Raw genomic sequence first — 144,179 nt, 5'->3', positions numbered from 1 at the left:
TGCCTTCAATTAAATTGAATTCTCCACACCTTTAGGGGCTAGGCCCGCCCAGCAATGGTTGGAGCCTTTGGCACCATGCCAGCCGGGGCCAAAGGGACTCTGCTAGCCGGCGCGAGTCCGCGCATGCGCGTGAGTGTCAGCGGCTGCTGACGTCATCCCCGCGCATGCACAGGGTGTGGCTCACCTACGCGTCGGCCATGGCGGAGGCTGATGGTCAGCGCGTAGGAAACGAGTGCCCCCACGGCACAGGCCCGCCCGCGGATCGGTGGGCCCCGATCGCGGGCCAAGCCACCGTGGGGGCACCCCCCGGGGTCAGATCGCCCCGCGCACCCCCCCCCCCAAGACCCCGGAGCCCGCCCGCGCCGCCAGGTCCCGCCGGTAAGGGACCTGGCTCAATTTACGCTGGCGGGACTGGCATAGAAGCAGCGGGACTTCGGCCCATCGCGGGCCAGAGAATCACCGGGGGTGGGGCCCGCCGACCAGCGTAGCGAGATTCCCCCACCCGCCGAACCTCCGGTGTCGGAGAATTTGGCGGCCGGCGGGGGCGAGATTCACGCCGCCCCCCCCCCCCCCCGGCGATTCTCCGACCCGGCGGGGGGTCGGAAAATCCCGCCCCACGAGTCAGTAGCATTGAAAATGTGTTTGTACCAATGTCTTTTGAAACTTTATTCAAATAAATGTTGCATTTGTTTGAGATTGATGAGCCACAAGTATTTTGTGGCCTGTATAACAAACCAGAACAGACAAGGTTATTGTATTTTTGTTTGTAAGATTTTGGATAGAAAGAAAGGGGGCGAAATTGGATAACTCCTGAACCTGATTGCAGGATCGTGTAATTCTGCACTCGATTAAAGTGACACAGAAAGCCCACAAACTCTGCTCATTTCCATGATTTTGGCCTGCTCAGTCCATCGCGGAAGGTGTTGCTGAGTGCCCTGCATGCCTCAGCAGGGAGGCCCCAGTTTTGTAAAGCTAGCCAGTGGGATTCTCCGTTCCTGAGACGAAGTGTTGGCGCGGCCCATGATTCATCGAGTTCCATGACAGCTGAACTGGTGCCTGTACCGATTCAGCGACTGTCAAGGGGCTAGCACCGGCGCCACGTGGAACACAATCAATTCCATTGAGAAATGGTGCTGGATTTGCCAGGTTCCTGATTGACGCTCAGGAGGCTGACTAGCTGCGGCCGCATGTACACGCTTCACTCCTCACTCACGGCAGCCCAGCCAACATGTTAGCCTTGAGGAGGGCGACCCCAAGATTCACCGAGACCGAGCTGGAGACCCTCCTGGATGCAGTGGAGCAGAGGCAATATCCTGTACCCTTGCCCAGGAAAGAGGCTGCCAGTCGTCGCCATCCTTGTGCGCAGGTGGCAGAGGCGGTGAGCATCACCAGCAACACTGTCCGGACCAGCCAACAATGCCGGAAAATACTGCACTACCTCCTCAGCGTGGCCAGGGTGAGTACAAAGAACAGTAAAGGAGATTTAATAATGGGGGATGAGGAAATGGCTGAGGAACTGAACAGGTTTTTTGGGTCGGTCTTCACAGTGGAAGACACAAATAACATGTCAGTGACTGATGGAAATGAGGCTATGACAGAACATAAGAACATAAGAACTAGGAGCAGGAGTAGGCCATCTGGCCCCCCGAGCCTGCTCCACCATTCAATGAGATCATGGCTGATCTTTTGTGGACTCAGCTCCACTTTCCGGCCCGAACACCATAACCCTTAATCCCTTTATTCGTCAAAAAACTATCTATCTTTATCTTAAAAACATTTAATGAATGAGCCTCTACTGCTTCACTGGGCAAGGAATTCCATAGATTCACAACCCTTTGGGTGAAGAAGTTCCTCCTAAAAGGAGGGCCAGGTGAGGACCTTGAGAGGATTGTTATCACTAAGGAGGTAGTGATGGGCAAGCTAATGGGGCTAAAGGTAGACAAGTCTCCTGGTCCTGCTGAAATGCATCCCAGAGTGCTAAAAGAGATGGCTAGGGAAATTGCAAATGCACTAGTGATAATTTACCAAAATTCACTAGACTCTGGGGTGGTCACGGTGGATTGGAAATTAGCAAACGTGACACCACTGTTTAAAAAAGGAGGTAGGCAGAAAGCGGGTAATTATAGGCCAGTGAGCTTAACTTCAGTAGTCGGGAAGATGCTGGAATCTATCATCAAGGAAGAAATAGCGAGGCATCTGGATGGAAATTGTCCCATTGGACAGACGCAGCATGGGTTCATAAAGGGCAGGTCGTGCCTAACTAAATGAGTGGAATTTTTTGAGGACATTACCAGTGCGGTAGACAATGGGGAGCCAATGGATGTGGTATATCTGGATTTCCAGAAAGCCTTTGACAAGGTGCCACACGAAAGGTTGCTGCATCAGATAAAGATGCATGGCATTAAGGGGAAAGTAGTAGCATGGATAGAGGATTTGTTAATTAATAGAAAGCAAAGAGTGGGGTTTAATGGGTGTTTCTCTGGTTGGCAATCAGTAGCTACTGGTGTCCCTCAGGAATCAGTGTTGGGCCCACAATTGTTCACAATTTACATAGATGATTTGGAGTTGGGGACCAAGGGCAATGTTCAAGTTTGCAGACGACACTAAGATGAGTGGTAAAGCAAAAAGTGCAGAGGATACTGGAAGTCTGCAGAGGGATTTGGATAGGCTAAGTGAATGGGCTAGGGTCTGGCAGATGGAATACAATGTTGACAAATGTGAGGTTATCCATTTTGGTAGGAATAACAGCAAAAGGGATTATTATTTAAATGATAAAATATTAAAACATGCTGCTGTGCAGAGAGACCTGGGTGTGCTAGTGCATGAGTCGCAAAAAGGTGGTTTACATGTGCAACAGGTGATTAAGAAGGCAAATGGAATTTTGTCCTTCATTGCTAGAGGGATGGAGTTTAAGACTAGGGAGGTTCTGCTGCAATTGTATAAGGTGTTAGTGAGGCCACACCTGGAATATTGTGTTCAGTTTTGGTCTCCTTACTTGAGAAAGGACGTACTGGCACTGGAGAGTGTGCAGAGGAGATTCACTAGGTTAATCCCAGAGCTGAAGGGGTTGGATTACGAGGAGAGGTTGAGTAGACTGGGACTGTACTCGTTGGAATTTAGAAGGATGAGGGGGGACCCTATAGAAACATTTAAAACTATGACGGGAATAGATAGGATAGATGCGGGCAGGTTGTTTCCACTGGCGGGTGAAAGCAGAACTAGGGGGCATAGCCTCAAAATAAGGGGAAGTAGATTTAGGACTGAGTTTAGGAGGAACCTCTTCACCCAAAGGGTTGTGAATCTATGGAATTCCTTGCCCAGTGAAGCAGTAGAGGCTCCTTCATTAAATGTTTTTAAGATAAAGACAGATAATTTTTTGAAGAATAAAGGGATTAAGGGTTATGGTGTTCGGGCCGGAAAGTGGAGCTGAGTCCACAAAAGATCAGCCATGATCTCATTGAATGGTGGAGCAGGCTCGAGCGGCCAGATGACCTACTCCTGCTCCTAGTTCTTATGTTCTAAAGCACAGGAACAGGCCCTTCGGCCCTCCAAACCTGCACTGATCACGTGTCCTATCTCGACCAAAGCGCCTGTATCCTTTTATACCCCATCTGTTCATGCGTCTATCTAGATATATCTTAAATATTGCTAACATATCTGCCTCAACCAGCTCACTTGGCGTGCAGAGTAGGCAGCATGTTCCCCTGGCACCAACCGCTTTCCCGCACACCCGTAACCCAAACCCCCCCCAACCCGGACGGTGGCCAAACCCCCACCCGGCACCAATACCGGCCACCATGGCCGGGTGTCCTGGTCACTGAGGCCGCCATCTACCTACCCCCTGGGCTGCATGTTCTGGACTGACTAACACTGTAATTTTCTGTTTCCGTGCTCCCACCCCAGACTTGCAGCCCCTCATCATGGCAGAGCAGAGGGCCCTGGACATGATCGGTGGTCCGGAGGAAAGGGATGTAGCCGGGGTGGAGTTCAGGCGCAGGCGAGGAAGTGAGACCCAACTGAGTTGCGGTTCCCTGTGACACGTGTGTCAACCCATCCCCCCGACACCACCCCCACAGCACACTGACCCGCACACTCACTCCCACCCTCATCCCCACACCACCCTTGCCCTCACCACCCTCGCCCTCACCCCCACACCACCCTCACACCCACCCCCACACCACCCTCACCCTCACCCCTACACCACCCACACCCACACCACCCCCACTATATGGACATGGTGCCAAAAGAAGCCTAATGACTTCACATAAGTGGTCAAAGTAATTGAATTCGTCCATGTATGCTGTTTCCTAACATCTGACCACTAGCTTCATGCAAGGTCTTCAATCACTTTGCTCCCTTCAGTCACTGACCACCCATCTGTATCAACTGTGAATCAATCCTCACATTCATGTGCATCACCTCACCGTCACACACTCATTATTGCTGAGCTGTACTCTCACATCACACAGGTTCAAGCTACCTCCAGCTGTGCGACTGTGTCAGGCAAAACACAAAAACATATAGCGACATCTTCACTGACACCTGCCCCTATCTTTTGCAGGATAAAGGTTGCCATTACTCGATGCCAGCAACAGAAAACTGGCAGGGGGAAGGTATAAGGTATGGCTGCACGCACTAACCCCCATGGTGGAGACAGTGCTGGAAGTTGAATTTTGCAGCCTGCGGATTTTGTTTGATACAGTAATGAAAATGATATGAAGGAATGCGTCCAGTTAAGCTTTATGCAGTTAAATTCTTCACTGTCTGGTGGCACATCTATCTCAGCTCATAATCAACTGATATAATGTCACTAGCTGCAGCAGTTACATTTTCATATGGAGCATTAGGTCATGTTTATGGGAGTCAGTAATAGACCTTTTTGTTTACTTGTTGTGCAACACTAAAGCATTCTATAGCAGTTGTTTCTAGGCCCTTTAACATAATGACACCAATCAGTTATGACATTATAAAGAGAAAAACCTTTCTGAATCTGCCAGCTGAAAAAACAATAGCTTAAATGTAGCTTGAAGTAGCCCAGCTTTTCAGAAAAGAAAGTCTATGTTCTTAGTGTCTTTGAAAAATCTGTCTCTGAATGTCCTTTCACTTCAGACACTCCTAATGCTTTCCTCTTTCTCCTGTATCAACTTATTAAGTAATTTCCCCATTCTCTCGGGGCTCCCTGAATTAAATTTCTATGAACTCTGTTTTTTCACAAAAGAAGTGAACCATTCTTCTTACAAATTTATTTGTCTGGTCCCCATAACAAAATGGCTTAAGCAAGGGATTTTGCACAGTATACAGCTCTGAAATTCCTCATTGTTTCCAGCCTAGCTATGTTGTTAAATCAGGGAAGGGCTGACTGACTGCTGAAGATGCATCTGTCCATGACAGTATCGATAGAAATAATCACCACAGAGTCCTTGTAGAGACAAAGTCCTGACTTTGAGGAAACCCTCCATCGTGTTGTGTGGCACTACCACCTTGCTAAATGGGGTAGACTTTGATCAGATCTAGCAACTCAAGACTGTGTAGTGTTGTTGAAAACTCACCACTATTCTTAGAAGTCCCCCTATACCAAAAAGGGGCAACATTCTAAATGGTGATCAGGGATTCTCACTCCCTGACTCTGATGCAGGCTTCGGTGGGTGCTATTCAGGTCAAACTATATTTTCAAGTTATCCCCCAGTATAACCCATACCTTCACCGAAGATTTCATCTACTTACCACTTAGTAGCATCGATCCTGGGTCCCGCATTGCTAAGTAAGTAAAATAGACTTTGGAATAACCATTGTTTCAGGTTAAATTAAGTTATTTTATTATTATACTTTTTTCTTTTAAAAGCTGCAATTACTGTCTTTACAGAAAAGTAAAAAGATCTTGCTTCTGGATCCTTCTGGTTGGTTGAAGGGACCTTCAGGCCCAACTTGACAATCAATCTTCTTTAAAGTCTGGTCTTCTTTAGATGTATTTGCTGGTGAGCTCGGTTGCTATGTCTTGTCGATCCCATGTACTGGGCTATGAGAGCTGGCTCTGCTGGCTGTCTCTGAGCTGACTCTGCCTCCTCTTTAAATTCTGGTCTTCCTTAGATGTATTAGCTGTTTTAGCTCAGCTGCTTTACCCTGTCCCTTTCCCATGGCCGAGCTGACTGTAATTTGACTCCGAGCTTCTTGGTCCTTCTCTGCTTCGCCGCCTCTCTGCTTCTCTCTGAGTTCTGGTAGTTCCTGCTCTGGTCTCTGGGTTTATATTCTCTTTCTAACAATTATTAAGTTTTTATGACTTTATTGTAAAGTAACTTTTTTCACTTTGATTGTAAAAAGTATCTTTGATCTAAACATTCTAATACAACTAAGTATTCATTTTGACATGACCTCACCTCTCGGGTCTCTGATTACATTGTTTCCTTTGTGATGTTCAAAGTTCCTTTGTGATATTCCAAAATGCTTTGGTTTCAAGAGGTGTGAATTTTGGTTTGGTTCCTGTCATTTCTATAGTTTTATTTTCCAATTGTGTCCTCAGTTCATAATTTTGACTTTGATTTTGGCTTTAAATTATGTTTCTCGCAGACTGATAGTCTCCAGTTTTCCTTTAATTTACCTGGTGTTAGCAGAATTTCACACCTAGAATTGTCACCAAATTCAACTGAACCTCATCCTTTCCTTTCCAACTGCTTACTAAGACAGTTAATTTCAATGAAGGTGTGAAACATTGCTTTTAGCTGTATGCTAAAATTCCACTTGGTTATAACTTGAAAGGTTACATTTATCACCTAATTCAAGTGAAACCCTCATCCATGCTTTTCCAGATGCTTACTAAGATGGTTAATTTCAATGAAGGTGTGAGCCATTGTTTTTACCTTCATACAAAAATCCTGTTTGTTTTGTTTGCTAAGCCTGCTTGACCAAAGCTATCTGCATTTTACAATCCTCTCCTGGCAGCTGCTGTTAACCCTTTGTGGGATCCTGCCCTGTATTCTCTCATGTTTCTCTCAGACCAGATATTGCCAGACTTCCATATTTCAAATGACTCATCTTTCCATATTATCAATTACAGTAGCCATGAGACGCTGTGGGCCATCAGCAGCAGAATTGTATTCAACCACAATCTGCAACCTCATGGCCTGGCATATCCCCCATTTATCATTACCACCAAGCCAGGGGATCAACCATGGTTCAATGAAGAGTGCAGGAGAATATGCCAGGCGCACCACCAGGTATACCGAAAAATGAGGTGTCAACCTGGTGAAGCTACAACACAGGACTAATTGTGTGCCAAACAGCGTAAGCAGTAAGTAACAGACAGAGCAATGTAATTGCACAATGATCGCATCAGATCAAAGCTCTGTAGTCCTGCCACATCCAGCCGTGAATGGTGGTGGACAATTAAACAACTCACTGGAGGAGGAGACTCCACAAATATCCCCATCTCTAATGATGGAGGAACCCAGCACATATGTGCAAAAGTCAAGGTTGAGGCATTCGCAACAACCTTCAGCAGAGGTGCCAAGTGGATAATCTCTCTCGGTTTCCCCCAGAGGTCCCTAGCATCACAGATGTCAGTGTTCAGCCAATACAATTCACTCCACGTGATATCAATAAACGGCGGAAGACACTGGCCCTCCAGACCGTCCCATTCTCCCTCTCCACCTGCCCGTTTCCCCGGGGGTTATAGCTGGTCGTCCTGCTCGAGGCGATACCCTTGTTGAGCAGGAACTGACGCAGCTCATCGCTCATGAATGAGGATCCCCTGTCGCTGTGGACGTAGGCGGGGAAGCCGAACTAAGCGAAGATGATGTTGAGGGCTTTGATGCTGGTGGCAGACGTCATATCAGGGCATGGGATGGCGAAGGGGAATATGGAGTACTAATCGACCACACTGAGGAAGAATGTGTTACAGTCGGTGGAGGGGAGGGGCCCTTTGAAGTCCACGCTGAGGCGTTTAAAGGGGCGGGAGGCCTTCACCAGGCGCGCATGGTCTGGCTCGCAGAAGTGCGGTTTGCACTCCGCACAGACCTGGCAGTCTCTGGTGATTGCCCTGACTTCCTCGACGGAGTAGGGCAGATTACGGGCCTTGATGAAGTGGTACAAACTCCCAGGTGACAAAGGTTGTCGTGCAGAGTCCGGAGTTGGTCCACCTGTGCGCTGGCACATGTACCTCGGGATAGGGCATCGGGGGACATGTTGAGCTTACCGGGGCGATACAAAATCTCGTAGTTGTAGGTGGACAGCTCGATCCTCCACCTCAAGATTTTATCATTTTTGATCTTGCCCCGCTGTGTGTTGTTAAGCATGAAAGCTAACAACCGTTGGTCAATGAGGAGAGTGAATCTCCTGCCGGCCAGGTAATGTCTCCAATGCCGCACAGCTTTAACGATAGCTTGGGCCTCTTTTTCGACAGAGGAGTGCCGAATTTCGGAGGCATGAAGGGTTCGGGAAAAGAATGCCACGGGCCTGCCTGGTTGAGGGTGGCGCCTAAAGCGACGTCTAATGCACCGCTCTCGATTTGGAAGGGGAGCGTCTCGTCGACTGCGTGCATCGCGGCCTTGGTGATGTCGGCCTTAATATGTTTGAAGACCTGGTGAGCCTCGGCCGTTAGGGGAAAAAGAGTGGATTGGATGAGTGGGCGGGCCTTGTCCGCATAATTTGGGACCCACTAGGCATAGTAAGAAAAGAACCCCAGGCAACGTTTGAGGGCCTTGGGACAGTGGGGGAGGGGGAGATCCATGAGGGGGCGCATGCGGTCGGGATCGGGCCCCAGAACTCCGTTCTGGACCACATAGCTGAGGATGGCTAAGCAGTTTATGCTGAACACACACTTCTCCTTGTTGTAAATGAGGTTGAGGAGAGTGGTGGTGCGGAGAAATTTGGCACGGTTAGCGTCATGGTCCTGCTGATCGTGGCCGCAGATGGTGACATTGTCAAGGTACGGGAAAGTGGCCCGCAGCCCGTACCGGTCCATTTCCCATTGAAAAACCGAGACCCCGTTGGTGACGCCGAAAGGAACCCTGAGAAAGTGGTAAAGGCAGCCATCTGCCTCGACGGCAGTGTATGGGCGGTCCGCCTTACAGATGGGGAGCTGGTGGTAGGCGGATATAAGGTCCACAGTTGAGAAGACCCGGTACTGTGCAATCTGATTGACCATATCAGATATGCGTGGGAGGGGGTACGCATCGAGCTGCGTGTACCTATTGATGGTCTGGCTGTAGTCCACGACCATTCTCTGTTTCTCCCCAGTTTTCACCACTACCACTTGGGCTCTCCAGGGACTTTTGCTGCCCTCGATGATGTCTTTCCGAAGCAGTTGCTGGACTTCAGACCTGATGAAGATCCTGTCCTGGGCGCTGTACCGTCTGCTCCTGGTGGCGACGGGTTTGCAATCTGGGGTTAAGTTTGCAAATAGGGAAGGTGGGTCAACCTTTAGGGTCGCGAGGCCGCACACAGTAAGGGGTGGTAGGGGCACGCCAAATTTAAATGTTAGGCTCTGGAGGTTGCACTGAAAGTCCAGGCCGAGTAGCAAGGCAGCGCAGAGGTTGGGGAGGACGTAGAGGCGGAAGTCGGTAAACTCCACGCCCTGGACAGTGAGAGTGGCTATGCAGTAACCCCAGATCGCCACGGAGTGGGACCCGGAGGCCAGGGAGATTCTCTGATTGGCGGGGTGTACCGCGAGGGAGCGGCGCCTTACCGTATCGGGATGAATGAAGCTCTCGGTGCTCCCGGAGTCCAGCAGGCAGGAGATCTCGTGCCCATCGATTTTCACGTTTGTAGAGGTGGTTGCTAGGTTGTATGTGCGAGACTGGTCAATCGTGACCAAGGCGGGATGCGGCTGATCGTCGATGGTGGCAGACGATGGGGTGCCCGGGGGGGGCATGGGTCCTGGTAAGATGATGGCGCCCACGGGCCGCACGTGCCGTGGGGGAGACAAGGTGGCGGTGCTTGATGTTCCTGGGGAGGACAAGATGGCGGTGCCCGCGGGCTGCACGTGGTGGGGGTTGAACAAGATGGCGGCACCCACAGGCCGCACGTGGTCCAAGGAGGGGAAGATGGCGGCGCCCACTAGCCGTACGGGGGGGGGGGGGGTGCGGAACAATAGCAGCGACTGAATGGGCCTGGCACACCATCATGAAGTGCCCCTTCTTGCCGCAGGCCTTGCAATGGGCGCTCCGGGCCGTGCAGCATTGTCGGGGGTGTTTTGGCTGCCACAGAAGTAACATTTGGGGCCCCCGGGGTTGGTTGGCTGCCGCGCGGCACAGGCGTGGGGTTGGTTGAGTGGGGTCCCCGATGGGGTGGCCGTCTGCGGAGTCCATGATGCATGGGAGGGGTGGGCCATGCGGCCGGGGGTGTAGGCCTGGATGTTGTACGAGGCAACCGTCAGCGAGAGCGCAAGCTTTTTGGTTGCTGCGAGGTCGAGCGTGGCCCCTTCTAAGAGGCGCAGGCGGATGTAATCTGACCCTATCCCCGTAACAAAAGCGTCTCTTATAAGCAAGTTCGAGAGTTCCGTGGCCGTGACGGCCTGACAGTCACAGTCTCTGACTAGGGGAAATAGAGCACGCCAGATGTCTTCCACTGACTCACCAGGGAGTTGACTGCATGTGGAGAGGATGTGTCTGGCATAAAGCGTGTTAGTCCGCTGAGCGTAGATTTCTTTCAGTAGCGCCATGGGTTCATCATAGTTCGGCGCATCCTGGATAAGCGGAAAGATGTTGGAGCTCAGCCACGTATAGAGGATCTGAATCTTCTGAGCTTCCGGAATTGGGTCTGGTGCAGACCTGATGTAAGCTTCGAAACAGGCTCGCCAATGTTCAAAGTCCTTTTTGGCGTTGCCTGATTGCAGATCCAGCTGCAGGCGATCTGGCTTGATGCGGCGGTCCATCTTCTGAAAACTTTAGTGTAATAAATTGATGCACGATCAATTACACAACAACGAGCGTTGAATGCAACTGAGGCTTTATTACACTAAGATGTGTGGCCTCCTACAGCAGCTGGCGAAATGGCTGCTGTATGGGGAGCACACATATTTATACTCCGCCTACTGGGCGGAGCCAGCAGGCAGGGAACTACCCCCGTACCTGTAGTACAGGGCCTTACCACAAATCACCTAATATATACATCAGTGGTGACTACCACAATTGTCTTCCTCCAAGAGACGCACCTGAGGGAGAAAGACCAACTGTGGGTAAGGAAGGACAGTGTGGGACAGACGTACCATTCATGTTACGGGATGAGGGCTAGGGGGATAGCCACACTGATTATTAAGAGGACGGTTATGGACCATGGGGGCAGTATGTCATGGTCAGCGGTGTGCTGGACGGTGCACCGGTAGTGCTGGTAAACTTGTACGCGCCCACTGGGACGACACAAATTTTATAAAGAAGACCATGGCGGAGATCCCCCACATCGACACAGACCGACTGATCATGGGAGAGGGTTTTAACTGTGTACAGGACCCATTGACAGACTGATAAATCCCCACAATGGGGAAAAAGACAGACATGGCTAGGGAATTGGAAGCATTCATGGAGCAGATGGGGGCAGTAGATCCATGGCGGTTCCTACACCCTGGTGAGAAGGAATTCTTGTTCCTTTCCCCAGTGCACACGGTGTACACCCATATCGACTTCTTTGCAATGGGGAAATCGATGCTTTCAGGCATAGTATGAGCGGAATACTCCATGATAGTCATCTCTGACTAAGCTCCACATTACATGGATGTGAGATTGGAGATGGGCTGTGACCAATGCCCCACATGGAAGTTGGACACAAACCTCTTGGCTGACACGGTCTTCTGTCAGAAAACATCACAGGTCATAGGCCTGCACATCATTAACAACCAGAATGGGGAAGTCTCACCTTCCACGTTCTGAGAGGCACTGAAGGCAGTGATTATGGGAGAGATTATAGATAGAGATTATAGGTAGAGATAGGGAAGAGAGGGCGGCGAGGCAACTACTGATCAACTCCATCCTGGAGGTCGACAGAAGGCACTCCAAGGCCCCGAGCATAGAGCTTCAGGTGGAGAGGAAAAAACTACAAATGGATATTAACCTGCCGTCCACCAGGAAGGCAGTGCACCCACTCCGCCAAACACGGGGGAACTTTTATGAATAGAGAGAAGGCTAGCCGCCTGTACTCACCAGCTGAGAAAGCAGGCAGCCACGAGGGAGATAGCCGAGGTAAAGGATCGTAGAGGCGGACTGGTAGCTGAACCAAAAATGATTAACCAAGCATCTGAGGTCTTCTACCGGGGCTGTATACCTCTGAGGTCCAGGCGGGAATTCCCCCCAGGGATGAAACGGTTCCTCGATGGACTGGACATGTGTCGTGGGGCACGATAGGCGGAGTGAGCTGGAAGCACCAATAGGACTGGGAGAGGCCATGGAGAGAATCAACTCCATGCAGACGGGGAATCTGATGGGTTCCCGGCAGACCGCTATACAAAATCGCACCAGCTCTGACCCCACACCTATGGGAGATGTTCGCTAGCAAGGGGCTCCCTGCCTCCTACGCTAACACAGGACACCATATCACCGGTACCCAAGAAAGCCAAAGACCCAACGGAATGCAGATCATATAGAACCATTTCGCTGCTTAACGTAGATGTGAATATATTCGTGAAAGTTCAGGCCAAGAGACTGGAAGACTGTGTACCAGAAGTGGTCGCAGAGGACCAGACAGGCTTTATCAAGGGTAGACAGCGACCTGCGAACATCAGATGGCTGCTGAATTCGATATTAACCCCATCCGGGGAGAGAACACCAGAGGTGATCGTTTCCCTGGATGCAGAAAAGGCCTTCGACAGAGTCGAATGGAAGTATCTCATAGATGTACTGGAGCAATTTGGGCGAGGGACGGGGTTCACCTCATGGGTGAAACTCCTGTTCAACGCTCCCAAGGAAAGCGTTCGGACCAACACCACCAGTTCTGAATATTTCCAGTTGCACAGAGGCACCAGGCAGGGATGCCCACAGTCTCCGCTCCTGTTTGCACTGGCAATCGAACCCTTGCCGATCACTCTGTGAGATGCATAAGGCTGAAATGGTATCCAAAGAAGAGGCAGAGAGCACAGACTCACTCTTTGTGTATGGCATGCTCTTCGACATCGCGGACCCGCAGAATGGCTTGAAGGGAAATCATGAGGCTCCTGGAAATGTTTGGGGCCTTCTTGGGCTACAAATGCAACCTGAGCATGAGTGAGGCATTCCCAGTGAACCCAAACGGGGGAGGGACAGAGCTGGACGGTCTACCATTCAAACTAGCCCAAAACAAATTCCGCTACCTGGGGATTCAGATAGCCCATGACTGGACACGGGTCCATAAGTGACCAGTCTAGCGGAGGAAGTTAAAAAGGACGTGCAGAGATGGGATGCACGCCCGCTCTCCACGGCAGGGAGGTGCAATCGATCAAGATTAATGTACTGCCAAGGTTCCTTTTCATGTTTAGATCCATATTGATCTTCATCCCCAAGGCCTTTTAACAAGGAATAGATAAAATGATTGTGTTGTTTGTGTGTGTGTGTGTTTGGGGGGGGGGGGGGGGGGGGGGGGGGGTGGAATCCAAGAATTCCCAAGACAACACAGCAGAGGAGAAGAAACATCAGCGGCCTGGACCTTCCGAACTTGCAATACTACCACTGGGCAGCCACAGCCGAGAGAGTGAGGGGATGAGTAAGGGAGCCGAACAGGGAATTGGTAAAAATGGAGCAGTCTCCTATAAGGAATGACCCCCCCGAGCCCTAGCCATGACAGCGCTTCCATCCCCCCCCCCCCCCCCCCCCCCCGGCAAAGTACATGTCCAGCCCAGTGGCGGTAGCTACGTTAAAAAAAACATGGAACCAGATGAGACAGCACTTCGGCTTAACCATGGCCCCCATCTGCGGTAACTGCAAATTATAACCAGCCATGCTAGATGCCACTTTTAAGAAGTGGAGACAGGATGTGGGGCCGGGGGGGGGGGGGGGGGGGGGGGGCTGCTAGCGATTAGGGACTTCAACATGGGGGACAGACCTGTAACCCTGCACAAGCTGACAGAGAGACTGGAGCATCCAAACGGACAGGAGCTCCAACATTTCCAAATCAAAAACTTTCTCCGCAAGGCAACGATGAGGTACCCTCGGGCCCCGAGAGCCACAATGCCGGAGGAACTGCTGGAGGTGGACGGTATGGAGAAGGGGAACTGTGGGGACATTTACAGATGACTGTTAGGAAGGGCGAGGACACCACTAGACGGAGCAAGACAGAAATGGGAGGATGGACTAGGGATGAAAGTCGGGTGGAGACTCTGGAGCGAAGCACTGAGCAAGGCCAATTCCACCTTCTCCTGCGCAAAGCTAAGCTTCATGCAGTTCAATGTGGTGCACAGAGCTCACCTAACCAGAACCCGAATGATCAGGTTCTGCCAGGAGGTGGAGACAAGTGTGAACGGTGCCAGGGAGGCCCGGCCAAACACGCCCACATGTTCTGGGCCTGCCCCAGACTTGTCGGGTTCTGGACAGCCTTCTTCGAGGCTGCAAACTGCCTGGCAGACCTGTCGGATAGCTCCATCTGGAGAAGATGAAATACACCATCCGAGGGTCGGACAAAGGCTTTCAAAAGTGTGGGAGCTATTCATCAGCCTGTTCCAAGACTTCTTAGAGGCCAATAGCGGATAGGAAGGGAGGGGAGGTGGGGTGGGCTAGTGAGGGCAGACAGGACCACACTGAGCGGTCAGGAACAAAGTGGTAGGGGCAGTAATCCAGGAAAACATCAGGAAAAGACCGAGGAGGCCCCTCAACAAAATGGTGGGGCAACAGTAACAAATCCAAAACAAAAGAGGACCTACAACATCTACGATGTAAGGAAGGGCCCAAGATGGAACCCGAACAACAAAAGGGGGCAGGGGGCAAGGGAGGGGGAGGGGGTGGCTGATGAAAGGAGAAAATGTAAATTGTACATACGAACCGTCTTGCTCACCTATTGTAAAAATGTAAATAAAATATTAAAATCTTTCAAAATAAGATTTTAAAAAGGTTGGGGGGTTTAAGGGGGTTAGGGTCTTGAGGTCATTTCCAATGTTTGGCTTTTATAAATTGTACCTGGTCTACACAAACTTGCTTATTTTGTACAGTATGAAATGAAAAACCTGAATAAAAACATTTTTTTTAAACGCTGCACATCAAATTCAACTCATATTGATCGCAATTGAAATAATTATCCTTTTTTCCCCATTATGTACCATAGCGAATGAATTTAATTTGCAACAGGTTTGTTTGGAATCACTAGTTTTCGGAGCGCAGCTCCTTCATCAGCTCCGAAAGCTAGTGGCTCCAAACAAATCTGTTGGACTTTAACCGGATGTTGTAAGACTTCTTACTGTGCCCACCCCAGTCCAACGCCGGTATCTCCACATCATGAATTTAATTTGGACTGCATTTTTTTCTACTGAATGTTAATGATTTTAAACAGTTATGGCTTTGTAAAGAATTTGGAACAAATTAAAAAGCAACATATGACATGACGCTAGAGTCAGTGCCTGGGATTTAAGAGCTGGACATTGGTTCATACAAAAATGAACTGACCAATCGTGTTATTATGACCTTCTGGATTACAACATGTCTGATAAGTACTCTATTTTAGAACTAAGTCACCTTAAGAATCCTTAAGAAATAAAATAATTTTTTATCAGGGCACTCTACGATTTAGCTGCTGCTATAAATTCCAATGTCGACATTTAACCATGGTTGTGTTCTTCTTCGAAAATAAAATCAAATTTGTTACAAGGTGATAACTGCATCAGGGCTAAACAGTTAAATGAATAATAATTTTGCCATGTGATCCTATTGATTTACCACTGCTCTTTTATCTGTTTGGCAAGAGGCTAATAATGGACTGCAAGCCTGATCATTTGCAATTATCGTACAATACAAAATGGTCAAACAATTATCAATGACAATGTCTTGGTTGTCCTGGCTTCTTTGTGTTATGAGAATGTCACTTTAAGAAATGTTTGGCTGCTCATGTTACTGCAGTGATGTCAGAGTGTGGGTGGAGCTTTTTAGTTTCACTTTGAGAAAAGCTTGGGGGGGTCTGTGTTTGTTTTTTTTTTGGTTTTGTTTCAGTTTTTGAGCTGAAGCCAGACAAGGCAGGTGTACTGTTGTTCTCTCTGCCATGAAAAGACTATCTCTTGATCATTTGGTGAATTCCGAATTATAACTGTTTTCAGTAGTGAATTTAAACCTGATGTGCTTCTGTTAAAAGGTGTTTCTTTTGTCTTCTGGGTGTTGTTTGGGAATTTATTAAGGATTACTTAGTGTTGTATTCTTTGGGGGTTGTATTTGAATTAATGGTTGCTAAGATGTTCACTGTATGTTTTAAAAAGGTTAATTTGAGTTCATAGAATAAACATTGTTTTTCTTTAAAAAATACTTTTTGATTTCTGCTGTACCCCACCTGTAGTGTGGGCCGTGAGCTCCCCATACCACAGTCTATTAAAAGTTGGGACATCGGTGGGACATTCACCACACATGGAATAGGGATCAAACCCCATGCTGTTGCCATCAATCTGATCCACATGCTAGTCGTGTAGCTGACTGACACCATAAACATGATGGGAAATGAATATTAGTTAAATTACTTGAAGAACAATAATGTCAACAATTACATTAGATGTATCTTATCCTGAGGCAGAATGATGGTGCAGTTTTTTAATATGTATAAGTCCTGTATAAAAATAAAATAAGGAACAAGGAAAGGGCTTTTGGTTGTCACTGCTGATCCCTCTAATCCATCAATTCTTCGATGAATAGAATCCCATCAGTGCAGAAGGAGGCCATTCGGCCCTCCAAAAGAGCACTTTCTACAGGTCCACTCCCCCACCCACACCAACCTATCCCTATAACCTTGTAACCTAACCTGCACATCCGTGGACACAAAGGGGCAATTTGCGTATGGCCAATCCACCTAACCCGCATATCTTTGGAAGAAAACCGGAGCAGCCAGAGGAAACCCACGCAGACACGGAGAATGTGAAAACCCCACTCAGACAGTCACCCGAGTTGGGAATTAAACATGGGACCCTGGTGCTGAGCTCAAGGCAGCAGTGCTAACTACTGTGTCACCAATTGAGGCATCCAATTGTGTTTCTAACACACCCAATAGTTTTGCCTTTAGAAATGCAAGATTATTGCACGCATTTATCATAGTTTAAGTAGTTTCTCCTAAAATATATTTTATTTTATATTTCACTATTTTCAGTTGTGTTTTGAATTCCTTTTCTTGTCCTATCAATATCTTTCCTGGTGAGAATATATACCAAAAACAACAGGTGTATCCTGAATCCTTTCTTCTTCATTTTTGGTGGAGGGGGAGGGGAGAGGGAGGAGGAGGGGAGGGGAGGAGGAGGGGGGCTGGGGAGGGAGAGAAATGGGGTGGGTTGGAGGGGAAGGGAGAGGGGAGGGAGGGGAAGGGAGAGGGGAGGGGAGGGAAGAGGGGAGGCAAGGGAAGGGGAAAGGGGAGGAAAGGGAAGGGGAGAGGGGAGTAAAGGGAAGGGGAGGGGGCTGGGGAGGAATGGGGGAGGGTGGGGAGGAATGGGGAGGGGTCTCCTTGAGGCGGGTGTGGGAGGTCAGGGGATTTCTGGAAAGGGGATCGCGGCAGGTGTGGGTGTTCTGAAGTTTGCTGTCTGTTGTTTAAAAGTTCTTAGACGGCCGTGTGAGTGTGCTGCAACAGTTGTTTAAAAGTTCTTAGACGGCCGTGTGAGTGTGCTGCAACAGTTGTTTAAAAGTTCTTAGACGGCCGTGTTAGTCTGCTGCCTGAGTTATTTGAAAGTTCTCAGTGGCTATGTTAGTCTGATGTCTGTGGCATGGATGGCTGCAGCTGCGGGACAAATGGAGTGGGGGTGGGGTGTGTTGAGAATCAAGGAAGCAGGCCTAATGGGCTGGGTGGATGAGACCCCGGAGGAGAAGACAACACGGTGCCCAGCCTGGGAATGGGGAGGTTCAGGTGGCAAAAGCTCTGGAGTAGCTGTACAGGAGTCTTGAGTGTAGAGGCATGATAGCAATGAGATCTTGGAATGATGCAGCCTGAATAAGAAAGATGCCTATTAGCTTTGCCTATCCCTGAAGCACAAAGCAATTGTGCCCTTTAACATTCCTGAGTTTCAGACTCGTCAAATTAATTGGCCATCATGTCAGCTGCCCATGGTCTCAAAGTCAAGGAACTTACGCGGCTTCATTTGATGTCAGGTGTCACTGGAGAGGGAGCATGCATCGGCACCCTCAAGATGCACTTCTGCTGCCTTGACAGGTCCAGAAGGGCCCTCCAGTACAACCCCAGAGGACCTCCCGCATCATGCTGTTTCCTATATAACCTGGCACTGCGGCGAAGGGACAATCTTCATGAGGAAAACCAGGATGAGCAACATGTTTCCTCAGATGAGGAGGACATTCAGGAGGGAATTGAGGAAGAGGCTACTGAAGATCCAGAGGATGGAGGCCAGGTGGGGGCAAGGGGGCGCAAGGGCAGGAGGGCTAGGGACGCCCTGATTGCCTTCCGCTTCATGGGGCAGGGCCAGCATATTGTCCGATAGTGTAATAACCACCTCCCACCCCTCTGCGACCCCTCTGCGACCAGGTGGTGGAGGTTGCAGAGATCTTACTCATCAGGGTGCTGGAGCTGGGAAGTCCTTGAGTATCTGTTGCCTGGTCAATGCAGGAGGGTAATTACAAATCGTAGTGATATTGCTTAGATCTGACTCCTGTCTGACTACTGCCAGCACACTGACTCCCCAGCTTATGTCTGAGTGAGGTTCGGCCATACATTCATTTGTCCCTTAGCTCTAGATGGGAATAAGGGGTGAGTGCCTAGGGTTCACCGAATCATGCCTGAGTCCTATCACTCTGAACGTAACATTCACAATGCGTGGGCCTAACTGTCTGCCTGAAATTGAAGGCTAATAAGAAGAACTGTGTCCAGATGGGGAAAAGCACCATGCCACTAGGAGGAGGGTTAAGGAATGTGAGGCGTTAAGGTGAAGAACGATAATATTTAATTCAGTGACATGTATAGATGTTACAAGTGATAATGACCTCTAACTACCTGTGCCTAACTTCACCCATGCCCATTCAGCCTTGTAGTCACAGAAGTGTCGCTGACAACCCCTCTCGATATTTTCGGCTGTGCCTTTGCATCTCCAGCAGTTGAAGAATGAACGTGTCCAGAGGACGGCACCTGATTGGGTCACAGCTGTGACCTGGGATCCTGCAGACGTCCAACTTTTCGATTCCTGGGACACTCCTGCATCCACCTGACCTGCGTCAGAAGCTGTGTGGTGCTCACAGATAGTGACCCAGAGGACTGCGTGTTAAGTTTGCCCATCGAGGCAAGTGTCTTTGCGATGGTGTGGGTGATAGCTGTGAAGCTTCATCAATGTCGCCCTCCGGGATCTCCTCCGAGGTGGTGTTGAGGGTGGGCAGTGGGGCACTGCTGATAGATGGGCCAGGCTCTTTGGTTGACATTGCTGCGAGGCAAGGGACATGATTTTAGTACTTGGCCTGGTCAAGGGTTTGGACTGCACAGAACTCAGTTGAGGTGGGTGATCTGGATGACTGTGCAGTGGTTCCTCACTTTTCTCTTGCAGGCGTACCTCGCTCTCAGCACAGGCCTGCTCCTGCTCCCCCCCCCCAGGAGGTCCATGACTCTCTCCTCATGCAGAGTCATCATCCTCAATTTGAGCATCCCAACACTTGTTTTCTCTCACTCATGGCGATTGTGGACTACCTTTTCCTGCAGGAACAAATATGGGGATAATGTGAGCTGGTCACCTGGCGGTCAGAGGTCGCTGACATCTGGCATGTGTGGGCACTGCAAATAAGCAGGGAGGAGGTCTAATGAGGCGTGCCTGGGGAGTTTGAGGATGTGGTTGGAGGTCGGGTGCTGGAGCTCTGCAAGGGGCCATTCCAGGGGGTGACGGAAGGGTGGAGTGTAGAGAGGAGACAGGGAGCACATACCCTGGCTGACCGGTGTAGATTGTTCATCTTTTTTCTGCATCGCACCTGTCCACTTGGTCAGGCTGCTGGCATTGACCAATCTGCCACCATCTCCCAGGTGGGATTCATCACCTTCCTTAAGGGCTTCAGACTGCCCGGGGGCATACTGTAGCCCGCCTCCTCCACAGCATCCAGCAAACAGCGGAGAGTCCCCTCCGTTAATCTAGGAACTGGTTTATCCATTGCCATCCTCCTGACTTGAATGAGTGCAAGTGTTGTAAAGCTGTTTCAATGCAAGTGCTCAAATGATCCTTAGGGCGGGCAAGTCCGATGCTTCAAGCCTCAGGCACAGTGTTTTTCATGTGGGTAAAAATAAATTTAAGATTTCTGGTGGCGGCTATGAAGGAGTAAGTCGCACATTTGGTGGCTCCCGTTCAGGTCGGACCTTTGGACCTTTTCCCCCAATTTTTGTCGGACTTGATTTGGTAAATTGATGGTGGAGGCAATTGTGAAGTGGATTCCTACATCAGTGCATGGAGAGGCAGACCAGAAGTGCTCGCACAGGAAGAAATAGGCAAACTGAGAAGGCTGCTGATGCAGTTCATACAGGAGGGCTTCGCCAAGCAGAAACAGGAATGCTTGGGCCCGATCAAGGAATCGATTGCACGGCTGGAACTGAGACTGGATGCTCAAGATCGGGCGATCCAGAAAGTGGAGAAGGCACTGGCTGAGCAGGAGGAACATCAAACAGCAGTGGAGTTGGAGGTGGGGATGCTGACAGACCAGCAGAAAAGCCTCTTGGAGAAGGTGGAGGACCAAGAGAACAGGTCCCGCCGGCAGAACTTGAGAATTGTTGTCTCCCGGAGGGGTCCGAAGGAACGGACGTGGGGGCATACATAGCGGGCATCTTCGAGAAGTTACTGGGGGATGGGAGGTTTCCCCAACCCTTGGAGGTGGACAGGGCTCACAGAGCGCTCATGAGGAAGCTGCGTGTGGGGGACCCCCCAAGTGCAATGGTGGTGATATTCCACAGGTACCTGGACAAGGGGCGTATTTTACGGTGGGCCAGGCAGACACGGAGCTATAAATGGGAGAATAGCATCCTGCGTATCTACCAGGATCTGAGTGCAGATGTGGCCAGGAGAAGAGCAGGGTTCAACCAGATAAAGTCGACCCTTTTCAAGAAAAAGGTTAAGTTTGGACTGCTGTATCTGGCCTGTCGTTGAGTCACGTATGAGGACCAACATTTTTATTTTGAGTCGCCCGAGGAAGCGATGGACTTTGCTAGAAGGAAAGGGCTGGTGGCGGATTGAGGTGTTTGAACTTTGCTGCAGCGCTCATGTTTAAAAAAGTTTTTTGTTTTTCAGACGTTATTTGTATTGCCTTCTGTATTGATTTGGGGCCTGTTGCAGAGCTGTATGAGTTAAAGTTTGCATTTGCACTGATGTGGGTTGGAGGTGTGAATGTTAGATGTGGGATCTTCTGTTTGAATTCTTCTTTCCTGTTTCTTTCAGGCAATTGTGTTGGGACTGTTTGTCTTTTGCCTATGTGTGTCTGAGCTGGGGGAGGGAACAATGGGTGGGAGAATGTCTGGCGCCATGGGTGGGGGTCACCTAGCTAGATGGGCGGGCTAGCTCACGGAAGCGCAGTGGGGGGTGAATAGATGTTATGCTTGTTGAAGGGGTTGGTTTACATAGTGCTGTTGCTAGGGGCGGGGGGAAATGTTCTGCTGTGGGACAAAAAGGAGGTCGGGGGTGGAGGCTGCCTGGGGGCAGGCCAGCGGATGTGTGGGGCGCGGGCTGGAGACTGGCCCAAGAAAGGTGATGGCTGATCGGCGAGGTGGGGGGGTGATAAGCCCCCTAACCAGGCTGATCACATGGAACGTAAGAGGGGTAAATGGGCCGGTTGAGAGGGCACGCGTGTTCGCGCATTTGAGGGGACTGAAGGCAGATGTGGAAATGTTACAGGAGACGCACCTTAGAATAACTGATCAGATTAGATTAAGGAAGGGATGGGTCGGACAGGTTTTCCACTCGGGGCTGGACTGTAAGACTGGAGGGGTTGCGATCCTGATTAACAAGCGAGTATCATTCGAGGCGGGAAGAATAGTTGCGGATGTGGGAGGCCGTTACATTATGGTTAGTGAGAAGCTGGAGGGGTTGCCGGTGGTGTTCGTGAATGTGTACGCACCAAATTGGGATGATGTGAAGTTTCTAAAGAGGATGTTGGGGTGGATTTGCACAAGTTGTTCATGGGGGGTACTTTAACGCAGTCATTGACCCAGGGCTAGACCGGTCGAGCTCAAGGACAGGCAGGGTGCCAGCAATGGCAAAGGAGCTAAAGGGGTTTATGGAGCAAATGGAGGGGTGGACCCATGGAGATTTGGGTGACCGAGAGTGAAGGAGTTCTCCTTCTACTCACATGTGCATAAAGTGTACTCCCGGATTGACTTTTTTATTCTGAACAGGGCTCTACTGACGGGGGTAGTGGACACTGGGTATTCGGCTATCACAATCTCAGATCATGCCCCGCACTGGATTGTACTACAAGTTAGCAAGGTAGATGGCCAATGCTCACACTGGAGACTGGACCTGGGACTTTTAGCAGATGAGGAGATGTGTGGGTGGCTGAGGAAATGTATTCAGAACTACCTGGATGCCAACGATACGGGTGAAGTTTCGGCGGCGGTGGTCTGGGAGGCATTGAAGGCGGTGGTTAGAGGGGAGCTGATCTCGAAAAGGGCCCACAGGGAGAAGGCAGACAGAGCAGAGACGGACCAACTGATAAAGGAGATACTGCAGGTTGACAGGAGGCATGCGGAGACCCCAGAGGCAGGGCTTCTAAGGGAGCGACGGAGGTGACAGGCGGAGATTGGCTTGTTAACTACAGGGAAGGCGAGGGGGCGATTTATGAATACGGAGAGAAGGCAAGCAGAATGCTCGTGCAGCAGCTTAGAATGAGGGAGGCAGCCAGGGAGGTTGGGAAAGTAAGGGACTGGGACGGGAACCTGGTCAGAGGTTCAGCAGGGGTTAATAAGGCATTTAAGGAGTTTTACAGCGATGTGTTATGTACTCTGGGATAACACAGGCTGCAACTCGATGCAGCTTTGACCAAAAGAAACTCCAGACTTTGAAGTAAGTTCAATGTGATTTATTGAACCATTAGCACAGTTCTCTATGAGTTCGACTCTCCTGCTAATCTTGCTATAGTAACTCAGTCTAACTAACCAGTCTGCTCTAAGCCATGCGGTGGATGTGATGCTTCTGATCTGCCCCTGTCCTTCTCTCTAAATGTCGCCTGTGGAAAGAGACAGAGCATGTGTGCCCTGTCCTTTTATATGGGTTGCCCCCTTGTGGTAGTGTCACCTCTGGGTGTCTTGACTGCCCATTGGTCGTGTCCTATCCTATGTGTTCATTAGCTGTATGTCTGCATGTCATGACATCTCCGGTGCTCCCTCTAGTGTTTACTTAGTTGTAGTGTATTTACATTAACCACTTGTGTATTTACAATGATGCATATCACCACAACGACATCTCCGGTACTCCCTCTAGTGTTTACTTAGTTGTAGTGTATTTACATTAACCCCTTGTATATATACAGTGATGCATATCCCCCCTTTTTTCGTGTTATATATTTTCTGTACTGTGTTAAAGAAAATTGAACAAATCAGGTGGATAAGTGATGACATGTACAAATCATGATGACAGTGATGATTATTAAATACCAAATAATATGTATGAGTCCAAAGTTCATGAATTTATACGGTCGAGTGGCTTTCTTGTTTTGTTATTGAAGTGTCGATGTTGATGTTGTCATTTCCTTGTGAACGCCGTCACTGTCCCTGCGCTTAAGGAACCAAGAAGTCATCAGGAGGTGTTCGAATGGTCAAATCACTGCGTTGTCTGACTTGGACTATTTTTTTCCCCCGATGCATGTGGTTGCGATGCAATACGTCATCTGCCTTGAAAGCTGGTCTGCTTGTTTGTAGTGGAGCAAACTTGAATCGGTGAGATTTGCCGTCATGCCATGGTATGTCTGTACTCTTGCCAGTGTTAGGAGCTGTGCTGTTACATTGTCCTGCAGTTGGGGAGTTGTACCATGTCGTACCAGTCGTTGTTCCAGTGTTGTTGTTTTCGTCATGCTCGTCGTTGACGTTGGTGCCTTTGGTACGCTTCTTGTCGTTGTCTTTGTTGTTGTTTTCGTAGGTTTTGTTGTTGTGTTTGTTGCGCTCAATGACCACCCCGAGTGGAGATTTCGAGTCCTTCACAAAGTTACTTGTGTCAGTGTCCTTTGTGGTATCTGCTGTTTCATGGTTTGTACCGTCTCTGATTCCTCGGCGCTCCCCGTCTGGAGTCATGTCCGGTTCACTGGAATCATCTTCGGTTTGTCGATGCTCCCCGTCTGGAGTCCTTTCTGGTTCACCTGAATCATCTTTGCTTTCTTGATGGTCCTCTTTTGAAGTTATTTCAGGTTCTAGTGGATAGGCTCGAGTAGATGAGGTTTGAATTAACGTGGTGTCACTGGAGTCACTAGTAGCCTCACTTTGATTGTCGAGTGCCTCTGTACTCGCTGAGATTTGTCAGTCGCGCTGAGATGTCGCACATCTTGTATGGGAATTGTGAAGCCTTTGTCACTTTGTGAAGCCTTTGTCACTTGTCGCACATACAGTGGGTAGACCTTCAGTGTCTTCTTGTTGGTTAGATGAGCTAGGTAGACTGTCAGGGTCTTCTTCTGGTGGCTCAAATAATCTGGGTAGACCGTCATAGTCTTTTTGTTGTTCACGTGAGCGTGGTGGACTGTCATAGTCGTCTTGCTGTGCACTTGAGGGTGGTAGACGTGCATCGTCTGCTGCTGGTTGGTCAGATAAGGTTGCTAGACCTTCATGGTCTTGTTCATGCAAGGACTGTGCTCTGGAGTCTTGCATTGCTTCCATCGTGGAGTCTGTCAATGAGCTCACTGTGGAGGCTTGTATCGCTCTCTCTGTGGAGTCTGGCATTTTTCGCTGCGTACAGTCATGCAGTGGTCTCGCTGTGGAGTCTTTCTGTGTTCTCTGTGTGGAGATGTGCAGTGGTCTCGCTGTGGAGTCTGTCATCGCTTTCTGTGCGGAGTCGGGGACTCTTCGTGGTGCGTGGACCACCTTTCGTATGGAGTCGGGGACTCTTCGTGGTGCGTGGACCACCCTCTGTGTGGAGTCGGGAACTCTTCATGGTGCGTGGACCACTCTTCGTGGTACGTGGGCCACTCTCTGTGTGGCGTCAGGCTGCTCTCTGTGGGCTTGTACCACTCTCTGTCTCTTGGCGTCGGGCCGCAGCAGAATCCTGTACTCATGGGTCGGGACGTCGTCTATGCTGGGCTGAGGATCCTCAAATCCGAAGAACTCATCCATGACTGTGTCGGATTTGGTTCTGAGGTCGCCACATCCAATGATGAAATCATCGTCTGAGTCGTAGTCTTCAAGGACTAAATCATCTCTTAGGGTGGTGCTAACTGCTTGTTGCAGAGTTCTGCGGCGGTTACTTTCAGCTACTGGTCGAAGTTCAGGCATTGTGCTGTCGTTCCTGGTGAAAGAATTGTGTTTTCTGGCTTTAAAATTTTTTTCACTATTTTCGGACATTTCCCCTTTAAGTGGGCATGGTCCAGGGTCTCTGACGTCATGGCGCTTGTGACGTAGAGCGTAGGAATGGATTACGCATGCGCAAATGACTTTTCCTTTACTGTGCGCTCTTTTCGCAACTGCGCATTCGCGGCTTCTCGCGCATGTGCAAAACACTGCTTTGCCGGTTCACGTCTTCTGGGCAACAGCGCATGTGCAGCTCCTTGCGCAAGATGGCTGTCAATCAAAACTGCCGTTTGCCTCTGCTGCAAGCCTACCTTTGCCTCGTGATGAATATAGGCGCCGGTTTTACCGATTTCTTTTGTGTTTATCTCACAGTAGTTTTCAAACTTGTCCAGGACTGTCTGGAAGTTTCTCTTGTCCTGCCCTTTGGAGTACTTGAAGGAGTTGAAGATTGTTGTTGCACTTTCACCCGCAATGGTGAGTAGAAGATCTATCTTCTCAGCATCGGCCACTCCATCTAGGTCGGATGCTACCATGTAAATCCCAAATCTCTGCTTGAATGCACGCCAGTTGGCACTGAGATTGCCGTGGTAGCTGAGCTGCTGAGGAACCGGAATCTCAATCATCTTGCCTGGGTGCTGTTGCTGGTAGTCACGGATCTTGCTGAGTTGAACTATATAGATTGAACAGGCACTACTGGTACCATGATGTGTTATGTACTCTGGGATAACACAGGCTGCAACTCGATGCAGCTTTGACCAAAAGATACTCCAGACTTTGAAGTAAGTTCAATGTGATTTATTGAACAATTAGCACAGTTCTCTATGGGTTTGACTCGCCTGCTAATCTTGCTCTCGTAACTCAGTCTAACTAACCAGTCTGCTCTAAGCCATGCGGTGAGTGTGATGCTTCTGATCTGCCCCTGTCCTTCTCCAAAGTGTCGCCTGTGGAAAGAGAAAGAGTATTTGTGCCCTGTCCTTTTATATGGGTTGCCCCCTTGTGGTAGTGTCACCTCTGGGTGTCTTGACTGCCCATTGGTCATGTCCTATTCTATGTGTTCATTAGCTGTATGTCTGCTGCCATGACATCTCCGGTGCTCCATCTAGTGTTTACTTAGTTGTAGTGTATTTACATTAACCCCTTGTATATATACAGTGATGCATATCACCACATACAGCAGTCTGTATGAGTCGGAACCCCCAGCTTGGCCGGAGGGGATGCGGCAATTCTTAGGTGGGCTAGAGTTCCTGAAGCTGGAGGAAGGGCTGGGGGCCCCGATTGGTTGGAGGAAATAGCAGATGGGCTGAAGGCCATGCAGTAGGGTAAAGCCCCAGGGCCGGACGGGTACCCAGTGGAGTTTTATTAAAAGTTCTCTGGGATATTGGGGTCGCTGTTGATGAGGACATTTAATGAGGCAAAGGAGAGAGGAGTCTTCCCCCAACGATGTCACAGGCTACTATCTCATTGACCCTGAAGCGGGACAAGGACCCGGAGTTATGCAGGTCATACAGGCTGGTCTCCCTACTAAATGTAGACGTCAAACTGTTGGCCAAAATCTTGTCCTCCAGGATTGAAGAGTGCCTTCCGGATGTGATTGGTGAGGAACAGACGGGTTTCGTTAAGGGTAGGCAGTTGGCGGCCAACGTAAGAAGGTTGCTGAATGTGATCATGTTGCCCCCAGAGTGTAGGGACATGGAGGTAGTGGTCGCAATGGACACAGAGAAGGCATTTGATCGGGTGGAATGGGAATATCTGTGGGAGGTACTGGGGCGGTTTGGATTTGGGCGGGGCTTCATTGACTGGGTCAGGCTGCTGTATCAGGCTCCCGTGGCGAGCGTACGGACAAACAGGTCAACATGGCTGCACCGAGGGACGAGACAGTGATGTCCCCTCTCCCCACTGCTGTTTACGCTGGCCATAGAGCCGCTGGCAATTGCGTTGAGAGCCTCAAGGGGCTGGTCCGGGGGGGGAATGGAACACAGAGTCTCGCTATACGCAGACAATCTGCTCCTATATGTTTCGGACCCACTAGAAGGGATGGAAGAAATTATGAGGATTTGGGGGGAATTTGGCCATTTTTCGGGTTATAAATTGAACATGAGGAAAAGTGAGATGTTCGCGATCCAGGCAAGGGGCAGGAGAGGCGAATGGGGGAGCTGTCGTTTAGAGTGGTAGGGGGAAGCTTTCGGTATCTAGGCATCCAGGTGGTGCAGGAATCGGAATGGCTACACAGGTTAAATCTGGCCCGACTAGAAGACCAAATGAAGGAGGATTTCCGAAGGTGGGACACGCTCCCGTTGTCACTAGCTGGGAGGGTACAGACAGTAGAAATGACGGTCCTCCCGAGATTCCTGTTTGTGTTTCAGTGTCTCCCCATCTTTATTCTGCGGTCCTTTTTAAATGGGTCAATAAGGTGATCACTGGCTTTGTATGGGCGGGTATGACCCCACGAGTTAAAAAGGGGTGCTGGAGCGGAGCCGGGGGGAGGACAGGCTGGCGGTGCTGAACTTTAGTAATTATTATTGGGCGGCGAATATAGCCACGATTAGGAAGTGGGTGGGGGGGGGGGGGGGGGTTTGGTGTGTGAGCGAGTGGAGGCGGCATCATGCAAGGGCACTAGTTTGGGGGCATTGGTAACGGCGCCTCTGCGTTCCGCCGACACGGTACTCCACCAGCCCGTGGTGGTAGCGGCCCTGTGAGTCTGGGGGCAATGGAGGAGACATGTGGGAGAGGAGAGAGCATCGGTCTGGTCTCCAATCTGCAATAATCACCGGTTTATCCCAGGGAGGCTGGATGGATGGTTCCGGAGATGGCAGAGAGCAGGGATTGAGAGGATGGGACATATGTTTATCGAGGGGTGGGTTCCCAGCCTGAGGGAGTTGGAGGAAAAATTTGAATTGAAGGGAGGGAATGAGTTTAGGTACCTGCAGATGCGGGACTTCGTACGCAGGCAGGTCTCAACCTTCCCACTCCTACCGCTAAGGGGGATACAGGACAGGGTAGTTTCCAGAATGTGGGTGGGAGAAGGGAAGGTTTCTGACATTTACAAGGAACTCATGGGGTCAGAGGAGATGCAGACCGAGGAGTTGAAACGCAAATGGGAAGAGGAGTTAGGAGGAGAGATACAGGATGGTCTCTGGGCAGATGCGTTGAGTAGAGTCAACGCGTCCACAACATGTGCCAGGCTCAGCCTGATACAATTTAAGGTCGTTCACCGGGCTCACAGACAGTGGCCCGGATGAGCAGGTTCTTTGGGGTGGAAGACAGGTGCGCAAGGTGTGCGGGAGGACCAGCGAACCATGTCCGTATGTTCCGGGCATGCCCGAAGCTTAGGGGATTCTGGCAGGGGTTTGCGGACGTCATGTCCAAAGTATCGAAAACAAGGGTGGCACTGAGTCCAGAGGTGGCAATTTTCAGAGTGTCGGATGACCCGGTAATCCAGGAGGAGAAAGAGGCAGACGTTCTGGCCTTTGCTTCCCTGGTCGCCCGGAGACAGATACTATCAGCTTGGAGAGACTCAAAGCCCCCGAAGTCGGAGACCTGGCTATCTGACATGGCTAGCTTTCTCTGTTTGGAGAAATTCAAGTTTGCCTTGAGAGGGTCAATGTTCGGGTTCGCCCAGAGGGGCAGCCGTTCGTTGGATTCTTGGGGGGAAATTAACCATCAGCAGCAGGGGGGGGGGTTGGGGTTTAGTTTAGTTTAGAGTAGGGTGTTAGTGAGGTGGGACCTGTGAGGGAGGAAGAGGGCTTTTGCACTATGTTTATATTTGCATGTACATAGTTTCCTCTGTTGTTGTTATAAAACCATAAATAGCTCAATAAAATGTTTATTAAAAATAAATAAATTTAAAAGTGCCTGAAAGTTGCAGTCCAGATTGTGCTGCTGGGGCCAGTAGGAATCACACTAATTTTCTCGCTGTAAATGACACTTTATCATTTTTTCAAAACGTTCTGCCCACGTATATATGGTCTCGATTTTCAAAAAATCCTTAACTTAACTAGTCGGAGTAATATTCAATAAAAGAGTTCCAGCCTTTTGGTTTCAATCATCTGAGTCATGCTGGTACCCCAAGTGATGATCCAGACATGCTGGTTAGTGATTTCACTCCAGTTTCTTCGCAAAGATGTGCAGTTATTGGATTGGCTATTCAAAACTGTCCCTTAGAGTCCAGGGATGTGCAGTTGGGGTTCAAGGGATAGAGAGCTGGGTGGGGGAACCTGGTTAGAGTGCTCTTTTGAAGGGTTGGTGCAGACTCAATGGGCCAAATGGCCTCCTTCTGCACTATGATCAGAGTTCTTCTGTATTCCATATGCTACACTCATCTCGTGTCATGAATTACCTGGGCCTGTGGCCTTCATTTGCCTTGTTCTTATGAGCATGCAGTAAGGGTCCTTCCTGTTTGTTCCTGTTTATTCACTTATTTCCCTTTCTTTTATTTTTGCTGTTACGCTTTTGATCATTGGATGATTTATGGACATGTGACTTTAAGGCAGTCTGCAAGTGGCCAGGAGGCGGGCTGTGGGGTCAGGGTGGATGGGCATGGAACACCATTGCCACAGCCAGCAAGGCAGCCATGCAGCTGCGCATGCCGTTAACTGCCCACTGTGAGCCTAGAACCATGGGTCATCTAGATATCCCCCCAGGCCACACCCCTAGGTGCCCTATGGCCCCAGCCAACCCATCAGCTGTATGGAGATGCTCCAGCACAACCAATGCCATCTTATTGGCTGGGATAAGAGTGTGTGGGGACTGTAATGTGTATGTGCAGCTGCAGCTTGTCACCATCCACATGTCAATCACGGACCTGGCGAATCCAACACTGTTTTTCATAGGAATCAATTCTGTTCCACGTGGTGCCAGTGCTAGCCCCTCCACAGTTGCTGAATCGATCCAGGTTCGGCACCAGTTTTGCTGTCGTGAAAGACCACAAAATCCTCGTTACCATCAACACTTAGTCGCAGAAATGGAGAATCCCACCCATTTTCTTTTGACTTCAATACTTATTATTTTTATCCCTTTCCACCCCTCTGTGTTTGTCTGTCTGGTGTGTGTAGGTAGAGGGTCGGGCAGTTAAAGGGGGGAGACAGGTATTAGCTTGTCATTAAATAGTTGTACTTACTGCGTATTTCATATTTCTTGTTCTAAACAGTAATTGTGTTTAAACTTAGAAACCTGATGACTGTAATTTTTGGACAGCCGAACAGCAAGGTGGCGCAGTGGTTAGCACTGCTGCCTCACTGCGCCGAGGTCCCAGGTTCGATCCCGGTTCTGGGTCACTGTCCGTGTGGAGTTTGCACATTCTCTCCGTGTTCGCGTGGGTTTCGCCCCCACAACCCAAAAGATGTGCAGGGTAGGTGGATTAGCCACGCTAAATTGTCCCTGAATTGGAAAAAATTAATTGGGTACTCTAAATTTATAATTTAAAAAATTATTGGCCGGCCAAGGGCCAAAGATTTAGGGTATTTTTATAAGAATTATTGATTAATTCACTTGCGTTTTGACCCCGGGACAAGGTTGGGGGGGGGGGGGGGGGCGGGGGGCTGTAATTGACCGTGCACTTGCCCAGGGTGCCGGAACAATACCTTTCCTCATGCACATATTCATGGTTTTAATTTACCTCAGCCTTCCTGGTGTCAGCTTTGTTCACTCTGAACACACCATTTTGAAGACAAAACATTTTGAGACATGGGATTCTCCGCAGCCCTGCGCTGAAATTGCGTTTGGCGCAGGGACGGAGAATCGATGTTCACGTGAGAATCGTAGCCGACGCCGCTCCCGCGATTCTCCGGTGCCCGGAAAATCACTCGCGTGTGGACTACGCGACGCGGCTGGGGGGCCATTGACAGAGGCCCCCCCAGATATTCTCCGGGCAAAACTGGCCGAGTTCCCGACGGCGTGGTTCTTGTCATGATATTCAAACATACATCATAACACATACATAATGATAGACAGAGCAACGGACCAATTAGCACACATAACACGACAGCCAATCACAGACAAGAGCAGACACAGTATAAAACAAGAAACACGACACCTCCTGGGCAGTCCATCTGGAGACGGCACAGGGCCAGGACCTCAAAGCAAGACACTCACACAGTCACAACGTGCTGAGTACCAAGTTTGATGTTTCTAACCACATCTGGGTGGTTGGGAACCTCGGGTGAGGGCTGTGGACTCAGTCCACGGCTGCCCTGGTGGGGGGACGGGGGTATCAAGTACCGGGAAGGGGGGGGCGGGGTGTTGGGGGGGGGGGCTTACGGGCGGCCGGAGCTGCGATTGGGCGTGTTATATGTAGCGGCGTGGGGCCGATCGTTGGGACCTTCTTCCCCTGTCCAGGTCCGCCGGCTGAGTTCGCCATTGCGTTCAGCGCCGCCGCTTGAGGCTGCCACCGTGCGCGGAGTCGGAACCAGACGTGTGGGGGCCCGTATCCGCAGCTCAAGCTGCGAGAAGCACTCCGGAGCCCTGCCAGCCCCCAGCAGTCCGTGAATAGCTGCTAATATTTATAAGAAATCTCCAGAGTAAAACTCCAATGGTTTTACGCTGGTGTATGGACATAGCCCCATTTTTGCAGAATCCAGCCGTGTGTGAAGAGAGTTTCCACCAGGGAATGTGGTGATGCAATTTTCTAAAGACAGCTCACCTTATAGACGATGGGTCTTCAATTTCTTTAGAAATCCCTCTTCACGGGTGACACGATGGCACTTCATTCGCACTATTGCCTCATGGCGTCAAGGACCCGGGTTCTCCAAGGTTAGCCAAGTGTGCAGCAGGCAATGACATATTTTTCTGCATTGTAGAAAAACCATGGAGCTTTCAGTGAAAAAAGCCCTCAGACTAGAGTGAGGATGTTGCTTGTTGTTGGTAACTACATAATTGCCAGCTGCCAGAGCTGTTTGTTAGGATGCGACTTTGGATTATCTTTGGATTATCACACCTTAGATCCTTTGCATGAACAGTGTTCCTTACATCCTCATCTTCCCTATCTACAGATGTGATAATTCCCAAAAATATTTCATTTAAAATCTAATTTCTTTTAAAAAGACAATAGTATGGCCAATGGACCAGATTGTAGCCGTTATACAAGGGATGATCTAATAGCTCCTAGGTTCAATACATCCATAACCGTTTCACAAAAAGACCGGTAACCCTTAATGCATTGGTTCCATATGACCCAAAGTGTGACCATTAATGCACCTTTAATTCATCAAAAAGACTGAAATCATCATTACAAATAATTCCAGTGAGATTAATGTGCTCTAGAAATTAATTCTTACAAAAAAACTAAAGAAAGGCCCATGTTTTAACCCTTGGCAATTTTATAGGTTTCCTCTTTCTATCCCGGTTACGATCACAGTTGATGTTATAACTGGGCGGGATGGCACTGAGGACCCGAGTTTGAATCCTGGCCCTGGGTCACTGTCCGTGTGGAGTATGCACATTCTCCCAGTGTCTGCATGGTTGTCAGGTGGATGTACCCTGAAGAAATGGGTGTTTATCAAATAGCTGCAGTGATGTCAGTGTGTGGGTGGAGCTCGCCTGTCTGTCTTTCACTTTCGTTTTTGAGCTGGCAGATGCAGTGTGTTTAGTTTCGTTTTCAGAGGTGGATAGCTGCATTCAAACCAAGCAGCTGTATAATAAGCTGTCTCTCTAAGCCAAGGAATGTCTCCAGATCATTGATGATTTCAAAGTAATACCTGGTTCTGTAGAGCATTTAAACCTGTTGTCTTATTTTAAAAAGGATTTAACTTATGGATGTTGTTTGGGAAGTTTTTAAGGGTTATCTACAGAATATTGCATTTGGGAAAGTATCAGTGTTTGTCGTTGATAAGATGTTTACTGCGTGTTTATAAAATGTTAACTGGATTCATAGAATAAACATGGTTTTGTTTTAAACATACTTTAGCTCTCTGTTGCACCACACCTGTAAAGTGGGCCCTTGTGCTCCCCATAACCGATAACCAAAATCTATTTAAAAGGTGTGGGTCAGATGAAATCCATGATGTACTTTGGGGTTCTCTAAATTCTGTCCCATAATAGTGGGTTTCACCCCCACAACCCAAAGATGTGCAGGTTAGGTGGATTGGCCATGCTAAATTGTCCCTTAATTGGGAAAAAAATAATTGGGTACTCTAAATTTATATTTAAAAAAATAACTGGGTGGGAAGATTCCAGAGTGCAGCCTGGCTCAAAAGACCGTAACTTTTACTTTTATAAAACGTGGAAGAACAGAGTCACAGAGCTAATCAGTTTTAACAACAAATAAATATTTATTAAACATGTAAAGTTGGATTATTATACAGTACTCCTTTACTCTCAGTTTAACAAATACAAACAGATTAACACAGATCACACAGTACATCTTAAACTACAATGGACTAATTAACACACAAGTCCCCTTTAAGCACACAGATTGGCTGAGGTCAAATACACACACTCTGCTGTGAACCCAAGTTAGTGTCTGTGGATTTCTCCTCAGAATCCACCCCCCCCCCCCAGATGATTGTCACATTAGGGTTTCCAAACTCCACTCCCAAAGACACGCTTCAAAATCTTCTCTCACAATAATGCTTTTCCTTCGTGGTTTCCGAAGTCCAGTCCAAGTTTTTCAAATGGCACTTTTAAACAAAGTTTCAGTTCCACTTTTAACAATGAATCCTAGGGGAGCACGGTGGTGCAGTGGTTAGCACTGCTGCCTCACGGCGCCAGGGTCCCAGGTTTGATCCCGGCTCTGGGTCACTGTCCTTGTGGAGTTTGCACATTTACCTCGTATGTGTGGGTTTCACTCCCACAACCCAAGGACGTGCAGAGTAGGTGGATTAACCACTCTAAATTATCCTTTAATTGGAAAAAATGAATTGGGTACTCTAAATTTATTTTAAAAAACAATGAATCCAGTATAGATTTTACACCAACCCCTTTAAAATTTTTGTCCTTGCCAGCTATAGAAACTATTCACAAATTGCTTTAACTCTCAATTCCCAGGCTCTAGTAAATTGGTATCAGATGATTCATTTACCTTTGAAGTCTGCTGTCCCACTTTAAATCTGGTTACCACAATTGTGTCTAACTTGGAATGCTTTTTGTTTACTCTTCCTTTAATTCTTCTGGACAATATCCAGTCTGGATAAGACAGGAGTTCTGGCAGAATTGAGAGATGTTTACTCCTTGATGTCCTGTGCCCAACTACAATATATCCTGCTAAAAGTAAAACTTAAAAGTTTCTTTTAAATCTTACAATGGTCTCCAGTTGCTACTTATATTTACTCTTCACACCTTAGCCCTCTCTAAGCACAATAGAATAGCAGTTGGAACTTAATCAACACCCACACATACAAACCCCTTTATCCAGCATGAATCTGTGGATTTAAAAATCATTAATATAGATTTAAAAATCATTAAACTAAACCCACTTGTCATGTGAGAGTACCTTTAAGAAATGGGTGTTTATAAATGGGTATGTATATAAATATCTGTAGTGAGAGTACCGTTAAGAAATTGGTGTTTATTACTGCAGTGATGTCAGAGAGTGGGTGGAGCCGGGCTGTGTCATCTTTTTACTTTCATTTTAGGCTGTTTGCTGCAGGGTGTGTTTTAGTTTCGTTTTCAGAGCTGGATAGCTGCAGTCACAGCCAGAAGGTGTATTAGAGTGTCTCTCTGTAATCCAAAGACTGTAAATCGATCCTGGTGATTTAAAGCTAGTAACAGTAGTGACTTTAACCTGATGTGCTTCTGGTAAAAGGTGTTTTAAGTCTTATGGATGTTAAAAGGAAAGCTTAAAGAATTACATAGTGTTGTACTCTTTGGGGGGTTATATTTGAATTAATGGTTGCTAAGATGTTCACTGTTTGTTTTAAAAAGGTTAACTTGAGTTCATAGAATAAACATTGTTTTGCTTTAAAAAATACTTTTCCATTTCTGCTGTGCCACACCTGTAGAGTGGGCCGTGTGCTCCCCATACCACAATCTATTAAAAGTTGTGGGTCAGGTGAACTCCATGATACACTTTAGGGTTCTCGAAACCCTGGCCCATAACACACTTAAAACTATATCTTATTTCTGATGTTTACCAAAACAAACATAAATCCCATAAAACTACCTTTGTTTTAATACACTGGCTTCAGCAGGGATGGCATCAGTCTGCTGTACACCTTATTCTCATAAGGTGTTCACTCCATCTGTTGGAGCCTGCGAGGCCTCGGCCACTGACTGCTCCTCCTGCAAGTCTATTAGTGCCGTTTGGTCCAGCTGGAGTTGAGACAGCACACCAGGTTCATACCCAGTTCTAGTGAGCCTGCAGACCACAATTTCTGGTTGCAGTGACTCATGAGTGCCCTGCTCTAATTTCAGTGGATTAATGGCGGATTGCAGAAATGAAAAATCCTGCAGCATCACCCATTTGGCAGAGTTGGATTTCTCCATCCTCTCTGCCACTGGAGACTGTTAATACATCACACAGTTGCTGCTGTGCTTCCATTGCTGGTTGCATCTGTCATTGTGAGCAAAGCCTGGAAAGCACAATTGGATAGCACAATTGCTTCACTGCTCCAGGGTCCCAGGTTCGATTCCGGCTTGGGTCACTGTCTGAGCGGAGTCTGCACATCCTCCCAGTGTGTGCGTGGGTTTCCTCCGGGTGCTCCGGTTTCCTCCCACAGTCCAAAGATGTGCAGGTTAGGTGGATTGGCCATGATAAATTGCCCTTAGTGTCCAAAATTGCCCTTAATGTTGGGTGGAGTTCTTGGGTTATGGGGATAGGGTGGAGGTGTTGACCTTGGGTAGGGTGCTCTTTCCAAGAGCTGGTGCAGACTCGATGGGCCGAATGGCCTCCTTCTGCACTGTAAATTCTATGATCTATGAAAGAATAGCAACATATAGCAGGTACTCTCCTAAGCTGTCCCAACTACCACTCTCTGCTTATTCTCAATTATACAGTTACCAAATGTTGTCCCATCTACATACAAAGCCCAACGGATGATGATATTTACACCGGCACCTGCATGTTTTCTATACACTGGTACAGCATAAAACCTGTGACAAGGAACAAATGGCAGGTAGAAAGAGCGCAGGAGATCCAACATGCATGATTTATCCAGAACTGTCAAGGCCATCTGTAGCCCAAGCACGCAAGGGCCCAGTCCACTGACAGCCAAGCTTGGAGGGGAGCTCGCAGGAAACAATATTTTGAAAAATCCTCAACCCTGTCTCAAACACCCTCAATTCTATTCCTCAATATCCTGCCCACCTGGGGCCGGGCACTTCACCGATCTGGGGCGAAGCTGAAAATGCAATTTGACAGCTGAAATATAACAAAGCTACAAGAGCAGATGGAATCCCTGCTGAAAAACTGAGATACACTGCTGGCACAACCTCATATCTCTCACTTGGGAAGAGCGCATGGTAAGGGGAATTTAAGGGATACTGTGATTGTGAAGGGAGAAAAGTTCAAATGTGGTAACTACAGAGAAGTGTCCCTATTGTCTGCTATAGGAAAGGTAATTGCAGGGATCTTCAACTGTCTCCACTCCATGGTCAAGGAACTGCTTCTAGAGTTGCAGTGTATTTCCACCCATCGAGAGGGATTTTCTCGGAGGCAAATTCAAGAAAAGGCAAAGAACAGCGTTGGCTGCTCTTCATGGCCTTTTTCAACCTCAAAAAAAGCCTTAACCTCTGCCAGTCATGAAAACCTATGGAGTATCCTCCTAAAATGTGTCCACCCTCTGAAATGTCTCTGCCTACTCAACTATACATCATACAAATGAGGAGGAGTAAGCCATTTGGCACCTCAAGCCTGCTCCACCATTTGTTAAGATGATGCTTGATCTAATTGAGACCTCAACTCTACTTTCCTCTACCCCCTATAACATAGAAACATATATATAAAATAGCAGCAAGAATAGGTCTTACGGCCCTTTTAGGCCGCTCTGCCATTCATTATGATCACGGCTGATCATTCAATACCCTGATCCTGCCTCCACCCACCCTCCACCCCCCCCCCCAATTCCCTTTAGCCAAGAATTATATTGAATTCCTTCTTGAAATCACAAACGTTTTGGCCTCAACTACTTTCTGTGGTAAAGAATTCCAGATTCACCACTCTCTGGCTGAATTCCAGATTCACCGCTTTCTCCTCACCTCAGTCATAAAAGGCATACCCCTTATTCTCAAATTACGATCCCTAGTTCGGGACGCCTCACATTCAGGAGGATTCTTTCGGAATCTACCTTGTCTAATCCAAGCTGCGATGCTCACCCATGGAACCACCACAAACCCTATCTCTCTGAAGATTGGAGTCAAACAGGGCTGCATCATTGCACCAACTCTCTCCCATTTTCCTTGCTGCAATTCCGTACTTCACCTCTAGCAAATTACGGGTGTGAAGATAATCTATAGAACAGATGGGAACATTTTCAACATAGGCCGACTTTGATCAAAAACCACGCCAACCTGAAAGAGCTTCAGTGTGCATATGACACTAGTGAACATACATGCTCACTCAGAAACGGAGCCCAGGTCATTGTTGATTCCTTCTCCAAAGCATATGAGAAAATGGGTCTTTCACTAAACACCCAAAATACTATGGACCTCTTGCAACCAGCTCCCACAGCACAACAACTTCCCCTTTGATTAAGAGCAAGATTCTAGAAAATGTGGGCCATTTTCCATATCTTGGAAGCCTCCTCTCGAATGCAGATATAGATAATGAATAAGCTCAGCCTTAAGCCGACTGAGGAAATGGGTATTTGAGGATTGGTAGGTCAAACCCAAAGCTAGGATGATCCCTACACTTTTAAATGCTTTGGAGACTTAACCTACCGCAAGCACTTCAAAGCACTGGAAACAGGGCAGCACGGTAGCATTGTGGATAGCATAATTGCTTCACAGCTCCAGGGTCCCAGGTTCGATTCTGGCTTGGGTCACTGTCTGTGCGGAGTCTGCACATCCTCCCAGTGTGTGCGTGGGTTTCCTCCGGGTGCTCCGGTTTCCTCCCACAGTCCAAAGATGTGCAGGTTAGGTGGATTGGCCATGATAAATTGTCCTTAGTGTCCAAAATTGCCCTTAATGTTGGGTGGGGTTCCTGGGTTATGGGGATAGGGTGGAGGTGTTGACCTTGGTTAGGGTGCTCTTTCCAAGAGCCGGTGCAGACTCGATGGGCCGAATGGCCTCCTTCTGCACTGTAAATTCTATGATTCTATGATTCTGCACTGTAAATGCTATGATAATCTATGAACAGAATATTTGCAAGATCCTACACATCTGGAGGCTAGAAAGACAGTCCAGCAGCAGTGTCCTCTCCCAAGCCAGCTTGCCCAGCATCGAATCAATAATCTCTCAAATACATATTTTGTATGCCAGACACCAGACTCCTGAAGCAACCGCTCTACGAAGAGCTCAGTCATGGCAGGAGATTCCCAGGAGGGCAGTGGAACACTTAAAGGATGTTTTTTATTTATTCATAGGATGTTGGCGTCGTTGGCTGGGCCAGCATTTCTTGCCCTTCACCAATTGCCCTCAATTTTTACAAATCAACCACATTGCTGTGGATCTGGAGTAACATATAGGCCAGACCAGGCAAGGATGGCAGATTTCCTTCCCTAAAGGACATTAATGAACCAGATGGGTTTTTATGACAAATCAACAATGGTTTCATGGTATCATGAGACTTTTAATTCCAGATTTTTAATTGAATTCAAATTCCACCACCTCTTATGGTGAGATTTGAACCCAGGTCCCCAGAGCATTACCCTGGGTCTCTGGATTACTAGTCCAAAGCCACCACCTCCCTTGCTTTGAAGACATCTTTAAAGAGATCAAACATACCTGCCGATTCTTAGGAGTCCCTGGCTTGTGACCAACCAAAATGGAGAAGGCTCATTCAGGAAGGCAGCAAACAATGACATGTCAGAAACATGCAGAGACGAAGGGCACAATCTCCAAAAAATCCACCTGCCCAACTTTCAAGCATCACCTCCCCAAGTGGCAACGTCTGCAGATCACCCATTTTACTTAACAGTCATTTCAGAACCCACTGAACTGGAGAGAAAGCAAGTGATCCTCAGTCCCAAAGGACTACCCAAGAGAAGCAACTTTCCTATGACTTCACACCCACAACAGATAGAAAGGTCCCCTGAAGATCTTCCATCTTCTCCAGGCAGGAGCTAATGGTCTTCTTGTGATATCCTGGAGGAAAGTATCAAAGGATATGATTTAGCTTAAGTATTTTGTCAATGATGATATACATGTACATGAATCACTGGGTGCAAGTTGCTGATGCTCTGCAGTCCACGGCGGGCTAAGTTGCTTTGTGGGAATTGCCGATCTGGATTATTGCTTTCACCCAGCTCAGTTGAACTGCCAGCCTCTTCATTTCCAATGTTCAGGGTGCTTGAGATGCTGCTAATTTCCAGTACCACCTCATGTGCTGGGGAAACTGTAGGATCCCCACTGGCCCTTCACCAGTCCTAGTCCTCTTACTAGCATTTTGCACTCTTCTGCAAAGTGGGGAGTTGGTTTGGGTACGACAGACCAGAGTGACTGAGAATCATGCACATCTAACAAATGCAGTGCAAATGGTGAAGGCAAAAATATGGCAGGCCCATATGCAAGTATTCACATTCTTATTAGTGGGAATGAAATGCCTTTGTGGGACATGGCCTAAATGTCACTTCAATAGTTGTAATGAGAATGGAGGGAAGTGAGTGAGTGAGTAATGCAGTTGCTGAGAGGAAGGAGTTGAGTGTTTGAAGGGAGAATGAGGATGAGAGGAGCTGCATTAAATGATCCAGATGAAGAATGGTTTGAGTGGAATAGCTTGGCAAGACAAGTGTAAGGGGAGAGTATTAAGATTTTAATGCCACTAGAGGCCTGCTAACCTTTCCTGACTAGTCAGGTCACGGAATCAATTTGCAGCCCTGAATCCACAAACTCATGCTCACAATGCTGCAGTTGACTTTTTTATGGCACCTCCACCCATCTCTCTCCTGCCCTTCACAACACAAAGGAAATCAAGGGAAACATCTGACAAACAAGGGCAATCTTCCCCTTTTTGCAGTCATCTGACAATTCCACACTTCTGGTCAAATCTTCCAAATCCTATCCTATCCTTCCATTTTGTTGTGCCCTAGGCCTTTAAATCGGCATAAGGAAATGACATCATACTGGTTTGTGTCATGCCCATTAATTTAGAGTGGAGGCCAATCTTGGAACAAAAATTTAAATGAGGATTGGCTGTTAAGATTTAGGTCCATGGTCCATGCTCAGAATTGATTAGAAACTGGATGACAGATACAAAAAGAATGAAAGACTATTGGAGTATTAGCTTTCATGATACAACACAATGGAAGTTATGCCACAATTGTATAGAGTTCTGGTTCTACCAAATCTGGAGTACCATTTTCAGTTTTGGGCATCGTATCGCTGGAAGGACTGACTGCAGCACAATCACCAGAATGACAGAGGCCAAGAGAGTTAAATTATAAGGATGGGATGCATAGATTGAGCTTGTGTCGCTTTGAATGTAGAACATGAAGAGGCAATGTAACCGAGGCATTTTAAGATGAAATGTGTAGGATAGGGTACATGGAGAGAAACTATTTGTCCAGAACAAAGGAGCCATAGCTGCAACTTCAAGGTTGGGTGATGTCAGGAACAGCTTCTTCACACAAGGTGTGGAAATACTCCCAAGAAGTTGCTGAGGAGAAGTCAACTGAAAATTTCAAGACCAAGTGATGGTTATTTGTCAAGCGTATTAAAGGATTTGGAACCAAGGCTGGTAAATGAAGTGATGATACGGATCAGCCATGATCTACGAATTGTGTTGCAGACACAGGCAGCAGAACAGCCTACTCCTGTTCCCAATAACTGCTTTCCAGGGTACCTGAAACCATGTAAGCAGTTCCAGATTACCTGAAACCATGTGAGCAGTCACCATATAGAAAGAAGAAAGAAAAGTACAGCACAGGAACAGGCCCTTAACTATAAACAAAACCTTCCAAAATTGTCGAGTGTGCCAGGATACTGTATAAAACGATATGCATTGGTGTACAGGTCACATCCCATATATGAAATAATAAATTCCTGCAGAAAGGTACTGCTGCTGTATTGAACGGAGCTGCATTCAACAGTCACAATAATAAGAAACTCCCAATCTCAAAAGTAAAATATTCACATTTGCTTTCTGCTTGTATAGAACCTATGAATTGGGAGTAGTAGGCCACTCAGGCCCTCGAGCCTGCACTGCATTCAAGTAGACATTGGTTGATCTGACTGTTACCTCAACCCACATTCCTGCCTAGCCCGATGTTGGTCGCCCCTTTACTACCATACCAAGCCGTACATAACAGAAGGCTCCAAGTGTTTGATCTCTAGTCTGTGAGGGGTTGGACGATCTCCGGTGAGCAACAACAGGAATGCTGTGTGTGGTATCAGCAACTTCAGTCGGTTGAAGGAAGGAAATTAAACTGAGAATAGACACCTTAACTATAATCCATTGATCCCAACTGGAAGTGCACAATGGAAGAAATGATCTAAACCAGCCAAATTGAAGAGTATTGAAACTCACAACTATGACCACTTGAGTGAAGGAACAGCACCTGTAAAACTACCATGATTCAGGACTTTTAAAAAGGGTGAAAGTGTAGGGAAAGTTTTAGAACTGCATCTTCTTTTTACCTTAATGCTAGGGAACAGATTTGCTCATAAATTGACATGAACTATCTGCAAGAGAGGTTGCACAGACAAAAGTTACAGTTTGGTGGCAGATAGTAATCAATTTTTACGGTATGCATCACAACTGACATTATAGCCTGTGAACAAGGGAGAGGGGCTCAAACCTCAGCTCAGGAGAGTCGAAAATTAAAGAACAAGTGTATTCTCTTTGGTAAACTCAGACTAACTCAGTATGAGGGTGTTAAACTAGGGTTCAGACACAATTTACCTTATTGCTTTAAAATAAAAACAAATCCGAATTTAGCATTGCCAGTTACACAGTTTTATTCATACAAGCAATCATAAAATTAACAGTCTTCAAAAAAAAAAATGCATGGATAAGCCAAGGGATACCAGAATAGGAATCAGAAAACACATACTTGCCCACCTATTATAAGTAAAAAGTAATTATGAAACGCTATCACATTAGAAAATGGTTAGAGAAAAATTGCACATCAATAACAAGGCTCAAGATATAAACATCTGACAGTTTTACATTAAATATTGCAGCTTGTCTCCCATTCATTTCTGGTAACAAGGTATTTGTCTGCTCCAGGTTCTAAACCATTATTTCACTTTCTGCAACATTAGTATGGATTTTTAAATTAAAGCAGCTTTAATGTACATACATCAGCCCTTGAAAAATATAGCAGCAACTTAAATATCTTAAGGTACATAGTACAAGAGATCACAGTGTGCATTTATATTTCAACAATATTCATTCTACAATCTACCCAGTTTCAAAATATTCTCAGCATAGATTTTTCCAGGGCTGATCATGCATTTTTATTCCAGATTGAATAATTCACCTGTACGGGGAATAAATCTTGCCAGATTTGTAATTAAGCTGGCCGTTTGGGTGAAAACTGTGCAGTTTATTCTTGTTGCATAAATCTTGATGATAAACAGCCCTGCAATCATCACAGGAGACCTTAGAACAGTTCATACAAGTGAACTTTGCGGCCGGTTTGTCACAAAATCCACAGCGCAATGTGGTGGTGCCCTTGAAACTGGGTGTGCGTTCTTGATAATGGGATGTGATCGAAAATGCACATTTCTCTTTCGGAGCAGAACTCACAGAAAGATCATTCTGAACAGATGATGAGCGTGATACGATACCCACTCCTCTTGGATATTCATGTCTATATGAGACAAATGAACACTCTCCTGTGTCTCGATGGCACTGGTTACAAAGAGCCTTGTCACATTTTTGGCAAGTTATAGTACCACTGGACATTCCACACATTTGGCACTTCAACGCAACTGTGTTAGATACACTTTCTTTGGTAAGATGCGAAGTTTCATGGTACACACCTCTTAGGTCATTATTTTTGATCAATCTTGTATTATGGCTAGCTGCATCTGTCCATCTCGGTGTTAAAGTGCTTCTAGGATCATCAGCTGTGTAAAGATCCAAATCATCAAGTGCCTGGAAAGACATGTTAAAATTATTTTCTGCTCTCCAGTTATCACTGGGCGACTGCAAGTATTCATCTGATCCTAAACGAGGGGAACTTGACATAGCAAGAAGAGATGGTGTAGGACGATAAATCTCATCAGTCATGTCCTCAAAAGAAGCACCATAAATAGCCTCTTTTTTGTGATGTATAGGTGTCAGATTAACTTTACTTAACTGCTTTCCCAAGTGATTTTCATCATTATCTACATGTGATGAAGGCTTGTACATGAAATGTTTCAGATAATGGTTTGTTAACCGTTCACTGTCCGGTCTTCGAATCTCCATTCGTGTGACTGACGCATGCAAGTCTTCTAGTCTTCGTTGTCTTTTCATTGCATCAATGCAACCTCTCACGTCTTCCATGCTGCTCTTTCGTTCTTCAAGTACATTGAGCTCGGAATAGCCCTTACCTTTTATTTGTGAACAGATTTCAAGTAAATTCTCACATTCAATTCCAGCCAAGAAGAGCTCAAAAGACATCAATTTCACACGGTTAGTGTTTACTTTGTTTTTCAGTTCAAAGGTTTCCTTTTCATGGTGGTACCCTATATGAAATAGGATATTCCAAATATCATCTTCACACAATGCAGATTTGATATAGTAGACAAAGTGGCCCGTAAAGGTCTAGAACAGAAAGAAAATTAAATGAGTCAGGTTCTTAGCATTTCTCACATTTTCCTATATGGCCATTCCTTTTCATGCAGCTTCTTTCAACAGGTGATAACAACATAAACACTCCAGCCATTAATTCAAACTCAAACTCGGTTGTGAACTTTTTAGGAAACGTGTCGCAATCTGCAATGTTGCAATTCAATTATTTTGTTCCAAATAGACAAAGAAAACAGAAAAGATTTTAAAATAAATTGGAGGGCATCACCAGGATCTGATCACCAAAGTGAAAATATCTACACCAAACAGAATTTCAGAACATTTTACAATGCAAAATCAGTAATGTTTCAACAGCGAATGGTCAATGAGAATAGTTAAAGAAATTAGAAATTCATGGAAATTTTTGGAGCAAAAGGGCTTTGAGCCATTCTACTCAAGATTTCTTTTTAAAATTTGTCTATTCTTGGCATATTTCATATTTCTCACTTTATTTCTTTGTTTTGAATCCTAACCAGTAAAATATTTTTTTAAAAAGCATCTGTGTTGGATTAAGTCACACTCAGTGAAAGAAAGATAGTTTTACACACAAGCCTGGAAATTGTCCCATTCAATTCTGGCTAAGCTGCTGTGAAGAAGTGGAGCTCCTTAGAGCTTAAGCAGCATCATTTTGAAGAGAAAAGTCAGTTGCTAAGAGAGTCTATGGATTACAAAAAAGAGCCGAGGAACAATAATGTGCATTTCTACACCATTTTCTTTTATTAAAAAAAAGAGAAACATCCCAAGGTGCTTCATTGACAAAGAAATGAACAGATGGAGAGCTTTGTGGGAAAGGGTGGGGGAGGTAATTCATTTTGTTGAAGAGATGCAAAAGATAAAAAGAGGTAAAGGCGCAAAAAGCAACAGGGGGGTGACAGAAAATTGGACCTTGACAATCAAACAGCTTGGTCACTCTTGGCGAGAGAGAGACACGGGGGGAAATAAAGCTGTAGAAAGTTGCAAAGGCACAGTGGTCTGTTGTGGAGAGGAGTTCAAGGAATCAAAACTGGATTTCTATTGGTGGGGCAGTGCAGGCAAACAAAAATGGAGCAGTCAAGGAAGGGGGAGAAATGATAGCAAAACTTTTTAAATGATCTGGAATTTACAGATTCTGGCAAGGAGGATACTAGAGAAAAGGCAAATTTAAATGTGGCAGGGATAGGAATTTAGGTAATAATGAGATTCAGCGATGGAACTTGGCAATGATGTTAGCTTGGAAATAAGCAGCCTTGGTGATGGATAGCATTTGGAAGATCAGTTTTGATTGTGTCATAGAGCAAGTAGCTATTTGGTCAATCATGTCTGTGTCGTCGCTCCATGGAGCAATCCAGCTAGTCCCATTCCCCTATATCCCTGTTTATTTTATTCCAATTTCCTTTTGCAATTGCCTGGTGGGCAGCAACTTCCAGCTCATCACCACTTCACAGTGAGTGGTAATGAAGTGGAACTCACTGCCCAGGAGGGTGGTGGAAGCAGAAATGATGAGGATTCCAAAGCTGTGCACTGTTTGAACTATACCAAGGAAGCTTACTTTTTAGAAGAAACTAATGTGATGAATGTAGGAATCAGATGTATTGTATTAAAGGTATTTGTGCAGTAAGGGTGTGTCTGTGTATGTTTCTACTCCATTAATTAAAAAAAAAGTTTTTGTCCTCTCCGGTTTTGTCCCTTGTCCGTCGGTTTCTTTACGTGCCTTTGCCGCCCCCCCCCCCCCTCTCCTCTTTGTCCAGTGGCTTACCAGTGTCTCTCTGTCCCCCCCCAACCCCTGAAATGCCTCCCCTAGCACTGCTCAATTTGTCTCCACCACCAGAAAGAAGGCACTGTGCACCACCGCACTGCTCAATTTGTCTCCACCACCAGAAAGAAGGCACTGTGCACCACCGTTAGCTGTGTTAGACTCAGTCCTGTGCATAGGGAAGTGAAGTTTCGTCGGGCATTCGTTGTTTGGTATTACAAGACACAGATGTTAGGCTGGCAACATACAAGGGGGAGCCTTTGGAGATTGCGGGCACCTCAGAGGCCCCCAACATAATATTTTTGAGCCCGCCCATTCAATGACATGTTGATCATCGGATCGTCCAATCAAGAGTATATAAAGAACCTGGAGGATGTGCCTCATTACTTTGAGGTAGCAGGGGTTTAGCTGTGCAGGGAGAAGTGTGTTTTCCATGCCAAAAAGGTGATCTACCTGGGCTACAGAGTGGACTGAAATGGTATACACCCAGCGCTGGAATGACAGAAGACAGAGTACTGGGCTAATGGTAAGATTCTTGGCAGTGTGGATGAGCAGAGAGATCTCGTGTCCATGTACATAGATCCCTGAAAGTTGCCACCCAGGTTGAGAGGGTTGTTAAGAAGGCGTACGGTGTGTTATCTTTTATTGGTAGAGGAATTGAGTTTCAGAGCCATGAGGTCATGTTGCAGCTGTACAAAACTCTGGTGCGGCCGCATTTGGAGTATTGCGTGCAATTCTGGTCGCCGCATTATAGGAAGGACGTGGAAGCATTGCAAAGGGTGCAGAGGAGATTTACCAGAATGTTGCCTGGTATGGAGGGAAGATCTTATGAGGAAAGGATGAGGGACTTGAGGCTGTTTTCGTTAGAGAGAAGGTTAAGAGGTGACTTAATTGAGGCATACAAGATGATCAGAGGATTGGATAGGGTGGACAGTGAGAGCCTTTTTCCTCGGATGGTGATGTCTAGCACGAGGGGACATACCTTTAAATTGAGGGGAGATAGATATAAGACAGATGTCAGAGGTAGGTTCTTTACTCAGAGAGTAGTAAGGGCGTGGAATGCCCTGCCTGCAACAGTAGTGGACTCGCCAACACTAAAGACATTCAAATGGTCATTGGATAGACATATGGACAATAAAGGAATAGTGTAGATGGGCTTTAGAGTGGTTTCACAGGTCGGCGCAACATCGAGGGCCAAAGGGACTGTATTGCGCTGTAATGTTCTATGTTCTATGGCTTCTCCCAGTTCTAATGGTGCTTCCAGGCCCTGTCTCTTTTCTTCCCCCCCCATCCTCCACAATCAGCATGTCCAGTCTGTTAAGGAACTGTTTCATCCCAGAGTCCCCCAAATGTGTACAGCCCCCAGTAGAAGGTTGCAGAGGTTTTGTTGACCTTTTCTGGCATGGTGACTGACCTACTGCTGCCAGCCCTACTAACCGGGATTATATTTGAAGTCCCTCCTTCAGATCATTATTGGGTATCTTTTGGTTAATTGCATTTGCTTCACCACTTGTGGCAAAGCAGTCTTATTTTGATAAATGTCCCCCTTTATATCTACTCCATATCTTAAGCCTCTCGTTTTCTACTTACTTATAATGGAATGCACATGTACATTCCTTTGCTGATTTTTGAATGCCTGTGTCAAATTCCCCTCAGCACAAGAGCATAAGCGCCCTTGTTGCAACAGTTTTTCCTTGTTGCTCATAAGTCAGGTCCTTAGTCCCTGGTACCATCCAGGTAAACCAGTGTTGCACCTTTCTGCTGGGCATACGAGTCCAAAATTAAAAGTATGCCACCCCAGACCTAAGTGGTACTTTGTAAGAATCATCATGACTATTTTAAATCTCTTAGTTGATTATCTGCAATAAACAGCATGATTGAAATACTCTGCAGTATTTGTGGAAAATGTAGAGTTGATATTTCAGTTTGATCTTTCAGCAAAGAAACATCAACGCGATTTCCCTTTCCACAGATGTTGTTTGATCTCTTTATACGAATCCTGTTTATCTTAAATGGATTTCCCCCTCAATCCTGATCATCTTTTAAAAAGGATTTATTATTTACAACCTTAAATCCTCTTAAATGTGTACATCCATTGTTTCATTTGTACCCAAATGCAGCATTCACATTTTGTCCATTCCCCGAGCATGGCTGCGTGTGCCCTCTTTTATTCTTCTTGGCTGTTTACTATTCCTTCCTGCTTTGCTTTTTCTCTATGTATTTTTTTTTCATTTTAAAATGATTAACAAGATCAACTCAATACCTTCTTCAAAAGGCAATGTGAATAGAATTGTTTTTTATCCCAGCATTGGCTGTTTAGAAAGTCAAAACCGTCTTGGATCTGGGCTGTTGAAAGTAGGTGATCAAAATCCGTACCGCATAGTAGTCATATAGCAAGGCACTGTAGAGTGGGATAGAGTTTTGTATGAGGAAAGAAAAGATCAAATAACCAATTTGCAGAATGATAGGAATCATATTTTGTATTTCGAAAGAATGTTTTTGAAATTTTTATAAATTTAAAGTACCCAATTCCTTTTTTTTCCAATTAAGGGACAACTTAGGCCATCTTTTTATCCTACACATCTTTGGGTTGTGGGGGCTGAGACCCACACAGACACAGGGAGAATGTGTAAACACCACACGGACAGTGACATGGAGCCAGGATCAAACCTGGGTCCTCAGCGTCGTGAGGCAGCAGTGCTAACCACTGCGCCACCATGCCGCCTTGTATTTTGAAAGGAAATGCAGATTTCATTATGTTGCAACTACACAATTATGGTCTCACAGCAACAGCGGCATAGGTTCTGGCGCTGTTCTCATTATCCAGTCCCCCGTTCCGATTATCCAGTCCCCCACTGGCAGCGGCAACTACCTTTATGTCCTGCGCCAATGGGAGGATGCAAGGTCAAAATAACCTATTTGCGAAGGTTGGCACCCGATTCTCCAGGTCTCCGTGATTATCCGGCCCTCTGGGCAAGGATTCAGCAGGTATGGATTGGTGCAAATATTTCCAAGCATAGCCCGGACGCAGTGGGCCAAGGGGTTAAGTATTTAAGGTAGGTGCCACCCAAGTCTGTCAAAGGGCCCCCCACCCCCCAACCACAATGCAAATCCTGCCCATCCCACTCTCCCTGCAGATCCCCGTATAGCATGGAACTCCACCCCCCCCCCCACATTAGTCACCCCCGCCTGTAAGCTAAAGAGCAGTCCAACCAGAACAGTGGAAACAAAAATCTCTGCTTTTTCACTCACCTGTGCCTTACACCTGCTGACTCAGTCAGATGTCTAGAATACAGTGGCTGTAACTTAATAGAAAGTCAAAACCACATCAGAAGGCTTTAGACCCCCTCAGATCCTTTGATCTAAAAGACCTTGATTCACTTAAGAGAAATGGTTTTTAGTAGCCTGAAATTGACAGCTTCCAAACAGCCAGATGTCTGGATTATTTTAATTTCCCATCACGCTTGAATGGAGCTCAGGTAACCTGCTGTGAAACTAACCACAGTGTTTATAAACATCTCAGAGATAAGTACTTTCATTTCCTCTTTTTCTCCGCAGAAAGCACTTAACTGCTTATGGTGTAGTCATGAGCTGTCAATCAGAGCAAGAAGGGGTCCCTGGTACTGGGGGCGGGGTTATCCAGCAACTCCCGTGGTGATGAGGAGGGGGGTGGTAGGCACCGGATCTTGCTATTGGGCCACCCGCTCAAAATGGTGGGATACGCGACAGAATCCCATGAGGTCCCCGTCATTCATCCTGGTGGCAGGAATTTTAGATGGTAAAATCCATACATCTTGGATAGGCAGAGGTGTGCATGACCAGTCCTATTGATCATGTTATTTTCACCATCTAGCTATGATGCTGGTAAAACCATTCATGACTGAATTTAAAAGTAGATATATTGCCTCAGCCGAATGCATGCAGATTCCCTGGAAGGAAAAGAATCAATTCCTACCCTTCAGTACCTCTACAAAACCAAAAGTTATTTTTAAACCTCGTTAATCGTCTTCACTGGTAGTAAATAAAAACAGAAAATACTCAATACTCAACAGGTCTGGGAGCATCTGTGGAGTGAGAGCAGGGGGTCAGAGATTAGAAATTCTGTGATGGCTATCTGACCTCCCCAAACCGCTCCACCATCTACAAAGCACAAGTCAGGAGTGTAATGCAAGGTGAGGAAGTGGACCTAGGTACGGTACTCTTTCAGAGGGTTAGTACAGACTTGATGGGCCCAACGGCCTTCTTCTGCACTATAGAAATTTTTGGAATACTCTCCACCTGCCTGGATGAGTGCCACTTCAACAACACAAGGAGCTCAACACCATCCAAGACAAAGCATTGGCACGCCATACAGCACCTTAAATATTAACCCCTCCATTACAGGTGTACAGTGTGCACCATTTACAAGATGCACTACAGCAACTTGCCATGCCTGTTCAACAGCACCTCCAAACATCTATCACCGAGAGGGCAGCAGGCGATGGGATGGAACATCGCCAGCTGCAAGCTTCCCTCCATTCATGGGATGTGCCATCCGGACCTGGAATTATAATAGATGCTCGTTTACGGTCACTAGGTCAAAATCCTAAATACCCTTCCTGCAGCACTGTGGATGTACCACAAGAAGGCATTACACCATCACCTTCTACAAAGAAAACTAGGAATGGGCAATAAACGCTGGCTTTTCTAGTGACATCCACATCCCATGAATGGAGTATGCATACGAATGTTAAATTTTGAATTAGCAGTCATTGCAAAAGTATCTACATTTACCAATGTTCACCGTGCAACTGATGCTGCGATTAAAGGTAAGCTACACTCCCAGGAGCATCCAGTGCTGAGTACAACCAGCATTTTGGTCATAAAATAGCTAGGACATCTAAGTCAATGTTTTTCAAACGTATTTCCTGGGACCCAATTTTGCCAGCTGGCCGACCTTTCCGACCCATGTTAACTTACTTTTAATGCAAAGGGTGAGCCTACTGCCTCCTCACAATCTCACTCCATTTAGGGTCACAGGAGGGGGGGGAAATGCACATATCAGGTGCAGAGTTTAGTCAGTTCCTTAGTGCTGTCTACATCTCTGAGTACGGAAAATCCAACCTTGCACATGTAGGTCATCGTGAAGGGCAATAGCAACAAAATGCTGGTTGTACTCAGCACTGGACACACCTGGGAGATGCTACTACAGAATGCGGATGGCCTCATGGGCTTTTAGCATGTTTTAAACATGCTATCACAGGTCAGGTACAGCAGCGTAGTCAGCTGCAAGTTAATAACTTACTCTGAAGTCTCGACCTCAATCCCACCACTTCTTTTTCAAAATCTGAAACTTCTCTCATTTGCCACTACTCCCCTGCATGTAACATACAAAGAAATCATCTTTATACTGCTCTACTCCAGAGTGAAGTTTCTTCTTTGTAGGCTGTTTACCAGGGGCCCTGGAGCTCTGCAGAGAGTTAACACTAGCACTGCTTTGGCCTGCCCTGGACTCTCCTGACAGCTCTTGCCAGCAGATCCAGTTGTGGAGATCCTGGCTAGTAGGTACCCTGTCGGTGTGCATCTCTCGCCGTCTCTTACTTGTAAGAAAATTATTCACCTTCCCAGCTTGCTAGCCGTTAGAAAGTGGGAAGAAGCTCTCCTCCATGATTTGGCACCAAAAGCATGTACATATGCATGACCTGCCCACTGCTGCCGCTTATGACCAGAAGACTGTACACAACCTCATTTCCTTCTTACTTAAAAGGTGGCAGCGGCCGCCATTCTCAATAAAACGTCAGTAGTGATTGTTGGGAGTTTCTCCTGCAATCGGGACCACCGCGAGAACACCGCGGCCGATCGCTCCATGACCTTCCCTACACCCGCCCACGACCCACCCATGTGTCACGACCTGCCATTGGAAAAACCCCAATCTAAATCATTTTATAGAAGAGAAAAATGTTTCAGTCTACTGAATGTGAAGTGCCAGAATATTAGATCAGGTCAATAAGAGAAAATGAGTTTGACACCCCTGCTTTAGAGAGAATGCAAATAAGAGCAGCAAGAATGAGGCATGATTGGAACAGATGTTCAAATTACACCTATTCATAATATAAAGCACAAAAATCAATCCAAGATGTGAATGCTGCAATGATATGTTGGGAATGTCAGCTTGAGGAAGAAGGCATATTCTCACTTGCTGAAGGTCAGGTATAGTACAAGTCAGGTGCAGAATATAGCTCTTTCTAATCATTGTTTAAGTCCAAAGTCAGAATCCTACACATCTTTATAGCCAAGGTGAGTGCCTTTGTGCAGCTTTATATGCGAGCCTGGAACTAATAATGGCACTCACCAAGGAGTGATGGACAAAAAGCTATTCACCTCAAAGCCCATCCCTTTTGAACTACCCAGGTGTACTTTTATCTGTCGGATTACATAATTTACCACCTTTTGAGAGAAGCTTTTTTTATTCAATCGGATTTTTAAAAATTTACTTTTCACTGACTTCAATTCATGCCCTCTTGTCCCAAATCATTCCAAATTATCAGTCTAAGGATACAAACAGAGAGACTTTCAAATCCAGTTTCAGTGGTTAGTTCTGCCCAAATTAAATATTTATTATATGCATACAAGATACAACATAGATGGCTTCTTCCAAAAGGACTACAATATTCAAATAAGGGCAAATCACATTTCACTCATTTAAGGTAACAGAAAAGGGTTGATGAGGGGTATGTGGTTGAAGTGGTCTATATAGCCTTCCATAAAGCATTTGATAAAAGTGCAACATAATAGATTTGTCAGAAAAGTTGAACCGCAGAATAAAAGCAGCATGGATACAAAGTTGGCGGGGTGACAAGAAACAAAGTGGTGGTGAATGCTTGTTGCTTAAGTTCCCAAAGGGTTTGATATTAGGATCACTGTTTTTCTTGGTCTTTATTAATGACCTAGACTTTGCAGCTGACACAAATTTTTTATCTCCACCCAAATGGACTCCATAACATCAGAGTCCAGATAGTCTCTCAACTGCCCTCAATTAGAATTATGGAATCCCTACAGTGCAGAATGAGGCCATTCAGCCCATCAAGTCTGCACCGATCCTCTGAAAGAGCACCCTAACCAGGTTCCCACCCTATCCCTGTAACCCCATCTAACCCGTACATCCCTGGACACTAAGGGGCAATTTAGCATGATCAATTCACCTAACCTGTGCAACAGGAGGAACCGAGTGCCCCGGAGGAGACCCACGGAGACATTGCAAACACCACACAGTCATCCAAGGCCGGAATTGAACCTGGGTCCCTGGCACTGTGAGGCAGCAGTGCTAGGCACAGCGCCGCCCCTTGTTCATCTCTTATTAACAGCACATCCCACCAGCTTTTCCTTCTCTCTGGTCTTTCTGAAGGGTCAAATATCCCTGAATATTAAGTTCCCAGTTTTGATGTTCTTGTTGCCATGTTTCCCTGATGGCTATGGGACAACATCCATTTACCTGTATTTGCACTATCAGTTCATCTACCTTATTCTGAATGTTTCGTGCACTAAGGTACAACTTCTTTAGGTTTGCCTTTTCGCTATTTTTAATCATCCTAACTTTTCTTTGTACTGTGGCCCTATTTGCCTCTCATCCTGGATTACCCTGTCTACCATTTTCGCATTTTACTGCTCTTTCTTTTATTACTCCTTGTTTCACTTTCTCATGCCACCCTGCTCAGGTTCCCATCCCCCTGACATTCTAGTTTAAACCTTCCTCAACCATACAGCAAATACTCACCCGAGGACATCAGTCTGATCCTGCCCAGGTGTAACCCCTACAGTTTGTACTGGTTCCACTTCCCCCAAAACCAGTCCCAGGAATCAGAAACCCACACCACCTTGCCAGCCATGTCATTCATCTAATATATACTGTTCTTTTTAATCCGATAGCACATGGCAATTGTAGTAATCCTGCGATCAGTAATAATCCTGAGATCAATACCTTTTGAGGTCCTACTTTTCAACTTAACTTCCTAACTCTGCCTCAGCCCTATGTCATTGGTACCGATGTGTACCCACAGCCACTGGCTATTCGGCTTCCCCCTCCAGAATGTCCTCTAGCCTAGCACCAGGGAGGCAACATACCATTCTGAAGTCTTGTTTACAGCCACAAAAACTCCCATCTACTCCCCTTACAATTGGATCGCCTACAACTATTGCATTCCCATACCTTTTACTCCACCCCTGTGTAGCAAACCAAACCATGGGGCAACAAAATTGGCTGCCACTGCTCCCCCCCACCCCCCCCCCCCCCCCACCCCAGAGAGACCAGTCCCCTGAACAGCATCCAAGAGCGGTTTAGTGGTTTTGCAGGGGGATAGCCACAGGAGATTCCTGCACTACCAGTCCAACCCTCTTGCTTTGATTGGTGGCCACCCAGTCCCTACCTGCCCGTGGACTCAGCTTATGATTATGACTACCTCCCTATACGTGCTATCCACGAAACACTGCCACGCGGATGCTCCGCACTGTCCCCAGCTGCTGTCATCTGATCAGATAGAAGATATTGGTGGACATCCATTCTTCAATGAATCCCAATTTTAAAAAGCATCAAATAAAACTTATAGGTTTTGTACTCTTAATTTTATTGGTACAATGCTTTATAACTGATGGAGCTGAAATTATATCTTTCCCAGAAAGCAGCTCTTCAGTTAATGATGGTTCCTGGCTTGATTAGCTCGTGATGCAACACCTGATCTATCAACTTAACTGCTAGCTCTTCCCTGCGCTTGACGAGAACATTAATAAAATTCCACTACCTATTGGGAGAATTTAGATTACTCAAACCTTATTAAATTTCTAAAAACGGAGCAATAGTGAAGGATGAAATTTAATTGGTTAAAAAAAAGCCATTGCAACTGAACATCCTTCTTTCTGAAAACCGTAATAAACCCAAAGTGTTCTATAGTAAAAACATTTACACAAGCCAATCAGCCAGGCCTTTATTCAATGCAAGAACAACTTGCATTTATCATAGAACTTCACAGGGAATGTCAGGAGACAAAAACAGACACCACATTAAACGGAAATATCAGAAAACACTTGGTTATAGAATTAAGTTTTAGGGCGAGAAATATGAAGGTGGGAGGGCCCAGACAGCTAAAACACAATCGTCATTATTGGGCCAAGTGCAGCAATGCAAAATGGAATGTGTGTTTGGGTGGAGTGCTGGACGAGGTTTGGTAAAAGAGGGAGCAAAGTGCAAAAGGATTTAAGCACAAATGTATGAGTTTTATACTGGAGGAGTCACTGAACTGAGGGAATTGTAGATTGGGAAGGATAGGAGTGATGTGTGAATGCGACTGGATACAGGATAGTAAATGGACAGAGCTTTATACGAGCTACGTTTACAGGATGTGAAGCAGACCAGGAAAGCATTGGAATAGTCAAATCTGAAGATGATGAAAAGGCAAGGACAACATAGGCTGATGCAGGTTAAAAGGTGGCCAATGTAAGGGTTTACTTCAAGGTAAAACAGGTTGTAAACAATCTGATTTAAAATAAGACAACGGCATGACAGGGGGGAATATAATTTGCAGCAAAAAAAGTGATGGGGGAGGAAGAGTTGAAGACAGTGGCTTCCGTTTGTAGGGGGAGGAAGGGTTGAAGACAGTGGCTTCAGTCTTCCCAGTGTTAAATTGGAGGAACAATTGCAGTTCATCCAAGTCCGGATGATTTTTTAAAAACCCTGTTCAATAACGGCAGGAAGGAGTGAGACATAAAAGAACAGCTCCTGTAGCCAGTTTGCAGGTTTAGCAAGAAAAATCAAGGATTCCGGTGGCGGCCATAAGCGGAGCAGTCACACAAAAGGTGGCTCTCATTTAGGAACATCGACGAAGGCCTTTTAATCCCAACAAATGGACACTCATAATCCGGAGAGAAACCTCAGACTCAGAGCAGCGAACCGCACATGGAGGCACTGAACCAATTAGAGTCGGCCCCATAGAGCTCCCAGCACAGACCCAGGCACTGATGGGCAAATTGACATGCTTCATCACCTCCGAACTCGAGACATAGAGAGGAGATAAAAAAAGACCTCCTGGCAGTCGTTGAGGCAGCAAGAGCCCCATGCGGGAGGCAATGGACTATATGAAGCAGAGGTTAGAGGCCCAGGCAATGACGACACGGGGCATTGAAAAAGCCACCACAGACCAAGGAGACCAGATCGTGGCACTTGAGGCAGAGGTGGCGAGCCTGGGCAAGACCCAGAAAGGGTTGATGGAAAGGTTGACGATCAAGAGAACCAATCACGTCGGCAAAACCCAAGAATCATGGGGTTGCTGGAGGAACGGAGGGGAGAAACCCCACAGAATGCATAGCAGCGATGCTCGGGAAACTGGTCAATGAGGAAGACTTCGCCAACCCCCAGAGGTAGACTGTGCCCACAGCTCATTCCAGCAGCAGCCCAGGGCTAGCAAACCACCGTGAGTGACAATCGTGAGGCTGCACAAGTACCAGGACAAAGAATGGATCCTGAGGTGGGCCAAGAGCATGAGGGTGCAAGTGGAGGGTGCAATGTACCAAGACATTGCGGCAGACCTGGCCAAGTGGTGGACAGAATTCAACGGTGCCAAATCCACGCTATACAAAGTGGGGTGTGGTTTGATATGCTCTACCCTGCCAAGCCATGGGTCATGTACCGGGGTAAAGAACACTACTAGGAGGCCAACAGGTCGGTCTAGAAAAATGGACTGGTCAATCAACGATTGGGGGCAATCGCAGGCTGCAAGAATTCGAGAGGTGCAGGGGGGACCACAGGCACAGGCGCGGGGGAGCATCCATCTCATGAGTCTGAGGGTAGACGTAGTCTTCCTACAAGAGACACACTTGAGAGAGGAACCAACAGTGGGTAAGGAACGGCTGGATAAGACAAGTGTCAACACTAAGGCAAGGCAGGGAGGGGGGCGGGGGGTGGCCACATGAATCAACCGGACAGTTTGATTCACGGTGAGGAGCATAGCGACGGACCCAGGAGAGCGATACGTTATGGTCAGCAGTACCCTGGAAGGGTCCCAGTAGTCTTGATAAATATATACAGCCGAACTGAGACGTCGCAGAATTCGTACCCGACAATGGACAGGTATGCCATGAGAATTGAATACCCTTAGAGCAGGTGGAGGTGGTAGACCGTGGAGGTTCAATCACATGAGAAAAATAATTCTCTTTCTTCTCCCATGTGCGCAAGGCTACTCATTATCAACTTTGTCTAGGGAAAAATGGTGCTTCCAGAGGTAACAAAGGCGGAATATTACACGATTGTAATCTCCGACCACGCGCCACATTACATGGAAGTGAGGCATGGGGAATTGTCGGGCCCAACAACTCCTCCCCAAAGAGGCTGGACGCAGCTCTCCTCGCCTATAAGAAATTCTGTACAAAGTCTCACCCTCCACGGTTTGGGAGGCACCGAAGGCAGTGATTGGGTTTGTCAAGTGCAGACAGCTAACATCCTGCTGAATGTAATAATGACCCCATCTGGGGAGAGGACACCAAGAGCGGATAGTCTCCCTGAACACAGAGAAAGCCTTCGATAGAGTAGAATGGAGGTACTGGGTTTGGAGCAGGGTTCACCGTGTGGGTGAAGCTCCTGTACACCGCACCTACGGTGAGTATACGGATGAACGCCACCAGCTTGGCTGCATAGGGGAAAGTGGCAGGAGTGTCCATTATCCCTGTTCACAATGGCAATCGAACCAGTGGCCATCGCCCTTAGATCAGCAGAGTGATGGACGGGCATTCGAAGAGGGAGCAGAGAGCATAGAATCTCGCTCTATGTGGATGACCTGCTCCTCTGTGCGTCAGACCCCCCAGCCAGCATAGGAAAGATAATAAGCCTCCTTAGGGAGTTTGGTGCCTTCTCAGGTTACAAACTCTTTTTTTAAATTTAAAGTACCCAGATCCTTTTTTTCCCAAATTAAAGGGCAATTTAGCATGTACAATCCATCTTCCCTGCGCATCTTTGGGTTATGGGGGTGAGCCTCACGCAGACACAGGGAGAATGTGAAAACTCCACACGGACAGCGACCCAGGGCCAGGATTGAACACGGGTCCTCGGCACCGTGAGGCAGCAGTGCTAACCACTGCACCACCATGCCACCCCTTTCAGGTTACAAACTCAACCTGGGAAAGAGCCTAATCTTCCCTGTGAACGCCCGAGAGGGAGGAACGGAACTGGAAGAACTACCATTTAAAGAGACCCAAACCAAGTTTAGGTATCCGAAGACCCAAGTGGCCCACACACCTGGATGAGGCTCAACAAAGATGAGACTCACTCCCTCTTCTTGCTAGCAGGAAGGGTACAGATGGTCAAAATGAATGTCCTGCCCCAGGGGGGTCGGCTGAGGGGGCTGCCATTTAGGTTAGTTTGGGACAGTTTTAGATACTTAGGGATACAGGTGGCGCGGGACTGGGGCCGGTTGCACAAGTTGAACTTATCTCGGTTGGTGGAGCAAATGAGGGTCGAATTCCGGAGGTGGAATGCGCTCCCACTGACACTAGCGGGAGAGTGCAGACGGTTAAAATGACGATCCTCCAGAGATTCCTGTTCGTATTCCAGTGTCTCCCCATTTTCATTCCGCGGTCTTTTTTCAAGAAGGTCAATAAAATGATTATGGGATTCGTGTCGGCGGGAAAGTCCCCACGGGTGAGGAGATTGATGCTCGAGAAGAACCGAGGGGAAGGGGGACTGGCGCTGCCAAACTTTAGTAATTACTACTGGGCGGCCAACATAGCTATGGTGAGGAAGTGGATGGTGGGTGCGGGGTTGGCTTGGGGGTGGATGGAGGCCGCTTCGTGCAGGGGCACCAGTTTAGCAGCCCTGGTTACGGCGCCGCTGCCACCGGCACAGTACTCCACCAGCCTTATAGTGGTGGCGACTTTGCAGATCTGGGGCCAATAGAGAAGGCATGTGGGGGAAGTGAGAGCATCAGTTTGGTCCCCAATTTGCGACAATCACCCGTTTGCCCCGGGAAATATGGATGGTGGGTTCCAAGCATGGCGGAGGGCTGGGATTGAGAGGATGGGGGATCTATTCTTGGAAGGGAGCTTCCAGAGCATGAGCGCTAGAGGAGAAATTTGGGCTGGCGAGAGGGAATGATTTCAGGTACTTGCAGGTGTGGGACTTTCTACGCAGACAGATTCTATCCTTCCCACGCCTGCTACTTAGGGGGAATCCAGGACAGGGTAGTGTCCAGTGGATGGGTGGGGGAGGGGAGGGTCTCAGATATATACAAAGAACTTATGGGGGCAGAGGAGTCGCAGACCGAGGAGCTGAAGCTTAAGTGGGAAGAGGAGCTTGGAGGTGAGATAGAAGAGGGCTTATGGGCGAAGGCATTGAGCAGGGTAAACGCGACCGCAACATGCGCTAGGCTCAGCCTGATTTGATTTAAGGTCATCCACCGGGCGCACATGACAGTGGCCTGGATGAGTAAATTCTTTGGATTAGAGGACAGGTGCACCAGATGTTCGGGAGGACCAGCGAACCATGTCCACATGTTCTGGGCATGTTCAAAACTTAGGGGGTACTGGTAGGGATTCGCGGACGTTATGTCCCGGGTACTGAAAACGAGGGTGGCAATTTTGGGGGTTTCGGAAGACCCGGGAGTCCAGGAGGGAGAGGCTGACGTTTTGGCCTTTGCTTCCCTGGTAGCCCGGCGACGAATTCTGCTGGCATGGAGGGACTCAAGGACCCCGAAGTCGGAGGCCTGGCTATCGGATATGGCGAGCTTTGTTGGACTGGAGAAAATTAAGTTCGCTCTGAGAGGGTCACTGTCAGGGTTCACTGTCAGGTGGCAACCATTTATCGACTTCTTCGCGGAAAATTAATCGTCAGCAGCAGGAGGGGGCGGTTAGGGCAACATAGATTAGGAGGGTAGTTAGGCGGGTCCTTGTAGGAGGGGAGCTGGGTTTTGCACTATGTTGATTGTTCTTTGCACACTGTTTTGTATTGTTGTTGTTTACTATGCCAAAATGCCTCAATAAAATTGTTTATCAAAAAAAAAAATGAATGTCCTGCCTTGGTTCCTCTTCGTATTCAGATCACTCCCAATCTCCATCCCAAAATCCTGGGTCGACTACTTAATCATGACCTTCGTCGGGTGGGTGGGCCAGGGGTAGGAGGTGCATTGGTTGTAACTTTTCAAAATTCCGAACTTCCGGTGGCGGCTATGAAGGAGTAAGTCGCACATTTGGTGGCTCCCGCTCTTATCGGACTTTTGGACCTTTCCCCCGTTTTTCTACCGGACTTGAATTGTAAAACGGATGTTAGTGGCAATTGTTTACTGAATTCCCACTTCGGTGCATGGAGAGAAGGACTAGAAGTGTTCGTAAGGGCAGAAACAAAAAGACAGAGAAGGCTTGGACTGTAGCTGCAACAGAAGACAGCATGGCGGAGGTTCGGACCTCTGGCTTGTCGACCCAGCAGTCTATGGAGCAGCTGATGCAAGTCATTCAGGAAGACTTTGCTACACAGAAACGGGACTGCTTGGACCCGATGAGTTGATTGAGTGGTTGGAGCATAGATTGGACGCCCAGGATCGGGCGATCCAGAAGGTGGAGAAGGCGCTGGTTGAGCAGGAGGAACATCAGACTGCGATGGAGCTGGAGGTGGGGATGCCGAGGGATCAGCAGAAGAAGCTCCTGGAGAAGGTGGAGGACCTAGAAAATAGGTCCCGCCGGCAGAACCTAAGAATCGTTGGGCTCCCGGGGGGGTCCAAAGGAACGGACGCTGGGGCATACATCGCAGACATGTTTGTGAAGCTGCTGGGGGATGGGGCATTCCCCCGGCCCTTGGAGGTGGCTAGGGCTCACAGAGCACTCGCGAGGTAGCCGCGAATGGGAGACCCCCCCGAGGGCAATGGTGGTGAGATTCCAAAGGTTCTCGGATAAGAAGCGCATTCTACAGTGGGCCAAGCAGACACGGACCTGTAAATGGGACAACAGCATCCTGTGGGTTTACCAGGTCCTGAGTGTAGAGGTGGCCAGGAGCAGGGCCTAGCTGGCTGGGGTGGTGGACACGGGGTACTCGGCAATTACAATCTCAGACCATGCTCCACACTGGGTTGATCTGCAGGTTAGTAAAGACAGTAACCAGCGCCCGCACTGGAGGTTGGATGTAGAACTTTTGGCGGATGAAGGGGTGTCCGAGCGGCTGAGGGAGTATATTCAGAGCTACCTGCAGGTGAATGACACGGAGGAAATGTCAGCAGTGATGATGTGGGAAGCACTGAAGGCGGTGGTGAGGGGGAGCTGATCTTGATCCGGGCCCATAGGGAGAAGGTGGACAAGGCGGAGATGGACCGACTGGTAAAGGAGTTACTACAGATGGATAGGAGGTATGCGCCAAAATGGCTTCAACCAGATCAGGTCGATCCTTTTTAAGAAAAAGGTGAAGTTTGGACTGTTATACCCAGCCTGTCTCTGGATCACGCATGAGGATCAGCACTTCTACTTCGAATCGCCTGAGGACGTGTTGGACTTTGCGAAAAAGAAAGGGCTGGTGATGGATTGAGAACTTTTGAACTTGGCTGCAGCGTTCATGTTTTTGCTTTTTCTTCCTGTTTTTGTAAAAAGTTTCCCGATTTGCGTTTCATGGAAGTGGTTTGTGATGCAGTTTGCATTGATTTGGAACCAGCGGTAGGGCTGAGTGAGTTAAGGTTTTCATTTGCACTGTTGGAGGGGTGCTTGATTTGATCTTGGTGTTTTTCTGTTGGGCAATTGTGTGGGGATTGTTTGATATCGGAGTTTGTTTGTACGAGCGGGTGGGGGGGGGTAACAATAGGTGGGAGACTATCTGGCGCCGGGGATGAGGGCCACCAAGCTAGCTGGGTGAGCTAGCTCTCAGAAGCGCAGTGGGGGGGGGGTGCATATGTTTGGTTTAGTAAAGGGGTTCGGCTACAGGGTGTTGTTACTAGGGGGGGGCGGGGGGAATGTTCTGCTGACAAGGGAGGGACTTGGGCTGAGGGACAGAGAGGAGGCTGGGGGCGGCCTAAGGATGGACCGGTGGAGGTGCGGAGCACGGGCTGGAGGTGGGCCTAAAAAAGGGGATGGCTGATCGGCGGGGGAGGGGGGGCAATGAGCCCCCCAACTAGGCTGATCACCTGGAATGTTCGAGGGTTTAAATGGGCCGGTCAAAAGGGCACGTGTACTTGCGCATCTTATGGGATTGAAGGCGGACGTGGTAATGTTGCAGGGGATGCACCTTAAGAGTTACGGATTAGGTTAGACGGAGGAAAGACTGGGTCAATCAGGTCTTTCACTCAGGACTAGATTCAAAGACTAGAGGGGTCGTGATCCTGATCAATAAGTGGGTGGTGTTTGAGGTGGGTTGAATAGTCTCGGATGTGGGAGGTCGGTACATTATGGTCAGTGGGAAGCTAGAGATGGTGCAGGTGGAATTAGTAAATGTGTATGCGCCAAATTGGGATGATATGGAGTTTATAAAGAGGATGCTGGGGAAGATAGCGGACCTGGACTCGCATAGGTTGGTCATGGGAGGGTCTTCAACACAGTTATGGACCCTGACTTGGACCGGTCAAGCTTGAAAACGGGCAGGGTGCCAGCAATGGCAAAAGAACGAAGAGGGTTCATGGAGCTGATGGCCGGGGGGGGGGGGGTTTCTCCTTCTACTCACACATGCATAAAGTGTATTCCCGGATTGATTTCTTCATTTTGAGCAGGGCCTAGCTGGCTGGGGTGGTGGACACGGGGTACTCGGCAATTACAATCTCAGACCATGCTCCACACTGGGTTGATCTGCAGGTTAGTAAAGACAGTAACCAGCGCCCGCACTGGAGGTTGGATGTAGAACTTTTGGCGGATGAAGGGGTGTCCGAGCGGCTGAGGGAGTATATTCAGAGCTACCTGCAGGTGAATGACACGGAGGAAATGTCAGCAGTGGTGATGTGGGAAGCACTGAAGGCGGTGGTGAGGGGGAGCTGATCTTGATCCGGGCCCATAGGGAGAAGGTGGACAAGGCGGAGATGGACCGACTGGTAAAGGAGTTACTACAGATGGATAGGAGGTATGCGGAGACCCCAGATGCAGGGCTTTTAAGGGAATGGCGGAGGTTATAGGCGGAGTTTAGTTTTCTGATCACAGGGAGGGCAGTGGATCAGCTGAGAAAGGAGAGGGGGGGGCGATCTATGACCAAGGAGAGAAGGCCAGCAGAATGCTTGCACAGCAGCTTAGGAAGAGGGAGGCAGCTAGGGAGATAGGGAAAGTAAAGGACGGAGATGGGAACCTGGTTGGTGATTCAGTTGGGGTGAACAAGGCATTTAGGGATTTCTACAGCAGGCTGTACAGGTCGGAACCCCCTACGGGGTCGGAGGGGGATGAGCCACTTCTTGGAGGGACTGAGTTTCCCAAAGGTGGATGGGAAGCAGGTAGAAGGGCTGAGAGCCCCGATCGGGCTGGAGGAGTTAGTGGAGGGCTTGAAGGCCATGCAGGCGGGTAAGGCCCCGGGTCTGGACGGGTACACAGTGGAGTTTTATAAAAAGCTCTCGGGGATATTGGGGCCGGTGTTGTTGAGGATGCTCAATGAGGCAAGGGAAAGAGGGGTGTTGCCCCCGACGATGTCACAGGCAATGATTTCGCTGATTCTTAAGTGGGACAAGAACCTGGAGCTGTGTGGGTCCTACAGGCCGATCTCCCTGTTGAATGTAGATGACAAGTTGCTGGCCAAAATATTGTTCTCCAGGATCGAGGATTGTGTTCCGGATGTTATTGGGGAGGACCAGACGGGGTTTGTTAAGGGCAGGAGGTTGGTGGCCATTGTAAGAAGGCTGTTAAATGTGATCATGATGCCCCCGGAAGGCAGGGAGGTGGAGGTAGTGATCGCAATGGATGCAGAAAAGGCTTTTGATCGGGTAGAATGGGATTATCTGTGGGAGATACTGGGACGGTTCGGATTCGGGCGGGGCTTTATTGACTGCGTCAGGTTACTGTATCAGGCTCCTGTGGCAAGTGTACGGACGAATAGGACAACATTGGACTATTTTAGACTGCATCGGGGGACGAGACAGGGATGCCCCCTCTCCCCACTGTTGTTTGTGCTGGCTATAGAGCTGTTGGCAATTGCTCCGAGAGCCTCGAGGGGCTGGAGTGGACTGGTCTCCGGTGGGGAAGGGCGGGGGTGGAGCACAGGGTTTCGCTCTATGCGGATGACTTGCTTCTGTACGTTTCGGACTAATAGAGGGGATGGAAGAAGTCATGAGGACTCTAGGAGTATTTAGCCGGTTTTCGGGGTAGAAGCTTAATATGGGAAAGAGTGAGATGCATGTGCTCCAGGCGAGGGGGCAGGAGAGGTGACTGGGAGAGCTGCCGTTTACGTTAGTAAAGGGAAGCTTTAGGTACCTAGGCATCCAAGTGGCGCGGGAACGGGACAGGCTGCATAAATTGAATCTGGCCCGGCTGGTGGACCAAATAAAGGACAATTTTCGGAGATGGGACGCGCTTCCGTTGTCTCTGGCTGGGAGGGTGCAACTGAGAAGATGACGGTCCTCCAGAGATTCCTGTTTGTAATTCAGTGTCTCCCCATCTTTATTACGCGGTCCTTTTTTAAGCAGGTCAACAGAGTGATCACGGGCTTCGTCTGGGCGGGCAAGACCCCGCGAGTAAGGACGGTAATGCTTGAGCAGAGTCGGGGAGAAGGCGGGCTGGCACTGCCAAATTTTAGCAACTATTACTGGGCAGCTAATATAGCCATGATCAGGAAGTGGGTGGTGGGAGGAGGGGTCGGCATGGGTGCGTATGGAGGCGGCGTCATGCAAGGGCACCAGTTTGGGGCCGTTGGTAACTGTGCCTCTGCCGTTCCCGCCGGCATGGTACTCCACCAGTCCAATGGTGGTGGCGGCTCTGAGAGTTTGGGGCCAGTGGAAGTGGCATGTGGGAGCATCAGTCTGGGCCCCAATCTGTGATAATCACCGGTTTACCCCGGGGAGATATGTGCATAGAGAGGAGCTTTCAGAGTATGAGGGCATTGGAGAAAAAGTTTGGGTTGGCGAGGGGAAACAAATTCAGGTATCTGCAGGTGCAGGACTTCCTTCGTAAACAGGGGTCAACCTTCCCGCTCCTACCGCTAAGGGGGATTCAGGACAGGGTATTTTCTGGAGGGTGGGTAGGAGAAGGGAGCGTCTTGGACATTTATAAGGAGCTTATGGGGTTGGAGGAGACGCAGACCGAGGAGCTGAAGTGTAAGTGGGAGGAGGAACTGGGAGATGAGATCGAGGATGGTCTGTGGGCAGACGCGTTGAGTAGAGTCAACATGTCTGCAACATGTGCCAGGCTCAGCCTGATACAATTTAAAGTTGTTCACCGGGCTCACATGACAGTGGCCTGGATGAGCAGATTCTTTGGGGTGGAGGACAGGTGTGCAAAATATGCGGGAGGGTGCGAACCATGTGCATGTCCAAAACTTAGGGGATTTTGGCAGGGGTTTGAGGACGTCATGTCCACGGTGTTAAAAACAAGGGTGACGCTGAGTCCAGAGGTGGCGATTTTCGGGGCGTCAGAAGACCCGGGAATCCAGGAGGAGAAAGAGGCAGATGTTCTGGCCTTTGCTACCCTGGTAGCCCGGAGACAGATACTATTAGTATGGAGGGACTCAAAGCCCCCGAAGTCGGAGGCCCGACTATCGGACATGGCTAGCTTTCTGTTTGGAGAAAATCAAGTTCACCTTGAGAGGGTCACTGTTAGGGTTCACCCAGAGGTGGCAACCGTTCGTCAACTTCTTTGCAGGAAATTAATCAGCAGCAGACGGTGGGGGGGGGGGGGGAAGTATGTAGATTAGAGTAGGGGGTCAATAAGGTGGGACCTGTACGAGAGGTAAATGGCTTTTGCACTATGTTTATGGTTTCATGTATATTGTTTATTTTGTTGTTGTCACTATACCAAAAATACCTCAATAAAATTATTAAAAACTTTTCAAAATTCCCTAGAATCTGAAAAGGTCTCAGCAGCTTGGAAAATAGGGAATGCGGCTTCCTTGTTCAAGAAAAGAGTGGGCAGAAAGCAGAAAACTACAGACCAGTTTAGCCTAACATTTGTCACAGTAAAAGATATGGAGTTTGCACGTTCTCCCAGTGTGTGGGTTTCTTCCGGGCACTCCGGTTTCCTTCCAGAGTCCAACGGTGTGCGAGTTAGGTTGATTGGCCATGCTTAATTGTCCTTTCGTGGCCGAAGATAGGTTAGGTTGGGTTATGGGGATAGGGTGGGGGAGTGGTCCTACATAGGGTGTTCTTTCAGAGGGTTGCTACAGACACGATGGGCTGAATGACCTCCTTCTGCACTGTAGGAATTCCTAGTCAGGAGGTTATAGCAGGGCACTTTTAGAGTCTACATGGGTTTATGAAGGGTAAATAGGTGTTTGACTAATTTATTAGAGTTCTTCGAGGAAGTAACAAGTAGCGTGGATAAAGGATAACCTGAAGACGCAAGCTGAGATTTTCTCAGATTTCGGCGAAAGCGGAAGTCAGGCAGGATGTGACATTGAAGCAGTTGGCGGCAATGGCAGCTTTCTCCATTTTAAGTCACGGGCTCCACAATGTATCACTGGCAGGCTGGCCTCTGATTCATCCACCTCAGCATCAAATCAGGCACTCAAATGGTCCGGGTGCCCTTTGTAAAGGCCGCCCCACACAAACCAGGAAACAATCTTTTGCCTGGTAAACGCCCTCGCACTACCCTCTACTCCTAGCGCTGCACTCACCTCCGAGCTCCCCTGGGAATACTGCTCGCCAGGTGCACGCCTCGAGACCAATCATGCTTCTCAGTGTTCTGACATCACGTCACTGTGAATGGATTTTCTGATGTGGGAGGATGATTCTGACATATGGGCCTGACAATTATGTTTAAATTCCCAATGTTGATTCTTGGGATGAAGAAGGTGTTGTTATCTTGCAAGCAAAAAATTGGGCCTGTATCCATCGGAGTTTAAAAGAATCAGGATCCGGAGGGAAATTGACAGGGTGGATGCAGAGAGGAGGCTCCCCTTTGTAGGAGAGACCAGAACTGGGGGGGGGGGGATAAAATAAAATACATAATAGGGCAACACAAGGTACACAATGTAACTACATAACACCGGCATCAGGTGAAGCATACAGGGGTGTAGTGTTAATCAGGTCAGTCCATAAGAGAGTCGTTTAGGAGTCTGGTAACAGCGGGGAAGAAGCTGTTTGTGAGTCTGTTTGTGCGTGTTCTCAGACTTTTGATCCCTTGCCCGATGGAAGAAGTTGGAAAAGTGAGTAAGCCGGGTGGGAGGGGTCTTTGATTATGCTGCCTGCTTTCCCCAGGCAGCGCGAGTTGTAGATGGAGTCAATGGATGGGAGGCATTGGACTGGGCTGAGTTCAGGATTCTTTTTAAGGCTGTTCGATAGATACTTAATTGACAAGGGAATTAAAGGGTATGGAGAAAGCAGAGAAGAGACCACAATCAGATCAGTCACTGTGTCATTAAAGTGATGAGTCACTTTAATGCATCTCGCAGATTGTACTCACCGCAGACACAGATCAGAGCAGCTGATGATTTGGGAGAATGAATCAATGTTTAAGGAGGTGTCAGTCAAGCTGTGTGTCAGTCAAGCTTTGTTCTGGATGGTCTTGCTTTTTGATGGTTGTTGGGGTTGCACTTATCCAGACAATTACAGAGTATTTAGTCGCATTCCTGACTCGTGCTTTGCAAGATGGAGGAAAGGCTTTGGGGAGTCAGTTAGTGATCCACTCATCCCAGAATATCCAGTCTCTGACCTGCTCTTGTACTCACTGGCTCAGATGGGTTTCCGGTCAATACCCACTCCCAGGATGCCAATGGTGAGACATTCAACAATGGTAAGCATGAGATAAGCTTGTGGTTCACAACAGAAGTCATTCTGGAGATGATCTGGTTATCTTTGCTTAGGCGTGACTGAAACAGGAGGGCAGTTTCATTGGGTTGGAGGAGGATGGCATGTGACTAGATTTAAGCCATTTCAGTGATGTACCATGATGGAAGCCTGATTGACAAGTTTCAAACATGAAGTTGCAGAGGATGCCGTGAATATAGGAGGTAACAAATGTAAAGACTTGTAAGCACAGATTAAAAACAGTGAGGCTCTTAGCATTCATTATCAGAATCTGAATATGTGGGCAGCACGGTAGCATAATGGTTAGCACTATGGCTTCACAGTGCCAGGGTCCCAGGTTCGATTCCTAGCTTAGGTCACTGTCTGTGCGGCGTTCTCCCCATGTCTGCATGGGTTTCCTCCCTCAAGTCCCGAAAGATTAGTTAATTTGGACATTCTGAATTGCTCCAATGTGGTTTCCACTTCTGCTACAGGACCAAAACAGCTCTCATCAAGTCACAAATTACTTCCTATATGACTGTGATAAGCTAAACTTTCCATTCTGGTCTTTCTCTCCCTGTCTGCATGGTTGGCATGGTTAACCACACTATTCTCCTCCAATCGGGTGGCACTGCCCTCACCAGTTTCTATTCTATCTGGCTGTGCAGGGGTATCTTTTACAATGGTTATTCTTCCTGTTCCCGTGGCATTACCTCTAAATGATCTACCTCTGGCCCCCACCTATTTCTCATCTACATGTTGCCTCTTGGCTATGTTTAGTGTTCGTGTGAAAGCTAAATGACACACAGCTGTATCTCACTACCACTCCTCTACTGCTGCTAAATTACCGGACTGCTTATCCAGATCCAACACTGGATGAACAGAAATTCCTTCCAATTAAATATTGGGAAGCCAAAAGACGATGGGCGCGATTCTCTGAAATGTAGACAGAGTGTTCGCGCAGCATACATTACGCGGCCGGCGCCGCATAACAGGCGTCCATGCGCAGGTTGGCCGGCGCCAACCCGCACATGCGTGGTTGCCGTCCTCCCCGAGTCCGCCCCGCAAGAAGATGTCCAATGGATCTTGCGGGGCTGCGGAAGAAAGGAGGTCCTCCTTCAGAGAGGCCGGCCCGACGATCGGTGGGCAGCGATCGCGGGCCTGACCCCATTTGAGGCCCCACCCCCCCCGGGTGCAGGATCCCCCCCCTCCCCCCCAACTCCCCCGCAGGCAGGCCGCCCCCCCACCCCCAGCGTTCCCGCGCTGTTCCCGCCGGCAGCAACCAGGTGTGGGCGGCGCCGGGGGGAAACCTGCCGTTTTGGGCAGGCCGCTCGGCCCATCCGGCACTGAGAATCGCGGGGGTACCGGTGAATCGCCATTTTGGCTGTCTCGGGCGATTCACTTGACCGCGCCGTGCAAAATGTGATTGTGCCGATCTGGCGGCTTCCGTGAATCGCAGGAGGGCGTCGGACCGGCGGCGCGGGAAAATTTGGCGACCCAGGCGATTCTGAAACGGCGCGGGAGCAGAGAAACGTGCCCATTGTTTTCAGTTCCCCGTCCCTAGCTGACTCCATCTCTCGCCCAGGCAAATATCTGAGCCTAAACCAATCTGTTCCCAATTTGACCCAAAGAGGAGTTTCCAGCCAGATATTCATGCCATCAGTAACACCACCCATTCGCATTTTGGTTCCATTGCCCAACTTCACCCCATTACAGCTCATCTGCTGCCAAAACCCTTATTTATGCCTTTGTTACCTCGAGACTCGATTATTTCAATGCATTCCTGCTGGTCTCCCATATTTTGGCCTCCCTAAACTGGAGGTTATCCAAAACTGTGCTGCTCTCGCAGCATGTCCTGCTTTCCTAACACACCCTATCCTCACACTCAGTCAAATAATTTAAAATTCCTACCAAGGTTTTCAAACCCTCCCAGGTCTTTGCTCCTCCCCATCTTTGTAACTCCTCCAGCCCCACAATCCTCCAAACATCTGCAGTCCTCCAATTCTGACCTCTTGAGCATCCATAATTTTAACTGGCCCACCATTTGTGGCCATACCTTCAGTTGCCTAAAATCTTGCTCTGGAATTCCCTACCTACTTTACTTTCCTCCTTTAAGGCACTCTTTATATCTGACCAAGCTTTTGGTCATTTGACTCAATACGTCCTTATATGGATTAGTGTCATATTTTACTCGATAATGCTCCTGAAAGCATTTCTATGATGCTAAAGGCACTGTATAAATAGAAGTTGTTGTTTTCTCACAAAGCCCAGGATGTCAACATCAACTGGACTGGATATGAATCAAATGAAATGTAGGTCACAGTCCACCACAGACATCACCTCACAGCTTGAAGGATCAAAAAGGTTAGTGACAAATGTTCACTTTAAAAAAAGATTAGATTAATGGACTTTATTCCATTTTGATTCTATGTGCTGTATTATAAATTGAGGTTATAATGACTCATTCAAGCACTTCAGTTGGATGGAGAGTCATCTCCCCGCAGTTTTCTCTCTTTCTCCCAAAGGTGATAACCGAAGCTTGCAACAGCACCACGTTGGGATAATTATTTCAGCATTTATTCCCCCATCCTTTTGTTGAAATTTAAAGTACCCAATTTATTTTTTTCCAATTAAGAGGCAATTTAGCATGGCCAATCCACCTACCCGACACATCTTTGGGTTGGGAGGGCTAAAACCCACGCAAACACGGGGAGAATGTGCAAACTCCACACGGACAGTGACCCAGAACTTGGGTCCTCGGTGCCATGAGGCAGCAGTGCTAACCACTGCACCACCATGCTGCCTGATATTCCCCCATCTTACAAAAGAACACCAAGGTCAATTGTAGCCCATGCACCATTTAAAATCAGCCAACACTAATCAAGCCAAATATTCAATCTGAACCCTTCATAAATGACTCAGTGTTACATCTGCACAATAATCCCTGGGTCTGGTTGCTTTTACATTAACATTCAAACAGATTCATTCCTATTGAATGCAGCAATCAGATTGTAAAGAAAATACATTAAATTAAAAACATTAGCAATACTAATGGATTATGGATAGGTTTTGGCTCCGTGAAAATGCTGCAGTTTATGTACCATCAACACTTCATATCCAAAAGCTATATTGGCATCAGTTTCTTCTGTGTAGCCTGACTAGGCAAAATATTCTGCTTTCCCCTTAAAAATCCTTCAAAAAATTGCATTTTCTTAGACACTAGCTGTTTAAGGCTGTGCTCTCAATGCAAATGACAGCTTTTTTTCTCTTTCCAGATAATGCACCAACAGATGCCTCTAACAAACAAATATCCTGAAGCAAAATACTGCAGATGCTGGAAATTTGAAATAAAAATAGAAAACCTTTCAAAATATTAGGCAGGTACGGCTGCATCTGTCGAAAGAGAATTAATGTTTCAAGTCATGACCTTTCATCAGATGAAAGGTTAAATCTCTTTCTCTCTCCACAGATGCTGGCAGGCCTGCTGCTATTTTCAGAATTCTTTGTTTTTATTATAAAGATCCCGTAAATAATTTACCAGTAAACCCATTGACATTTAGTGTTTAAATTGTAACCTACCTTCTAAGTTAGCTCAATATATGAAACAGTCTACTGTACCTTTATTGTTTTAAATTCCTTTTTCCAGGGATATAGAAAGAGGTTAGTGCAGAAGGTTTCCAGAATTCCAAAGGCAGTGAGAAGTGCACTTAAACTTGATGTTCGGAGCATCCGCAAGGCATTCTCCACCATGTCATAAAATCTAAACATCTTAAATCTTTCACTCGACTCCTGCCGATATAAATCAAGTAAGGATGTAGCAGTCTTCTTAAGGCCTGCATCATCAACTAGGTGATCCTTTTCACTTAGTTTTAATTCACAAATCTGTACATATTTCCGAAACAAAGTGTCTCTGATTTTATTTGTATCCATTAGGAGTTTGTGCAGGGAACAGTTCACCACAACATGTCCATGGCCTTCCTATTCTCAGACAGCAATATTGAGATTACAATCACTGATGACTGGAAAAGTGATGCACTTAACTGTAAACAAAAGGAAGACAAAAAAAATAATTAGAAATTAAACAAAGAATCTATGCCACATGAACACAAATCACTGCCTAAATATCAAAGAAAATATTAAACAGTTGAAACTACATTTTAATTAATCACTCATTTAAATAAAATTCCTACCTCAAAAGGAAACAGCAAAAACCTAACTAATACAAAAACCTAACCCCATTACAACATTACATTTTGCCATTTATCATTCAAAAGTATTGCAAAAATATTTACCCAACAGTCTGAATTTTTTCCTTAATTATACATTTCAGTACTGAAAAGAAATTTAGTGACTTACAAGCATTAATGTTGTTATTTTTCTTTGCCAAGATATATGGCTGTATAATTCTAATGTAATGTTTTTAATTCCTAATCAGTTATTATCAGTTTTGATATTACAATGAGAAAGCCTCAAGGCAGATCATTTTTTGGGGGGGAAAGATGCATTGTCGCTGGCTAAATCGCTGGCTTCTAAAGCAGATCAAGGCGGGCCAGCAGCACGGTTCAATTCCCGTACCAGCCTCCCCGAACAGGCGCCGGCATGTGGCGACTAGAGGCTTTTCACAGTAACTTAATTGAAGCCTACTTGTGACAATAAGCGATTTTCATTTTTTCATTGTTACTGCATGACAATACTATAACTGCCACAACTAAAATGTTAACTTTTCCCACATTGGGAGTGAACATTATTATTAGTTGTGGCCATGGTTTTTCAAATTCAGCCATCTTTGCTACCCAACACAGAATGGTGGTTAATTTGCTAACAATATTTTAACAGCCTGTAGTTAAAAAGAAAACCAAACAACAAAATGAAAAAGGGGCCTCACGGCACCGAGGACCCAATGTCTGAGTGGAGTTTGCACATTCTCCCTATGTCTGTGGGTCCCTCCCCCACAACCCAAAAATGTGCAGGGTAGGAGGATTGGCCATGCTAAATTGGCCCTTAAAAAAAAGAAAATCAAATAAGAACTAACGAGATAAAAGGAAGAGGATATTGAAATTTATATTTCAAAATAGGAAACATCTCAAAGTCAGAAAAGGGCTGTGAAAATCATTTGCATTAATGAAATATAAAATGGGCATTTTCAGCCACATTCTATTTATAGCTCAAGTGTGTAGTTTCTCTTGTGTGAAATACTTTTTTTTTGAGGGGGGGGGGAAATAGTTATTTTTAACCCTGAAAGTAGTTAATCTGCCAAAGTGTTAAAGCACATTATTTCATGTATGTTGGTCAATATCTGTGAAGTAACAAGTTTGTGGAGCTTTTAGCTGTGCCATGTACAACTTTAACCAATGTATACAAGTGGAATACAAAACAGCACTGGAGTCTGCACATTTAATTTTCTTTTTAAAGTTACTTATCAATATTTCACACTTACAGCAATTAGGAAGTGTCAAGGGACTGGTATAGATTAAATATTCTCCCTAAAGGTGATGTGCAATCACCCAACTCCTTTGCATTTGTTGTTACCAACCACTGCTCATCTCGGGCAATACACTGAATTTCAATCCCGTCTTAAGTACAATTTATTGCAATTGATCGATAAGACACTTTTCCAATATTAGTATTAAAGCTGCATTTAAGAAGTCTCATCTCAACACTGCTGCCTCACTGCACCGAGGACCCGAGTTCAATCCCGGCACAGGGTCACTGTCCATGTGGAGTTTGCACATTTTCCCGTGTCTGCGTGAGTCTCACCCCCACAGCCCAAAGATGTGCAGGGTAGGTGAAGTGACCACACTAAATTGCCCTTTAATTGGAAAAAAATGGATTGGCTACTCTAAATTTATATTTTTAAAAAAGTACAGTAACTTAATTGAAGCCTACTCGTGACAATAAGTGATTATTATTATTAATCTCATCTAACATAGATCTCTTAAACTTATTAATAATAATAATAATAATAGCTTATTGTCACAAGTAGGCTTCAACAAAGTTACTGTGAAAACCCCCTAGTCGCCACATTCCGGCACCTGTTCGGGGAGGCCGGTAAGGGAATTGAACCCATGCTGCTGGACTTGTTCTGCATTACAAGCCAGCTGTTTAGCCCACTGTGCTAAACAAGCCCCACCATAATTTTATGATGTTCGTTTTCCAGACTCTTAACTATCTGGTCCTTGGATTGTGCCTATTTTAGACCACACCCACAGGACATGTTTGGCAGGAGCCTTATTAGGACAGGAATGCTTAAATCATAAAATCCTTACAGTGCAGGAGGCCATTCGGCCCAGAGTCTGCACCGACCCTTCAAATAAATACTCCACCCAAACCCACTTCCTCCTTATTCCCGTAACCTCATACCCCAAACTGCACCTCCCCTGGACCCAAAGGGGCAATTTAGCTAGGCCAATCCACCTAACCTGCACATCTTTGCACTGAGAGGGAACCCACACAGACACGAGGAGAATACACAAATTCCACAGTGACCCAAGCCAGAATTGAACCTGGGTTCCTGGCACTGGGAGGCAGCAGTGCTAACCACTGTGCCACCATGCCCCACTTTAACAACTAAACAATACAAATTTGTTCCAGACTACCTTGAGTGGTGGGACGAGCTGGTTACCACATGGTGTGCTATACAAATTACATCATAATCTACATACTGTAGCATCATTAACATTAACCCATCTGGGAACACAACACCAAAACCGGATTCTGCGACTTCAAATTCAACAGGTTAAATCTGAGCTTTGTTCAAAAGGCAGGACTCGCTGGCCCGACTAGGATTAACTGCCCCCATCAGCTTGTAACCATCTCAATTTCGAAATCAACAAGACTTCAATTTGAGCTCCGCATTGATTCTTCATCATATTTGTGCATCAACTTCCTGACTGCCCGGTTTAGTGCTGCGTTTGGCGGGTGCTTGCTTCAAAATTAAAATACACAGGGCATCGCCTTTTCTGCAGCTCCAGCAACAAACAAAAAAACACAATGCTGGCCACTGGGACATACAAACCCACACGGGAGTCTCCGCAATAATATGTAGGCCCGCGTCCACTTGAGTGGCACTCTAATGTGACGCCGCCATCTTCAGCCCATCAAGCATCCCATGCAGCTCAATTAGATTCACTGCCACGGTGTACGTCTTTCTCACCATAGTCCCGATTCGCACAGCCGCAACATAACAATGCTGATCCGGGATGCGGCGCAGTGACGGGCAATGAGAGATGCACACTCACCTTCCTCCACCTCCAACAGCACAGAGCCCAGCTCTCTACCCTCCCGTTCTCTGATTGGCTCGCGCCGGTTTCCGGGACCGCGAGCTCTGAAGACCTTTGAACCCGAGAGTCGGTGCGCCTGCGCGTTGGTACTGGCAGCAGCCCGTCCACTGGTACTGGCACGAACCTGTACGCCTGCGCACTGTTCCTGGCAGTAGCCCGTCCGCTGGTACTGGCACGAGCCTGCGCGCCTGCGCGCTGGTCCTGGCAGCTGCCCGTAAACTGGTACTGGCAAGAGCCTGTGCGCTTGCGTGCTGGCACTGGCACGAGAATGCGCCTGCGCGTTGGATTGATGGAGGTGGGGTGGTTGTCGAGTTGACTTGAGCAGCTCACCCGTTTCAGGTAAGTTTCTGATTTATGTCCAACCAACTGATAGGAATGTTAATGTGTATTTAATTTTAATTCGCAGTGACTATGAGGGAGGGAGGTAGCTCGGTTTAATATGAATGAGCAAAGGTGTCCCTCATCGTATATACCTGGAAATATAAAGTCACAACATTGAGTCCAACCATTCAATAAGCGTTCCACACCAGCAAATATTGAATATCCCTTCAATCCCTCTTAGTGCATCTTTTTTGACAAGTTTAGAAATTGCTTTAGATAGTTTATAGGTTCGAGTGGTGTTATTGGCCCTCATGAGTGGCCTGAGGCTTATGTGTTTATAGGTGTGGGCCTAATATCTAACTAGACATTGTTGTATAACACAGACGTGTAACAATGTTACCCCTTTGTGATCTGACTGTTTATCTACATCACAATAGTGACTACAAAAGTACTTAATTAGTAGTAAAGAGGCTTGGGAGATCTTAGAATTGTGAAAGTAGAGAAATGCTGTTTCTTTCTTTTCTTTCCATTTGTGTCTTTCCCACATGTGCATCCACCAGTCATTCTCCTGGGCTCCCTTCCTGCACAAGGTATGCCATCCTTCTTATCGCCCCCTCCTTCTCCAAAACTGCCAGATGCCAGCACTTCCAATGCTGCTGGCCTCTGTCTCCAATGCTGGACCCTGTGACGCTCCTTCTCAGACTGTCTTTACCCTCCCCCACCCAGCTCTTAAGTTCCCTTCTCAGTGAGCAAAAGGCATTAGATACATCCACAACATTAATTAATTCCACAACAATCCACTCTGAGCAAGAAACCAATCTGCCCAATACTCGAGATTGTAAAACCATCCCCACTGATATTTAAGTATCTTTCTTATACGATCCCAGGGCTTTAAGGTGATACTTAGTGCTATCAGAACATGAAATGCCTTCCTCAGCACTGTCAGACCTTGGATTTTCCTTCCCTGTGCTGTTAAATCAGATAATACTAATTGGCGTAATCAGGAACTATTTGAGACTGCCCTTAAATAGAATCCTTACAAATAGAGAGCCAATTTCCTCCTACATTCTTTCCCCCCATATGGTCACAATGGGGTCACGTTGTATTTGGCTCATAAGTATACAGCGGGCATATGTCAGCATGTTTAATTGAATGTATCCCTTCTGGTAGAAACTTGCAATTCTGACTAGTTGTCATTCTTGACTTGAGGGATAGCTGACAATGATACCGTCTGGAAGTTCAAATGCTTTTGCAGGCCTTAAACATTTGTAGCTACTCGAGTGGTGAACACTGTTCTATGTGAAAGGGAATGATATGCTTTCTGTATTTTTTCTGGGTCTGTCATCTAATACTTTCTGTGACTGCTTTTATTTTTTTGACACAGTTGCTCGACATAATCAACAACAAACTCTGTATTAACATTTGCTACTATGTTTTGGGTGTTTGCAGCTAGTTTCTAGTAAGCACAAACAATAGAAACAAGTCAATTTACTTTGAAGACAAGCTCCTTGATTTTATTCTGCAAGAAGTGGAAAAAGAGTGAGGTGCTTTTCATTCTCTTTTTACTGCTTCAGGACACTGAAAGATCTACTGCGGATGGATGATAACCTTTCTAAATGATTGTTTTTACATACATTAAAACATAACCGAATTATAGATAGTTGCTTATGACCTTAGTACAACAACAAGTCCAAAGATTTGTGGATTGGTAATGCTAAATTGCCCCTTAGTGTCCAGGGATGTGCAAGTTAGGTTAGGGGTATAGGGCAGAGTGGATCGGTGCAGACTTGATGGGCCGAATGGCCTCCTCCTGCACTGTAGGGATTCTATGATTATCATTTTTTTCTGCTTCTAGTGACTGAGTGATTAATTCTTTGTTGACATCCTTCTTTATTCTCTGCATCTAGTCTGGCATCTTGAACATACAAAAATGGCTGTTTTTAGATCATTTGTTCTTGCTGATGCAAAAGAGTTTGCTAATAATGTGTACAAATTAGTATTTTAAAATCAAATCTAGAAGCTGCCTATATCTCTAACTTGTCTTTACCTGTGCATTGAGACTTGAAAACTGCAGTTATTATGGTTTGTTTCACTAAACACGTAGGCTGGAATTCTATGTTTTAGTGCTTGCTAGCCTATATTTTCCACCCCTTACAGTGGATGGGAACAAAATTACACGTTGGCAAATGCAGAAGTAGAATATCCAATTTTCCTTTCATAAGCTACTGATTAGAGGGATGAGTGAGAGAATGGTCTGCAGCACCAGTTAATTGGCCTTCACATGCATCAGGGAGAGGACCAAAAGGGGACCTATGGGAAAACAGGCTTCGCTATTAATGGAAGAGAAATTAGATAATTTGTGCTCTCAGCCTTGTGAAGTGAATGGATCTGTGCTAGGACCCCAACTGTTCACATTATATATTAGTGATTGGCACGAGGGAGCTAAATGTATTATCTCCAAATTTGCAGATGATACAAAGTTGGGTGGGAGGATGAGCTGTAAGGAGGATGCAGAGAGGCTTCAGTGGGATTTGGACAGGCTGAGTGAGTTGGCACATACATGGCAAATACAGCATAATGTGGATAAATGTGAGGTTATCTGTTTCGGTAGCAATAATAGGAAGGCAGATTATTCCACCACCACATTGCTCCGCCTGGCTGAACTTGTTCTATCTCTCAACAGCTTCTCCTTTAACATCCTACTTTCTCCAAATCAAAGGTGTAGTAATGGGTACCCACATGGTTCCTAGCTATGCTTGCCTTGTTGTGGGGTAAGTGGAACATTCCTTGTTCCAGGTTTACTCGGGTCCCCTCCCACAAGTCCTTTACCGGTACATCAATGACTATCTTGGTTCTGCTTCATGCTCTCGTCCGGACCTGGAAAACTTCATCAACTTCGCTTCCAGTTTTCAACCTTCCCTAACTTTCACCTAGTCCATCTCAGACACTTCCCTTCCCTTCCTTAACCTTTCTGTCTCCATTTCTTGCAATAGAGTATCTACTAATATCCATTACAAGCCCACTGACTCCCACAGCTATCTGGACTACAGCTCTTAGCATCCTACATCCTAGTACGAAGTCTTACAACACCAGGTTAAAGTCCAACAGGTTTGTTTCGATGTCACTAGCTTTCGGAGCGCTGCTCCTTCCTCAGGTGAATGAAGAGGTCTGTTCCAGAAGCACATATATAGACAATTTCAAAGATGCCAAACAATGCTAGGAATGCGACCATTAGCAGGTGATTAAATCCTTACAGATCCAGAGATGGGGTAACCCCAGGTTGAAGAGGTGTGAATTGTATCAAGCCAGGACAGTTGGTAGGATAGGTTCCAATACAGGGAAAAAGCTTGAGATCCTACATCCTGTAAGGACTCCATCCCTTTTTCTCAGCTCCTTCGCCTCCGTCGCGTTTGTTCCTATGATGCCACTTTTCCTTCTTCCTTAACCGTGATTTCCCACCTACAGTTATTGACAGGGCCCTCAACAGTGTGCGGTCCATCTCCCGCACCACTACCCTCGCCCCTCCCAGAACAAGGATAGAGTGCCCCTCGTTCTCACATTTCACCCCACCAGCAAAGCATAATAATCCTTGGCCATTTTCGCCAACTCCAGCGTGATGCCACCACCAAAAACATCTTCCCTTCACTCCCTCTGTCAGCATTCTGCAGAGACCGTTCCCTCCAGGATAATCTAGTCCACTCCTCCACCATACCCAACACCTCTCCCATCACCCATGGAACCTTCCCATGCAATCGCAGAAGGTGTAACACCTGCACCTTTACCTCTACCATGCTTAACATCCCAGGCCCAAAATACTCATTCCAGATTAAGTAGCGTTTAACTTGCACCTCTTTTAATTTGGCCTATTTCACTCGCTGCTCCCAATGTGGTCTCCTCTATATCGGAGAGATCAAACGTAGACTGGGTGATCGCTTTGCTGAGCACCTTCGGTCTGTGTGCATTTAGGATCCTGACCTTCCTGTTGCTTGCCATTTTAACACATGACCCTGCTCCCATGCCCACATGTCTGTCCTTGGCCTGCTGCAGTGTTCCAGTGAAGTTAATGCAAACTTGAAGAACAGCATCTCATCTTCCAGTTAGGCACGCTATAGCCTTCCGGTCACAACATCGAATTCAGCAACTTCTGATGACCCCCACTTCAACCCCTTTGTTTTCATTCCATTTAATTTTAATTGTCTTTAACCTTTTATTTTTTTCGTGTCTTTCTTTCTACATATCCCCCCCCCTACTCTTTCCCCCTATCTTATCCCCCTTTCCTTACCTTTTCTCCTCTTTGCTTCCCCTCTTTTTCTCATTGTACCTCTCTCCCACACATGTCCCCATCTCCCCCCACATCTACATCTGTCACAGCTTACCTTCTGATTTTAGTTTCTCAGCTGTTTGGCCTGTCACACCTTTTATTCTCTCTGGGGACTGCCATTAGCACTCTTTTCCCTTGGTTTTTGTGGTTATGACTCATCTTTCATTCCCTCACCCTACAGTATAAATATCTCCCACTTTCTGTGCCTTTTAGCATTGACAAAGGGTTATCTGGACTCAAAACGTGAGCTCTTTTCTCTCCTTACAGATGCTGCCAGACCTGCTGAGGTTTTCCAGCATTTTCTCTTTTGGAGGCAGATTATTATTTGAATGGGTGTAAATTGAAAGAGGTGGATACTCGGCGAGACCTTGGTGACATCATGCATCATTTGCTGAAAGTAAGCACGCAAGTACAACAGGCAGTAAAGAAGGAAAATGGTATGTTCGCCTACACAGCAAGAGGATTTGAGTATAGGAATAGAGATGTTTTACTGAAATTGTATAGGGCATTGGTGAGGCCACACGTGGAGTATTGTGTGCAGTTTTGGTGTCCTTATCTGAGGAAGGATGTTTTTTGCTATGGAGAAAGGTTTACCAGGCTGATTCCTAGGATGGCGGGACTGTCACATGAGGAGAGACTAAATCGCAGCGAAGGTTTACCAGGCTGATTCCTGGGATGGCGGGACTGTCATTGGAGGAGAGACTAAATCGGTTAGGACTATATTCATTGGAGTTTAAAAGAGTGAGAAGGGATCTCATAGAAACCTACAAAATTCTAACAGAATTAGACAGGGTAGATTCAGAAAGAATGTCCCCGATGGTGGGAGAGTCCAGAACTAGGGGTCATAGTAAATCCTTTAGGACTGAGGTGGGGAGAAATGTCTTCACCCAGAGAGTGGTGAATCTGTGGAATTTGCTACCACAGAAAGTAGTTGAGGCCAAAAACGATGTGTAATTTCAAAAAGGAATTAGATATAGCTTTTGGGGCGAAGGGGATGAAGGGAAATGGGGGAAAGGCAAGATCAGGGTATTGAACTTGATGATCAGCCATGAGCATAATGAATGGCAGAGCAGGCTCAAAGGGCCTCCTCCTGCTTCTATTTTCAATGTTTGGCCTGAAGGGAAGGTGGAAGTAGTTTTGAGGAACTTTGGTTCAGAAAAAAACAAATGTAGAATAGAATCTTAGTGATTGGATTGTTTCTGAGTTAAGATGAAAGAAAGCATCAGTGGTGTACTCCAGATATGTCACATTTTGTCCAAAAATTGAAGTATCCACTGATTGCACTTAAATTATTGAAGAATTCAAATTAAACCTCGTTGTTGTCAGGAGTGAACTGTATTATCTCAAATGCGACATTGCCTGGCCCCCGAGAAAAGGCAAGAGTTGCACGTAGGATCCGCAGCAATAAGGCTGGAGAACAAGGCCACTGGCATTAATAGACCTACCTAGTGACCATCAAGCCGTGTGTGATGGAGCAAAACCTAAAGAAGATGTTTTAAGTCTCTGGTACCTATCGAAAGGAATGCTACTACCACCCCTTTCCCCACCCTATTTTTACATTTTAAATTATATTCTAGATTATTAGTTGTACGTTCTGGAGGGGAGCAGACTGCGTTTTAGCAAAAACGTTGTCCAATTTCTTGTGTGTTGGTCAAGAGCGTTGAGGAATGTGATGACGGCCCGAGAATATAAACACTAAAAGGGAAAATTTCTCTTGTAAGTTTAGATCGAGGAGAGACGGCACCGGAAGTGTTTTGTGCCTCCAAAGGCGATTGAAAGCAGCCGTGATCCTTCCTTCCTTCCACTAACTGAGAGGCGGCGGCGCCGCCTCCTTCGGGCTGTGTGATTCTCATTTGCACATTGCTGGTACTTTCCTTTTTCTCATTCAGGGTCACCGCCTCCACCTGACATCCGTTTGCGGAAAAGGACACACAGCAGTAGAAATGGCGATGAACTACAAAGAAGACGCGTCACGTCGTAAAGAAACATCTGGGGATGACAAAGAAGCTTTAACTTGCCCCGTTTGCCTCGAAATTTACGAAAATCCCATGCGAGTCGAATGCAAACATGTGTAAGAAGGAATTTTGCTACGTTTTCCTTTGTTGTTTCTTTAAAATCCGCCCCAGAATTCGTCAAAGTTTGTTTTATTTTACACACGCCGCGGGGTTGCAGCTGACTTTTATTACACGGCAGAGCTCGAATTGCAAAACGTCGGTTTTGTTTTTTGACGAGTATTTTTCGAATCGACTGTGGCACATTAAGTCGACCGGAGTGAGTCCGCATAATACATACTCCCGGTTTCGTTTTTGTGATGTACTGGATTCGCGCTGAATCTAGGGAACTGTAGTGTTTTGGTTCCTGCTCTAATTCATAACACCAAACATAATATTGCGAATGCGACGATGCTTTTTTTTTTAAAAACTATCCCTGCGCTGCAACCGGATGAAAACATTTGCAGGTGCAAGTTAGAAACTATGATGCTTTGTTGTCTAACCATATAAGGACTCTTAAAAGGTCAACAGATTACTGAATCTAACCTTTTATTTTTGATTGCTTATAAGGTCCCAGTGTGACCCTAAAAACTCGTGACTTTAAGTATATTTTACAGTGTAGGGATGAATTTTCATAATCAAGAAAATTGCATTGTCATGTTTCACTTTTCAACAGGCGCTGTGCTCGATCCCAGAATCTGTTCATTCTCCATAACTCTTGTAAGGTGTTTAAGACTAACCTTGATTGACTCACCCTTGGGTGCTTTTATTTCGCTCTTACACCTCTGCCTTGGCATGTTTTTCGATGTTAAAGATGCAATGGTGTTTATTGTTCTCTATACATTGCATCACAAACACACACATTTCGGCCAATAATCCCATCTACATGAACCTGATCTCTCCAGGGGATACTAAATGTTTGTCTATGATGTCATAACACACAGGGGAGGCAGTGGTATTGTCACTGAACTAGTAATCCATGGATGCAGGGCAATGCTCTGGCAACATGAACCTGGCCACCACTGCAGATGGTGAAATTTGAATTCAATAAAAATCTGGAATTAAAAGTCCAATGATGACTATGAAACCATTGTCCCACTATGCCAACTGATGGAATTTAAATTCCATTAAATGTATCTGGAATGTAAAGCTAGTTTCAGTAATAGTCACCATGACGACGACTATCAATTTTTGTTTCAAAAACACATCATGTTGTTTAGGAAAGGAAATCCGACATCCTTGCCTGGTCTGGCCTACATGTGACTCCAGATCCACAGCAATGTGGTTGACTTTGAACTGCTCCATCAAGGGCAATAGACAATAAATCCCTGGCTCAGCCAGGGATACCATGTCCCATGATGCAATGTTGTGACTGCCATATTTTATATGTGCACATTAGCAAACGTGGCCATTTCTGGAGTAGCTTTGATTTTACTGCCATACCCCTCCTCATTTGCAAAATATTCAATCCCTTTGGATTCTCTCATATTTTCTCCCTTTATACCTACTCATCATTCACTCACGCACTCACTTTCATAGAATGATAGAATTTACAGTGCAGATGGAGGCCATTCAGCCCATCGAGTCTGCACCGGCTCTTGGAAAGAGCACCCTACTCAAGCCCACACCTCCACCCTATTCCCGCAACCCAGTAACTCCACTTAACCTTTTTGGACACTAAGGGTAATTTAGCATGGATAATCCATCTAACCTGCACATCTTTGGACTGTGGAAGGAAACCGGAGAACCTGGAGGAAACCCACGCAGATACGGGGAGAACGTGCAGACTACACACAGACAGTGACACAAGCCGGGAATCGAACCTGGGACCCTGGAGCTGTGAAGCAACTGTGCTAACCACGATGCTACCGTGCTGTCCCTAGTCTCAAAGTCTCTCCCCATCTCTTCTTGGCTGAACATGCATGCTCTCCACCCTTTTGCTCTCTCTGGTCTCCCTTCATCCACCACAGTTTCTACCCAGTCTCACTTCTGTTGCTTTCTTGCACCTCAAACACATTTCCTGCTTTTCCTCACCCACCCGCTTTCAGCTCCTGCCTCCTCTTTTCCATGCACTCATTTATTATTGCTCTTTCTATTTCTCCTGTTCTCTCCCCCCCCCCCCCCCCCCATACATTGATGCTGCCTTTTCCAACTCTCTTTCCCTCTCTTCTATTTTCTCTCATTACCTCATGAGCATTTTAACTTTCAGTTCTAAGTGATCACACACCTAGAGACATCTTGAGCCCTTTACTAGATAGTAGGAGGACACTCATTGTGTCACAAAACCATTTCCGTACCACACTTGCAGAGGGAAATATTGTCGCGGCCACCTTGCATTTTGAAGGGAACTCTCCTGTGCTTCAGTTATGCTGTTGAAAATCAACAGAGGAAATTAGTGGCAAAGTCCGTTTGCAGTTCCAACCTCTGTTGTGGAAAAACTTTGTGATTTGGAGCTCAAAAGATTAGGGTTCAAAAATATTAGTGTCTCTCATACAATTTGTGCAATCTATGCTTCCTTTTAAATTGCTGATTTGAAGATAACTGCAGATGTTTGGAATACTAGAATTTGTTTTTAACCTATAACTTAAAAACATGAAGTTATTAAAACATCGATTTTAAGATCCATAATTTTATTTCTGTTTTTGTTTTAATGGCAATATTGAAGAATTGATTCAGCCACGCATCTACTATTTGAGCTGAATAATTTCTAAACTTGTTTTTAATTAGATTTTGCACCAATTGCCTGTTCGCGTTACAGAAGCCAAAAAAGCCAATTTGTGCAGTGTGTCGTTCTCCTCTGAAAGGTGCAGCTAGAGCAATAGAAATTGAGAGGAAACTAGAAGAAACTCCAGCAAGTTGCAATGGCTGTGGGACTCAAGTAAGTCATACTTACTGGGGGTGATGAGAGAGAAAAATGTTGGATGATTTGACTCCTCATTTCCAGTTCACTTTGTATCCAAATGTTCCATTAAGGTACGGGATGATTTTCTTCTAAGAGTTCAGGATCATAAAGCAGGAACAAAAGGAGTGGAGAATTTATTTTCCATAGGGCTGACCGTAGAGAGAATGGCGCTTATTCCTCATTCCCAAAATGCTCACACCAGAGTATCTGAGAGGGACTGGGATAAAGTCCTGGCATTAGTTAAAAAATAGATTTCTTTTTAACAACTTCGTTGTTGCTCATTTTGGACAACAGCCAAAATCTCAGGCCTATGCAATATACCTGAATGTAGAAATACGGATGGCCTTAAGTATGATGAAGAACACCTCTGTTGTACTCTGGCTGATTGGCCTGATTATTTACATAACTTCCAGCATCTACAATAACAGAATCATACACAGCAGGATATGTCAGCTTAAGAAGGAGAGGTGGGGAGTCAGTGGTATAGTGATAAGGAGAGGTGGGGAGTCAGTGGTATAGTGATAAGGAGAGGTGGGGAGTCAGTGGTATAGTGATAAGGAGAGGTGGGGAGTCAATGGTATAGTGATAAGGAGATGTGGGGAGTCAGTGGTATAGTGATAATGTTACTTGGACAGGTAATCCAGTAGCCCAGGCTAATGCTCGGGGTACACCGGTTCCACCACAGCAGCTGGTGGAATTTAAATTCGATAAAGTCTTGAATGTAAAGGTCATCTTAGTAATTGTCGTAAACACCCAGTTTGGTTTATTAATGGGAAGGAAATCTGCCACCTTGCCTGGTCTGGCCTTCAGAACAACAGTATGTGGCTTATGCTTAACTGCCCTCTGCAATGGCCTAGCAAGCCATTTGGTTCATGGGAGTGACAATCAGGAGGGCAACAAATGTTGGCCTTGCCAGCAGTACTCACAAAACATGAAAGAAAGAAGAGAAATGCAAGGTTCACGTTGTATGAGACTTGGAAACTGTTGCTGAGCATTCAATTTTATTCTGTTTTGCCTTTTTGTATTTACTGTAACTTTTCAACTTATTCAAATCCAGGTTTATATGAAAAAGTTGCGTTCCCATAATGCAACGTGTGCAAAATACCAGGAGTTTATTTCTGAAGGTGTGAAAGCATCCATGAAGGATCAGCATCCCAGCCTTAGGTGACTATATTTCATTCCTTATAACTGTAAGTTATAGCTATTGAACTGTGTTGTTCGATTTCTTTGCCAAGGTTGATTCTTTGATAGAGACTTACAATCTATAAAGCATTACATCACAAGTGATTTTGCATTTGCTAATTGGGTGTTGGGCAGATAGTCTTTCATTAGCCGGAGGTGTCTGCTGTTGTCCCTCTTGTTACATAACAAATATTTAGTTTGAGTCATCAAAGCGCTTTTAAATCTTTGACTCAAAGTAAAACAAGTATTTGAGTTGAGTTAATGTTTCAGTCGATGACCTTCCATCAAACTGGAACGTGTTCTAGATGTAACAGATTTTAAACAAGTACAGAGGTGGGGAAAGGGTGGTGTGGGGGATAAGAATAAAAAGGGAGGTCTGAGACAGGGTGGAAGGCAAGAGAGATTTGATAATAAATGGTCACGGGACAAGTAAAGAAACATAAATCTGGAAATAACAGAATCATTACCAACAACTGCTGCCTGAAGAAACCGGGACTTTGGTCATGAACTGAAATTCTTGAACCCAGTGTAGACAGTTGTAAAGTGCCTCATCAAAAAACTTGGGGAGCAGTACTTCCCCTTTTGGTTGGACACTTCACAACATTCAGCCTCAAAACTGAGTTGAACACGGAGGAACACCATTTCATTCATTGAATCAATGATAGTTCTTCTATTAAGCTATCTCATCTAATTTCCTTGCTATTTCCCAATATCCTTTTCTATTTACAGATACAATTTTCTACTTTAAAATTATGCTGGTGTTTCTGCCTGCTATCTATTTTCAATAACCTTCATGAGACTTCCATGTCCATTTTGTCTGCCTGTTACTTGAATAATTGCTTGTGACAACTAGAGGTAGCGCTGTAATGGATGTTTTCATATTTGGACCACTCCATGTTTTTCAGGCACTAAAATCTGTAGACGGGTGGCACAGTGGTGCAGTGGTTAGCACTGCTGCCTCACAGCGCCGTGGACCCGGGTTTGATCCTGGCCCCGGGTCACCGTCTGTGTGGAGTTTGCACATTCTCCCCGTGTCTGTGTGGGTCTCACTCCCACAATCCAAAGATGGACATGGTAGGTGGATTGGCCACGCTAAATTGCCCTGAATTGAAAAAAAAAGAATTGGGTACTCTAAATTTATATTTTGTTAAAATCTGTAGACAAGTAAAATGGTGGGAAATGGATGATACTGAATAAAAAAGAATTGGGTACTCTTAATTTATATTTTTTTAAATCTGTAGACTAATAAAATGGTGGGAAGTGGATGATAATCAATCAGCATCCCATTTTACATTTCTCCCAAATGTTATTTCCATTGACTTCCCATTACACAAAGTAGAGATCTAGACCTGGGTCTGCAATTACACAAAAAAAAATTTAGAGTACCCAATTAATTTTTTCCAATTTAAGGGCAATTTAGCGTGGCCAATCCACCTAACCTGCACATCTTTGGGTTGTGGGGGTGAAACCTATGCAGACACGGGGAGAATGTGCAAACTCCACAGCAGTATCTTCGCACTGACACTTTTGTTTACTCTGTGGGGAAGTTGTGGAAGGGTTCCCAGACTTATCATCAGCCCGTTGAACAACGTTATGAAAGCTCCTTCCAACAAGTCCTGATGTTTGACTCTAACCTGAAGTTTCTGTCCAGGAGTTGGTGTGCTGCCACAAGGCCTCCTAGTTGCCTGTTTAAAAAACTTTGTGTAAGTCTGCATGTTGCCCTATGCTTTGACCACCGAGTGCTACGTGCTGCTGTGAAACAAAGGTTTCTAAGCTTTTTCTTCACTTCTAATGCTATCTTTGTTTTAAAATTTAAATCATATTCTTCATCTTAATTCTTAAAATTGTTTTCAGGTTTACTTTAGATGGTCGATGGCACGGTAGCACAGTGATTAGCACTGTTGCTTCACAGCGCCAGGGTCCCGGGTTCGATTCCCGTTTAGGTCACTGTGTGGAGTCTGTACTTTCTCCCCGTGTCTGCGCGGGTTTCCTCCGGTTTCCTCCCACAAGTCCTGAAAGACGTGCTTGTTAGGTGAATTGGACATTCTGAATTTTCCCTTGGTGTACCCGAACAGACAGCAGATTGTGGCGACTAGGGAATTTTCACAGTAACGTTATCGCAGTGTTAATGTAAGCATATTTGTGACAATAATAAAGATTATTATTATTATTTTCCACAGCTCTTTAGGATAGATGTGAATACTGCTCTACCTACCTTCCATTTTCCTAAACATTATTGCTGAACATTCTGCTCCTCTTTGGCTTCTGTTTTTCTGTGGAACTTCTGCCTATCCCGCCTTCTTATCTCTTTTTGCCTCACTCACTGTTGTCTTCCTTTAGCCTCTTCTGTTTACTGCACTCCCACATTGCACACACTATCAATTTATTGCTCTCTAGGTTCCAACACTGCACTCCTTCATCACCTTGGTCAAATTATTTCTATGCGCTAACAGTACTTCTAGAACGGATGTGTAATGGATGTTTGACCATTCCCTGAGGTGTGTTCAGGCCATGCTGCCTGCTAACTTGAATGGTCTAAAAGAGCTTGTTGACTTGGCCTTGGGAGCAACAAAGCCTGGATGAGGAAGTATTATGGAGAGCTTTGTGAATTAACTGATTTTTCTGTGTTAGTTAATGATTCTTTTGGAACACAGTCAGTTAGTGAAGATTTAGCATTAATTAATGGCACAAGAAGTTTTTAAATAGAAAAACCCGACTTGTGCTTTATTACTTACTTTATATCTTTATCCCTTGAGAGGCATAAGGCTGGCTCATGCTGGTGTCCCGGATATGAACCTAAACAAGGTTCTTTGATTGAAGGTTAGGCACAGAGCAATTGCAGCCTGATCCATTCTCTCTTGCCATAACATCTATCTATTTGACAGGGATCAATAGCAGATAAAAGTAACACAGGCTGATTACCACCCCTCCCCCATCCCAAACAGTAATTCAGAGCATAAAGATAATTGTAGCATTCTAGCTGCTGCACTATTTTTTTTTTATAAATGTTTTTTATTGGGTTTTTGAACAAAGTATATTTACCGTTATGTACACAGAATAAAATATATATAAGAGAAGGGAACAGGCACACACAAAAAAAATTAGAATAAAATAACTGGTAGGGTATTATGTACTAGCTCAACAACAGGCTGCTGCACTATTTATGGTCTGCCCAGAATTAGTTGACCTTGACTTAAACCTTGTTCCCCTCTTACTGGATCTTTTTTTAATAATCCTTTTTCTTTTAATGCAGCCTTCAATTATTTAAATAGTAAAAAGACATACTGCAGAGTGTTACATTGTGCCTCCATTGTTTTTCAGCAGTGTCCCCAATCGCTTTACTTTTACCTGTCCATTCTGCAATGCAAAGAACTTGGACCAAGATAGCCTGGTTGAGCATTGCATTACAAGCCATACAGGAGAATATGGAAGAATGGTAAGGTTTAAAAAGAAAGCTATCTATTATGTAGAGCAGGTCGATCTAAATACTTAAATCTCATCAGTAATCCATGTTCTCAATGGTACCAATTTGTTTCAGAATCTGGTTTAATTGGCCTTTCAATAAGGAATGATTTGGGCATTGTAACAAAGTATTGACAGACTAATGTGGAGGCAGTGCAAATAATCCAGTCCTATCGTTGTAGTCTCTCCAGATATCACTTCAGAAGCCCTAGCTTTGTATTTGTGTTTTATCCATTCAAAAGAAAGGAACACTGAGTCAAACTGTATAATGTCGCTACCACTTCCTCAGCTGAGATTAACTAACACTGCACAGACCAAAAATCCTGGTCTTGTGCTATGGTGCTATTCTTGGCCATTGGAATAGAATATTGCATTCTGAAATTAATTTTTTAAGTATGTACTCTAGGGATAGTTTTAGCAGGTAAATTCTGAGTTGTTGAATAAACTAGCAGAGTTCAAGACTATGGATATAGTCTATAGAGGGCAGGTTTAGCTAATCTTTATAATTTATTGAGGGCTGGTTTAGCCCAGTGGGCTAGACAGCTGGTTTGTGATGCAGAACAAGGCCAGCAGCGCAGGTTCAATTACCGTACCAGCTTACCCGAACAGGCACCGGAATGTGGCGACTAGGGGCTTTTCACAGTAACTTCGTACTTGTGACAATAAACGGTTATTATTATTATTTGCATGTTGAGTTTAGTTATTCAGGAGGTCCTCCATGAGGTTGCTAATTCTAAGGACAGATTTAATTTTTGAACAAATTCTTGGAATAAGTGACTTGTGAATGTCTACTGTTACTTGTTCAAATGATGAGAATAACTTTTTTGTTTTCTGTACACCGTAAAAGTAATTGCCCAAATATACCGATAGACCTCATCTTTAGCTTTTTTTAGCAGAAAGCTGCTGAGGCTGATCATGATAGCAGCAGTACTGTAAACTCTGTCCTATACCTAATATTGGTCTAATCAAAGTTAGCAATCTGATTCACACTTTAAAAAAATTAATGTGACTAGGTTTATTCTTTCTTGCTCACAAAAACCAGATCAGTCATATGTTACATTGTAGTTTAAGAATGTGCCTTAAAACCCTGCTGCAGCGAACAAACTGGTGCAGTAAAAAATGTTTTTCTACTTTGCACAGTAACTATCTGTATGTTTCTTTAATTTCTAATAAAAATAAGCAAGAGCCCTCAGGCTCCAAAACACCTGTCACTTTGGTCAAAGAAGAAATTTAAATTCATATAAAATACAAACAAAATGTTAAAATTAATCCCACTGTCAGCAAGGTTTCCAGACAGGTTTCTGCTACATTCACTGGAACTGGGTCCACAGCAGAGTTCAGTTGACACAAAGTACCTCGGACCCCCTTGTCGAGAATTTTATATTTTATATTTTTTCGAGTTCCGGCCAGGTCTGAGAGCCGCACCGAGGCTGTGGGTGGCGCTGCAAACTTCCAGCCTAGCAGAAATCAATGCCTGGCGATCAGTGAGACGAAGGCCAGAGTGACTGCCCCCTTCCCTATCCAGAGGTCGAGATGTTCTGTCACCCCAAAAACCACCACAGATGGGCCCTGCTCCTCTCGACCTCAACCCCCACAACCCTGAACATGGTCGCGAAAAAGGCCGCCCAGAACTCCCGAGTCTGGGGCAGGACCAGAACATGTGGGTTTCTTTGGCCCCTGACACCACTCGCAGCTATCCTCCACCTCCGAGAAGAACCTGCTCATGCGTGTCTTAGTAAGGTGCACTCTGAGCACCACCTTGAGCTGCATCAGGCTTAGCCGTGCGCAGGAGGAGGTGGAGTTAATCCTGTGCAGCACCTCGATCCAGAGTCGTCCCCCTATCTCCGTGCCCAGCTCCTCCTCCCATTTCTGTCTGGTGTCGTCCAATGGGGTCCTGACCTTTTCTATGAATCGTCTGTAGATGTCGACACATTTGTCGTCCCCAAACCAGTTCAGTCCTTTCAGTCCTACCATTGTGTCCAGAAATGTGTGTCCGGTTCACTGAGGGACTGTTTTGTTTCGTCGCAGAGCTGCAAGCACCTGAACTTGTTCCCTTTCTGGAGTTGGAGTCTCTGAAATTTCCCCCAGGGTCGCCAGTCTATCATCCACGTCCCAAATTTGAGGTCTATCCTGGCTAGTGTGGACCTATGCATGTTGCAGATCGGGGCCTCTATGGACATCTCACCAAGCATGAAATGGCACCTGAATTGGTTCCATGTCCTTAGTGTGGCCACTACCAATGGGCTCCTGGAGTGTGTCGGTGAGGAGGCCGGGAGTGGTGCGGTGGCCAGCGTTCGGAGAGATGTCCCTGTGCAGGAGGCCTTCTCCATTCGGACCCAGTCCGCCTCCGGTTCCGTTAGCCACCCCCTCTCCGTGTTTGCTGCCCAGTGGTAGAATAGGATGTTCGGTAGTACCAGGCCTCCCAAAACCACCCTCGCTATTAGATGGTCCTGCATATCCGAGGGACTTTTCTCTTCTCTCTTCTCATCCCCACCCCTCCCCCAAGGCGAAGGTCATGATTAAGTTGTCGATCCTGGTGAGGAAGGATTTGGAGGTGAAGATCAGGAGTGATCTGATTACGAAGATCGTCTGTCCCTTCTCACTAGCGAAAGAGGGAACGAGTCCCATCTTGCAGGTCCCTCTTCACCAGGCTGGTGATGTTCCATTTGTGGAGCCTCATCCATGGGTGGACCACTTGGATCCACAGGTACTAGCACTTGGTTTGGGTCACTTTAAACAGTAGGACGATAAGGGCTTTAGAGTGGTTTCACAGGTCGGCACAACATCGAGGGCCGAAGGGCCTGTACTGCGCTGTAATGTTCTATGTTCTTCCAGCTCCGCTCCTCCCTCTCAGGGATTCACCGAGAAGATTTCACTTTCCTAGGTTGAGTTTGCAGCCTGAGATGGCATCTAAATTCCTAAGGAGTCCTGTTACCTTTCTCATGCTGGCCATGGGATTCAACACGTAGAGGAACAGATCATCTGCATGGAGCGAGACTCTATGCTCTCTTCCCCCTCTCCGAACGCCTTCCCACCAGTCGGCCGATCTAAGGGCGATGGCCAGTAGTTCGATAGCCAGTGCAAACAGGAGCGGGGATAATGGGCACTCCTGCCTTGTTCCCCTGTGCAATCAAAAGTATTTGGAGCTGCTGGTGTTGGTCTCTATGCTCGCCGTAGGAGTGCTGTACAGGAGTTTCACCCACGTGGTGAACCCTACTCCAAACTCAAACCATTGAAGTACCTCCCATGAGTACCTCCATTCTACTTGATCGAAGGCTTTCTCAGCATCCAGGGAGACGATCACCTTTAGTGTCCTCCCCCCGGATGGGATCATTATTACATTCAACAGGCGTCTGATTTTCACTGTTAGCTGTCTCCCCTTGACAAGCCCGGTCTGATCTTCCATGATCAATTCTGCCGGTCAGCTCTTTAGGCATCTCCCCAGTGTTTTCGCTAGGACTTTTGCATCAGTGTTTAAGATAAGAGATGGGTCTGTATGCTCTGCACTCTACTGGGTCTTTGTCCCTATTGGGGATGAATGAGATCGAGGCCTGTGCCAGCATGGGCAGCAGGGCTCCCTTTGTCAGTGAGTCATTGAACATCTCCTGCAAGTGCTGATGCAAATACTTTGTTAAAATCTACTGGCAACCCATCCAGTCCCGGCGCTTTCCTTGACTGCATGGAATTGATGCACTCCACGATTTCGTCCAGCTCTAGCTTCCAGCCCTTGTGTCCTATCCTCCTCCACCACCGGTATATCCAGTCTGTCGAGGAACTGTTCCATCACCGAGTCCCCCTCCAGGGGTTCAGAGATGTATAACCTTCAGTAAAAGTTTGCAAAGACCTTGTTTGGGTCAGCTGCCATCCTACCATTTCTGTCCCTACCAATATCTTTTGCGACTGCTTGCTTTCTTAGTTGGTGTGCCAGAATGTGGCTGGCCTTGTCTCTATGGTCATAGAAGGCCCCCTGTGCCTGGCGGAGCTGGTGGACTGCCTTCCTTGTGGAGTGCAGTTCAAATTCCATCTGCAGCTTTTTGCCACTCCGCCAGCAGTTCCACGATTGGGGCCATGGAGTACCGCCAATACACCTCCAGTATGGAGTCGATCAGCCGCTATTTGCCTGCCCTGTCTTTCCTGTCCCTATATGCGATGATTTCCCCCCTGAGCACTGCTCTCAAAAGTGGGGAGGTGAGACCTCCCTGTTCTGGATGCAGGTTACATAACCGCCAGTGGCTTGGAATATCTTGGTCCAGAATTCACTATCGCGAGGAGAGCTGCCTCTATGGGGGTTGTTGGACCCGGTCATTCTCCAACCTCATCATATAATGTGCCGCGTGGTCGGAGTATTCGCCTATGTTACCCCTGGAAGCACTCTTTTCCCTACAACAAGAAGTCTATACGTGCGTAGGCCTTGTGCACGTGGGAGATGAAGGCAAATTCATTTTCTCTCGGGTGATTGAACCCCCAGGGCTCTAGCCCCCTCCCTCCATAAAGGCGTTCAAATCCTGCGTTGTCCAGTTTGGGGGGTGTATATAATTACCAAGACTACCGATGCCTCTTCCAGGGTCCCGCTAACCATAACTTAGCGCCCCGCCCCACCCGGGTCCGTCACTATGCTTGTCACCCTAAATGAAACTGTCCTGTTGATTAGTATGGCCACCTCCCCTTGTCCTGGTGCTGTAACATAAATGAAACGTTTGTCCCACTCAGCCCTTCCTTACCCGCACTCGGTCCCCTCTCAAATGTATCTCCTATAGGAAGGCTACGTCCACCTCAGACTCTTGAGATGGGCGAGGACTCTGATCTCATCACCGGCTGTTGAGGTCCTTCACATTCCATGTTAGATCTGGATTTGGGGAGGGGGTGCTCTCTCCCCTCTGAGAGGCGGTGCGTGACCTCCTCCATTGCTGTGCTTCCGTACTCCAGCCTGCTCGCTAATGTAGCAGCTCCCCTAACAGACGGATTCCCCTATTTAACCCCCATCTACCTCTCTCCCCCTGCCCTCTCTGCGCCTGTGGTCAGCCCTGCCCCTCTTGGATTCTTGCAGCCTGCATTCTGGCCATTTCCCCTCTATCGTTGGTTGCCCAGTCTATTTTTCTGGACAGACGTGTTGGCTTCCTCTGGGGCATCAAAGTTGTGTTCTGTACCCTGGTACGTGACCCATAGCTTGGCAGGATAGAGCTAGCCAAACCACACCCCACTTTTGTACAGTGCAGATTTGGTACCGTTGAATTTGGCTCGACACCTCACCAGGTCAGCACCAATAACCTGGTACAGGCGGATGGAATGTCCTTCCCAGTTGTAACGTCTCGCACTCTTTGCCCACCTAAGGATCCACTCTTCTGATTCCTGTGGAGCCTCACTATTATCACCTGCGGTGGTTCCCCTAGCCCTGGGTCTCTGCCGAAGCGACCTGTGGGCTCAGACTACCTCTGGGGGCTTGGCAAGCCCTCCTCGCCGACCAGCTTCCCAAACATCGCTGCTACATATTCTGTTTCTCCCCTCTGGCAACCCCACGATTTTCCGGTTTTGCCAACTCGATCGGTTCTCCTGGTCGTCATCTTTATCCTTCAACCCCTTCTGGGTCTTGACCAGGCTCGCTACCTCGGTGGCGATCCAGTCCCCTTGGTCCCTGGCTGCTTTTTCGAGGTCCGGTGTGCTCTTTACCACTGAGCTCTAGTCTCCGCTCCATATTGTCTGTTGCCTCCCTCATGGGGGCTGTCATGGCTTCTGCTGCCTCCTCGACGACTGCCAGGAGATCTTTTCTCATCTCCCTATGTTTCTGGAGCTCGAGGTGATGAAACACGTAAATTTGTCGATCAGTGCCTGGGTCTGCTGAGAGCTCTGCGAGGTTGACCCTCATCGGATCAGTGCCTCCGCGTACAGTTCCCTGTTCTGAGGCTGAGGTTTCCTTCCCCTCGTCTTTACCGACTTTTCAGCCCTACAATCTCTGCATTAAAATCAAAATCAAATGATCATGCAATCCTTTTGTGTGACTATGATGCTTAATATTTGGATCCACCAAGCTATTGCACAGTGGAAGAAATTAATGTTTTGCATTAATGCATGACTTGCAAGGAGTTGTTGTCAACAGAATGTGCAATCAGGTGCCATATAACTGGACTAAAAGGCACGTGGCAGCATGGATACAAAATTGGCTGAGTGACAAGAAACAGAATAGTGGTGAACTTGGAAGTCTTGTGAACTTTGTGGAGGATAGTGATTATAAACTTAAAGCAGGCATAGACAGTGGAATGAGTCTGATGAAAATGAATGCAGAAAAGTCTGAGTTGATGGTGGGGAGAGAGAATATAAAATAAAGGATACAATTTTACAGGTGTAGAAACAGAAGGGCGAGGGTATTAAATACGTATACAAATTGTGGAAGGTGGCAGGTCTGGTTGAGAAAATAACCACAAGGAGGTAGTGGAATACAAAATCAAGAAAGTTATGGCAAGCCTTTATAAAAATTGGTTGAGCCTCCACTGGCATATTGTGTCCAATTCTGGACATCACACTTCAGGAAGGATGTGACTGGATTAGAGAGAGTGCAAAGAAAAAAATACAGGAATGGTTCCAGGGGTGACGGACTTCAGTTACATGAAGAAGCTAGTGTTATTCTTCTTTTAAAGAAGAGATTTGATTGAGGTATTCAGAATCAGGAGAGGTCTGGACAGAGTAGAAGGCAACTATTCCCATTGATGGAAGGATGGAGAACCTGAGAACAGAGATTGGCAGTAATTGGCAAAAAAAACTTAAGGTGATATGAGGAAAACCTTTTTCACACAGCATGTATTTTGGATCTGGAATGCACCACCTATGGAGTGTGATGAAGGCGAAGTCCAAATAAACCAGTGTGGGTCTGCCTACACCACAAGGACTACAGTGGTTCAAGAAGGTGACTCACCATCACATTCTCGAGGATATCGAGGGATGGTCAATAAATGCTGGTCTTACAGCAACACACCATCCCAAGAATGAAATTTTATAAATGGTGGGTTCAACAAGAAATTTTGGATAATATATCTGAAGAAAAACATGCAGAGCTGCCGGAAACGAGTGGGGGAATGAATGGCACCAGCTGTGCTGCTCGTGCAGAAATCTGGCGTGGGTATGGTGTCCTCCTTCAGTGGTGTAACCATTGTAGGTTTTGGTACAGTACCCTGTTCTCGTACATGGTCAATTGCAGCCCCACTTTTCCCGGAGTCGCAACGCAAGTGAATTACCCCTTGGCTTATCTCGCCCCCTCTCCCTCGCCCCATCTCTCTTGCCTCCTCTGGACCTAAATGACAAACATATCCATGCAATCTAACACCATTATGTAAGTTCCCTTTCCAGTCTCTAACTTGGTAACTAGTTCTCTGCCGTTCCAGAAGTACAGCACTCTCAGCTATTCTGGAGAAAACACGAAGGAGCGGGAGAATTCTGCTTCCAGGAGTCAAACTGAGCTCCTTGGGACTCTGAAAATCATTTCACTGAGATAGTATCCAATCACCACCTGTTACCAGGCGGGGTATGGCGTTTTGGCCAATTCATTGACCAGCAGTCAATCAATTAAACCGAGCCCCACCCATCTCTCTGGTGCTGAAAAGTATGAGGCCTCCCTTTCAGACTAGCGGAGTGTTCACTCCTGTAACTTCTGAATTCCTCACTCCCCTTTTCTGCTTGACTGAAAAACACATGTCCATTAATCAGCCATGGATCAAAAATGATGACGGCAAAATAAAACAAATGGGAAATAAGGGAATAAACAGGAAGGATCCTTACAGTTAATTCTTTGGTATGTTTGCAGATCAAGTTAAAGGGTGTAAATCATTCAACTAACCCTCATTTTTCAGCTAATATCTTTATTAATTTATATATTTTATATTAAATAGCATTAACAGTTTGAGAGCTGCTGAAGTTTCTAAAACGTTCAAACCCGCAGTAAGTTTAAATACATCTCCCTCCCCTGGCTAAATCCTCACACTGCCATTGTACATACTGTGAAGTAGAAAAAGCTGTCTGACTCAACCACTTCAGGTAAAGTTTTGGGTGCATCCCCAGATGCCCTGAATTTTTCGGGAGACCTCCACTCCACCCAATTGTTGCACTGGATCTCTTTCATCCATTTGAAAACCAAACGACTGGAAAGAGATGGAGTCAGGAGCAGAACATTTTTAAGGCAGAAGTTCTCATTCCTGAGCTTCAGTTAAGATCCAGTGTTAACGTGGCAACTGGTATGCTGAGTTATTAGAGGTGTACTGAGACCCGCCCGGGGCCAGTTGCATATCGGGTTCCCCACCCACTTGCTTTGGGGAATGTTACTGCCAATGGGGAATGGGGCGGGGGTCCAGTAACACAAACCAGAATATCCATGGACATGAGACCGACAGATAAGAAGCCGAGATTCATCCTGGCTGTAACCAATTGCCACATTGTTCCATAGTGGGACATCTTCCCTCGGAACCATCAAACTGTGGTTGGGATTTACGGATACATAGAGTAGGTGGAAATTATTTCTGCTGGTTGGGAAGTTCAGGACTAGGGGGCATAGGTCTAGCTCTAATTTTCAAGACTTTCAGGAACCGTTTCTACGCACAGGGTCATAAAAGCTTGGAAATCTCTTTCACAAATGACAATTGATGCTAGATCAGTCACTAATTTTAAATCTGAGACTGGATGTCTCTTAACCAAAGGTAGGAAAATAGAGCACAATCAGGTAACTGGAGTTAAGTTGCAGATCAGCTATGATCTAATTGAATGGTAGAATAAGGTTGAGGGACTTTCACCTGTTTCTATGTTCTTGTAACCGTTGAATTAATAATAGGAATGCTGCGAAGTCTCTTCTTGAGGGGATGGGTACATGTGAGAGAGTGCATTCTTTAATAATAATTTAAATGTCAATATTCCAGCTGGTATTGTCTCCAATTCTAATTTCATAGATTGCCAGAATTCTTCAGAGTATTAAAACTAAATTTGTTCTTGCACTAAATGAACAGTTTGTCGTGAATAAGATGATGGGAAGAATTAATATTTCTTATGTTCAAATTTAGTTTTATGCAATTCATGACTCAATGTTTTTGAATTAGTTTTGCATTCCACTTTGTTTCTTGCCAGGTTTGCCCAATTTGTTCCTCAATGCCATGGGGTGACCCAAACTTCAGAAGCGCAGACTTGATACAACATTTGAAAATTCGTCATAAGTTTTCATATGATACTTTTGTGGTATGTACTTTCAGTTTCCGTAAACCCGAGCGTAAACATAAAATCCCATTTGCAGTGGAATCATGCCTGCGCAACCTTCAGTCGCTAACCCCTGTGTCTTAGGTCAAGGAGTTTCCCTCGAGGCTGTTTGATTGGTACTTGTGCCACTTATAACAGACCTAGGAGACTTGTGCTGCTGGAGAGGTTCATCCAAGGGCTGGGAGAAGGACAGGGGACTATTGGTTCCAGCCCCCTCTGTATTTGCTCCTGATAAACTGGGTGCTCATCTTGGGAAATCCATGCCACAGGAATGTTGGGCAATGATGTTTCACCAAGGCTTTGAGGCCAGTGATGTGGGAATTCCTAACATAGACAGTCCTCCCAAATGAATGGTCCAGTTTTGAATGAAGGATTGAGTTTGGTTCCCACCACAGGAACTTGAGCACATAATCCAGACTGATGTAGAAATGAGGTAATGCTACACTGGCAGAGCTGCCACCTTTTAGAACATTAAACCACGACATCTCAGGTAAAAGTAAAAGATGCAATGGCACAATTTGAAGAAGTTCAGGTGAACTTGGGTTTCTGGCCATATGTTACTCTTCAGTCAGCACCACGAACACTGATATTCTGGTTATTTTATTGCCATGTGCAAATTACTGCTGTATTATCTACATTACATTTTAAAAGTACTTAATTGGCTGTAAAGCACACTGGGCGATCTTGATGTCAATGCAAGTTATTCACTAATTTATTTAATTAAGGGTACTTTCAATTGTCGCAATCTCCAATACTGAATGAGCTAAAATTTCCTTCAACTAAATATTAAGAAGACCAAAGCCATTATCTTTAGTCTCTGCCATAAACTCCATTTCCTACCCATCAGCTCCATCCCTGTTTCTAGCAACTGTCTGAGGCTAAACCAGGCTGCTCAATTTTGGTGTCATATTCAACCCTCTAAATCAGTGATTTTCAAAATGGGGGTCGCGACCCGCGCATGGGTCGGCAGAGGGTGTAGCATGGGTCGTCAAAAGGTCACCAAAATGACCCCAGTATATCGCCTGACCATGTTTACCGTTTTCTCTCTAGGTAAATTCTCACTGCGTTAGTGTATGACCGCGCAAGGCTAATGAAGAAGCCGGTGCTGTGGACTTCCTTGCCTCTCTGGGCCAAAGTATAGTTGGGCAGTTTGCAGTCAGAGACCTGTAAAATTCTCTTTAGGTGGCATTTCCGGCTACTGTTTTCGGGGTCAGGATATTGAGTTCAGTGTGGTATTATTTCTTGAGTTCAGTGTGTCACGAACAAACCCTGTGCGTCTTTTATCATTCTGTCAGTTACGCTGTACATGCAGCCTCCTCCACCCCTACAAGCCCCTATGTCCACTCCTTCCACTTCCAAATTGTCTCTCCACACCGGGGCTCTTGTCTTTCAAGGACGCTTCTTTTTTTCATCACATCCCCACCGCTATCCAGCCCCTCTTCCCAGGTACTCATCCCCAAACATCCGTCTCTCCCGTGTGCCTACATGACTCCACTAGCTGAATCGGTTCCTGTACCGCAAGGACTTTTGCATCTACCTTTATCTGGGCTCGAATTGTTTGCCAAAGATGGCATTAGCTGGCGACTAAACTACACTCGTGTACAGGAGCCGGTAACATGTCACGTATATGAAATGGAATAGTCTGCACGTTTTGCATATTGTTCAGCTGAGCTGTGCCCAGCGTTATTTTTCTTTTAAGCATGCCTTCAGTCTGTTACATAATTACCTGGGAATAAGTACTGACAGGCGTCCAGTGACATTCTGTCTGACAGTGTTTTTTGTTCAACAGTTAGGGCTCCTGTTTCTGAAGTTGAAGTTTTGAATTTAATTTCCTATCCAAGGTCGTTTTAGGTTTTGAACGTGTGAACATAACATTGGCTCAGTATTGCACAGTTTTAGCAATCTTCCCAGCGATTGCGCGCAATTTTCCAAATTCTAACAATGGGTGTGAAGATATAAAACATCAAATAATCCTGAGTTACGCCCTTTAGCAATGTGTCAGGGTGCACGTGTTGTTTAAGGTGAAACAGCAGCTCAATTTACATTCAATAATACAGAAGTGCCAACAATGAGTGTGACTTTTTAACCGTAATTATGGAGAATCTTTTGGAATGTGACGTGGGTCGCGATAGTCGGTCATTCTGTAAACATGGGTCACTCAAATAAAAATTTGAAAAACACTGCTCTAAGTGGAGCTCCCCACCATATCTGCTCCATTGTCAAAATATCTATTTCCACCTCTAACATCGGCCTTCCTCCCTGCTATGGCTCATCTGCTGCTGAAATTCTAATCCATGCCTTTACCTTTAGACCATACCATTCCAGTGCACTTTAAAAAAAAAAAAAAATTTAGAGTGCCGAATTATTTTTTTTCCAATTAAGGGGCAGTTTAGTGTGGCCGTAATTAATTGGCTATAAAGCACATTGGGCGATCTTGATGTCATGTAAGTTATTCACTAACAATCAACCTACCCTGCACATCTTTGGGTTGTGGGGGTGAAACCCACGCCGACACAGGAAGAATATGCAAACTCCACATCGACAGTGACCCGGGGCCAGGATCGAACCCGGGTTTCAGTGCCGTAAGCATCAGTGCTAACCACTGCGCCACCATGCGGCCCTCCAGTACACTTCTGACCACCCTTGATAAACTTGGAAGCCCCCCAAAAAGTTTCAACATACATCAAGTCCCATTCATCATCCTTCTGCTTACTGATCCCATTATAGTTAATTTCCCGTGGCACTAACCTACATGGCCTCTGGTTAAGCAATGCTTTTTTTAACCATCTTTGTTTTTGGATCCCTCATCGACTTTAACCAAGCTTTTGGCCACCTGCCCTAATGTCTCCTTATTTAACCCGATATCAAATTTTGGTCGATGCCCCTGTGAAGTATCTTGGGATGTTTTGCTATGTTAATGGTGCTTTATAAATTCAAGTTGTGGTTTATTTTATTTACTTGGTAGGTTTTGAGGCCTACTTAGTGTCAGTCCCATGAGAAACTGTATCTGGCCTGTAGCAATATAACCTTTCCTTCCAACAAATTTCCAAAATTGAAGTCCTCAACAATACAACTGTGAGATTTTTACAACTTGACCACTATCTCTACTATCCAGTTGCTTTATAAATGATTGTATGTAAATTTGCACTTTTTATTTTGCAGGATTACAGTGTGGATGAGGATGAAATGCTGCAAGAAGCCATTGAACTTTCTCTGCAGGACAGAAATATGAGATTGTAGGCTTAAGTACCCGTTTTTCTGTCAAACAGCAGACCAGAAGCTTCATTCTATGAATACTGCTATGTTGCAGTTCAATATGTCCATAAATCTATCCTGTGCACTTTTGATTCTTTGGTTAAAATACTTGTGTTGGGGATAATAATACTTGTATTGGGGATGATAATTCAACTCTTCCTATCATAAGTCTACCATTATTATTAGTATTAAACTGCAGGATGCAATTAGGTGGGGTAACCAAGGTATACTAAAAACCACCTTGTGGTTGCATTTTATCAAATAGGATTTCTTCAGTCTGAGGATTATTATGGCACTTTAATCATGTTTAAAAATGGATATATTTGCTTTTTGATTAAAATCCAGTTATACTGCCCTGTTAGCTTTTGGAAAGAATAATAAAACAATAATTGGATTACGGGTATATTGTCTGTCTAGTACTTTTTTATTACTGCTAACAACCATATTGGATTGAAGTGCATGGTCAGCGGCAAAGCAACAGCACTCTGCTGATATTGAAGAAAGCTGTTCACAAAGATCTAACAGTCTCTGTGGTGTGGATTTCCCTTTTCCCCCAACAAATCTTCAATTCTGTTATCAACTCAAAAGGATCTCCAGCAAACATCTGTATCATCAAGCAGAATAAGCAGCCAATCACATTGAAGTCTCAGACAGAAAACCAGGAAGTACCAAACTCTGGTTATAGTGTCCTTGTTTCCTTGTTTGTCGAGGTTAGACCATAAGACATAGGAGCAGAATTAGGCCACTCGGCCCATCGGGTCTGCTCCGCCATTCAGTCATGGCTGATATTTTTCTCATTTCCATTTTCCTGCCTTCTCCCCATAACCCTGATCCCCTTATTAATCAAGGTTATGGGTTTGGAAGATACTGTCAAAGGAGACTTGATAAGTTGCTGCTCTGCATCTTGTGGATGGTGCACACTGCAGCTAAGATGGAGGGAGTGAATGGTTAAGGTGTTGGATGGGGTGCCAATCAAGCAGGCTACTTTGTCCTGGATGGTTTTATGTTTTTTGCACAACCAGAAACCGGAGAGTATTTCATCACACTCCTGACTTGTGCCTTTTAGATGGTGGATAGGCTTGGGGTGTCAGGAAGTGAACTGCAGATTTCTCAGCCTCTGTCCTGCTTTTACAGTTGACAGTATTTGTAGGCTTCCAGTCATCAATGGTAATCCTAAAGATATGGATGGTGAAGATTCCAAGATGGAATATCAAGAAGAAATCGTTAGGTTTTTGTTGGAGATGGAATTGCCTGGCACTTGAATGGCATAAATGTTACTTACCTTCTCACAAATGGCAATTTTAAGGGATTTGTATTGGTAAACATTGGAAATAAGGTATAATTTTAATGTTTCTGTCGAAGGAAGGTTAAAATCTATAGTTAGATTCACGCTGGCCAAAGGTGTTTGTGTGGGAGTTGATTCAGTTCTAACTGTGATTCTATTGTGCTTGGAGAGGGCTACAGCGTGAAGAGTAAACAAGCCAGCAGAAGTATGCAGGCATTGCTTAGCAACTGGACGCCATTTAAGGTCGGAAGGCTTTTTGTTCTTAGTTTAGCTGATTTTGTTGGCACTTTTAAGACACCAGGAAGTGAATATCTCTCAACTTAGTCAGGAGAAAGACTGCACAGGAGGCGAGCTGCAAAGGACCAGTTACAGGCAGCACAGTGGCGCAGTAATAGCATTGCAGTCTCACAGCGCCGACGTCCCAGGTTTGATCCTGGCTCTGGGTCACTGTCGGTGTGGAGTTTGCAGATTCTCCCCGTGTTTGCGTGGGTTTCGCCCCCACAACCCAAAGATGTGCAAGGTAGGTGGATTGGCTATGCTAAATTGCCCCTTAATTGGAAAAAATGAATTGGGTACTCTAAATTTATTTACAAGGACCAGTTACATTCCAGATATTTTCTGTTTTATGCTGTTATTTGGAGATCTAAATAACTTGTAATAAAGAATCTATGCACAGATCAGTGTGCAAGCAATTTGATTGCAAATTCCTGAGGTGTTTGAAGGGAGACTGTGAATTTTTGGAAACACACCTGGATTTTGGGATGATGGGGAAGGAAGGAGACTCCCCATTGATCGCAAAGTCAGTCTCATTGAGAGAGTGACTTGTTATATTCCTTGCCTTTTCCTCCAAGATAGCCAGATATGTAGTGTTGACAAAGAATATAAAAATAAGTTGAAATCAAAACATTTATTTTACACTACTAAACTTGATTAGGTTTGCACACTTTACTAAGTAACAGATAATAAATTAATGATACTGAATCTGTAGTGCAGTAATCAATATTCTAACTATTAAACCACACTATAACTTGACCTTGTGCTTTATCTCTGCAATGAAATCTCACTCTGCTCGCATCAGCTTCTCATCATCTTCCAGAATTTCTCGAGATGCTGCCTTATATACAATAACTTAGTAACGCCATCTAGTGTTGAGTTACACATACTTTCTGATGTTAACCCTTTACTGCACTTGTACTATACATATCATTACATGACTGATTTCAGAAAGAGCGGAGAGTGGCTCCCCATTTTAAATATATCAAACCTTTATGCGCACATAGCACAATTTACACATAGATCTGATTAACAATGTTAAGAGTAACAAACACAACACACCAACAAGGTTAAGTGTCGCAGAAATTGAACCAATGCTGACAATGTTAATAGTAACAGAAATTCAAGATTAATTGGCAATTGTAACAGTGGCAGACATTAAATATCCATCAGATTCAGAACATTAACCCTGAAGTCGGTCTCTTTGTATGATCATTGACTCTGTGCTTCATATGCAAGGAAATCTGTAACTGACTTTGTAAGCAAATAGCAATGATAACCCACTAGCATCGGACCGGCGCTGTAATTAAACAGATGCATTTCCCCCCTGAATGGGATGAATGGAGTTCCCAAACCCACACACGTCACCCCAGAGTCGAGTTCAGAATGGGGCAAGCATCAGCTTTGTGACAATGGATCAATTGAAAGGTAGAGAGATCCCCACAGGATACACAGGAATTATCTGCTGGAGCTAGATCCTGTATAAGGGAGTACTCTGGCAATGAGTCACTGACTGGGGTACTTGTGGATACGTATTTCAGTCGGGAGTCACTTGGTTTTGGTTGGGGGATGCAGGCCTGGAAAAACAGATTGCAAAGCTCTGCTGGAAACATGCAGAAGGAACCTTTGCAGGAAATAAATTCAAAGATAATTGGTTTTGTTTCTTTTAAACTCTTCAGTTGTAGGTGCAGGTGCTGACTAACCTGGCTGACCAGTTGCTGCAGAAACAGGAGTGGTTGTTGGCGGTAACTAACTGACCCAGGGAGGCAGAAAGTCCACAGCACCGGCTTCTACATCAGCCTTATGTGGCCACACTCTGCACTGTCGCCAGAATTCACCCAGGGAGACAATGGGAGAAAACGGTCAGGCGATCCTCGGGGGTTCATTTTTGGAGACCTTTTGGCGACCCATTGTACATCATCCCGTGGCCCACCTGCGGGTCGTGACCCTCAGTTTGAAAAACACTAACTTAAGTGTTAGTGTTAAACATTAACAGCAAGAGAGCAGAGACCAAGATATTGTTCAGAAGAATTCAAGGAAGGGTAAACAAAGAGTTTGAAGGTAAAGAGACAATTGTAGTTACGAGATTTAGATTTAAAGTGGGAAAGCAGACTTCAGAGGTTTGATACCATTTTAATAGATTCTAAGAATCGAGAGTTGACGTAATTGTGAACAATTTGTACAGCAGTCAAGACAAAGAACTCCTAAAGGGGGTGGTGTAAAACCTGGAGAGTAGGTTTTCTGTAAAAGTGGAGCAGAGACTTCCGGTGCGACATGTAGGCGGGAGGTTGTGCTTTTGGGAGCGCTGATTGGGACTCAACTCGTAAAAGGATTTTTGCCTGTTTTTGTGGAGGTTACTTACCAAGGAATTATGGAGACTGGCAGATTAGGCTCCCATCGTGCTGATCCCATGCCCAAATGTAAAGGAAGAGAGTCCAGGAAGCCTGAAACTGACCAGATCTTGGTGGACTCAGGGGCCTCATTGAATGCCTCAGCACTTAAGATGGTGACCGCTGAGCAACAGTCAGCAGCAGCCCCAATCATGCTGTACACACTCTAGATGCCTTGGCCAAAGAATTCGATAAACAATTCAACTTGCATTTTGAGAAGCAGTGGAAGCTGATCTCTGACAAAATGTGTAAGGCAATAGAGGAGACACTGGGACCAATCCAGGCGGAGCTCGACAAACCTGTTGGAACGGTAAAAAGACATAGTGAGGCTCTAAGAGGTGTCGTGGAGGCGCTTGTGAGACACTAGAACAAGCTTGCATCGCTCAAAGCCGAGATTGCAGTAGTGGCCAATGACAAAAGATTGAAATCGTAGGTTGATGATCTGGAAAATCGGTCATGGAGGCAGAACCTCCCGAGTTGTACGATTGATGGAGGGCCTGAACCGCACCGAGTATTTGTCACAAATGATCTGGAAGGTGGTGGACAGTAGTGGTCTCCCATCAACCGCCCCCCACGGTACATGACAGGGCCCATTGACCGCTTCGGAAGAGGTTGCAAACGAATGAACCAACTCGCATGTTGATCCCCGTGTTTGCGTGGGTTTCGCCCCCACAACCCAAAAGATGTGCAGGATAGGTGGATTGGCCACGCCAAATTGCCCCTTAATTGGAAAAAAATGAATTGGGTATTCTAAATTTTAAAAAAAAAAGTTTGTTCAAATTTTCCCCATTTTACTCGCCCCCCCCCCCAATTCCCCCCCTCCCCCAGCAACAAACAATCTTCAAACATGGACAGAAACAGCTGCCACCGCACGTAGAACCCCTCCTCTGACCCCCTGAGGACGAACCTTATGTTCTCTAACCTGAGGAACTCTTACAAATCGCCCAACCACGCCTTGACCCCCCGGTGGCGCTGCCAACCTCCAGTTCAACAGTATCTGCCACCAGGCAATCAGATGCAAAGGCTACGACTTTGGTCCCCCTCCCATCTTGCGGCATGGGCACTTCTGACACCCCAAAAGTTGCCACCATGGGGTCAAACGCTGCTTCCCAAAACCTAACCAGCTTTGTACACCCCCAAAACATATGGACATGATCCGCCAGCCCAATCCCACATCTCTCACATTCTTCCTCAATTCCTGAGAGGAACCCACTCATCCGGGTCCGAGTATACACCCGATGCACCGCCTTAAATTCTGAGGCTCTTCCTCAGACTGGAAGGGGTTGAGTTAACTCAGTGCATTATTTCACTTCAAATCCCTACTCTATCTCCATCCTCAACTCCTCCTCCCACTAATGCTTGATCCCTTTTACCAAAGCCAACCCATTTTGTCCCAACCACCCACAAATGTACTCAATCTTCCCTTCCCCCCAAACATCGGGAGCAGCAACCTTTCTAGCAATGTATATTGGGCATCATGGTAGCATAGTGGTTAGCACAGTTGCTTCACAGCTCCATGGTCGCCGGTGCGATTCCCGACTGGGTCATTGTCTGTGCAATGTCTGCACGTTCTCCCCGTGTCTGCGTGGGTTTCCTCCGAGTGCTCCGGTTTCCTCCCACAGTCCAAAGATGTGTGGGTTCGGTGGATTGGCCATGCTAAATTGCCCTTAGTGTCCAAAAAATGTTAAGTGGGTGTTACTGGGTTACGGGGATAGGTTAGATACATGGGATTCAGTCGGGTGCTCTTTGTAAGTGCCGGTGCAGGCTCGATGGGCCGAATGGCCTCCTTCTGCACTGTAAATTCTATGATACTATGATATTCCGGGAACTGAGGGAATGGGAGAAGCTCCTTCCCCGCAAAATCCCTCACCTAATACCGGTACTCGCTCCTGTCTTGTGAGTGTCCCTTTAAGAAAGTCTCTTATCATGTGACTTGTAGCACATTGAGCTGTGGCTGACTGCCTTGGTAACTTTAAAGATATAGTTGCTTTCCGGAAGGAGTTTGAATCTGCTGGTTGGACCTGCATCGGAATTTCAGGAAAAGGACCAGTCCCATTCAAGTGAGAATACAGTGTGCTGGGCCACGCTCTTGAAAAGGGGTTTTGGTTTAATTTGATTTTGTTATTTAATTGGAACAGCTAAGGGGGAATACCTTAAGTGTTATATGTATAGATTACTGTAGCTATATGGTGTCTTTATGTGTGTAATTGATAAAAATTATTATTGTGTTTATATATATATATATATGGTAAATACATTCTTAGAATAAACCTTGTTTTGATTAAAGTGTGTAGGAAGTCTGATGAATCACACCTGCAGTGAAGGCTTTTGTGCTCATCCTAGCCAAATTCAGCATAAAGGTTGTAGGTCCAGTGGTTAGCACTGCTGTCTCACGGCGCCGAGGTCCCAGGTTCGATCCCGGCTCTGGGTCGCTGTCCGTGTGGAGTTTGCACATTCTCCCCGTGTTTGCGTGGGTTTCGCCCCCACAACCCAAAGATGTGCAAGGTAGGTGGATTGAACACGCTAAATCACCCCTTAATTGGAAAAAATTAATTGGGTACTCTAAATTTATTTTTAAAAATAAATAAATAAATGTTGTAGGTCAGGTGAACTTCATAATACACTTTGGAGTTTCGAAGCCCTGGCCCATAATACTCCCCTCGGCAACTCAAACTTCTCTCGCAATTCCTCCAACTCCGCAAACTTACTCTCCTCCCTCACCTTCACTTTCCCTCTTGCTCCCTCCCATACCCGATCCATCCACCCTGGTACAAACCTGTAATTCCCACATAGTGGGGTCAATTTAAAGTGTCTTCTCATCTGATTCCAAATCTTAAATAAGGATTCTACCGCAGACGGCAATAGGGTTGACACCATGGCCCTCAAACCCGTCCCCTTACACAAATCCTCCACTAACCAGACCCAGTCTGACACCCCCACCTCCCCCACCCCCCAGACCCCCATCATCTCATCTTTTCAGCATTCACCCAATAATAATATAGCAGAATTGGGAGTGCCAGCCCCCCCTCCTGTCTACATCTTTGCAACAGGGCTCTACTGACCCTCGGCATCTTGCCAGCCCAAACAAACTTGGAAATCAGCTTGTCCACCCTTCAATAGAAGGCCTTGGGGAGACCAATGGAGGGGGGAGAACTGAACGATAAACAGGAATCTTGGCAGCACATTCATCTTTATCACCTGTACCCTCCCTGCCAATGTCAGGTGCAGGGTATCCCACCGTTTGAAGTCCCTTTTTACCCCCTCTGCCAGTCCTGTCAAGTTCCATTTGTGCATGCACCTCAGGAAGGAGCAGTGCTCCGAAATCTAGTGATTCGAAACAAACCTGTTGGACTTTAACCTGGTGTTGTGAGACTTCTTACTGAAGCTTTAAAATGTACCTGGATGGGTACTTGGCACACCTTAACATACAAGGCTAGGGACCAAGTGCTGGCAAATGAGATTAGGTAGGTAGGTCAGGGGTTTTCATGTGTTGATACATAGTTGATGAGCCAAAGGGCCTCTTCTGCACTGTATTTTCTGTGATTCTGTGATCACTGAGGATCGGGATATTTGTAAAGCTGCCTTTTTTGATTCATTGTACAACACCATTCATAACTGGAGTCAACAGGATTGCAGAGCTTTGATCTGACCTGTTGATTATGGGATCCCTTAGCTCGGTCCATACCAAACTGCTTCTCCTCTTTAACATGCATGTGGTCCTGTACTGTACCTTCACCAAGTTGGCATTTCATTTTTAAGTATGCCTGATGTTGCTCCTGGCATGCAATTCTATATTCCTCATTGAAATTGGGTCGGTGCCCTGGCTTAATGATGGAGTGAGTGATATGCTGGTCCATGAGGGTACAGATTATAATTGAATATGATGCTGCCATTGCTGGCCCATATTGCAACATGAAACCCCATTTTATGAGTTGCTAAATCTGTCCTTATACAGTTGCCATTTCTCTTTAAAATCTATGATAAGCCATGATAAAAGAAGTACTGGACAAAGTAAGAAGGTGATAGGTGAAGGGAGTGAGATTTATAGCCGAGCCAGCCCTTGTGGCTATCAGAGCAGAAGACCTGCAGCTTTTAATAGATAGAATAAATGAAGTGGTGAAAACGTATGGAATGAAAATGTATCCAACAGATTAAGTGACAGTCATGCGATTCATTGTTCGTGCATATTTCAGTTTCTTTGCCTCCTGAGAAACTGATGGATATAATTATTCAACTTGTACCACTCAACTATGAAATAGCGGTAGAAGTAAGGCATCAAGATAATGCTGTAACACCAAAAGCAATCTTTATTCATTTCTATGGAAGTTTTTAAAAATGTTTTTCTTTCCAACACAGATGTTGCAACAAATGTAGATTACTGATGAACCTATGGCATTGCTCAGGGGCTAGGGTGTTTTATAATGAGTTTTTACTTTATATTATAATGATTTATAGTTATAGCCCATAGCGCTGCTAACAGAAATAAAGAACTTATTGTGATTATTGTTACGATCCAAATAGGGATCAGTAATTTGTTGTAAAGGAGATTAAACTTCACATCCAAGTTACTTACTAAGAGAATAAAGCTGCAAGATTCCACAGTTTTAAACAAATGAGATTTGCCTATATAAGAGTCGAAAAAGCAAAGTCAATACGATCTAGTCCTGTACTCTAATATCCAGAATTAATATGAATTAATAGGCAAGCTGCAGTCGAACACAAACCACAAGTGCACACTAAATGGCTGACACAACCAGGACAGATCCTATGAATTTTCACAGCAGCCCACCCAGATGTCAGTGATCCACAAAAATCCTGTGAACTCTGTCTCCCTCGCCAGGAATTTCAGCCCCTCTCCTATGAGGATTTGGGATCTGATTTCCCTTCAAACGCAACTTCAACTCAGCCTGGAAAAAGGACTCCAGTTCCAATTTCCTCTCCCAGCTTCTCAATCCCTTCTTCCATGACTGTGTCCCACTAGTTGCACCCCAGCATCTAATAGCCAGCACATTCCCAGCTCTCTAGCTGCGTTGAGCAGACAACCACTGCTCATGGGCTTTCCTTTGACCCAGCTCCCAGCTTCATGGAATAGAAACCTCTTTGACTTTGCTGAGCTGACAACTACTATGCTCCATTGGGCTTCCTCATCCCATGTCCGTCCAGCTGCAGTGAGCTGACACTTCTCCAGCTTCACTGAACTGGCACTGCTCTTGGGTTTCTCCGAAGCCCCAGCAGCACAGAGCTATCAACTTCTCCCAGGCATTTCCTGGGCCCCAGCTGAACAGAGATAATGGCAGCGCCTCAGTTGAATGTACCTGATACACCCTGGTAACACAGAAACAATCCGGAACTACAGATTCTCTCACACTATGCCTGTGCTTCATTACCTCGCTAATTATTTTTGAGTCTTCTACTTTTCTGTTGATCATAGAAACCATTGAATCCATACAGTGCAGAAGGAGACCATTCGGCCCAACAAGTCTGCACCAACCCTCCGAAAAAGCACTCTAACCATAACCAGATCCACTGTCCCGCCCACCCCACCCTATCCCCATAATCTAACTTGCACACCCCTGGGCACTAAGGGGCAATTTTAGCACGGCCAATCCACCTAACTGCACATCTTTGGACTGTGGGAGGAAACCCACGCAGACACGGGGAGAACGTGCAAACTCCACACAGTCACCCAAGGCTGGAATTGAATCCAGGACCATGGTGCTGTGAGGCAGCAGTGCTAACCACTGTGCCATCGTGCCACCCTTTACACTTGATGAGTAGACAGACTGAGAATGATCTGCGGTGTGATCCTGAATAATGAGGGAAGATTGCTAAAAAGAGAATGAGATATTCATTTTTTCCCAAATTTACAGTATCCAATTATTTGTTTTAAATTAAGTGCCAATTTAGTGTGACCAATCCACCTACCCTGCACATCTTTGGGCTGTGGGAGTGAAACCCACACAAATACGGGGAGAATGTGCAAACTCCTCACAAACAGCGACCGAGATCGAACCTGGGTCCTCAGCGCCGTAGGCAGCAGTGCTAACCACTGTGCCATCGTGCCGCCCTATGAGATGCTTGTTGAGGCAGATCATTACAGGAAGCATGTTGGCCTAAAGGACTGTAGGGCGTGTGGCAAACTGGTTGGGTCAGGCTATCAAAGGGAATATGGCGTCTTAACTTGCGGACATGCACACGGGCAACAACAGAATAAAAAGAGGTAGGGCGACCCAATGCAATAAGTCAAGCTCCAATCAAGTACTCCAAATTCAGAAGCAAGCTCCAACAAGGAGAAAGGTGTCTGCAAGAAAAATCTTTCCACTGTACAATAATGGAACCTTGAGCAATAAGAAACAGATTTATTGTGAATTGTTTATTTTTTTCTATTTCTTTGTTATTGCTGTTTCATGGACATTTCCAGGGGCTCGCGGCAAAACCAAAATGGTGGCTCAAACACCGTTAATAAAGTTATTTGAACAATTGGTCTTCTTTAACTTTTGTTATTTGCCAGTTTGGGATTAATAGCTTTTCTTGGTGATATTTGTACATACTTGTTAAATTGAATTACTTTTGACCTGTTCATGTTAAATTAGGAATTTTTATTTCTACCGAGACCTGAAGTGGATAATTGGTTGAAACAAGGTCAGCCCTGATCTGTAAAGTTACCCAACACTATTTTATGCCTTACATGTTTCTAATAGTTCTGAGGTGCAATGTTTTGATGTCCAACACCGCAGGGCTCACATTTTCTAGAATGCCTTTGAAAGGTGTGAAATGAAGGATATGCTGAATGGAAGACTTTTAATGAAACAATGTGACCAACTTTTTTTTTTATTCATTAGTTTACTGGATGTGGGTGTCATTGGTAAGACCAGCATTTATTGCCTATCCCTATTTGCCCTTCAGAAGGTGATGGTGAACTGCCTCTTTGAACCACTACAGTCCTTGAGGTGTAGGTACACCCACAATGCTGTTAGGGAGGGAGTTCCAGGATTTTGCCCCAGCGGCAGGGAAGGAACGGTGATATATTTCTAAGTTAGGGAGGTGAGTGACTTGGAGGGAAGCCTCTAGTTGGTGGGATTCCCTGTATCTGTTGCTCTTGTCTTTCTAGGTGGTAGTGGTCATCGGTTTGGAAGGTGCTGTATAAGGAACCTTGGTGAGTTACTGCAGCACATTTTGTAAATAGTACACATGGCAGCCACTGTTTTTCGGTGGTGGGAGGTTTGAATGTTTGTGGAAGGAGGAGCAATCGAGCGGGCTGCTTTGTTCTGGATGGTGTTGAGCTTCTTGAGTGTTGTTGGAGCTGTACTCATCCAGGCCCTTGTGGTGCAAATGTAACTTGCTACTTGTCAGCCCAAGCCTGGGTATTGTCCAGGTCTTGGTGCATTTGGACATGGATTGCTTCATTATCTGAGGAGTCACAAATGGCACTGAACATTGTGCAGTAATCCATGAACATCCCCTCTTCTGACTTTATGGTGGAAGAGAGGTCATTGATGAAACAACTGAAGGTAGTTGGGCTGAGGACACTACCCTGAGGAACTCCTGCAATGATGTCCTGGAGCTGAGATGATTGACCTCCAACCACCACAAGCATCTTCCTTTGTGCCAGGCATGACTCCAACCAGCAGAGAGTTTTCCCCCTGATTCCCACTGACTCCAATTTTGCTAGGGCTCCTTGATGCCATACTTGGTCAAATGCTGCTTTGGAATGATATATATATGTTAGCCTTAATGCTCTGGTGAATTCATAACTTACAGTTAGGAAAGTTTGTTATTGTTACTGCATTGTTAAATATGCAGCTTTCAGTTGTACAACAGCTTTGTGTAATTTTATACATTATTTGTAATGGAATTTAGCCAGAACTTATTACAATGCAGTGTATAACAGCCAACATTATGGTGCTGCAATTATGCCCAGTCATCTTATTTCATGAGTGCAATGCGTGTAAATGGCTCCATTAGCAACAGAAGGCAATGACTTATATTTTTTTCATCTATGTATCAACAGAAAACCCATTTGTATAAATTCTATTATACCTCAGGGTACATGCATCACGCAGTCAGAAGCTGCTCTGGCCAGTAATGACAGAGTTTGAAATGACAAATTCTCGTAGGTGAGTCCACCAGTCCCAATTCAATTCATGATGTCAGGTTGCAAGGAGATGGGCACAGGTATTGTCTGCACACTGCACCCCCACCCCCCCACCCCCTCTACCCCCACACCCCAGGCCATTCTAGAGTTTTACAAAGACCAAGCATAATTCAATCTCATTGCAAATTCCAATGCCACCGATATTGGTTCCTTCCCAGAACAGACATAAAACTTCACATGGTTTCAAGATCAGTGGGCTGGATTCTCCGATTCTGAGGCTATGTCCTCACGCCGGCGTGGGAGCGGTGCCGTTTTACGACTGAAAATATGGCGCAAAACGGCCACCGATCCTCCGTTCGGCTGGGGGCTAGCATGCCGGCAGCGTAGAGCACCCAGCTCTAGGTGCTGATGTGGACCGGAGAATTGCCGGTCCGTGGGCATGCAACATGGCGCTGGCCGCGCGGACCCAGCCTGCAAAATAGTGCCCCCTTCTTTGGCTGGCTCGCGAACCCCGGACCACCCCCCAATAGTGCCCCCAGCCCCTAACAAACTCCCCCTTACCAGTGGATCAGCCCTCCCCTGACTGGCGGCGCTGGACTGAGTCCGAAGCTGCCACACTGAATTCCCGACGAATTATAGCACACGCGACCGATGCCGTCGGGAACTCAGCCGGTCGGAGGCGGAGCACGGGGGGGTGGGCCTCAGGCAATGTCCTGTGGCCGTCTATATGGCGCGCAGCGTACTTTGTGAGTAAGCCGCTTTGGAGGGGGTGGATCACCGTGAAAGCGGTGCCGCCCCCGATTTGCTTGGAAACGGGTAATCTCCGGCCAATCACCGAACGCGATAATCTTCAAACTGAATATGTTTGCCTGAAACAAAACACTAGAGGGAGCTTTGGAGCTAGAATTAGAATGTGGATATTTGCAATTAGAATTGAGCTCTCACAAAGAATTAGACTTACTAATTTCAATTCAATGAAACCTGCTTATAACAATCAGCTGATTTCTAGCGATCTCAGAACTCAACTTGACAAAGAACACTTGCAATTAGGTAGACTATCAAAGGAAGAATCAAGTTTGTGTTGGTGAAGGACACTGATCCAGAGAAAACAAATTCATACTGTGACTTAAGAAACTTGAAGGAGTCTATTGCTGATTTAAAACCGTCAGAGAGAGAGTAAGAATATGATTGAATTATGGAATGATTCAGTGAAGGGATAAGAGAGGAAAATAACACAAAAGTCCCAGAAATAGTTATCCCTTCACTGGATGAGTTTCAAAAGGCAATGCCTGGAACTGAGGATCTTTGTCCATTGGTTAACAAAATAGAGAAAAGCACCAATGACAGGAAGTAGTGAATACTGAATAGTTTCCATTAACATTAAAAACTGATGTTTAATTCAAATTGGCCATTTGCTTATTTTTCAGATGCAGCTTTTACCGGACAGCACGGTACCACAAATGGATAGCACTGTGGCTTCACAGCGCCAGGGTTCCACGTTCGATTCCCTGCTGGGTCACTGTCTGTGCGGAGTCTGCACGTTCTCCCCATGTCTGCGTGGGTTTCCTCCGGGTGCTCCGGTTTCCTCCCACAGTCCAAAGACGTGCAGGTTAGGTGGATTGGCCATGATAAATTGCCCTTCGTGACCAAAAAGGTTAGGAGGGGTTATTGGGTTACGGGGATAAGGTGGAAATGAGGGCTTAAGTGGGTCGGTGCAGACTCGATGGGCCGAATGGCCTCCTTCTGCACTCTATGTTCTATGCTTGTATGTTCTATGTTTATGTAATTGCCAAAGCTACTCCAGTGAACACTGATACACTTTGAGCTGGATTCTCCAATTTTGAGAATCAAAAAGTCGGCGTGGCCCCACACCGATGCTCTGCTGATGGGGGACTAGCAGCTGCACCACGTAAATCCCCCGGCTTTACCTGCAGGTACGGATGGAGAATGGCCGGGCCCGTGGCCGCGCATGAAAGTAAATCAATGTTACGAAGTATGATGAAAAAAATATATATATATTTTAATTTAAAGTACCCAATTCATTTCTTTCCCAATTAAGGGACAATTTAGCATGGCCAATCCATTCTACCCTGCACATCTTTGGGTTGTGGGGGTGAGACCCACGGAAACACGGGGTAGAATGTGCAAACTCCACACAGACAGTGACCTGGTGTCGGGATTGACCACTGCTCCATTGTGCCGCCCTATGATAAAAAATATTAGTTCAAACAAAATTGGGCAGCACGGTGGCGCAGTGGTTAGTTAGCATTGCTGCCTCAGGGCTCTGAGGTCCCAGGTTCAATCCCGGCTCGAGGTCAATGTCCATTTGGAGTTTGCATATTCTCCCCATGTTTGTGTGGGTTCTGCCACCTCAACCCTTTGGGGAGCATGGTAGCATTGTGGATAGCACAATTGCTTCACAGCTCCAGGGTCCCAGGTTCGATACCGGCTTGGGTCACTGTCTGTGCGGAGTCTGCACATCCTCCCCGTGTGTGTGTGGGTTTCCTCCGGGTGCTCCGGTTTCCTCCCACAGTCCAAAGATGTGCAAGTTAGGTGGATTGGCCATGATAAATTGCCCTTAGTGTCCAAAATTGCCCTTAGTGTTGGGTGGGGTTACTGGGTTATGGGGATAGGGTGGGGTGCTTTTTCCAAGAGCCGGTGCAGACTCGATGGGCCGAATGGCCTCCTTCTGCACTGTAAATTCTATCTATGTAAGCCAAAGATGTGCAGGGGAGGTGGATTGGCCATGCTAAATTGCCCCTTAATTGGAAAAAAATGAATTGGGTACTCTAAAATTTATTTTTTCAAATTATCAAGCTAATACTTTCAATCCCGTGCACCTCAGTCTGCTAAAATGGGATTTGAAAGGTGAACAGACTGAGAGGGAAAATATAATAGGACATGTTGACATCACCTTTTGGTGCACCGATGTAATTGCAGGATTCTAATTGAACATTTTATAAAATCTATTTTACTCAAATTTACAAGGATCTACTAATGTCAACATTATTGTGTTGCTGAATTGAAATGATAAAAAGGGCTTGTTTTTAAACACCATTTATGGGTTTGTATTTTTATTTTATTTCATAGGATGTGGGCATCGCTGGCAAGGCCCCCATTTGTTACCCATCCCAATTGCTCTTGAACTGAGTGACTTGCTAGGATCTTTCACGGGCAGTTAAGAGTAAATAAAGTTTCTGTGGGTGTGGAGTCACATGTATGCCAAACCGGGTAAGGACGGCAGATTTCCTTACCTGAAGGACATTCGTGAATCAGATGTTTTTTTTTACAACAAAAATTGATACAATTGTCACAAGTAAGCTTACATTAACACTGCAATGAAGTTACTGTGAAAATCACCTAGTTGCCACATTCCGGCATCTGTTCGGGTACACAGAGGGAGAATTCAGAATGTCCAATTCACTTAATAAGCACGTCTTTTGGGACTTGTGGGAGGAAACCGGAGCACCCGGAGGAAACCCAGACACAGGGAGACCGTGTAGACTCCGCACAGACAGTGACCCAAGCCAGGAATAAACCTGGGACCCTGGCACTGTGAAGCAGCAGTGCTAACCACTGTGGTACCATGCCGCCCACGTCATGGTGACTATTATTGAGACTAGCTTTACATTTCAGATATATTCGCTGAATTTAACTTGCACCAGTTTCCATGGTGGGATTTGAACTAATGTCCCCAGAGCATGAACTTTGGCCTGTGAACTTTGCAGTCACACCGCTGCCCCCCCCCCCCCCCCCTCCCCGGGCAACAGGTTTCCTTTGCTTATTTAAATATGACATTGAAGCCTAACATAAATAAAAGCAGAAAATGCTGGATAAACTCAGTAGGTTCTAGCATCTATGGAGCGAGAAACAGAGTTAACATTTGGTGTCCGCATAACACCTTCAGAGCCACCCAAAGGGACTCCAAAGGTTAAAACTCAATTTTGCAAGGCTTTGGCCCAAGTGCTGGTAGATGGAATTAGGTAGGTAGGTCAGGTGTTTTTCATGTGTTGGTGCAGACTCGATTCTCACAGTGCAGGACCTCTTCTGCCCTGTGTATTTCTGTGTATGGTGCCAGACCTGCTGAGTTTTTCCAGCATTTATCGGTTTTTATGGCAGATTTCCAGATCCGCAATATTTTGCTTTTATTATAGAAACCTAACATAATTGCTTCATATTTTATGGTGGCCTGTGTCTAAAATTAATATGTGAGAGAGTTACTTTTTAAGAACATTATCTGCAGGGTTGCAAATTATTGCTCATCCTTTTAAGAGTATCCTCAGGGGTGCACTATACCAAAAGTAACCAGTAGATGTCAGTATTGGCAGTATCTGAAATCCCTGTGGGCAACGGTAAAAAACATACAAGATAATGAAGTGACTAAATGTTATTAAATATTCGCTGTTAAGATCTAATTTTGTGGCTACAACAAACCATTTATCAAATGGTTCATTCTCTGAATTTCCAACTTTTACAAAATGGATTTTTAAAAGTCTCCCATTGTGCAAATCAGTTATTAAAACAAAATTCTTCCTCCCAGAACTTTTCATCCAATCAGCCTCCATATTCAAAGGATCATCCTCCACCAGTTCCACCAACTCCAGCATGATGCCACCACCAAATACATCTTCCCCTCACTCCCCCTGTAAGCACTCCGCAGGGACCGTTCCCCCTCGGACACCCTGGTCCACTCCTTCATCACCCCCGACACTTCACCCTCTTCCCACAGCACCTTATCATGCAATGACAGAAGGTGTAACACCTGCCCCTTTTCCTCCTCCCTGCTCAACATCCCAGGGCCTAAACACTCTTTTCAGGTGAGGCAGCGCTACATGTGCACCTCCTTCAATCTGGTCCATTTCATTTGCTGTTCCTAATGTGATCTATTGTACATTGGAGAGACTAAACGTGAACTGGGTGGCCGCTTTGCAAAACACCTTTGGTCTGTCTGCAAGCAGGACCCAGACTTTCCTGTCAATGCTCTCATGTCTGTCTTTGGCCTGCTCCAATATTCCAGTGAAGCCCAACACGAACTGGAGGGACAGCATCTCGTCTTCTCATTAGGCACATTACAGCCTTCCTGACTTCATATTGAGTTAACAAATTCAGACTGGAGACTAGCTCCTCCACCTTCATCCCATTTTTATTTCTATCCATTTATTTTAATTTCTGCCATCGATCCATTTTTCCCCCACCACTTTCTCCCCTCCCCCCACTCCATCCCACCCCACAGGGCCATCTGTTCCCTGTTCCAAGTTATCCTTTGACACACTGCTTACCCCTGTTAACGCATTCTGATCTCTTAATATGTCACTATCAACACCCCTCTTAGCCATTATCACCACTATTTACATTCCCTTTGTCATTCTGTCCACAGCATCTTTGTCAATCTCCACCTATCACTGGCTCTCTGTCTAGCCCACTGCTCCACCCACCCACCCATCCGCCCATACCCAACAGTATAAACCTAATACTATTTTCAGTTCTCTCTTTGCTGAACAGAATTTTTTAGAAATGTTTCCAAATAAAGGGGCAATTTAGCGTGGCCAATTCACCTACCCTGCACATCTCTGGGTTGTGGGGATTGAGACCCACGCAGACACGGGAGAATGTGCAAACTCCACACAGACAGTGACCCAGGGTCGGGATTGAACCAGGGACTCAGCACTCCGGTTCTCTCTTTGACAAAGAGTTATCCAGAGTCGAAATGTTAACTCCATTCCCTCTCCACAGATACCGTCAGACCTGCTGAGATTGTCCAGCACTTTTTGTTTTTGTTTCAGATTCCAGCATCCGCAGTAATTTGCTTTTATCTTTATTTTATATTGAAACTAAATTGATACTTTTAACACCTAAAGGAACATAGCAAATAAATGTTGCTTTAAACAATATTGTGATTCCATCTCATTAACACAAAACACCATTCTTTGTAAGCATAACTGGTTAAAAGGTGTGTATTTACTGGCATAAACACTTCCTTTATGCATGATCGACCTTGAACTATAAAAATGATCTTACTTAGTATGAATGCCACTTTTGAATTCCGTTCTGAATTTATAATAATGGAAAAACAATTGGACCACAATTTTGTGGTCAGCAAATTGGATTATTTCAATATCACGACAATATTAAAACATTTTGATCAGTTTGGCATGTACAAAAACTCAAAGCTATGCTTAATCATTTTCAAAACAAGCTGTTGAGAAATCAGTACAGTAAGGTTTCTGTTGCTTGATATGGTATGCTCATTTCCCTTGTAAGTCGGTGTTCAACATGCCTAAGGCCAAGTTAATGTAGGCACTAGTTGTCGCAGACCCCCAAATGACTTAAGGGGTAATGAGCTGGTGTTTAACTGGCTAGAACCATGCAGTTCACCAGCATAAAGCACTGCTTCTCCACTTATGACCTACTAAAGCACTAGGTTGTAATGGGGCCATTGATGAGCCTGACCACTGGTCAATCATCAGTGACCCCATAACTTACCACAGAGCTGTCTGGCCTTCAAAGTAATGGTTGACCAAACCTGTCACAGAGCATTAAACGAGATTGTTTTAATCTTCCATCGCTGTCAACTATCTTGATCCCAAAGAGCTCCTCCATGGCAATGCCTCTCCAGCAGTCCAACCAACCCCCACCCACCCCGCACACTCTCAAAGAAGATTGCCTCCACTTGGGCATTAGATCTGGTAATTGTTGAGTTGAGAGAGACAGGAAGTATCAGGATAGTTTCATCATTAAGAATATGAGCGCGTTGCTGTCAACCTGCTCATTATAGGATGGACACTATGCCACTGCATTTAGGAAGAGGTACTCCAATCCCAGGTCAGTCCATTGAAGGGAATTGCAACTGGTGTGAAGGAGGCTCCCAATGAGCCCATCAGGATTCTTCCAGAAATGCCCGAAACCTATCTTCTGATGCCATCAAACTCGTTGCTGAAGACATTGAACAATAGGATAAACAATGTATGAACTTAACCTTACTGGTCTTTGAACGGGAAAATGTCGTGTGGACCAGCAAACTGCCTACCCTACAACATCCTCACCATAACGAAATGCACTCTCCTGAATGCTGTTTGTATCCGAGCCATGAAACTATGAGAAATATTGGATAGCCAAAATTGAGATTAGACTGCAACATGCACCTTGTTAGGTTTACATTATTCCAGTCCGTTTCAGAAAAGCAACCGAACTGCCTGCACAATGTTTACAAAGAAAACGACACCGGACCCTGCTAGAGAATTGGCACATATAATGAAGAGCTTTCGGTGAAGTGCCTGCCTTTCCCTATTCTATTTCGTTTGTACAGCATCCGACGTGAAGAAAAAGTTCATGTTGATAATACAAGTTACTCGTTTTGTTTTTATTATGCCATTAAAAAAAAAAACTTTTTCTTAATGCTAACGGGTGTCTGGACTACAGGGCCGGCGTCCAAAGGATGGTCCAAAAACTTTTTTTTAAACAGCAAAGGACATCCTTAATAATGCTTCGGGTTATCTGCAGCTGTCTTATTTCACCGGGTGTTGTATCATGCTGTTTCAAAAGATTTATGTGGAGCCTCCTCGACAACCTGATCGAAAGTCAGGGGCTTGCTCTGCAGTTTGTTCTTTCACTCCTGCCCAAGTGCCAAGCACCCGGATAGCTTTCACTGCCTCCACCTGTCCTGAAGCGCCTGCCTACTTTATCTGTCCTCACACCTGGATGACACCAGCAGCAGAGGGCCAGGCAGGTGGGTCCTGTCCTGACACGTGGCGCCGAGCCTGGGGGAGGAAATCTGAGTCACAGGCCAATGTTTTAAGTTTGCCTGCATGGAATTCAGTACGTGCCAACGCCAGCCCAAAGAGGACTCAGTTACCGCTCTTGCGAACGAGCAAGACGTGACTTGCTTGGCATCCCTACAATTGGGGAGCTTTCACTTTTCGGACTGGCGCCCTGTCGGGGTAGTTTAATCTGGATTGCGATGCGCTCTCCCCAGCTCAAAGAGTTTCTGCAGAAGATTGCACGGCTTTGAAAATTTCTAGGGATGGGGAATGCATTTAGCAAACAAGAGAGTGGCAGCTTTTCCAGCTCTAATGTTTGATTTCAAACGTCAAGCGTGGGGCGATTGCAACACCGTACACAAAGTGTGTGAGATATATTCAGACACAACTCCTGCCTTAAAATAGCCATTATCTGCTGATATTGTTAACGGGACAACCGTTCACAGCGCAGGGCGGCGTGCACAAGGAATCCACGCCTGGTTTCATTATCCGCAGTGTGTTTATGTTCTGTGGAATATAAATAAATGGCCAGCATTCAGATTTATGACTGTGCCTGGAAGCGGGGCGGGGGGGGGGGGGGAATGCTGGCGGGCAGTTAGTTGTTAGTTACCTCCCAGTTTTGTTTAAGGAGTGTAACACACGCAGTCACCATTCTGGAACTAAATAACTAAATCATGAATGCCCACTGCTTGGAAACGCTTGCGAAGCGTAGCAAATTCGGGGTGAGGGTAGTCCTAGCAGCTTTGAATGGGGGGAGGGGGGGGGGGGTGACAACTGGATGACTGACATCTGACTGGGATTTATCCCGAGTTCAGGGTAACTGGGACCGGGGGGGGGGGGGGGGCGGTGGAAGAGGCTAAATTGATGGATTGTTAAATGGATTTCACTTTGAAACGAAAATCATCCAAAGTGTTGGAATTCTGCTGTGAGACACCGACTTGTTTTCAAGCCAACATTTACAAAATTGAATGTTAATGACCTCGGGCATAATCCGTCCTGGCCTGAAATGTCCAAGCTGACACGCTTGAGGTTGTTTCTCTTGCTGGGTGAGTGTGGTACACCCACTATATCAGCTTTGGAGGGGGGGGGGGGGGCGCGTCCTGAGAATCCGAGGTGGTTTTTTTTGCAGTTTTGGAATAAACACCTGTTGGGAGCGGATCCCATTCCCGAAACTCCTCCTTTGTCTCTCGGCTTCCCCTCCTGGTGCTCCCACCCGATTGGATGGCGGTGCGGCAAATCCAAGTTATCCCGCCTCCTGCAGCCGGCTCCTGGACCCAATATTTACAGCATTTTCCACAAGTGGCCTTCACTGCATTCAAAGGACGAGGTGGATTCAGTCGAGGCGCTCCGCTGTTTAAACAGGACTTGGAGAATTTAGGCAACACCCCCCCCCCCCCCTACCCACCACCAACCCCCCCCCATCCCCTCAAATCTCGCTCTCAAGATGCCCAGGTCCTTCCTTATTAAGAAACATTTCTCAACAACCAAAAAACCAAATTACAGCGAGCTGGACAGCCAGACAGGTAAAGGCAGCGCCTGAGACAAGTCGATGGCATTTTAACTTGCCCCGGTTTTGTTAACGAGAAATAATGGCGTTTTAACTCATTCCTCTCTGGAGGGGTGTAATTTACTCCAGATCTGTGACATGCCAATTGCTCTGCTAGCAAAGGGTGTGTATTAAAGTTCGGATTAAACAAGGGAAATCTCTGGGTGTTTTGGCAGCATCGATATCTGATTTGTTCTCCATTCATTGATGTCCATGTTTTCTTGCTTCCACAGTGATTATCTCGCCCTTTCTCTATGAGAAGTACCCGATCCCGGTCATCCCCCAGCCTGAGATCCTCCGCTCCGCCGCTTATTACCCCGCAATCGTGTGGGACACGGGACTCATCTCCAGCCTCTGCTCTGCTGAGCTCGAAGCGAGCCTGGGCGGGCAGAGCGAGCCCCCTCCGGCGGACAGCTCCAAGAGGCGCAAGGCGCACGACTTGGCGTCGCTCTCGAGCGAGGAAGAGGACGGCAAGACATCGGACCCTCCCAGCCCGGACTCCTCGGCAACAGAAGCGGAGAAGTTTCAGTGCAACCACTGCAGCAAGTCGTACTCCACCTTCGCCGGACTGTCTAAACACAAGCAACTGCACTGCGAGCCCCAGGCCAGGAAATCCTTTAACTGCAAGTACTGTGAGAAGGAGTACGTGAGTTTGGGTGCTCTGAAGATGCACATCAGGAGCCACACCCTGCCCTGCGTTTGCAAAATCTGTGGCAAAGCCTTCTCCAGACCATGGCTGCTCCAAGGACACATCCGCACACACACTGGTGAGTAAGGAAACTCCTTACCATTCAACTTCTCAACCCCTCCCTGGGCTGGGAGATTTAATCGCTGAGTCTAACTTTTCAATTTACTGCCAGAATGATCCCCCCCCCCCCCCCCCCCCCGACTCCTCGTCGTACAGCCAGAAGGTTAGGATTTGGTTTGATTTACATTAGCCCACGTTAGTTTAGGTAGAATTTGTAATGCCCGCCCAACCTTCACCCCAAATGCCAACCGGTGGATATTTACTCCACTGGGCTGAGAAATGTAAATGTACACATGTCCAGCTCTGAGAAATATTCCATTAAAGTTTCCCAAAATGAGCAGAACATTGACAATACTTTGCACAACCACTATTGATAGATGAAGATGAAGCTCCCTCTTCGCTATGGATCGGATTTAAAAAAATATGTTTAATGTATTTCGCACACTGGTGTATAACTTACTTCAATTTGAATCAGTACAAAAGGAGCACATGGTGCAATAAAACCACCTTCGGCCAAAACGCAAACATTGTTGGTGGCTTTCCAGACTACACCGTTTGTTTGCCCGACATTGTCTCCCAACAGCTAAAAGAGGATGTTCTGAGTGCGGAACAAAAAGACCCTGTTGTGATTCTTCGTTTCGCCACCATTGCATTTAATTCTTTTTGAGTGGTAATGTTCTCCTGCCCGGAGGACCGTGCATGCTGAATGGTTGACAGACATACCAGGTGCATTGATGTAGCAGTGCAGTTTTTACAGTGCACCTGTTACAGTACACTGCAAGCCACAGCTACAGACTCCAGCTGTCACCTATTGGGCCATCAGTTTTAAATACAAGAATGATCACTTTTCACAATGCCGCCTCTCTAGACCTATTTAACAGCCTCTGGCATGGGTTAATTCCCACTTTGTTGTTGATTTCACACCTTCTTAAGTAACAGCAAATGCCCTTAAAGGAATTAGTTAAAGAAAACGTTTTCTTCGTTTTGCCTTGTAAATCGAACCTTAATCACAGTTTCTTTGAAGATGCAATTCTGAAGTTTGGGTTCCAACTCCCCTCCCCCCTCTCCATTTAAGGACAGATGGTTTATTTGTTTCATATTTTCATAGAATCCCTGCAGTGCAGAAGGAGGCCATTTGGCCCTTCGAGTCTGCACGGACCCTCGGAAAGAGCACCCTACCCAGGCCCAATCCCCCTGAACAATACCCGCAACTCCATCTAACCTTTGGACACTAAGGGGCAATTTAGCATGGCTAAATCCACCTAAGTTGCATATCTTTGGACTGTGGGAGGAAACCAGAGCACCCGGAGGAAACCCACGCTAACACACAGGGAAAACGTGCAAACTCCACACAGTCACCCATGGTCGGAATTGAACCCGGTCCCTGGTGCTGTGAGACAGCAGTGCTAACCACTGTGCTACCATGCCATAATATTGTTTTGTTGCCAATTCACCAATACAGTACTTAAAATTTATTATACAATTTAAGATATACGGAGAAATGGCTCTGATTTGTGATGTTGCATCCACTGTTAATAAAATCCAGTATCACTATTTTATATCTTCAATATGTTTGGCCGCATTAGTCTCATAGTGATAAATAAAATCAACATTTCAGAGATTAAATTATTTGATTTAACCTCTTTCAATTTCCACCCTTTGTCCCTGCCCAAAATGCTCCTCAATTTCGATATATGTGGTAAAACACTGAGAAAGCATAGTTAAATAAATAGAATTTGATTTAGATTTTTGTGCGTTTTATAGGATCCCTAAAGGAATTAATTAATCTCTGCAAATTCCAGTATTGCTTATTTTGTTCTGTACTTTTCTTTAGGAGAGAAACCCTTTTCCTGCCCTCATTGCAACAGAGCGTTTGCAGATCGGTCCAACCTCAGAGCCCACCTGCAGACTCACTCAGACGTCAAAAAATACCAGTGCAAAAACTGCTCCAAGACTTTCTCCAGAATGTCTCTCCTTCACAAACATGAAGAAACAGGATGTTGTGCAGCCCGCTGAAAATAAAATTAGTCTTTCAAAGCCAGAAATGCTGTATGCATTTTAGCCTCATTGCATATTGATAATAAGACTGAATCTCTTACGCTGGTCTATGGCGATTTTTATTTATTATTATTAGATCATCAATATTAACATTCTGTTTTTGTATATCAACGCTCCCACCTTCTCGGGGGAGGGGTTGGGAGGTTAGGACAGGAAAGGCTGGCTCTCTTAGGGAATTCTTAAAGGATTTCAAGCACACTCAGTATTTGATTCAGTCTAACCCACCAGAAAGAGTTTTGTCTCTCATGGTGTAACTATGCAATAAAATGTCATTTTGAGGGCTGCTGGCATAAAGGTTTCTCAATGGAACAATGAAGCCCTGCAATGTGTAAAGATTTGTGCAATGGGTTTAGCAGACATCACTTGCTATCTGAAACAAAATTCCTGTTTACGGGCAAGCTGAAGCACCTGTTAACATGAACCTTAACAACTGTTTCAGTTGACGTGTAACTAATGGTAAGCAGTTGTCATGTGTTACAATGCAGGGCTTAGATAAATGCCTGACTATTGACAGGTGTGTGCCAAAAGACTTTTCATGGCTATTGACAGATGCATGGTGAATGCATCTTTTTCTATACAGTGTTTGTACACAATTGTCACAATATATATTTGTTTACATTACAAGGGTACACTGGTATTACTTTGTATACTGTAATTTTTTTACGTGACAGTTTTGTATTGCTGAGACTTTAACAGGTACATTATGTAAAGGATATGTAATAAAATTTTTACATTTAACAGAATGTGAAGTATTTTATGGAGGTTGTATGAGAAATATCAGTGAACACTACATTGACCTAATTGCAACATGTCTGATAATCATAAGTACATGATTCTAATATTTCAAAATACATCAAAGCAGTCAGTATAGTTGTACTGTATGCTTGATTGGTAATTTAAATTCCTTTGTTTAATGGCAGGGAAAGGTAAGGAGCAATCTTGTGATGTCAGTTCTAATGATGGAAAGAAGTTCAAGTTTCTCTTATCTGGTTCAACAATTGATTCAGAAAAATCTTTGCTAAATTGCATTTCCATAAACACAAAGTTTAAAGAATGTGCAAATCTGCAACCTCATAATGTTATTTGTGTTAGATTGCCCATTTTATGAGCTAAGACTGGTTAGGTTTATTCCCAAATATTAGATTTGGATAGGTTATGCTTAACTGGTATCCAGTGAATTATTGAAATTTTCCATTTCGTTTTGGCAAATTCGACAGTAAGTTTTGTACCTTCTATTCCAGCACCAAGCTTCCTGATCGAATAAAAGCGCATATAATTCCATTCTTTTGTTAAATTTAAAGTACCAATTCTTTTTTTCCAATTAAGGGACAATTTAGCATGGCCAATCCACCTACCCTGCACATCTTTGGGTTGTGGGGGTGAGACCCACGCAGACACGGGGAGAATTTGCAAAGCACACAGACAGTGACCCGGGGTCGGGATCGAACCCAGGTCCTCGGCGCCGTGAGGCAGCAGCACTAACCACTGTGCCGCCCTATATAATTCCACTCTTAGCAACCAGTGACATGATCTTTCACACTGCTGTGAAGCTGAACTTAGTACATAATTGGTTAAATTAATTTACTGACGCAAGCAACCCCACAGCTGGAAGCCATCAATAGCTCCTTAGGAAATTATGATGATTGATCACAATTGTTCTGACTGGAAGAGAGTTAAGAGTTTACAAAAATAAAATATGTATTATTGGATCAGCACACAGGCTATTATATTTGATTTACCCCTCCTGTCCACTGTCCTCAATGACCTATACTGGCTCCTAGTAACTGAATGCTTCAAATTTAAAGCTCCCTCATGTGTCAATGTCCTTCCATCGTCTCACTCCTCCCTATCTATCTGCTGCCCCATAAACTCAATGCATCACTCTTGTGCATCATCATGCTCCCATTGAAGTCTCTGGAATTCTCTCCTTTAATCCTCCTACCTTTCCATCTAACTGTCCCATTGCAACTCTTTTTAAAATACAAATTTTCCCCAGCTTTTAATCAATCCCCCTAATCTCTCCCTCAGAATCTGCTTCCCTTACACATCTATGATATGGCTTGGAACAAAAAGGCATTCCATAAATAAAGTTTTTGTCCCCTGAAAGTTGCTTATTTGTGCCACAAAACAGTAAATTTCTTAAAAATTTCTTCGTGAAATTATTTAACCTAACATTTGATAATAGAAAAGTAACGATCGGATAATAACCTAATTGCAGATAATTTTATATTGGTCCAAATTTTGCAGTCAGCGTGGTGCTCATTATGACCTCCAAAAACAGATGTTCCTAATGTTTTACCGGCTCTGGAGCAGAGGTTTATTTTATTTATATTGGCGTCACTTTGAATTTCGAATCATTTATCAGAAACCTGTGGAATCCAGCAGTAGGGCAGGGAGCAGGCGGGCTTATATATCAATCCGATTGAGGAATTCTCATAGCTAGCAAAAGGAAACTCAAAAAATTCTAACTCACATTTTCATCACTGGACAGAAAGCAAAAATAAAATTGGAACGCACGTGGTTAAGGGAGAAGCTGAAATATGAAAAAAGGATTACAAAACAACTTTATGACTTTGAAAAGCATGTGATCTTAAATGTCTTGATGGAATGAGACTCCACACTTTTAAATTAGTTAATTTAGGGTCAAAGAGATGGTCTGCAGCAATTATGACCATTAAAAGCAGTTACTCCTGACTGAGCAAAATTGAACATTTTCATTGTTTTTTAGAGAAAGAATGAGCTTAAAAAGCTGAAGCTTCTGCATTAATTGAGTCTGTGAAGCCTTCAACAGTGCACCATATGGAGGAACAGAGTATTGCTGACAACTTCTGGATTTCCACGTTTACCTGCACATGTGTAATTTTTTTTTTGGTTCATGGGTGGTGGGCATCGCTGACTGGGTCATCATTTATTGCCCATCCTTGAGGGCATTTAAGAGTCAACCACACAGCTGTGAATCTGGAGTCACGTGTAGTCCAGATCAGGTAACAACAACTGATTTCCTTCCCTAAAGAACATTAGTGAACCAGTTGGGTTTTCATGACAATCGACAATGGTTTCATAGTCATCTTTAAACTTAATTCTAGACTTTTTTTATTGAATTCAAATTTCACCATCTGCCATGGTTGGATTCGAACCTGGGTCCCCAGAGAATGACTCTTGGGTCTCTGGATTACTAGTCCAGTAACAATACCACTACGCCACTCCTATGGTGTGTAAGCACCAGACATTGCTGTCAATTTTAAACAGTAATTTTAAAAAATATATTTAGAATACCAATTATTTCTTTCCAGTTAAGGGGCAATTTAGCCTGGCCAATCCACCTACCTTATACATCCTTGGGTTGTGGGAGTGAGACCCACACAGACACGGGGAGAATGTGCAAATTCCACACGGACAGTGTCCCGGGGCTGGGATCGAACCCAGGTCCTTGGCGACGTGAGGCAGCAGTGCTAACCACTACGCCACCGTGCCGCCCTAATTTTAAACAGTAATGACGATGAACACTGATGGCTTTGTTGTCATTACAACTGCAAATTGTGGACCTATATTAGGTCACACTACATTTGCATCTATTGCCTGAATGTTTGTGATGCATTCCTAAATGCAATACTAAGAAATAACTCATCCTAAATATTGAAAACTCTCGCCCTACTTAGAAATTCACCGAATCATGAATTAGATTGGAAAAGTTAAGTGTAAATGATCAATTGTATTGAAAATTAAATTATATGAAATAAATAACTGCCACAACTGTGTTCTGGTAAAATAGAGAAAACTATCCACTACAACAATGCAAGATACACCTGAATGCTGGAAAGAAAGAACAAAAAATAAATAAATGTTCACATGTCTTGTTTGAGAGGCCGGTTTAGCACAGTGGGCTAAACAGCTGGCTTGTAAAGCAGAACAAGGCGGGTTCAATTCCCATATCAGCCTCCCCGAACAGGCGCCAGAATGTGGCAACTAGGAGCTTTTCACGGTAACTTAATTTTGAAGCCTTCTTGTGACAATAAGCGATTTTCATTTCATTTCATTGCGTGAGCTCAGGACTTCCCAAAGTAACTCACAGCCAATTGCATTATCTTAAAATGTAAAAACTGATGTAATGTACGGGGATGCATCAACCAACTTCCCACAAACTTGGATGAGATGAATGATCAAAGATTAATGTTAGCTAGGACATTGGAATAACTCCTCTGATATTATTCAGAAAGTGCTGTGATATTGGAGAGGGCAGGTGCGCAACTTTTCATTTGACCGAGGTAATGCATGATTCTTCAAGATAGCACTACTTTCCCAGCAGATCTGATGCTCACAAAAAGGCTGATTCTTTGAAATCAGAGGGCAGGCTACCCCAGAATGGCTTTGTACCTCATCAGATATTGAAGCCAGAGCGTCTTTGAGAGAGGCTTGGTCCAGTTCACATACCTTCTCTGTGACAATATATTGCTTTGTGTATGTCTGGTGGGCAAGAAAATAATAAAATTAAGGTGAAGAAATAGATAAGCATTGTCAGCAGGACCAAGTGGACTTTTTTTGAGAATAATGAGAGTTACCATATTCTCATTTTTGTCATTCATAAATAATGCAAAAGAGCATCTTTGGCATTATAATATAAACAGAATTATGTGCATTGTTTACTGCACATAAAAACATGTCAATGTCTAGCATTTGAAAATTATGCTCTAAATACACAACATATAATTAAATAAAAGTCATTTAACAAATCACCAATTACACACAATCTTCTCTAAGTTGACTATCATGGCACGATAGCACAGTGGTTAGCACTACTGCTTCACAGTGCCATGGATCTGGGTTCGATTCCTGGCTTGGGTCACTGTCTGTGTGGAGTCTGTACGTTCTCCCTGTGTCTGCATGTGCTTCCTCCGGGTGCTCCAGTTTCCTCCGACAAATCCCGAAAGACGTGCTTGTTAGGTGAATTGGGCACTCTGAATTCTCCCTCAATGTACCCGAACAGGTGCCATAGTGTAGCGACTAGGGGATTTTCACAGTAACTTCATTGCCATGTTTTTTTTAAATTTAGAGTACCCAATTCACTTTTTCCATTTAAGGGGCAATTTAGCGTGTTCAATCCACCTACCTTGCACATCTTTGGGTTGTGGGCGCAAAACCCATGCAAACACGGGGAGAATGTGCAAACTCCACATGGACAGTGACCCAGAATCGAACCTAGGCCCTTGGCGCCGTGAGACTGCAGTGCTACCACTGCGCCACCGTGCTGCCCTTCGTTGTCATGTTAATGTAAGCTTGTGACACTAGTAAAGATTATTATTTAATCAGTATTATTATGTAGGCTAGTTTAGCACAGTTGGCTGGACAGCTTGTTTGTGATGCAGAGCAAGGCCAACAGCGTAGGTTCAATTCTTCTACTGGCTGAGGTTATTCGTGAAGGCCCCGCCTTCTCAACCTTGCCCCTTGCCTGTGGTGTGGTGATCCCCAAGTCAAATCACCACCAGTCAGCTCTTCAAAGAGTAAAGGGCTATGTTATTTGGGACTATGGTGATTTTTACCCACCCATAATGCAGGAGCTTACATTAAGTGTGTGTGCAGTATTTCTCAGCAGTTGGATACAATTAACTCACTCCTCCACATTAATGAGTAGGTAATCAAATTGTTCTCAGTTCTATTACCTGGCAGTGCCATTGGCTTTTATTTGCCAATATGAACAAGTAGACACTGATTCAAATTGCTGACTGTTGATGTAAAATGCATCAAGTGTTATATAAGTGATCATCACAGTTGTTTTACTTAAAAGCAAGGTTTATTTTATTGCAATGTTTAAAGTTCCCCCATTGTTTTATTAGCATGACCCAATATTGTACCAATGCCAGAAGATCCCACATTCAACCATTGAGTTAGTTTATCTCAGTTGGGGCAACTTTTGGTTCAATGTCTCAAGGCAAAGAGAGGAATAACAAGACATGGTTCACACTTCTGATCACTATCTTGTGATTTCTTTTTTTTTTAAAATAAACTTAGAGTACCCAATTATTTTTTTCTAATTAAGGGGCAACTTAGCATGGCCAATCTACCTACCCTGCACATCTTTGCGTTGTGGGGGCAAAACCCACGCAGATACAGGGAGAATGTGCAAACTCCACATGGACAGTGACCCAGAGCCAGGATTGAACCTTGGATTTTGGCGCCGTGAGGCAGCAGTACTAACCACTGCGCCACCGTGCTGCCTGTTCTATCTTGTGGTTTCTATTGAAAGTGCACATGTGAGGGCAGCATGGTGGCGCAGTAGGTTAGCCCTGCTGCCTCACGGCGCCGAGGTCCCAGGTTCAATCCCGGCTCTGGGTCACTGTCCGTGTGGAGTTTGCACATTGTTTGCGTGGGTTTCACCCCCACAACCCAAAGATGTGCAGGCTAGGTGTATTGGCCACACTAAATTGCCCCTTAATTGGAAAAAATGAATTGGGTACTCTAAATTTTTTTAAAAAGAAAGTGCACATGTGGATTCTGGGGAGGGTGGGAATGTGTTGCTCAGATCATTCTGTACACTCACAAGAGCAACAATCCTTTGAATTGGGTACGAGAGGGCCACTGGAGCCACATCATAGGGTTGGATGAGAAAAGCACTGCTCATATTGGGAAACTATTTCAAATAATATTCTTAACTAAACTCATCCTGTTGGAAATTCATACTTTCAGTATTAATATTTGGTGCACATTAGATTACATTTAGTCAAGAGATAAATTTGATCTTTTTTCAATACTTTTCAACATTTTCAAGCAGCATTTATGTTTTGATCCTTCAATCTTCCTACCTTCTTTCTCCCCCTGTTCTGTTCTTCTCAAATACCAGCAACCAAGAGGCTAACTGGTCAGCATCAGTAGCTCCTGACCATAGTACAACTCAGATTAGAGACTCCAGCGAGTGTCAAAACCATGTCCCATTGCTGTGATCTCCTGTGTGGGCATTGTGAGGTATTGCTCAGCATATAATATTGTAAATAATGTGCAGAGGGTTATATGGAATATTATTCCATTTTTGTTATTTTTTCCCCCTGAGAGTAACCTTAACAATGGAGACAGTAGATGGCAGGTTGCTGTGATTTGAAGAAAATGGTTAATTTTACTACTTACATGTCATAGTGGAATAGGACACTATATTCAAGTTATGCAGGGATAATTTATTCTGAAAGGATGGATTTCATCATAGAATCATTGAATGATGCAATATAGAAGGCGGTCATTCGGCCCTATGTAACTTTTGCCAGTACTTTGAAAGCATTTGAAACTATCCAATTAGTCCAACACCCTGTCCTTTCCCAATGTCCTGCAATTCGTCTCACTTCAATTATTTAACCAATTACCTTCCAAAAATTATTATGGAATCGGCCTCCACCACCCTTTTAGGCAGTGCATTCCAGACCAGAATAACAATCTTCGTCTCATATTTCTTTTTGCCAATTACTGTATTTTAAATCTGTAACCGCTGGTTACCGACCCTTCTTCCACTGGATACAGTTTCTCATTATTTGCTCTATCAAAACCATTAATGACACTTTACCCCTTTAACTAATCTTCTATTTACCTTCTTTGCCCTGAAGAGAATAACCTCAGCTTCGCTAGTCTCACCATGTAACTGAAGTCCTGAATTCCTGTTACCACTCTAGTAAATCTCCTCTACACTCCCTCCAACATCCTAAAGTGTGGTGACAGGATAATATTGCTAACCAACTGTTGAACACTGGCACAATAATGAAGCTGGGGCCTAACCAGTCATTGATATAAGTTTAACATAAAATCCTTATGGCTGCGCTTTGGTCATAAACCCAGGGGTCTGATATATCTTTTTTAATAGCCTTCTCAATTAGTTATCTTCAAAGATTTATTTATGTACATACACCCATAAGCCCCTTGGCCTTGCACCCTTTTTAAAATTGTACTATTTAATGTAAACTGTCTCTCTTCAGTTTTCATACTAAAATGCATTACTACTCACCTCTCTAAGTTAAATTGCACCTGCCATGTGTTTTCACCAGTCTATCTATATCCATATTGTCTTATTGCCACTATCCTCCTCATAGTTGATTTCTGAGTTCTGTGCCAAAGCCTCCACAATCCTTTTTCCCTCAGCAACCAAGAAGGTCCCATTCAAACTCAGCGATTCTCTACTTTGAGGACTGGCAGCCTTTTTCTAACTTCTCTTTATTCTATCGATTTCTCCAATTCCTCTTTTACCATGATTTTGACAGCATTCTATTCTTTAGTGAGAACAGATGCAAAAATATTAATCTAGTGCCTCTGTTATGCCCTTTGCCTCCGAAAGAAGATCTCTATTTTGTTCCCTAATTGGCCCCACCCATCCTTTGACAAGCCTTTTACTATGTATACCTTTATAATATTCACACTCAACTTCCAATTTATGTAAGTCTTACACCTCATATTTCATTTTTCAGTTCGCCTCTGCATCCTCTTTGGGGGTTCCCTTTCTTTCTCTCTCATGGGAATTCAAGAACCCTTGAAAAAAATTACAAAGGTAATGATGCACGTATGACTGAACCACATGAATTTTCACCATGTTGAGCTTTTATTAGTTAAAAGACCAGCTTTCAGAGCTTATTTATCGCCAAACTGGGGTCAATTTCTCACTTCCAGAATACACAAAAGGAACCTGGATTCAGAAAAACAAATATATAATACGTCAAAACACTCATTTTAGTTGCATAACCTTAATGCTACACTAAGAACACAGATCCTGCAATATGAACACTTTTATTGCTGCATTACAATTTGTTTTGTATGATGGTACATGAGCTGAGAGGTTATTTTTTAAATCCCTTGTCCCAGGTTACTGGAATACCCTGGAGTTTCTGGCTCAAATTATTCAAATTAAAAGCATTTGTAGGACAAGTAGGCATTGACGCTGTTAACAAAGGCACTGACTTTGATTAAATTATCACTCACAGTACAAAACAATCTGAATTAACTTGCAGTGGAAATAATAAGATTACTGATTGGATTTTCCACCTCTTAATTGAGTTACTTCAGATGTTTGGAAGCCAAACCAAACCCATCTAAGTAGACAGTGTGAACACCGTGAATAAATAAACCCAATAGAAATTGAGAGCAAAAAGTAAAAATCAAATAGCTATTAAAGGGAGGGGATAGCATAAAGGTAAGAACTGCTGTGTTTGTGTAACCTACATCTTCACTCACCTGATGAAGGAGCTGCTCTCCGAAAGCTATTGATTCCAAATAAACCTGTTGGACTTTAACCTGGTGTTGTAAGACTTCTTATGGTAATACCTGGGCTAGAAAACCAATGGCACAGCCCTAATGCTTTAGGAACATGGGTTCAAATCTCACCATGGCAGCTTGTAGAATTTAGCTTCAACGAATAAAACATCAGCAATCCAAAGCTAATCACAGTAATGGTGATCATGAAGCTATTATTGATTGTTTAAAAAATCCAATTGGTTTGTCAATGCCTTTTAGGGAAAGAGATCTGCTGCCCTTATCTCGTCTGGCTGACATGTGATTCCAGACCCACAGTAATGAGATGGGCTCATTTGTTTTTTAAATTTAGAGTACCCAATTCATTTTTTCCAATTAAGGAGCAGTTTGGCGTGGCCAATCAACCTAGCTTGCACATTTTTGGGTTGTGGAGGCGAAACCCACGCAAACACGGAGAGAATGTGCAAACTCCACACGGACAGTGACCCAGAGGCGGGATCGCACCTGGGACCTCGGCGCGTGAAGCCGCATGCTAACCCGCTGCGCTACCGTGCTGCCCCACGCGATGGACTATTAACTTCCCTTTGAAATGGCCAACAGTAGGGCAGCACAATGGTGCAGTAGTTGGCACTCCTGCCCCTTGGCACCGAGGTCCTAGGTTCGATCCCGGCTCTGGGTCACTGTCCGTGTGGAGTTTACACTTTCTCCCTGTGTTTGCGTGGGTTTTGCCCCCACAGCCCAAAAGATGTGCAGGGTAGGTGAATTGGCCATGCTAAATTGCCCCTTAATTGGAAAAAATGAATTGGGTACTCTAAATATATTTTTTTAAATGGCCAGTGACAATTGCAGACCGATAATTTTTAAATTAGTGTTTTAGGCGGGAACAGGAAGTCGACCCGCGGACGTCTGGGAAGACCCTCACCAATAAATTCTGGTGGAGAGGAAACCCGAGACACTACACGTGTAGTGTCTCCCACCCGCCCTCCTCCTCTAACCTAATAATAAAACCCATTGGTCTGAGGTAAGTACCATATTTTATTATTATTATTATTTTTTATAAAAATTTAATTTAGTTGTTAGCCAGATCTTGGTAGAAAGTTAGAGGAATGGCAGGGAAGGGAGTGCAATGTTCCTCCTGCAGGATGTTTGAGGTGAGGGATGCAGTTAGTGTCCCTGCTGATTTTACCTGCAGGAAGTGCTGCCATCTCCAGCTCCTCCAAGACCGAGTTAGGGAACTGGAGCTGGAGTTGGAAGAACTTCGGATCATTCGGGAGGCAGAAGGGGTCATAGATAGCAGCTTCAGGGAATTAGTTACACCAAAGATTGGAGATAGGTGGGTAACTGTAAGAGGGACTGGGAAAAAACAGTCAGTGCAGGGATCCCCTGCGGTCGTTCCCCTGAGAAACAAGTATACCGCTTTGGATACTTGTGGGGGGGACGACTTACCAGGGGTAAGCCATGGGGTACGGGCCTCTGGCACGGAGTCTGTCCCTGTTGCTCAGAAGGGAAAGGGGGAGATGAGCAGAGCATTAGTAATTGGGGACTCTATAGTCAGGGGCACAGATAGGAGATTTTGTGGGAGCGTGAGAGACTCACGTTTGGTATGTTGCCTCCCAGGTGCAAGGGTACGTGATGTCTCGGATCGTGTTTTCCGGGTCCTTAGGGGGGAGGGGGAGCAGCCCCAAGTCGTGGTCCACATTGGCACTAACGACATAGGTAGGAAAGGGGACAAGGATGTCAGGCAGGCTTTCAGGGAGCTAGGATGGAAGCTCAGAACTAGAACAAACAGAGTTGTTATCTCTGGGTTGTTGCCCGTGCCACGTGATAGTGAGATGAGGAATAGGGAGAGAGAGCATTTAAACACGTGGCTACAGGGATGGTGCAGGCGGGAGGGATTCAGATTTCTGGATAACTGGGGCTCATTCTGGGGAAGGTGGGACCTCTACAGACAGGATGGTCTACATCTGAACCTGAGGGGCACAAATATCCTGGGGGGGAGATTTGTTAGTGCTCTTTGGGGGGGGTTTAAACTAATGCAGCAGGGGCATGGGAACCTGGATTGTAGTTTTAGGGTAAGGGAGAATGAGAGTATAGAGGTCAGGAGCACAGATTTGACGTCGCAGGAGGGGGCCAGTGTTCAGGTAGGTGGTTTGAAGTGTGTCTACTTCAATGCCAGGAGTATACAAAACAAGGTAGGGGAACTGGCAGCATGGGTTGGTACCTGGGACTTCGATGTTGTGGCCATTTCGGAGACATGGATAGAGCAGGGACAGGAATGGATGTTGCAGGTTCCGGGGTTTAGGTGTTTTAGTAAGCTCAGAGAAGGAGGCAAAAGAGGGGGAGGTGTGGCGCTGCTAGTCAAGAGCAGTATTACGGTGGCGGAGAGGATGCTAGATGGGGACTCTTCTTCCGAGGTAGTATGGGCTGAAGTTAGAAACAGGAAAGGAGAGATCACCCTGTTGGGAGTTTTTTATAGGCCTCCTAATAGTTCTAGGGATGTAGAGGAAAGGATGGCGAAGATGATTCTGGATAAGAGCGAAAGTAACAGGGTAGTTATTATGGGAGACTTTAACTTTCAAAATATTGACTGGAAAAGATATAGTTCGAGTACAATAGATGGGTCGTTTTTTGTACAGTGTGTGCAGGAGGGTTTCCTGAAACAATATGTTGACAGGCCAACAAGAGGCGAGGCCACGTTGGATTTGGTTTTGGGTAATGAACCAGGCCAGGTGTTGGATTTGGAGGTAGGAGAGCACTTTGGGGACAGTGACCACAATTCGGTGACGTTTACGTTAATGATGGAAAGGGATAAGGATACACCGCAGGGCAAGAGTTATAGCTGGGGGAAGGGCAATTATGATGCCATTAGACGTGACTTGGGGGGGATAAGGTGGAGAAGTAGGCTGCAAGTGTTGGGCACACTGGATAAGTGGGGCTTGTTCAAGGATCAGCTACTGCGCGTTCTTGATAAGTATGTACCGGTCAGACAGGGAGGAAGGCGTCGAGCGAGGGAACCGTGGTTTACCAAGGAAGTGGAATCTCTTGTTAAGAGGAAGAAGGAGGCCTATGTGAAGATGAGGTGTGAAGTTTCGGTTGGGGCGATGGATAGTTACAAGGTAGCGAGGAAGGATCTAAAGAGAGAGCTAAGACGAGCAAGGAGGGGACATGAGAAGTATTTGGCAGGAAGGATCAAGGAAAACCCAAAAGCTTTCTATAGGTATGTCAGGAATAAGCGAATGACTAGGGAAAGAGTAGGACCAGTCAAGGACAGGGATGGGAAATTGTGTGTGCACTCTGAAGAGATAGGCGAGATACTAAATGAATATTTTTCGTCAGTATTCACTCAGGAAAAAGATAATGTTGTGGAGGAGAATGCTGAGCCCCAGGCTAATAGAATAGATGGCATTGAGGTACGTAGGGAAGAGGTGTTGGCAATTCTGGACAGGCTGAAAATAGATAAGTCCCCGGGACCTGATGGGATTTATCCTAGGATTCTCTGGGAGACCAGGGAAGAGATTGCTGGACCTTTGGCTTTGATTTTTATGTCATCATTGGCTACAGGAATAGTGCCAGAGGACTGGAGGACAGCAAATGTGGTCCCTTTGTTCAAAAAGGGGAGCAGAGACAACCCCGGCAACTATAGACCGGTGAGCCTCACGTCTGTAGTGGGTAAAGTCTTGGAGGGGATTATAAGAGACAAGATTTATAATCATCTAGATAGGAATAATATGATCAGGGATAGTCAGCATGGCTTTGTGAAGGGTCGGTCATGCCTCACAAACCTTATTGAGTTCTTTGAGAAGGTGACTGAACAGGTAGACGAGGGTAGAGCAGTTGATTTGGTGTATATGGATTTCAGCAAAGCGTTTGATAAGGTTCCCACGGTAGGCTATTGCAAAAAATACGGAGGCTGGGGATTGAGGGTGATTTAGAGATGTGGATCAGAAATTGGCTAGCTGAAAGAAGACAGAGGGTGGTGGTTGATGGGAAATGTTCAGAATGGAGTACAGTCACAAGTGGAGTACCACAAGGATCTGTTCTGGGGCCGTTGCTGTTTGTCATTTTTATCAATGACCTAGAGGAAGGCGCAGAAGGGTGGGTGAGTAAATTTGCAGACGATACTAAAGTCGGTGGTGTTGTCGATAGTGTGGAAGGATGTAGCAGGTTACAGAGGGATATAGATAAGCTGCAGAGCTGGGCTGAGAGGTGGCAAATGGAGTTTAATGTAGAGAAGTGTGAGGTGATTCACTTTGGAAGGAATAACAGGAATGCAGAATATTTGGCTAATGGTAAAGTTCTTGAAAGTGTGGATGAGCAGAGGGATCTAGGTGTCCATGTACATAGATCCCTGAAAGTTGCCACCCAGGTTGATAGGGTTGTGAAGAAGGCCTATGGAGTGTTGGCCTTTATTGGTAGAGGGATTGAGTTCCGGAGTCGGGAGGTCATGTTGCAGCTGTACAGAACTCTGGTACGGCCGCATTTGGAGTATTGCGTACAGTTCTGGTCACCGCATTATAGGAAGGACGTGGAGGCTTTGGAGCGGGTGCAGAGGAGATTTACCAGGATGTTGCCTGGTATGGAGGGAAAATCTTATGAGGAAAGGCTGATGGACTTGAGGTTGTTTTCGTTGGAGAGAAGAAGGTTAAGAGGAGACTTAATAGAGGCATACAAAATGATCAGGGGGTTGGATAGGGTGGACAGTGAGAGCCTTCTCCCGCGGATGGATATGGCTGGCACGAGGGGACATAACTTTAAACTGAGGGGTAATAGATATAGGACAGAGGTCAGAGGTAGGTTCTTTACGCAAAGAGTAGTGAGGCCGTGGAATGCCCTACCTGCTACAGTAGTGAACTCGCCAACATTGAGGGCATTTAAAAGTTTAGTGGATAAACATATGGATGATAATGGTATAGTGTAGGTTAGATGGCTTTTGTTTCGGTGCAACATCGTGGGCCGAAGGGCCTGTACTGCGCTGTATTGTTCTATGTTCTATGTTCTATGATAACAACAGCTGGCCCTTCTAGAGACTCCAAATCCCAAGAATACATTTTAATTTAAAATTCAACAAAAGTATGATTTCTTGAAACCATTTGAGTTTAAAATGATCACTATGTCCTTGCTTACACAGGTGTATTCAATTTTTAAAATCAAAGGAAATGTGATCAAACAGCCTCCTATTTATTTGAGGTGTAAACTGCATGACCCATTAACAATTGATAGCCGTGGAATCAATAATGGACATAATATGCTCCAAAGCAGGATGACCTTATTTGCTCTTACAGTAGGAATTTCTTTAAAAAAAAAAAAATTTAGAGTACCCAATCACTTTTTTCCAATTAAGGGACAATTTAGCGTGGCCATTTCACCGACCCCACACTTGTTTGGGTTGTGGGGATGAGACCCACGCAGGCACGGGGAGAATGTGAAATCTCCACACGGACAGTGACTCGGGGCCGGGATCAAACCCAAGTTCTCAGCGCAGTGAGGCAGCAGTGCTAACCACTGCGCCACCGTGCCTACAGTAGGAATTTCAATATATAACTTTAATTTCCTTGGCACCAAAACATTTCTGGATTTGGAGATTTTCTGGACAATAGAGTTAGAAGGCCTAACCAAAGTGTGTTAACCTTAAACATAAGACCATAAGATCTTAAGAATTAGGGACAAGAGTAGACCATTCAGCCCTTTGAACCTGCTCATGGCTAATCTAACACTCGCTAAGTCCCCTTTCCTGCCTTATCTCCATTACCTTGAATTCCCCTACTGATTAAAAACCTACTGATCTCAGCCTTGAAAATGTTCAAGGGTGTGGCCTCCACAACTTCGTGGGGTAAAGCCTTCCAAAGATTGACCACTATTTGAGAGAAGAAATTCTTCCTCAAATCTATCGTAAATGTGTATCCCCTTATTCTATAACTACGCCCTCTTGTCCTACAGTCTCCCGTAAATGGAAACAGCCTCCCAACATTTACCCTGTCTAACCCCCTGAGAATCTTATATGTTTCAGTTATATCACCTCTCATTCTTCTGACCTCCAAGTAGTATAGATCCAATCTGTTTAATCTTTCCTTATATGGCAGTGCCTCTATACATAGAACATAGAACATAGAAAATACAGCACAGAACAGGCCCTTCGGCCCACGATGTTGTGCCGAACCTTTGTCCTAGATTAATCATAGATTATCATTGAATTTACAGTGCAGAAGGAGGCCATTCGGCCCTTTGAGTCTGCACCGGCTCTTGGAAAGAGCACCCTACCCAAACTCAACACCTTCACCCAACACCAAGGGCAATTTGGACATTAAGGGCAATTTATCATTGGCCAATTCACCTAACCCGCACATCTTTGGATTGTGGGAGGAAACCGGAGCACCCGGAGGAAACCCACGCAGACACGGGGAGGATGTGCAGACTCCGCACAGACAGTGACCCAAGCCGGAATCGAACCTGGGACCCTGGAGCTGTGAAGCAATTGTGCTATCCACAATGCTACCGTGCTGCCCTTGAGAACAATTAAATCTACACTATATCATTTAACCGTAATCCATGTACCTATCCAATAGCTGCTTGAAGGTCCCTAATGTTTCCGACTCAACTACTTCCATAGGCAGTGCATACCTGGGATTATTCGAGTAAACCTCTTCTTTTTAAAAATTAATTTATGGCATGTGGGCAACACTGGCTAGGCCAGCATTTAGTGCCCAAACCTAGTTGCCCTTGAGAAGGTGGTAGTGAGCTGCCTTTTTGAACTGCTGCCGTCGTTGAGGCATAGGTACACCCATTGTGCCATTAGAGATGTGGTTCCAGGATGTTGACCCATCGACAGTAAAGGAACAGTGATATATTTCCAAGTCAGTGGTGAATGACTTGGAGGGGAACCTCCCGGTGGTGGTTTCCCAGGCATCTGCTGCTTTTGTCCGTCTAGTTGGTAGTGGTCAAGGGTTCCGAAAGTGCTGCCTAAGGAACCTTGGTGAGTTCCTGCAATGCATCTTGGAGATGGTACACACGGCTACCACTATTCATTGGTGGTGGAGGGAGTGAATGTTTGTAGAACTAACAATCAAGTGGGCTGCTTTGTCCTGGACGGTGTCGAGCTTCTTGAGTGTTGTTGGAGCTGCACTCATCCAGGCAAGTGGGGAGTATTCCATTACACTTCTGACTTGTGCCTTGTAGATGGTATACAGGCTTTGGGGATTCATGACATGAGTTACGCGCCAGAGGAATCCTAGCCTTTGACCTGCTTGGGTCACCACAGTATTAATATGGCTAATCCAGTTCAGTTTCTGGTCAATGGTAAACTCCAGGATGTTGATGGTGAGGAGTCAGCGCTGGTAATGTCATTGAATGTCAAGCGCTGGTGGTTCAACCCTCTCTAGTTGAAGATGGTCATTACCTGGTACTTCTGTGACGCGAATGTTACTTGCCACTTGTCAGCCCAAGCCTGGATTTCGCCCAGGTCTTGCTGCATTTGGACACGACTGCTTCAGTATCTGAGGAGTCGTGAATGGTACTAAACATTGTACAATCATCATCAAACATCCCCATTTCTGACCTTACTTTTTCTTTCTTATAAATTTAAAGTATGGCAGCATGGTGGCGCAGTGGTTAGCATTGCTGCCTCACGGTGCCGAGGTCCCAGGTTCGATCCCAACTCTGGGTCACTGTCCGTGTGCAGTTTCCACATTCTCCCCGTGTTTGTGTGGGTTTCGCCCCCACAACCCAAAGATGTGCAGAGTAGGTGGATTGGCCATGCTAAATTGCCCCTTAATTGGAAAAAATTAATTGGGTACTCTATAAAAAAAAATTTTTTTAAAGTACGTTTTTCCCTCTTGTTGGTTCCCTCACCACCTGCCAAAGTCCCAGTCTAGCAGCTATGTCCTATAGGACCTGGTTACCTTGGCCTGTAGTACTACTGAGCCCCTCTTGGTGATGGGCATTTAAATCCCCCACCCAGAGTATATTCTGCACCATTGTCACCCTCGGTGCTTCCTCCATGTGGTGTTCAACATGGAGGAGAACTGATTCAGCTGAGGGTGGCCAGCACATGGTAATCAGCAGGAGCATAGATTGCCCATGTTTGACCTTGTGCCATGAGATTTCAGGTGCAGAGTTGATGTCGAGGACTCCCAGGACAACTCCCTCCCGACTGTATATCACTGTGCTGCCACCTCTGTCCTGCTGGTGGGACAGGACATAATCAGGGATGGTGGTATCTGGGATATGTCTGTAAGGTATAATTCTGTGAGTATGATTATGTCTTGCTATGTGAAAATGTTGAATGACTAGGCTGTGAGACAACTCTGCTAATTTTGACACAAGCCCCAGACTTTTCAGTGTCGACAGGATGGGTTTGTCGTTGTCAGTTCCGATGCCCAGGTCGATCCCAGGTGGCCTGTACGGTGTTGTTTCTTTTTGTTTCCTTTCTAGCGGTTGAACACAACTGAGTGGTTTGATAGGCCATTTCAGAATGCATTTCAGAGTCAACCACATTGCTGTGAATCTTCAGTAGTAGGCCAGACCAGGTAAGGATGGCAGATTTCCTTCCCTGAAGGGCATTAGTGAGCTAGTTGCGTTTCTACAACAGTCGACAATGGTTTCATGGTCATCATTAGACTTTTACTTCCAAATGTTTTATTGAGTTTTTAAATTCCACCATCTACCATGGTGGGATTCGGACCCAGAGCATTACCCTGTGTTGTGGATTACTCGTTAAGCAACAATACCACTGCGCTACCATCACCGATGATAATATACCTTTCCTTAAACTGGGGTTCATGAACAAGGACTTACTTTGAGCTACAGCTTTCTGCAATCTCTCTCCATTTAAATAATAATCCGCCTTCTCATTCTTTCTTCCAAAATATTAAATACGAATCTTAGGCATAAAACTATGGCACTAATGCAATGTTGCTTTATTTATCAAAATTCTATGTCTTCCATGTTTCCAAAATACTGTACTGTGCTAAAATGATGCCGATGTTGTTGAGGAAACAATT

At 45.7% G+C, this 144,179-nt stretch overlaps 3 protein-coding genes across 8 annotated transcripts; 2 read left to right on the top strand and 1 right to left on the bottom strand.

Annotated features, from left to right (window-relative positions):
• Nucleotides 1–42,470: 42,470 nt before the first annotated feature.
• Nucleotides 42,471–75,226, bottom strand: spata2 (spermatogenesis associated 2). 2 transcript variants are annotated; one of them, XM_072514749.1, is made up of 3 exons: nucleotides 75,118–75,226; nucleotides 71,498–71,919; nucleotides 42,471–44,293 (listed from the first exon to the last, which is right to left on the bottom strand). In XM_072514749.1, the coding sequence occupies exons 2-3, from the start codon at nucleotides 71,807–71,809 to the stop codon at nucleotides 43,016–43,018; spliced, it is 1,590 nt and encodes a 529-aa protein (XP_072370850.1). In that variant the 5' UTR covers nucleotides 71,810–71,919; nucleotides 75,118–75,226; the 3' UTR covers nucleotides 42,471–43,015. The 2 variants fall into 2 exon arrangements, with proteins under 2 accessions (XP_072370850.1, XP_072370851.1); XM_072514750.1 differs by having other exon boundaries at nucleotides 75,033–75,119.
• A 120-nt stretch (nucleotides 75,227–75,346) lies between these two features.
• On the top strand, nucleotides 75,347–102,221 carry rnf114 (ring finger protein 114). Of its 4 annotated transcripts, none has more exons than XM_072514754.1 (7): nucleotides 75,347–75,498; nucleotides 81,691–81,872; nucleotides 84,520–84,670; nucleotides 85,752–85,858; nucleotides 89,198–89,312; nucleotides 98,438–98,545; nucleotides 101,726–102,221. In XM_072514754.1, the coding sequence occupies exons 2-7, from the start codon at nucleotides 81,745–81,747 to the stop codon at nucleotides 101,801–101,803; spliced, it is 687 nt and encodes a 228-aa protein (XP_072370855.1). In that variant the 5' UTR covers nucleotides 75,347–75,498; nucleotides 81,691–81,744; the 3' UTR covers nucleotides 101,804–102,221. The 4 variants fall into 4 exon arrangements, with proteins under 4 accessions (XP_072370855.1, XP_072370853.1, XP_072370852.1 ...); XM_072514752.1 differs by lacking the exon at nucleotides 75,347–75,498 and adding an exon at nucleotides 76,011–76,070 and having other exon boundaries at nucleotides 89,201–89,312; XM_072514751.1 differs by lacking the exon at nucleotides 75,347–75,498 and adding an exon at nucleotides 76,011–76,070.
• A 20,708-nt stretch (nucleotides 102,222–122,929) lies between these two features.
• On the top strand, nucleotides 122,930–126,713 carry LOC140428364 (protein snail homolog Sna-like). Of its 2 annotated transcripts, none has more exons than XM_072514747.1 (3): nucleotides 122,930–123,141; nucleotides 123,398–123,931; nucleotides 125,747–126,713. In XM_072514747.1, exons 1-3 carry the CDS (start codon nucleotides 123,063–123,065, stop codon nucleotides 125,926–125,928), a joined length of 795 nt encoding a protein of 264 aa, XP_072370848.1. In that variant the 5' UTR covers nucleotides 122,930–123,062; the 3' UTR covers nucleotides 125,929–126,713. The 2 variants fall into 2 exon arrangements, with proteins under 2 accessions (XP_072370848.1, XP_072370849.1); XM_072514748.1 differs by lacking the exon at nucleotides 122,930–123,141 and adding an exon at nucleotides 123,182–123,288.
• The last annotated feature ends 17,466 nt before the right edge of the window (nucleotides 126,714–144,179 follow it).

The sequence above is a fragment of the Scyliorhinus torazame genome, chromosome 8 (genome assembly GCF_047496885.1).
Source record: "Scyliorhinus torazame isolate Kashiwa2021f chromosome 8, sScyTor2.1, whole genome shotgun sequence".
Classification (NCBI taxonomy): domain Eukaryota; kingdom Metazoa; phylum Chordata; class Chondrichthyes; order Carcharhiniformes; family Scyliorhinidae; genus Scyliorhinus; species Scyliorhinus torazame.
The sequence above is the reverse complement of the archived record's forward strand: the minus strand, read 5'-3'. Positions and strand labels throughout refer to the sequence as shown.

What these genes read in the sequence shown, in the direction of transcription:
- spata2 (XM_072514749.1), bottom strand. Translation starts at nt 71,809, where the DNA reads ATGGATACAAATAAAATCAGAGACACTTTGTTTCGGAAATATGTACAG. An exon ending in AGGAATTTAAAACAATAAAG is followed by an intron (nt 44,294 to 71,497) that starts GTACAGTAGACT and finishes TTTCTGTTCTAG; the next exon opens with ACCTTTACGGGCCACTTTGT.
- rnf114 (XM_072514751.1), top strand. Translation starts at nt 76,026, where the DNA reads ATGTGCATCCACCAGTCATTCTCCTGGGCTCCCTTCCTGCACAAG. An exon ending in GCAATGGCTGTGGGACTCAA is followed by an intron (nt 84,671 to 85,751) that starts GTAAGTCATACT and finishes ATTCAAATCCAG; the next exon opens with GTTTATATGAAAAAGTTGCG. An exon ending in TTTCATATGATACTTTTGTG is followed by an intron (nt 98,546 to 101,725) that starts GTATGTACTTTC and finishes TTTATTTTGCAG; the next exon opens with GATTACAGTGTGGATGAGGA.
- LOC140428364 (XM_072514747.1), top strand. Translation starts at nt 123,063, where the DNA reads ATGCCCAGGTCCTTCCTTATTAAGAAACATTTCTCAACAACCAAAAAA. An exon ending in CGAGCTGGACAGCCAGACAG is followed by an intron (nt 123,142 to 123,397) that starts GTAAAGGCAGCG and finishes TTGCTTCCACAG; the next exon opens with TGATTATCTCGCCCTTTCTC. An exon ending in ACACATCCGCACACACACTG is followed by an intron (nt 123,932 to 125,746) that starts GTGAGTAAGGAA and finishes ACTTTTCTTTAG; the next exon opens with GAGAGAAACCCTTTTCCTGC.